General features: G+C 50.1%; 4 protein-coding genes and 2 long non-coding RNA genes across 13 annotated transcripts; 3 read left to right on the forward strand and 3 right to left on the reverse strand.

The window, feature by feature from the left end:
- Window positions 1-291: 291 nt before the first annotated feature.
- PLEKHG6 (pleckstrin homology and RhoGEF domain containing G6) lies at window positions 292-17,537 on the forward strand. Of its 4 annotated transcripts, none has more exons than XM_070494105.1 (16): window positions 292-429; window positions 2,401-2,630; window positions 3,905-4,060; window positions 4,629-4,793; window positions 5,119-5,214; window positions 5,468-5,518; window positions 5,798-5,947; window positions 6,870-6,980; window positions 7,133-7,282; window positions 7,501-7,638; window positions 7,922-8,041; window positions 8,438-8,570; window positions 8,684-8,799; window positions 15,569-15,714; window positions 16,414-17,112; window positions 17,317-17,537. In XM_070494105.1, the coding sequence occupies exons 2-16, from the start codon at window positions 2,493-2,495 to the stop codon at window positions 17,324-17,326; spliced, it is 2,379 nt and encodes a 792-aa protein (XP_070350206.1). In that variant the 5' UTR covers window positions 292-429; window positions 2,401-2,492; the 3' UTR covers window positions 17,327-17,537. The 4 variants fall into 4 exon arrangements, with proteins under 4 accessions (XP_070350206.1, XP_070350207.1, XP_014697214.1 ...); XM_070494106.1 differs by having other exon boundaries at window positions 306-429; window positions 2,425-2,630; XM_014841728.3 differs by lacking the exon at window positions 292-429 and adding an exon at window positions 815-954.
- Window positions 17,538-17,735: 198 nt separating this feature from the next.
- On the reverse strand, window positions 17,736-30,126 carry TNFRSF1A (TNF receptor superfamily member 1A). The gene is made up of 10 exons (XM_014841730.3): window positions 29,675-30,126; window positions 22,510-22,663; window positions 22,131-22,259; window positions 21,765-21,923; window positions 21,453-21,531; window positions 19,822-19,895; window positions 19,589-19,702; window positions 19,272-19,300; window positions 18,803-19,079; window positions 17,736-18,668 (listed from the first exon to the last, which is right to left on the reverse strand). Exons 1-10 carry the CDS (start codon window positions 29,711-29,713, stop codon window positions 18,361-18,363), a joined length of 1,362 nt encoding a protein of 453 aa, XP_014697216.1. The 5' UTR covers window positions 29,714-30,126; the 3' UTR covers window positions 17,736-18,360.
- A 3,708-nt stretch (window positions 30,127-33,834) lies between these two features.
- SCNN1A (sodium channel epithelial 1 subunit alpha) lies at window positions 33,835-56,681 on the reverse strand. Of its 3 annotated transcripts, none has more exons than XM_070494108.1 (13): window positions 55,858-56,681; window positions 53,262-53,632; window positions 44,094-44,358; window positions 43,072-43,265; window positions 40,311-40,414; window positions 39,792-39,955; window positions 39,255-39,353; window positions 38,933-39,050; window positions 36,244-36,322; window positions 36,056-36,113; window positions 35,845-35,900; window positions 35,615-35,690; window positions 33,835-35,258 (listed from the first exon to the last, which is right to left on the reverse strand). In XM_070494108.1, exons 2-13 carry the CDS (start codon window positions 53,615-53,617, stop codon window positions 34,878-34,880), a joined length of 1,950 nt encoding a protein of 649 aa, XP_070350209.1. In that variant the 5' UTR covers window positions 53,618-53,632; window positions 55,858-56,681; the 3' UTR covers window positions 33,835-34,877. The 3 variants fall into 3 exon arrangements, with proteins under 3 accessions (XP_070350209.1, XP_014697210.1, XP_014697208.1); XM_014841724.3 differs by lacking the exon at window positions 55,858-56,681 and adding an exon at window positions 53,797-55,079; XM_014841722.3 differs by lacking the exon at window positions 55,858-56,681 and adding an exon at window positions 54,301-54,923.
- Window positions 56,682-56,800: 119 nt separating this feature from the next.
- On the reverse strand, window positions 56,801-63,272 carry LOC139041523 (uncharacterized). 2 transcript variants are annotated; one of them, XR_011496817.1, is made up of 4 exons: window positions 63,134-63,272; window positions 62,827-63,001; window positions 59,907-60,011; window positions 56,801-59,063 (listed from the first exon to the last, which is right to left on the reverse strand). It is a non-coding gene; the product is annotated as an uncharacterized lncRNA (long non-coding RNA). The 2 variants fall into 2 exon arrangements; XR_011496816.1 differs by having other exon boundaries at window positions 62,827-63,005.
- Window positions 62,171-68,898, forward strand: LTBR (lymphotoxin beta receptor). Of its 2 annotated transcripts, none has more exons than XM_044755716.2 (10): window positions 62,171-62,681; window positions 62,798-62,894; window positions 63,141-63,266; window positions 63,345-63,497; window positions 63,877-63,973; window positions 64,113-64,204; window positions 66,412-66,519; window positions 66,835-66,860; window positions 67,454-67,682; window positions 68,004-68,898. In XM_044755716.2, exons 1-10 carry the CDS (start codon window positions 62,565-62,567, stop codon window positions 68,243-68,245), a joined length of 1,287 nt encoding a protein of 428 aa, XP_044611651.1. In that variant the 5' UTR covers window positions 62,171-62,564; the 3' UTR covers window positions 68,246-68,898. The 2 variants fall into 2 exon arrangements, with proteins under 2 accessions (XP_044611651.1, XP_014697212.1); XM_014841726.3 differs by having other exon boundaries at window positions 62,300-62,660.
- A 2,286-nt stretch (window positions 68,899-71,184) lies between these two features.
- On the forward strand, window positions 71,185-73,801 carry LOC139041524 (uncharacterized). The gene is made up of 3 exons (XR_011496818.1): window positions 71,185-71,321; window positions 73,170-73,285; window positions 73,668-73,801. It is a non-coding gene; the product is annotated as an uncharacterized lncRNA (long non-coding RNA).
- The last annotated feature ends 30,486 nt before the right edge of the window (window positions 73,802-104,287 follow it).

Consider the following 104,287-nt stretch of genomic DNA (forward strand, 5'->3'; position numbering starts at 1 on the left):
CCAGCAAGTGCCTTCCTTGAACAGTGTCTATTTTAGCAGCTCCCGTCGGTGCTGGGAATGCCCTTGTGAAGCCTGGAGTATGCCCGTTTGCCAGTGAAGGGTGAGGGTGCCCCCATCTGATACCCCTGTCCTCCCACTGCCCGTCCTAGGTAATGGGAGAGGTGTTGGATCAGGCCTCAGCCTGGCACCAGGCGCCATCCATGGAGTAAAGGCAAAGTCCAGTCTTCCACTGGATGGCCAGGGCAAGCAAGGGAGAGATAAGGGTCACACTTTGGACTCCGCGGCCAGAGAGTGGTGTGAGCGCCTCGAGGGGTCCCTGGGCCCCCACGCCCCTTCTGCTGGCAGTCCCGCTCCCCTGCCTGGTCGAAGGAGGAAGATAGGCAAGGGGAGGAGGGAATAGCCGGCCAGTCACTGCACACAGAAAGCGAGGTGAGCTTCTGCCCCGATCTCTCGGTCCTTACCGCCGCCGCTGCTTGCGGCGGCGCCCAGCCCCGCATTTGTGCCTTATTGCTCTGGTGCCTCGCGGGGGTCTGGCCAGGAGGGGAGGGCGCCAGGCGGTCCCAGCCCTTCCGCCCGGACCGGCTGGGTGGTGAGTTCGGGGGCGAAGGAAATACGGGGAGGGGGTCCCGAGAAGTGCGCTCTCCTTGCTCGGGGAGGATGGTGGCCGCGTCCCCGGCAGGGGCCCCTGGGTCCCCAGGGCCGCAAAAACGTCCGCGCGGAGCGGCCGGTCTGGTGCCGGCCGTGAGAGGGCGGTGCCAGCCCGCGTCCCCGCCCCTCTCCCGCCACCTTGCCTCCCCGCCCGGTCCTGCGCTGCCCGGGTCGTGCGGGCCGCTCGATCCCAGACCCAGGCCGGCAGCCGGGCTGGCATCGCTGCGGGAGCCGGCGGCCGCCGGGAGCCCCGCGGGCCGGGGCGGACAGCGCGGGCCGCGGGCGCCGGGACACCTGCGCGCCCAGGTGAGCGGCAGGAGGGCCGGGCGGACGGGACGGGGCGGGGCGGGTAGGGGGCGGGGGGCGCGGGGCGAGAGAGGAAGGGAGTCAAAGCTCAAAAAGGACCGTGGGTAGGAAGAGGGAAAGGAAGACAGAGACCTTGGAGAGAAGATTTTGGGGAGGGGGCCTGGGAGGCCGTGAACGTTTTCCTCTGCTGCTCATAAATCAGAGAAACCCTAAGAGGAGGGCTGGGCAGGGGCCTCGGGCCCACCGGGAGGGGCCCAGCGTCTGTTTAGGAGGCCTCTCCTCTCCAGGCCCTGCCCACTCAGAGGGTGGTTCCTCTATCCAGGGTTAGGGGAAGGATGGAGCCCCACACCTGGCTGCCCGCTCCGTGGAGGTTTTCCAGGGGCAGGGGAAGACGACACAGCCCGCTTCCCCTTGGTGTCTCTAAGGAAGCGGGCTGACAACTGGCCCTCCTTTGCCTCCTTGTCTGTGGCCATGAGGGTCCAGGGAAGGGGCTGGCAAACTTATCAGGAAAGGGGCCAATGGTAACTACTTTAGACTTTGAAGCCTGTGCTGTCTCCGTCACAACTAGCAGGAAAGCAGTCATAAACAATTGTAAATAAGTAAATGTGGCTGCATTCCAATAAAACTGTATTTATGGACACTGAAATGTGAATTTCATATAATTTTCGTGTGTTGTAAAATGTTATTCTTCCTTTGATCTTTTTCAACTAAACATGTAAAAAGCATTCTTAGCTTGCAGCCTGTACAAAAACAGGTGGCAGTCTCCAGCCACCCCACGCCCCCACCCCAGGCCTCCCTGTGGCTTGCCCCCCCCCCCGGCACCCCCATATAGGGAAGGGGAGGGTGTAACTAGGTGCAAGGGGAACCCTCCCACCTGGGAGCATCCAGGAAGCTGGAGACCTGTCCGTGACCCTTGCTCTCGGCAACTCTTTGGACTACAGCATCCTACGAGGCCAGCCTGGGAGCTCGCACCCCAAATAGGCGCACGTGTGAGGGGGGAGGTGTAGCTCCAAGGGCCTTTCTACTCAGCATGTGAGGGCATACCCCACCCCACCAAGTCATAGCTGACGCAGCCACGCTCTTCCAACAAGAGACCAAGCCCTTGGCCCTCTCTTCTCCCACTCCATCCTCTTTCCCTTCCCATCCCCACTGCTTTGGTCTCCAAGCCTAGTGCCACTCCCTGATCAAGACTGGCCCTTCCATCTCTTTATTTTCTCTTTTTTTTTTTTTTTTTTAAAGATTTTATTTTTTCCTTTTTCTCCCCAAAGCCCCCCGGTACATAGTTGTGTATTCTTCGTTGTGGGTTCTTCTAGTTGTGGCATGTGGGACGCTGCCTCAGCGTGGTCTGATGAGCAGTGCCATGTCGGCGCCCAGGATTCGAACTAACGAAGCACTGGGCCGCCTGCAGCGGAGCGCGCGAACTTAACCACTCGGCCACGGGGCCAGCCCCTCTTTATTTTCTCTTTGCAGCCTCAAGGGACCCCTCTCTTCTGGACATCAGAGTTATGACGCTTTGGAGGTGACCCAGGCGAAAAGGGATGCAGACCTTTCATCCTCCAGATGAAGGTCCCCTCCAAGGACTCGTGGCCTCCCGCATTGAGGCTTATGGGGGCCGGCATCGGGCCTCTGCCCAGAATGCTGCTGGCGGTCTCTATCCCCGAGGCGGCCTCGTGCTGGTGAGTCCAGGCTGCGCCCTAAAAGTGACCTGGGGGGGCAAGAACGATGACACTCAGCTTTCAAGTCTCTGTCCCCTTGCAGGTTCGTGGGCTGCTCTATTCCTGTCCCTCATCCCTGGCTTCTTTCCTGGGTTGTGAGGGAGAGGAGGCCAGGGCTAGGCCAGGCTCCCAAGAGTCTGCACCCATCCCAGACAGCTGGGGCAGGCGAGGCAGAGAGCCAGGAGAAGCCAGGTCCTCAGAGAGGTGCTGTGAGACAAGTCCGAGGCATGGAGCTCAGGGAGAGGTCACCAAGCCCTGGGTTAGCACCTCCCAGACTCCCGCCTCTACTTGGGAGGAGCCTGTGGGGTCTGAGAATTGCCTCCCTCTGAGTCAGGGCTGGAGGAAGAGCAAAGGTTCAGGGTGTCCCTACTCTACAAGTAGGGGAGGGGTGTGGGGCTGCACCCCAACTCCACCCTCCTGGCCCACCTCCAGTGCTGACCAAGGAAAGGGGTGTGGAGGCCCCGCGGTCTTTCCCTCAGCCCTCAGGCTTCCCTCCACCTTGAGAACAGTTCTGCTTCCGGCTGGGGGTATCCCCTGCCTTACTGGATGAGGATTTGGCACTGGGGAGACAGGGAGGACAGCTGGGGACTCTCCTAGGCTGAGGGCGGGAAGGGAGACTGGGAAGTATGTGGGTAAGTCAGGCCACAGGCAGGTCAAGGAATGTGACCAGGCCTGCCTGGGAAGAGACTTGTGGCCGTGGCCTCAACTTCTCACACAGAAGGGCAGCCACTCCCACTGGATAGGACACAGGCTGAATCCCCCTGGGGAGGAGGCTGCACATGTGTGTGTCATCATCCCCACATGCAAGGGAGACTGTTCACAGACACGGGAAGATGTGAGGGACCCAGAGGGCAGTGTGCACCGTGCGTTGCATGTGCAAGCCCGTGGTACAGGGAGCACACGTGCGAGCGGACAGACACTAGGGGTACATGCCACAGCCCAGGCATGTGTGTGCCTGTGCTGCTGCTCCGGAGGAGGGCCCTGCTTCTGCCCCCGGGCCCACTTGGGGAGCCAGGTTGGCCCATCTCTGCCCAACTCCCTAGGCCTCTCTGGCAGCAGCTGCTGTGACTCAGGGCAGGAGTGGCTCACACCAAACTGGTTTGAGGGGAGAGGTGAGCCAGCCCAACTTGCAGCGGTGGGGGACACCATCTAGAGCCAATCCAGGCCCCCACTACCTCTCTGGAACTTCTGGGGGAAAGAAGGCACCCCCCAGAACTTTCCCTACTCCTCCCCAGGATCTCAGTCGCCGGCGCCTCCAAGACTATGTCCCCTTTGCCAAGGGTTCCGGCCAAGCCCGAGGCTTGTCTCCCATGCGGTTGCGAGAACAGGAGTCCGAGAAGAGGCATGGAGTCCACTTTGGGGTTGGCCCACCTCACTCCCCCAAGCTCAAGGTAATGGTCCCTATCCTCTCCTCCCCACACTCACAGCCTGCGCTGTGACATCCTCCACAGAGGATCCGAGCCGAGATCATGGGCAGCCCCTCCAAGAAGCCACAGTCAGCTCTGTCTAGAGACCCCCTCAGGGATGCATCTCTAAGCTATGTGGCCTCATAAAGATGTCCGTTTTATGGGCAAATGTGAAAATGTTGCCTGAGACCACTGGTTCCCTGAGACTGTTCTGGTCTCCACCTGGAAGTCCCTCTGAAGGGTTCTATCTCGGGAAACCTCTGGAAGGCACCTTTCTGGTCAGGGAGCCCAGGTCAGGCCCCTCTGTCCACGGACCTTTCTGCAGACCAAGGTGCCTTTCCATCCGTTTTCCAGCAACGCCCTTTCCCCAGTAATCCCTGCTGAGGTCCATCCCTGTGCCCCAGGCCTCTATGTCCCCACTCACACTCAGTGCTGCTTGCCACCTCCCAGATAGACAGGCACACACACACACACACACATACACAGCCCTCTTGGGCCAGGTGGGCTGGGTGCCCAGGATGTGACAGGACTGATCCCCTTCTTGGCTCCCCAGGAAGTCACCAGGGCCCACGAGCTGGAGGTGAGGCTGCACACATTCAGCATGTTTGGGATGCCCCGCCTGCCCCCTGAGGACCGGCGGCACTGGGAGATAGGAGAGGGTGGCGACACAGGCCTGACCATCGAGAAGTCCTGGAAGGAGCTGGTGCCTGGGCACAAGGTGGGCCTGTAACTTGGTCTCTGTTCCGTCCTGGTGGTGTTACAGACACAGGGAAAGCCCTCAGGAAGTGAGGTCATGTGAGGAAAGCGTTTGGAGACATCTTGCTCTGAGTTCAAATCCTGGTAGTGAGATCTTGGTCAAGACAGCAAAGCTCTTGGAGCCCCGGTCGCTTCATCTGTAAAGTGGGAATAAGACCCCTACACACTGGAGGACCGGTTTGAGGACTAAAAGGTCGTCTATGAAGGAGAGCCAGTAGTATTTAAGGAATGCTAGCTGCTCTTCTTGTCTCCGTTCCCCAACTGAACCAGCCCTCTCCCGGCCCCAGGAGATGACCCGGGAGCTCTGCCACCAGCAGGAAGCACTGTGGGAGCTCCTGACCACCGAGCTGGTCTACGTGCGAAAGCTCAAGATCATGACGGATGTGAGCCCCTCAGCCCCAGCCCTGGCCCCACCCCAGCCGTTTGCCCATCTACCCCCCGCATATCCCCATTCTCCCAGAGCAGAAGGGCAGGGTTGTTGGGGGATGGAGGCACAGGATACCGAGAGATGCCCCTGATTTGAGCCCTGGGGATCTTGGGAGAGAGGTTAGCAGCACTGAAGCTGGGGGTGGGGATGCCTTGAAGGGCTGGGCTGGGGTCCCAAGAGCTGAGCCCATTATCTCCCCCTACATCCAGCTCCTGGCTGCCGGTTTGCTGAACTTGCAGCGAGTGGGACTGCTGAACGAAGTGAGTGGGCGCTCAGGAGGGGAGCCTGGTACATCCCAGCTCGGAGCCCGGGGAGTTGGGGTGGGGTCACAGAGAGCTCTCCAGGCCACCCAGTCCGCATTTCCACTGCCCCTTTTTCTAGGACACCCCTGCCTTCCCTACTCCCCTTCCTGCTCCAAGCAGACAGCAGGTCCTACCCCACCACCACTCTCCAAGCTTAGCTGTCTTGCTTGTCCATGACCAGTACTGCCTGATGGTGACCTGCCGAGGCATGTGGCCAAGTTCTGCTCCCTCCTCCAGGTGTCAGCTGAGACCCTGTTTGGAAACGTCCCCAGCCTGATTCGAGCCCACCACAGCTTTTGGGAAGAGGTGCTGGGGCCTACCCTGGGGGAGACTCGAGCCTCAGGCCGGCCTCTGGACCCTATCAGCCTGCAAAATGGCTTTCTGATGGTGAGCCATGGTGGAGGGCTGTGTCTGGATGGGGGCGAGACTGGGAGAGCCCGAAGGAGTTCCTGTGTGCAGGGCATGCCCATTCGCCTGGAATCCTTCCGTGACTCGAGGGGGTCCAAGGGCACAGCCCCTCCCCCACAAGATCACCGTACCTCCTGCCCTTCATTCCACAAGTATGGCCTCTGTCCCAAAGGCTTTTCAGGCTTCTGAGCACCTTGTGAAATGAAAGTGCAGCTATTTCAGGAAAGGGCTATACCTAAGCTCTTAGCCGCTGTAAAATCTTACTTCTTGAACAGAGATCCTTTGACAAACAGCAGAAAGCAAGAATGGGGCCTGAGCGAGGCATGCCTTAGCGGGCTGGGAGGAGGGTGTGCAGGCCACAGGGGCACCCAGAGCGTGGAGAAGTGTGATGAGAGAAAGCAAGAAGCCTAGCACCAGACTTTCTTCCAGTTTTACCCACCCAGGAAAACGTGGGCCTTGCTGAGTTGGAATGGGGTAGAAAGGTAGGGGGACAATCTCCTGGGAGCCTTAAGTGGCCCCTTCCACAGGAACAGAGCTTCTAGGCAAGCCTCAGGTCACCACCCCACCATGGGGGTGAAATGGGATCTGCAGTGTCCTGAAAACGTTCCAGCTGAATTATTGATGGTGGGAGTGAGTCCAGAGCAGCAGGGCACAGCAGGGGCTGTGGGTGGGAGCAGCAGTGGGTGGACCTCTCAGAACCTCCAGTCCTCCTTGGAATCCGGAGAGAGGGGGCTGGAAGTCATGGGGAAGAGCCGTCACGGGAGGTCGGGATTGGCAAGAGCTGGACTAAGGGTCTGAGAGGCTCTCGGCCTGCCCCGCTCTCCACATTCTGCAGCTGGAGCCTGTATCTCATGACATTCTCCCCCTGCCTGCTCCCCTCCCCCCATATCTGTTCCTCCAGTTCAGCCAGCGGTTTCAGCCCTACATCCAGTACTGCCTGCGAGTGAAGCAGACCATGGCTTACGCCCGGGAGCAGCAAGACAATAACCCGCTCTTCAATGCCTTCGTGCAGGTAGGAGCGAGCGGGGTGCCTAGGGAAGCGGGGGGTCCTTACACAACCAGGTCATCCCTGGTCTCCAGCTGGGTCCAAGGCTGAGTTCATCACTAGGGTGGGTCAGGAGGGATCCTGCAGACCCCTGACCCCCTGCCCACCTTCCCTGGCAGTGGTGTGAGAAGCACAAGCGCTCGGGGAGGCAGACCCTGGGTGACTTGCTCATCAAGCCCCACCAGCGCATCACCAAGTACCCGCTGCTGCTCCAGGCTGTGCTCAAGAGGAGCCCTGAGGCACGAGCCCAAGAGGCCCTGCACGCCATGGTAGGGGGCCTGGTGGGCCAGTACCCTTGGGAGTTGGGGGCTGGTGCGTGGGAACTGATATCCATGAACCCTTGAGGGTCTCGTTCTTCATATGCATGTGACCATGTGGCACTGACTGGCCAGTCTGTGTTGGAATGCTGTGGCTGCCAGTGATGGGGTGGGATGGACAGGGTGAGGAACTAAGCTGTTCCTCCTTCCACCCACCTGCCTTCACCTAGATTGCAGCTGTGGAGTCATTCCTGCGACACATCAATAAGCAGGTCCGCCAGGGCGAAGAGCAGGAGAGTTTGGTGGCTGCAGCCCAACGCATTGGGCCATACGAGGTGCTGGAGCCGTCCAGTGAGGAGGTGGAGAAGGTGAGAGAGGGCAGAGGGAAGGGGCCCCGGAAGCAAGGTCCCCAAGCAAACGGGTGAAGCAGAGGCCTGCGGGGGAGGGGGCAGAGGCACCACAGAGGGGTGTGAGCGTTCAAGGGGCGGAGTTCAAAAGGGTGAAGAGGAGGCACTGGGATGCTTCCTCTCCATCCCAGACAGGAAGGACCAGGAAGAGAAGGGGCTGGTGACAGAACCAAGAACCACCTTAGCTGAGAGGTAGAGACAAGCCCCACCCAGTCCCTGATCCTCTCCTCTCTGTATCGCTCAGAACCTGCGTCCATTCTCCACCCTGGACCTGACGTCACCCATGCTGGGGGTTGCTCCCGAGCACACCAGGCAGCTGTTGCTGGAAGGACCCGTGCGGGTGAAAGAGGGGCGAGAAGGGAAGGTGAGAGAGCTGTGGGGAGGAGCGGAGAAGATGGGAGATGAACTGCAGAGAAAGAACAGGGAGATGATGGAGACAGGATAAGAGTCAGAAAAGCGGGAAATGGGAGAAGAGGTGTGTGTGTGTCTGTGTGTCTGTGTGTCTACTGGGAAGAGGACATGGTTCCAGCTAAGCTCTGGTTGTCTGTATGTCCCTGAGTCAGCCACTTTCTCTGCCTTTAAAGCGAGAGATGGGGCCAAATTGACACCCCTTCCAGCTCTAGCATCCCACAGTTCTGTGCTTGTCCCTGTGCACCTGTGCACCCATGCAATTCACACCCGCGCATGAGCCCCCATCCCTGTCCAGCCCTTCCCCCTGCTCCAGCTGACCCTTGTCTCTCTCTCCTACGCATGACCCCAGCTGGACGTGTACCTGTTCCTCTTCTCCGACATGCTCCTGGTGACCAAGCCCCAACGCAAAGCAGACAAAGCCAAGGTCATCCGCCCCCCACTCATGCTGGAGAAGCTTGTGTGCCAACCCCTCCGAGACCCTAGTATGTCTCCTGCGGGGCCCCTTCCCTTCTCCTTTCCTCTTGACAAAGGGAGGGGGAAGTCGGGATGGTGATCAAATAAGGTCCGGCCCTTGAAGCAGACCTTCTCCACCCAGACAGCTTCCTGGTGATCCACCTCACTGAATTCCAGTGTGTCTCCACTGCCCTCACTGTGCATTGTCCCAGTCCTGCAGATCGTGCCCGGTGGCTGGAGAAGACGCAGCAGGCCCAGGTATGTGAAAACCAGGCATGGGGAGGAACGGTCGGGGCTCCCGGAGAAACGGGAGCACAAGAGGGGAAGAGGAGGAGAGGCTGAGGTGGATGCAGGTTCAGACCTCTAGCCCCTAGGTGTGCCCTCAAGAGAGAGACGCAGCCTTGACCATCTGAAGAAAGCCTGGCCAGCTACTGTGCTAGTCCCTGGGACAGCCCCAGACAGCATCCCCTAAACAATTATACCCTGAAACAATTAACTTCTACACTTGAAGTTCCATTCAACAGACATTAACAGAGCCCTTGCTGGGTGCAGGCACTGGCTAGGTGCTAGGGAATCAGAAAAGAATAGAACACCATTCCCGCCCTCAAGGAATGTGCGCTGCAGCCTAGCTGGACAAACGAGTATACAAATAATAGAAATAATAGAATAATAATAATAAGAGAAATCATAGAAACATGTACACAGAAAGGAACTAGGACCAAGAAGAGAGTAATTCACTCTGTCTGGTGGCTTGGTTGGAAGGGCACAGTGCAGAGGGAGGGTACGCGGTGAAGCCTTCACAGAAGAGCTATTGTCTGAGCACCTTCTGCGGGATATCTACGAGTACATCAACAAGAGTGGGCGGGAAAGGTATTCCAAATGGAGAAACAGACTGTGCAGAGGTCAGAAATATGAACCAGTTGCGTCCGTTGAGAGAACCCCCGGCCTAGTAGCTTGTATCTCTAGGGCATAAAGCAGAAGGGCACGCGTAGCAGCAGAGAGGCTGGGAGGTAGGCGCCACCAGATCGTGCCCATCTCAAGGAACTTGAACTTTGTCCTACAGATGACACAGAGCCAGTGAAGGTGTTTAACCAGGGAGTGACGTGGGCAGATGTACGTGATAAAAGCTAGAGGACTTCAGAAGAAGAGAGATGCGAGTGGAGCTGTAGTGGTTCCCACTAAGTGGGGCTTAAATCAACAGAAACTTATTCTCTCCCAGTCTGGAGGCCAGAAGCTGGAAATCAAGGTGTCGGCAGGGCCGCACTTCCTCTCCAAGGCTCTAAAGCCTTGGAGGAGAATCTGTCATTGCCTCTTGCAGCTTCTGGTAGCTCCAGGTGTCCCTTAGCGGTGGCAACATCACTCCACTCTGCCTCTGTCCCCACGTCGCCTTCCTCTCTGTGTGTCTCTGTGTCCAAATCGCTCTGTCCTGACTCTTATGAAGACCTCAGTCATTAGATTTAGAGCCTGCCCAAATCCAGCAGGAGCTCATCTTGAGATCCTTAACTTAGGATCCTTAACTTAGGGTCTCTGGAAAGACCCTTTATCCAAATAAGGTCACGCTCACAGGTTCTCAGGGTTAGGACCTGGACACGTCTTTCTGGGGCCACTGTTCAATCCACTACAGAAGCCGAATGGCCAGAGGAGAGCGGAGATTTGAGTTGGACTTTTAAGGATGGGGAAGACCATGAGCAGAAGACTCAAGGTGGCAACTGGGTTGGATTTATTTGGGGACAGTGACCATGTCTGTCTGAGTCTGGAGCAAAGGGTTTGTGTGAGCGAGTGATGAGAGGCCAGGTTCTACAGGACCCCAAGAGCTACCGAAGAGTGTGGACTGGACGAGACTGAACTGAACTGGGTTGACAAGAGAGAGCCACCAGAGATCCTTGAGCAAGGGTATGCCAGGGTGAAATCACTGTGTTCTGTCTTGAAGTGTCAGGTGGCAGAGTGACAGGTGGGCTGAGAAGGGAGAGGTTGGTGGCAGGAGATTTACTGTACGAGAGTGTGGCTGTGAAACACTGAGGTTCAGTGCCATGGCCTTAGGGCCACATTGCAGAAAAGAAAAAAAAGAAGGGAGAAGAAAGGGGCGAAAGAAGAAGGAAGGGGAAGAAGAGCCTTAGGGAGACTGTGGTTGACAGCCTAGACTGACAGAGTGCACGAAAATCTCGGGTCAGATATCACTTCTACCTCTTCCTACCCTGCTGAGCGACGGTGAGCCATGTGGCCTCCCTGAGCTTCCCATTTCTCCACCTGAAAATGGCTGCACATAATAGCAGTCCTTGCCTCGTACGGAAGGTTCAAAGGAATCATTCAGATTAAACAGGCAGCATGACGCCAGCTCTGGGTGAATCCTCGGTAACTCAGGTCTGCAGGGACAGACATGATGTGCCTCCCAGGGTTCTTGCTGGAGAGACGGCCTTGGCAAAGGCACCCCTGACAGCAACGAAATTATTGGAAAGAGAAACCGTTTGTTTAGTTGTTGCTTCCTGGGAGAGGGGAGGCTAGGGTGGTAATATTTAGTTTTCAACAGAAGCACTTGGGGATGAGGTGGTGGGAGACAGCCCAGTGCAGACACCCTAGGGGCTTTTGGAAATATGGAAACGCAGACCTGGAGCTCAGCTGAGAAATAGTTGCTAATAATATGAAAGTCGCTAAGGGAGTAGATCTTAAAAGTTCTCATCACAAGAGAAAAAAAATTGTAACAATGTATGGTGACAGATGTTAACTAGACTTATTGTGGTGGTCGTTTCATAATACATCCCAATATTAAATCATTACGTTGTACACCTGAAACTAATATAGTATTATATGTCAACTACACCTCAATTTAAAAAAAAAGAAAAGGCATTTGAACAAGGAAAGAAATGCTAGTGTAGACTATTTCTAAAGAATGCAACTTCATTATTTTTAAAGAGTTTAAATCAAATTAGTGGTTCTCATAGGGCTCACTTTAATGAATAGATAATAATGATTTGTCATTAGCATATTAGGGCCTCTGAAACTTTTGAGAAAGGGTGAAAATAGTCTTGTAGTTTAAATAATTTTAAGCATTCTTCCCACAGTCTTTTCTATGATACTGTGTCATAATGTGGAAAGCTTATGTGAGAAAAGGAAAACCAGAGCGTGGTCTCAGTTTAAGTACTGTATTAAAAATTCTGGGAGGCCGGCCTGGTGGCATATTGGTTTAGTTCGCACGCTCCACTTCAGTAGCCCAGGGTTCGAGGTTTCAGATCACAAAGCCATGCTGGCCAAGCCATGCTGGCCAAGCCGTGCTGTGGTGGCATCCTACATATAAAGTGGAGGAAGATGGGCACAGATGTTAGCTCAGGGGCAATCTTCCTCAAGCCAAAAGAGGAAGATTGGCAACAGATGTTAACTCAGGGCCAATCTTCCTCACCAAATTTTTTTTAAAAATTCTGAATTAGGAGAGTAAAAAATAAATGAAGTTTTTGCCATAAAAAAAGATATAAGGATGAAAGATGGAACCTCAAGATCTTGTATCCTCCAGCCCTGCAGGGCTGCCACTTGGGGGTGTGATGAGAGCGGTCTCCCATCTGCTGACCCATGCTTCAGGCCCGCTCAGAGTCCCCTCTCTCTGCGTGGCAGGGGCCTGCCCTCCACACCACTCTCCCCAGCCCAAACACAGTGTCCGCAAGGCCAGACTGGCTGGCAACTGACATCACTCTTAGTGATTAATCGAGTTGCACTGAAGGCTGGGAAAGTGAGGAGCAGAGGACAAAACCGGAAACGAGCCTCTGGGTTCCTGGAGCCCCACTCCCCAGGACAGCAGGTGGGGGCCCTTACTGGCAGGCAGCCTCCTTTCTTTACCACCCCCACCGTCAGAACCTTCTCTTCTTCCTTTGGTTCCCAGTTGCCTGATGACACCCCGGTCCCACCTTCTCCCTTTAGAACCCCCAGGAGACCACTAAAAATTGTTGGTATTTTATTACGCAAACTAATGTAGCCCCCGGTAGTCCTCCTCCTGGCTAGTAGAGGTAAGGAAGTCATTTCTGATATGCTGCCAAGCAGGGCACAAGCTCTGGCCCCCCTTCACAAGGCAAAGAACACTGAAACCTCGAAATTAGTGTGTCCTGCTATTGTCTCAGACCACATTCTTGGGGACTGCTTCTCTCAATTGCCAACAGTGTTTATAAACTGAAGAGGGCTGTAGAATGTCCAGTGGTCTCCTGAGAGAGCCGCCCCCAGGGGTCACACTGTTTTTCTCCCCCTTACAGAAGCGTAGATGTAGATTTATTCCTCGTGGATCTGACCACGAGGGCTTGAGCTTCTCAAGGGGTGAGAGACTGAATCTTGGGAAATGCCCATATTTAGGGGCGGCTAGAGGAAAAGGAACCAGTGACGGGAACAGAAAGCTGTCAGAGACAGAGGCCAAGAAACGAAAGGAGGGAAAGAGCCAGGCTCCCAGGGCGCCCCAGCCCATCTCTCAGTTGCTATCTGTGTTCTTGCCGGAGTTCCTGCACTTCTCCAAGCCCGTCCCCATCTGGGGAATTGCAGCGATGATGGGAACTACCATGCAGGACAGACGGGAGAATTATATTTGTCAGCTGCTTGGCACCAGGCCCAGCACTTAATGGGCGCTCCATAAATGTTTGTTATTGTCCTCATTAGCAGAAAGGCTGGAGGGTGGGGCCTGGTGGCCCATGCTGGCTGGGGGAATGCCTGCGCATCTGCTGCTTAGAGTCTGTGGGCACCTTCCAGAGATGGGCTTTCGTCCATAGTGGGGACGTCGGGAGGAAAGTGGGTAAATCTGGGAGCCACTCCAGAGGCAGCGGGAGGGGAGGCATTTCCTCCCAAGGCTTCAGTTCTCTACCAGGGCAGAGGAAGAAGAATCGTGTAGGGGAGCCCTCCCTTCCTTTTCCCGGCTTTGTGGGGGTGTCACATTCTGGCTCAGGCACCAATTTCCTCTTCCTTTCCCACCCTGCCCCCAACACGTCTCTCCTCTTACCCAAGCTGAGAAAACCCTCCCAGGGTTGTTGGGGAGGCTTTGGGGTAGCTGGGGGCACTTCAGACAGCCCCGGCCCCTGGTACCTGAGGTCTCCCACCTCTCTGCTGCTTCCCTGGGTGGGGCCAGAGGCAAGTTTAGCAGAGATGCTGGTATTGGATATTCTTTACAGACAACCCCCACTTCCTTCCAGTTCTTTTCTTCCACACACCGTCTGTATCCTGGATATCCCAAACACAAACTTGAACTTGGGTCATGTGGGGAAAAGGGCACTACATCTCAGCAGGACAGGCAGGCTGCCCCAGTCCCGCCCTGGCCTCTCCCGCCCTCCTGTCTCCTCTTCCTCCCCCACACTCCTCCTGCGCAGCTGGTAGATGAGGCCTGGGGACAGGACGAGGGGGCAGATCACAGGACCTGGCCCATGCTGGTTTCCTGCCCCTAGGCCCCATCTCCCCTTGCTCTGGCCCAGGGAACCCAGTCTGATGAGACTGCTAAGCATCTTTGCACTGCTTTGTCACTCACCAGGCTGACTGCAGAGCCAGGGGAAGGAGAATGGGAAATACAAGCTTGATGTCACTTTCCTATCCCTGTTCATCCATTTCTCCACGTCTCTTGTCCTGACCCAGCTACCCTCCTGTATTTCTGGACAGGCTTTGGGAAGGTCCAGGTGCCCAAGAGTTGCTGGTTCATTAGACCTCAAGCTGGGGAGATATTCAAAATATTTAATAACCAGTATGACATGGACATCAAATCAATTCGAGCGGAGCTTTGTGGGGAGCTGGGGGGAGGGTCCTAGGTCCCCTGCTGAGCCAGCTGCTCTCCCTCTAGCTGCTGGATCTTGGGGGCGGGGTCGTCCGGGGCAAAGGGAGGCGGAGGCTCCCACAGCAGCCCTCTGCTTACCAGCACGGAAGGACTTCAATATTTTAACAATGATACGGCCACTCCAGTGCGTTCTGTTATCAGCCTGCCCACAGCAGCTGCCACCTCCCTTTTGCCGAGCCCCACCTTGGACCTGAGTCTTCTCAGGTTCTGCTGCCTTCCCCACCCCCACGAACGCTGTCCTTTAGTAACGCTTTGCCCTTTGAAGCTGCCCTTGAAAAATAGTGCTGAACTAGGACTCACAGCAAAAAGCCCAGTCCCAGGTCTGCTTCTCTCACCCTGTGCCACCTTGAGCAAGTCCCTTCATCTCTTGTTTTCCATCTGTAAAATGGGCTAACAGCCATGCTTCCCACGGTGTGTATCAAATGACCCTGTGCGTGTGGGGATGCTTTGTAAACCACTTCTCAGATGTCACCATTTTATTCTGATGGCGCTAATATGAAAATGTTGAGGGAGAAAGATAGAAAATAGTCATGTGCCGCATAACGATGTTTCAGTCAACGATGGGCCGCACATATGACTGCAGTCCCGTAAGATTAGTACCATATAGCCCAGGTGTGTAGTAGGCGATACTATCTAGGTTTGTGGAAGCACACTCTATTATGTTCGCACAACTACGAAATCACCTAACGACACGTTTCTCAGAACGTGCCCCTGTTGTTAAGCGACACATGACTGTATAATGTATCCTCTTCATTCTTGAGATGATCCTGCTTTCATCTCTGAAGGACAGCAGAGTCCTCAGCCCAGAACAGGGCCTGCCTCTGCCCACCCTGGTGGTAGGAAAAAGAGTAACCTGAGGGCCCGGCACTTATACCACCATCACCACCAATCAGGGAGGGCTTCCTGAAAGAGGAGACAGACAGGATAGAGAGCTTACCAAAGGGGCATAAGAAGCAGGAAGAACTGTACGGGTAGGAAAAGGGGCCCTCTATTCACCCACCCACCCCCAGGACCGGCTCAGAGTGCAAATCCTGCCTCACCCCACTTTCTTACTGCATGACCTCAGCAGTTACCTAACCTCAGCCTCCATTTCTCAGTAGTAAAGGGGTAAAAAATAATATCTGCCTCACAGGGTGGTTGTGAAGATTAAACAAGATAATGTATGTAAAGCACCTAGCGTGGTGCCTGGCATACAGCAAGTGCTCAATAAATGAGAGCTCTTAATGAAACGTATCGCCACCCCAGGTCACCCTGCAAAAGCTGAAGGCAGAGGAGTACGTCCAACAGAAGAGGGAGCTCCTGGCCCTCTATCGGGACCAGGACCGGGAGTCCCTGGGCACCAGGCCCTCCACACCCTCGCTGGAGGGCTCTCAGAGCAGCGCAGAGGGGAGGTAAGACCCACAGCGACCACAGGGCTCCCAAGGTGGGGGGTGCAGTCAGGGAGGGAAAGAAGTGGAACCCACAAGGCTGAGAAATGGCAGTCCACCTTGTAAGGGGATTGGGAATAGACTGAGGGACCCAGCTACAGCTCGGAGTAGAACAGGTTGGCACCAGCCGTGCGAAGGGCCGCATGGGACAGCCTAGGGGGTCAGCCAGCCTAGGGATGGCACAGGGCGAGGCAAACAGGCACAAGTGGCATGAACTCCCTGAGAGGAGCAGGCTTCCCAGGCCAGGGATGGAGAGTGAAGGCCAGTATGGATTTGCACAACGTCGCAGCTGCAGGGTTCAGCTAGTCCAAATCTGCAGAGAGCGTGAGGGGGTCACCCAGAATAACTCAGCTGTTTGGCAGCATGGTGAAGGAGACGACAGATCCACTGAAGGTAACCTCAGGGGAGCTCAGGAGCCCCTCAGGAAACACCTGAGCGCCTCCTTGATACAAGGTCCTGGACCAGGGGCTATGGCTTAAATGCCTTAGCGGAGCTTCCAGTCTAGCCAGCGAGATGAGAAAAACAACCTCAGGGCAAGAGAAAGGTGAGACCAAAATAAATTTGGAGGAGGGGCCATTTCTGGATGGAGCGATCAAGGGAGACTTCCTGGACTTGAACTTGACCCCTCAGAATCTGACTCCTACCATTCACTATTGATTGTAGGACTCCTGGGATCTCGACCATCATCCCCCACCTGGTGGTGACAGAAGACACGGATGAAGACACTCCCTCGGGACCAGATGATACCTCAGACTCTGGCTATGGCACTCTGATCCCAGGCTCCCCTGAGGGGTCCCGCTCCCCACTGAGCCGACTACGCTCGCGGGCCTTCCGGCGGGACCCTCGCCTCACTTTCTCCACCATGGACCTCCGAGATGTTCCTCTGCGCCCCCGGCCTTCTAACCCCCAAGCTCCTCAACGCCGAAGTGCCCCTGAACTGCCGGAGGAAGGTATCCAAAGAAGAGGCAGTCTTCCCAGGGGAGACCCACCGACCTGGTCTGAGGAAGAAGATGGGACCTCAGTGGGAGGGAACGTGGTAGTGGAAACCTTGCATAGGGCCCGACTTCGGGGGCAGCTCCCCACCTCCCCGACCCACGCTGACTCTGCTGGGGAAAGCCCCTGGGAGTCCTCAGGAGATGAGGAAGAAGAGGGGTCCCTCTTCCTAGGACCTGGCCGCACCCCCTCCCACCGCCCTCTCCGGGCTGAAGACATGCTCAGAGAGATTCGGGAGGAACTGGCCAGCCAAAGGATTGAGGGTGTCCCTGAGCCTGGGGACAGCAGGCCTCGGAAGCTGACGCGGATCCAACTGCAGAGGATGCGTGGCTCCCACATCATACAGCTGGACACCCCGCTGTCCACATCGTAAGTGTGAAGGGGAGGTGGCATGGGAGGGAGCCGAGGGGAAGGCTAGCATGGAGGGGAGGGGTCCTAGAGTAGGAGGTCAGTGGGGAGGAGCTCATAGAGAAGGAGGGTGGTACCGGAGCAGGGCCTTGGCAGGGAAGGGCCCTGAGCCTCACCTGCACCCCACTTCTGACTTTATCTAACACCCACCTCCTTTCTTCTCAGAGAAGTGTGAGGACCACTCAGGACCTTTGGCATTTCTCCTGGAGGAAATCTCTCCCCAAGAGTGCTGGTCACCACCCCACCCCTGGACTCTACCTCAAGGACCACACTTCCCACGGAGAAGCCTGGCCCAGGCACCCTGCCCTTCCTGCTCAGAGGACTTGGGTATCAGGAGCAGTACATTTATGTACCATAAACACACATAAAGTTGTACATAAAAACGACTGCCCAGTCATCACTACATGAGAGTGGGAAGAAAGAGAATGGGGGTGGGGGGTCACAGAGTGAGCACAGGCTACTCCTCTGTCCACTGGCATCCTGGCGGTGGGGTACCTCGCCCAAGCTCCGGGCTTTTCCCATCCCACCCATCAGGACCGGGGTTTCTGCCCCAGCCTCCCACTCCCACCACTCAGGAAGGCCACTCCCTCGGCAGCACAGCTTTAATTCCAGAGTTTTAGTGTATTTACAAAAGTCCACAGCTCCAGCCTGAGGCCCCATTGTTCTGTGCTTGCCCCCGCCTTGTGACAGTTCTCTTACTCTGTGCTTGTCCAGGCAGGGGGCAAAGGCGTGCCAAGTTTCTATAGTGTAACATAATTGGTACAAAGATTGCTTATCTACTGTGAAAAATGCTCAGGGACCAACCACAGGCCCCTAAGCATCCTTGCTAGGTTTTCCAAACCCAAAACAGGCAGCGACGGATGGCACCTTTTATCCCCACAGTCACCGGCTTGGGCTCCTGGCACACTCAGCCTCTCTCACAAGAACGCACACCCCAAGCCTTTCTCACCACCACACACACACACACACACACACACACACACACACACACACACACAGCTGACCCTCAGGCGGCTGAGAAAAAGCTATGTACACCGAGGGAGTAGCACCAAGGAGGTGGCTGCTAGATCATGCCTGCCCCTCCAAGACCCTTCTTCTCCAGAAACAAGGAGGTCCAGGGGGCATCCTGCACCGTCCCTCCGGACTGTCCAGGGGGCAGAAAGCAGCTGTCCTCAAGGCAGCCCCCTCTCAGGGGGCGGGGGCGGGGCCTCATCGGGGAAGGCGGGGCGCGGGCGAGTGGGAGGCGGGGGCACACAGCTTCTCCTGGATGTCCTCCAGGCAACCGAGCAGGTCCATGTCGCGGAGCACGCTGCCCAGCAGCTCCAGCGTGGCTTCGCGCCGCGGCGTGCGCCGTCGCCAGGCCGCCAGCATACTGTAGTGCGCCTCGCGCAGGCAGCGCCCGTTCTGCAGCTCCAGCCGCTCGATCTCGTGCTCGCTCAGCCCCAGCCGCCGCACGAACTCCTTCCAGCGCGACGGGGGCACGCCGTCCACCACGGCGTACAGCGTGGCCGGGTCGGCTGCGGGCAAGCGGGCCACTGAGCCTCGAGCGAGCGCTCCCGCCGCGCCCGGATTCCCGCCCCGGCCACCCTCTCCCCGCGGCCCGCCCGGCCCCCTGTGCCCCAGCCCGGATTCCCGGCGGCGAGGAACTCACTATCTGGGCGCTGCGTGTGGGCGCTGTCCTCCCACTTCTGAACAGGGGTGGAGAGGGGGCTGGAGGGTGGAACTGCGGTGAGGATGGGGCCCGCCTCTTGGTAGGGTGGAGCCATCTCTCTGGGGGGCGATGCAGCACTGAAATTGCGCCAGTCACTAGGCGTGAAATTGGGAATGGGGGTGAAGGTGGAGCTGGAGACGGGACTGTAGCCCGGGATGACACTTAAGGCCGCGGTGGGACTGAAGCTTGGGGTTGGGGCCAGGGGCTCAGGCTCCCCCTGAAAGAGAGAAGGCACAGCATTAGTATGGGAGAGGAAAAACAGCCTGGGCCTCTGTATTCTGGATGGGGCTTGGGGCTGGAGGGAGTGAGGGGAGCCCGAGGGAGAAGGGGGATTCCAGATGACTTGGGTATTACAAGATTATAATGGACAGTCAGGGAAGATCGGGGTAGGTCCCTGGTTTCATCTTACCTCTTTTACAGGTGTCGATTTCCCACAAACTGAGAAAAAAGGAACAAAGCGTCACAAATTTCACTTCCTCTCTCAGCCCTGGTGCCCTTAGTGGGGCTGGCCATGGGGACTTGTGGTGACATGCTTCAGGGCCTAAATGGCCCCAGGGACGAGAGAACTACTGATGCAGTATGACCTCTCAGAAGCCATTAGGGCCACCGCCTGCCAACGGAGTCCCGGGCAGTGAACGAAGGGGACGCTCCTCATTTCCCTCCTTGCTTGTCCATCTTTCCTGCCCAACCTCCTCCCACATCCCCACCAGCACCCTTTCGACTCACCAATGGAGCGGAGCTTGGGCTTCCACCGTCGGTAGCGGCACAGGAAACCGATGGATAGGAGGGATAAAAGGCAAAGACCGAGGAAGATCACCAGGGGCAGCAGCACTGTGGCCCCTGTCGGCAAAGCAGACGGCGGTGAGAGGAGGGGGCATCGGGAGGTGGAAGCCGATGGCCGGGGGGAGGGGCCCGGCCTGGAGAGGGCAGGTGAGCAGGCACCGGTTATTTCTTCTCACCTGGGTCCTGTCGGCCCGTCACGCTTTGGGTTGGGGATGGGCACAACTTCGTGCACTCTGCGTCTTTCTTACACCTAAGAGAAGAGAGAGCACAGGTGAGTAGGGGCCCTACCTTGGGAAGAACAGCAGGGAAAGAAAGAAAAAAAAACATATTGTTGGAAATTCTTTGCTTTACTGCTATTTTCGCTATCTCTTGATATAATGGAAATTACACCTATCTTGGGAATTAATGCAGAGGAATGAAACATGTTAATCACAGAATCATTTAATTTTAGAACTGGAATCAGATCACTTTTAGAAGTGATCTGATTTAATTTTAGAACTGTATAGAAAAGGAGTCCCGGCAGTCAGCGTATAAATTCCAGCCCACTCGCCAGGCACAGTGTGGCTCACACAGGTCATTTGACCTGTACACCTCAGTTTCCCCATCAGGAAAGCAGGGATTCCCGCCCCCCCCCCCCCCCAGCTGTCAGGATGGAGGAGTAAGTGAGATAGTCGCCCTGGCCTACAGTAAGAGCTCGGGAACGGTCGCTGTCGTTGAATTGGCATTTTATCGTTGTTTTACTGAAGAGAATCCTGTGGCAAAGAGAGGTTAGTTAGGGAGCTCCTTCTTGACATGACACTGCTAGTGACAATCCCTGACTTTGAGAGAGGGATCAAACGTGTGTGAAAATTTGAGAATACATATGCTGGGGGCAGCCGGAGCGCACTCTCAACCAAGCCTGCCCGCCTCTGCTGGGAGCCATCGATGGGCAGCCCGGAGTGAAGAGAACGACATCGATATCGGGGCCTAGAAGGAGCTTGAGAAGGTGCGTTCTCAGCAGGAAGCTGAAAGCAGCAGGAAGCTCTTTTGCCCACCTCACCAGCTCATGGTGACAAACACAGGGAATGGGGGTAAAAGCTCTTTCAAGGAGAAGAGGAGAAACTGAGTGGAAAAAAGAAAATAGTTTCCTATCAGACACTTCGTCACTATTTTGTGGTTCTTACAGCTTCACCAAGTGGATGTCATTATCCGTACTTTAAGGTAAGAAAACTAAGGTTCAGAGATGTTAAGTAACTTGCCCAAGGTCACAAAGCCAGTACGTGGCTAGGCTGAGATTTAAACCCAGGTCAGTTCGACTTTAGATCCCTCAGAGCTGCTTCTTTGCAAGTGAGTGTGCAAGTATACCCTCTGTGGGGTGAGAAGGAGTGACGAGGCCTGGTCAAAGGGACTCAGGAGGGAAAACCACAGTGCATCAACCCTAAGATGCCATCAACAATAAGAGGCACCATTATACATGCTATACACACAAGGCTGCTGTTTAAACCACAAGACATCACCGGTTATTGTAAGATGCAGTCTGATTGCAGAGATGTGAAAGTGTGTGTCCTAGAATCAACAGCAGACCCTGTCCCCAAGAAGCTGAATGTCTAAGTTAGAACTGCACATCCTTGGGGACTGAGCTTCTGTCCTCAAAGACTTCTTAAGATTTGTCAAACAAGGTCGGGGGAGGGAGAAGGACTGTCTGGGCCAGTAGGAGCCAGAGCACCCTGGGGTGTCCGCCTTGCCCTGCTAGTGGCTCTCATCCACAGCCACTGCATCCCACCCCACGTCCCCAATCCGGTGACCAGCAGCTGGCAGAGGTACTCACTTCACACAGGACATGCACTCGTTCTCTTTCAGAAAGAAGCCCGTGTGGCAGGTACACACGGTGTTCTGTCTCTCCTGGCCTGTGGGGAGAGGTGCAGCAAAGCTAAAGGAGGACCACCCTGCCCCCTGAGGACCAGAGGGAGAGCGAGGAGGGGCGGGGGGGCCAGAGTGGAGGCGGTCCACAGACTGCGTGGAGGGAAGGAAAGGAGGAGCAGCCTCATGGGGCAGGGGTGCAGAAAGGTAGTGAGCTTCCTCCCGGGCCAGGGCCTGTCCCTGGGCTGGGCAGGGCTGGGGTGGGGAGAGCCGTGCTCACAGGGGAGATGCACTGTGCCGTTGATGCAGAGGCTGCAGTCCAAGCACTGGAAACGAGTCTCACTCGTCTCACTCCAGTATTTCCGATACTGGTTCTTCCTGCAGCCACATACAGTGTCCCGGTCCACTGTGCAAGAGGAGATCTCCACCTGGTTCATTTCTGGTGGAGAGAGGAGATGGGGTACAAGCCCCGCCATCACCACAGTGTGTGTCCCGCTCTCTGTAACATGCGCTCGCTCACATATGCACATGCGTTCCTCCAACCCCACCAGCACAGATCTGCACACCCTCCTGTGCAGACAGGCGCGCACCTCTCATCGCACCTGCCTGACACACGGTCCCTTGAGCGCCCTCTCCCGAGACTCACCCTTCCGGCATTTGGAGCAGCTGAGGCACTGTCTGAGGTGGTTCTCTGAAGCAGTGAAGGTACCATTTTCGCACTCCCTGCAGTCTGTGTCCAGCCCTGGGCCGAGACAGTCATTGTGCAGGTAGGTCCCTGTGATGGGCGTGTCAGGGTTAGGTGCAGCCGAGAGCTCCAGGAAGGAGCCCCGTGCTGGGAGAACAGCCATGACCACCTCCCTCCAGTCTCCAGGAGAGGAAAGGAGGGAGAAAACCCCAGCCCAAGAGAGGCAACAAGGTCAGGAGACTTGGGGCCGGGGACCCCAGGTTCTAGGAGGTCTGGAAAAAGCAAAGGAAGATGCAGGGCCCCATAACTGAGCAGACTCACCGTTACCACTTTCTCCTACCTTTGTGGCACTTGGTACAGCAAATGGAATTATTTTGAGGGTGGCTGTATTTTCCCTGGGGACACAGACTGTCTCTTTTCTCCCGGTCCCTGAGGGGAGGGACCAGGCCAGTAACCCCTGAGGGGTATATTTCCACCAACAGAGCCAGGAGCGCCTGGGGACGAATCAGATCACAGACCCTATCAGGAGAGGGGGTGGGAGTCTCCCTCCAAGGGAGCATATCTAAAACCTTCCCAGCTGGAGTCCACTTGTGGGACATTCTCCGGGGCCACTCCCGCTCACACTCATCCTCCTCTAGGCTCAGGCGCTTGACACTGTGTGAGCTGGTGCTTAGTTGTTCTCTAACTGTCCTGTGTGCTAACTTTTGTCCCTCCAACTCAAGGCTAGTGGACCCCAGGCCTGGGCTGTATTTTATCCTATTTCTCCATAGCAGCTAATAGTGCTGAGCACAGGGCAGATGTTCCAGGAGTGTGTTTTTGGTTGGGAAATGGCAGGTTAGGGGCCGGCCCTGTGGCCAAGTGGTTAAGTTCGTGCGCTCCGCTGCAGTGGCCCAGGGTTTCGCTGGTTCAAATCCTGGGCGTGGACGTGGCACGGCTCATCAAGCCATGCTGAGGCAGCGTCCCACATGCCACAACTAGAAGGACCTACAACTAAGAATATACAACTATGTACTGGGGGGCTTTGGGGAGGAAAAGGAAAAAAATAAAATCTTTTAAAAAAAAAAAGAAATGGCAGGTTACCTCAATTACAGCCCTTCCTTCCAAGAAGCAGCCCTAAAGACAGGGGGGAGTTCTCCATTGGGGGCTGCGTTCACCGTGCATTCACTGTGTGAACATTCATGGAGGTGAACGATTAGGATCTGTGCCCTTTCCTGTACTGTGTTATACCAGTAAAAAGGCTTTCTAGAAAACCAGATTGGAGCGGGGGGTGGGGGGGGGGGGATGTCCCTGTGGGCACCGTTCCTGGGGAGCGGGCAGAAGTGAAGGCAGTTTCTTTATACGTTTGTATCAGAACCCTTGCACTCCATGCTGCGTCCCCTTCCACCGCTAAATCTGCACCAATACCCAGGTTGGCCAGGGCAGATGGGGAGGGGAGTAAAAGGGAAAGTGCAGGGTCAAGGACGGGCTGGGTGGGTGACAAAGTTTAGGTGGAGGCAGGGGTGGGCAAAGGCAAGTATGGTACACACACCTAGAGTTGGGCAGAGGCTGATGATCTGGCTCAAATGACCATCAAGTCAGGAGCTGAGGGCGTGCCAGGGAGTCCAGAAGCCCTTTGCACGTCAGGCATTCTGGAAGGCGTGTTTTACAGCCTCCAGCCGAGCCCACAGCAGCTGACTCACTTGCCCAGTCCTGGCCTCAGAGGCAGGGACTGCAGAGCCAGGAGTTGTGCTGAGCTCCAACCCAGACTTTGCTCTTTGACCTCCTACCACCCTCTTTCTGGCTTTCCTTGGGCCTTGATTTTTTGTTTTTTCTCTGCTATAAAAGCCACTTTATGTAAAGATAAGAGGACGTCCTCAAAGTATGTTAAACACAGGGAGCAACAGACTACTGAGATCACAGAATCCCCAGCCCGGGGCAGGAGGGCCCTGGAGCCCACAGCCCCCCTGCAACTGCAGCCGCCACAGGCAGGTCGCACCCCGAGCCCCCCACTGGGAGACGCTGCAGCAGCCCGGAAGCCCCAGCCACAAATAGGGGAGGGCGCACACAGAAGCACAGCAGCAACCCGAGGGCCTCATCCCCAGCTCGCAGGGCAGCAGGCTTCCCTGGCCCGCTCCAGCTCCAGCACTGTGCCTTCCAGGGCAACAGGAAGAGTGTAGGGTGGTTATGGGCAGAACTTCCCAATCCTGAAAGTGTGGTTCCTTTCCCCGAAGAAGAACTCACAGCACCTAAGGTCACTGGCACTCGGAATCTGTCCAGGGGGCTTGGAGCAAAGCCAAGCGGCAGAGACAGAGTCAGGAAGAAGAGCTGGGGGGCTCCAGTCCTGGGACAGCCTTTGGGGGAGTTTTGCAGGGACTGCTGGCCGGGGAGGAAATAGCTTCCCAGGAGGGAGGAGAGAGGCTTTCTTGGGCCACGTGTCCCCCTCCCTCTCCAGCACTTTGGGGGTTAAGTCGGATCCGGGAAAGGGAAATCTTTTCCCAGCAGCTCCGCCCAGTGACTCAGGCCAGAGGGAGGGAGGGAATCCAGGGTAGGGGAGAGGGGACCGGCCGCTTCCCCAGCTCCTCAAGGGTCATGAGTCAGCAGAAAGACTGGAGGGACCAGCCAGCAAGTGGCCTCCATCTGATCCCTTCCTCCTGCAGGCCGTCTCCCTCCAATCCCTACTCAGAGTTCCCTTCCCCCCCTCCTTCTCCTAAGAGCTGGGCAATGGACCCCTATCCCACTTGGCCCGCAGATTTCGGGAAATGGCTCCCTCTCCCATTCTATCCCAAAGGGAAGTCTCTGCCGACCCTTGGCTTCCTCCCATCATGTCACTACCCACCCCTCCCTGAGGGCCACTCAGTTCCTTCCCACTCCTCAGCATCCTTCCTTTAGACTAAGCCTTGCCCTGGCTCCTCCTTCCAGTTCAACCAGTCCCCTACTGATGAACCCAGTCCCTGGGTTCTGGCAGGAGCCCCCTGACACTCTCCAGTTCCAGAAGGAAGCAAAGCAAGGCTGCCCTCCCACCCGAGGTTCACTGCATTCCCACAGCCTGGTTCGTTCTGGCCAGTTGGGTTGGGTTTGGGGACCTCCCTGGGGTCCCCAGACAATCCTGAGGAAATAAGGCCCGTTCTGAGCCTCCACAGCCCCTCCCCCAAGCCCACTGGCAGCACAGGAAAAACTCCAGAGCCCTGAACACCCTCTTCCAGGAATGAGGGAGCGAGCAAGAAGGGATCTAAGACCACCAGCACTACTTCCCAGGTCTCTCCTGGCCCCCAGCCAGCCCACTCTGACCCCTAGAAGCCAGGACCCTCAGGCTCCCTCCGGTAGGCACCATTTCTTGGCCCCGGCTGGCTGGCTCCTCCACTGAGCACGTTCCTTAGCAATCACATCTTGCAGCAAAAACAGGTGAGCTCTGACCACCCAGCCCCCAGCCCAGGTGCCTGTCTCCTGGAGCAGGGCAAGGGCAGGAAGCTGGGGGGTGCCTGTGGAGAGACAGTTGAGGGGGTGGCCCAGCACCCCTCCAACTCCTCCACAACTTCCGCCTGGGGACGCTTTAAAGTGTGACTTCCTGTGCTGGGGCTGCAGAGTGGGGCAGGGAAGCTGAGAGGACCCTGTGGTCTGACTCCGACCCAGCCACCTCCCGGGACCACTTAGTTGTTCCCTTCCCCCGCATTAATTTGTTCACTAAATTAAAATGTGTTTGTTCACTTAATGTCATAGTCTTTGAGGAGCTCCTGACAGCTTCTCCTCCAAGGGCCCAGTGAGATCGCAGCTGCCTTCCCTGAAGCCCCCCATTAATGACACTTCCCCTAAACAAGCTCATGGTCTAATGAGCCCCTGGAAGCTTTAATAACATAACTTAACTATATCCACTTTGGGCTCTTATCGTAATATAATTATCTTGGGTAAGGAGATACTATCTCCCCAAAGAGACCATAAACTCTGAGATGAGAGGTCAGAAAGAGCGTGTTGGTCAGAGATAGTGTCTTATCCTTCTGGGTATCTTCTCAGCACCCAGAACTGGAGAAGCGAAACAAACCTGGGTTGATGGGTTAATCTAATGACTGACCTGTCTTCCACTCCCACTGAAGCCAGTGAGTCTCAAAGAGGGAGGCAGGGGTCAGTGCCCCCCTGTAGGAAGACATTTATGTCCAGGGGAGAGTTCTCAAACCCTGCCCCCTCCTACACACATCACACACCTCACTGGAGATTCTGACAAGTGCTCCTCTCCTTTTGAGAAGAACTGATGAGTGAATGCACTACGTACGAATGATACAGAGGCAGAGAGGAATTTGAGAACCTCTACTCTAGCCTGATAGATACACACTCCACTTAGCTATGCCCTGGACCCTTAACGTGCCCCAAACTAAACTTATCAATCTCCTGCCCTAGGCAAATCTCACACCACCAACTTCTCAGCACCAATGCAAAGAACTTTGCCACCCTTCTCACCTCAGGGGCCCCATCCCTACCCCTGCTGCCATCTGTCTGTCAGCTCATCTGCCAGTCCTTCCTGTGTGATCCCTCAGGCCTCTCCATGTCCATGGGTTGCCTCACACCTGGATTATTGCAGCTGTCTTCCAGCCCATTGCCCTGCCTCCTTCCTGCTCCAATCCATCCTACGCTCTTTCTTATCTGCGTTCAGGCTTCAACTTGCACCCACTTATGTGGGAATCTTCCTCTCCGGGGCCTGACTTCAAACACTGTCTCCAAGGGTCACTCCTCCCTAACTTGCAGGGCAACCTCACTGCTATTCTGAACACATTCCTGGCGCAGCGGGTCCTCAGAGAATCACTTCTGAGTGAATGAATGACTTCCTCCACCTGGGACCACCTTCAAGAGTCTGTCTTCATCCCCCCACCCCCTGACTCCCTCCAATTTCCTCCTTCTCATTTCTTCTTGTTCCTCAACATGGTCCTTCCACTCCAGCCAAGGCCTTCAGCTTCCTGCCCCCACCACCACCCCCAACACAAAATCTCATCTTTCCATACTCTACTCTCCCTCAAACCAATCCCCCACCTTTCTAACCACCTGCTAATCAGTAACTTCAAATCTCAGCTCCAAATCCACTTTTCTATGAGGCTCTTCCTCCCTCATCCCATCTGACCAAATTCCTTCTTCCTTAATTTATTCAACCAATAGTTAAGGAGCACAGTCTCTGCGCCAGGTCCCATATGCAGAGATGAACGCACTGCTCGTGCTCTCAAGACCCAGTAAGGTCAGAGACAGTCAATAGAGGCTCTCCGATCCCTGCAGGGACTCCTCCCCTGGTGAAGGACATCGGCCTGGGCAAGCACATGGATCTCCTGGAGCTGAGCACCACAGCTGGTATCTGCTAAGCAAGACAAGGCAGCCGGCCTGTGCTTATCTCCCTCCCCAGTTCTCCCTCCCATCGGTGTTCCAGGGCCCCACATCACAATGCTTATGTGGATGTTTTCCTCCGGGTTGTTCTGAAATCATGTTTTGCTGTAAGGTGTCTTGGACCCTAGACTGTAAGCTCTTTGAGAGCAGCACAATCCTAGGTGCTTTGTCACACTCTCTGCTGTGTTCCTTCCTACCTCCCTCCCCCAACACACAAACACTGCGTGCTCTGTATTGCCCGTTGTATGGTGAGAAATTGAAAGGTCATGTACAGCCTTATCCAGACGCTGCCTACCTCCTGTTTCCCCTCCAGCTGCAGGCTGAGCTTCTGGCGCTTAGCAGCCATAACCCCACCTGGGCCGATGAGCCCCAGCTCCCAGGCTCTTTCCTTTATCTGTTCAGGCTACCTGCACCCTGTGTTTTCCAAACACAATAGCCACCGAGTAATTACTACTAACACTGCTAAAACTAATAATATAAAAGCCCACATTTGTCGCATGCTTTCTATTAGCTATACCCTGTTCCTCTAGTAGAATGAAAACTCCATGAAGGCAGAGATGTTGTTCACTGCTGTAATCCTAGCACAGGGCAGACAATTAATAAATTGAACACTTAATATATATCAGGCTATCTAATCTTTAAAACAACATTATGAGGAAATGACTATTATGTCCACTTTAGAGATAAAGAAACTAAGGCCTGGAGAGTCTCCATAACCTGCTCAAATTCAGGCAGCTAGTATGTGAAGGAGCCAGGATCTGAATCCAGGTGATCTACCCCCAAAGAGAGAACAAAAGTAAGATGACAGGGCAGCTGGATTGGGGTGAAGGAGGCTGGGAGACAGTCAGCCTTGAGAGGAGGGAGGAGAAGACGGGACTGCGGAGGCAGGCAGTGGGGGAGGGAGAAGAACAGCAAGACCCAGAGAGAAAGGTGCTGCGTGGGGAATTCAGGTCTAGAAACGTGGACTGGAGCAGAGAAGAGAGGTGGAGGGAGGGAACTAGAGAGAAAGAGCTTCAAAAGGAGACTAAGAAGTCTGAGAAGACTATCAGAGAGACTGACAGAAAAGGAAGGAATGATTAGGAGAGAAAGTGTAAGACTGCAAGGAGAGGAGAGGTGGGGGAGTGGCAGGGGGGCCAGGGAAGGGCAGGGACCCAGAAGAAACTGGTCAACACAGGCCAGGGAAGTCTGCCTAACTAGGTGGGGGAGAGGGGACTCCGGATATCTGCACGGGATGACTCCGGGACACTGGGGAGATCAAGGATACATTGAAACAAGGTTGTGGCAAGAGACAGGGACATTTTCCAGTGACGAAAACAACTTTCTACCAACTTCCCCAAACTGAGCTATGGAAGAAGAAACCAAGGGATTGTTGTTTAGGTCTGTGGGGAGGGGGCTGGAGGGCAGGCACAGGGACACTGACAAGGTGGAGGTGGTGCTAGCTACCCAGAGACAGTTAGGCCAACAAAAGCCACCTACCTAGAAGCTGAACCAGAGGCAGAGGATGAAGAATGCCCCAGGTGGGAGGCCTGGGCCTGGGGAGGGCACTGGGGACGCTCTCCACTGAGTTGCCCTGCCCCCATCCACTTTCCAGCCACTCCCCAATACTCCTGTCATATGGCACCTCAAACCTAGCCCACCAAGCCATCGCCTCTCCCAGACTCAGTTTCCCCACTTTACTAGCATCCAACTCCTTCCCTCTAACAGGGTTTGCTCAGCCAGGGCCCACTGGCAGCCTCACGTCTCCACAGCTCAACACGCTGCCCACACCCCCCCCCCCAACCCGGCCGGCTGACCAGACAGACAGAATTGGGAATCTTCTGGAGGACTAACCTTCCTTGTTCCCCTCCTTTCCTTTTCCTACAAACTGCCCCACCCTGGGCCGCTCACCTGCCCCTACACTCCCAGACGCCCCAGCCCTAGCCCACTTCCTCGGCTGTCAGGGCGCGGCTCCCTTCTCCTCCCTGCCTTTCAAACTTCTCTGTGCCCCTGACTCAGGGCAGGCAGGTGGATGGGCCAGTCTGAACTTCTGGCAGAGTCTGAGGTTAGGCCGTGCAGGCCCGAGGCCGGGCCGGGGCCAGGCGGAGGCCTCGGCCCTCTCCGGAGAGGGCCCCCTCCTGCCCGCGGCGCCCTTCACCCTCCAGGCCCTCCGCCCTCGTCCCTGGTCTCACCAGCGGCGGCAGCAGGCCAGGCACGGCGGGGAGGCCCATGTCCGGCCAGCTGTGGCCTCTCACTCCCCCATCAGGACCCGGCGGCGACTGAGTCCCAGGTTGCGCGGGGTCGGGAGGTCGCCAGCGGAGCCCTGGCCTTGGGTAGGGACCTCGAAGGTGGTGACGGGGGCGGAGATCACGGCCTGGTCCCTGGGAGCGCAAACCCCGAAGGCCAGAAGCGGAGCCTGAGTCCGGAGAACTCCGAGAACAGTAAAGCAAAGAGGCGGTGGGAGGGGAGGGGAGAGTGCAGAAGGGGTGTTGCGACAGCGGGACAGGAAGAGCTGTGGGAGGAGGCAGGAGGAGGCGGCAGGAGGGGGCGAAGGTTCTTAACCCTTTGTCACTCGCTCAGAGGCGCCGGGCCGCCGCGTGCCGGCCGCCACCTGACCGCGCCGAGCGCCTCCGCGGCCCCCCCCGCCCCCACCCCCACCCCCACCCCCACGCACACCCCCACCCCCACCCCCACCCCCACCCCGGACCACACGGCCCAGGAGAGCCGCGCTGTGGGCTCAGATTCCCTGGGCTCCCGTTCCGAGCCCTCCCCTGTTTAGCCAAGTCGTCTTGGACAGACAAGCGAAACTCTGAGCCCGGTTTCCAGTTTTCAAAATGGGGAGACCCTGTGTCCCTGGTTACCGCGAGGACTTACTGAGACAGGACGATGGGTGCTGAGGCGTGACGAGTCCTCAGAATGCCTCAGTGACTCTGCCGGGTCCCCAGAGCTCGCCACTGACACTCTAATCTCTCACTTTCTTGGGAATTTACCCCTCCAACCCAACCCTCAGAGGAAATCCTAGCCCTGGTTTTCTGCCCTGATGGGGGCCCTGAGGCCAGCCCCGGGTCTGGTCCTCTGCCAGCCTCCCGCAGGGGCTCAGCTGCTGATCCTGGCTCCACCACCAGACAATCGTGGGACTTCAGGCGTGACCTCCGCTGAGCCTTGATTCCTCTTTATTAAATGAGAGTAACAATGCCTAGCCCACCGACATGGGGAAAGGGATGTCATGAGGATCAATGAGATCCTGTCTGTGAAAACGCTTTGGAAATGACAGACACCTCCATCAGGTATTACTAGTCATCCCCAGCACCCTTTTCCCAAATACTCAGACACATCAATCGAATTAAGCTTAGAGACAAACTAGTCAGCCCCCTTGCTTTGCAGATGAGAAACTGAGGCCGGAGGACACCCTGGGCATGTTCCCTGCTGAGCCAGCTGAGACCTGGACTCCCGACTTCAGTCCTAGGGCCCATTTTGCTATGACAGACATATTGCCACTTTTCTATCTGTCCCCTTGAGTATTTTATGTCACCCGCATTTGTGTAGGACATCTCCCAATCTCACAACAAGAATACAGCATTCACCAGAACATCCTCTGGGCACAATGACTTTCCCTATACCCAACCCAGGCCAATGTCCTTCAGCTGCTGAGGTTGCTAGAAATGCAGGGAGACCAGAGAGGAGAGAGGTCCTAGCGCTTTGTGACTTGGAATCAGAGTTCTTGGCCCCTTCTCCCCTTGATCCACCAGCTGACCCCCACCCCAGAGTCCACCCTCCCTGACTCTTCCTGGCCTCTCCTCTCTGATCCCATGGGTAGAGCATCTGTAGACGAGAATGGAGCTTGGCTGCCCCCATCTCTGGTTGACTTCACTTCACGCCACCTTCCAGCTTCTGAAGAAGCTGGACTCACAGAGGAAGGAGTTGCAACACACGCCAAGTACAGTATGAGTGCACCCAAAGCAGAGCTCTTGAAGAAGCAGTATCCTTAGAATCAAGCGCAAGAGTCAGATTGCCCAGTTTCCAATGTGAAGAAGCAAGGAGAGCCACAGGCTCCTCAACTGAAAAATGGGCAACACACCCCACGCATCGTGTGCATTCAAGATTAAATGCCTGTAAAGTGTTTAGCAAGTATTTGCCACATATTAAGCATTCAATAAGTGGTCAATATTAATAGTTTGACTTAATAATTAATAACAATTTCAATGTCCTGTTTTTAATGTTATAAGAGATTTTTAATAGTCTCTGCCAACTGTTAAAGCCATTACACACAGCCTGGCACAAAAGGAGAATTTCTTTCATTGTTTAGCATAAATGCCTATTTGCTCAATAAGTTTGAAGTTTTGAGAAAGGTGGTATTAAAGTGTTCAATAAAATTCTGTTTAAAAAGAGAAAAGATGGTAAGAGGTGGGTAGATCTAGGAAAATGAAAAGCTAACTAGTCTCTTGGAGAAGATAAGAACAAGACCAGAATCCCTCCAGGGGAAGAAGCGATATGGTGAGGGAGAGAATGGAGAGATGGAGAACCAGGAGCGGGGCGAGTTAGGGGAAGACGGAATTGGCTGTTAGGGCTGTGGAGAAAAGGACGAAGAGAGCTTCAGACAGCAGAGACATCCCTCTCCCCATCACGTGTCACCACACCCCACAGCAGCACAGAGCGATCCAAAGGGCACTGGAGTCCAAGCCAGGGTGACGTGGGCTCTAGCCCCAGCCCTGCCGTTCCATCTCTGTGTGTCACAGGGAGACAAGGTGGGTCCTGTAGGGACACTTGAGTTCTCCTGCTAACCACTCATAAGGAAAAGGAGGCAACTTAAACGCTTTCTTATCTAATGAGAATAATATCTAACTCTGATAACCCCATAGAAACTGTGAGACACAGTACCTCTCCTGGATGTGCTTATTTTGCATAACTGCTCATATGATGCATATGTGCTGATTACTGCCTACTTCAATAAACACTGTAGACAAATGCATGCCCCCTATTCCTGGGACCTGCCCTAATCCCCTGCCGACCCCCATAATTGGCACCCATTTGCTTCTAAAACTCTTTATTTTGAATCACGTAAGACAAATATATTCTAATACAAGTTTTTATTTAATTTGTGATGCCTTGCATAATGGTCAGAAGGTTCATGTGTCTGTAAGGAGGAAATAAACTATTTTTAAAGCTTGAAAAAAAACCCTCTGATCCAGGAGTTAATGCACAGACAAGGGATGGAGAGAAGGTGGGAATGCAGCAGGCCAGGAGAAACTCCAGCCCAGGTTGGGGCAGGCGGAGGCGGGTGGAAGGGTAGTGTAGCTGATTGCTGTCATCCATGATCGATCCAGCTTTGCCCAGCAGGTCCTGCCCACCCCACTGGAGAAGAGGGAGCTGGGGATGAGGTGGCCAAGGCTGCGTCCAGGCTGTGGCAGAAAGCACACGAGACCGGGCTGGACCTGAGGGCTCTGACAGAGGAGCCTGTTGTGACACCACTGTTTTCCCCTCATCAGCTGGAGTCCAGGAAAGGGAAGTCAGATGTCATCACGTCAGTTCCTGGTCACAACCTTTTCTACCTCACCACTCCCTTCACTATCTCCTCCTCTTTCCCCAAGATTCACTTGGCTCCTCAGGACAGGGAGATTATAATTGAGAAGAGTAAGACCAAGGCAGCAGGGGACATGTCCCCAAAGATGATGAGAAAGGGTGACTTCTGGGTTCCAGGTCTGATGCTGGAGTCGGGGAAGGAACCAGGGGTCCAAAGACCAGGGTTCCACTCAGACATCCCTCAATTTCTCCTTTACTGAAAGCTGGGAGGAGTCTCGTTGCTGCTCTCTCTGTGATGAAGCAAGAATGAGAATATACAAGGCTTTGAGGTTCCAGGAGAACCTCGGACTGACTGGCCTGAGTCTCATCCTCCTCCCCCACTACTGGGCAATTGATGGGGAGGTGGGCAGATGAAGACAATATGTTGCAGCTGGGTGGCAAGTGGTACTCAGTGAATGGAGTGGAGGATTATTGACGATAGTAACTAAGGTAGGGAAGGAAAAGGAGGTTCAGACAGTGGAGGGGGGCGAGTCATCCCAAGCACTGCCCAGTAGGTCTCCTTGGGGGGAACGGGACCATGTCTTCACCCTCCCACACTAACATGGTGATGGGGCCAGAGGAGATGCTCAGCAACGCCCATGGAGGAGCCAGCAGGACAGTGCGTCTCTCCTAAGGCCCCTGAAGAACGGTCACTTCCATAGTGAAGCCAAGGGGTATGGGAGTCTGTCCTCTTCCCCAGCCCGGGACCCCCCCAAGAGCTTGGGCAGTCATCCAGGGATTTGCATCCACTCCCTCCCCCCTTCACTGTGCCCTCGTTCCAGCTCTCCAGACATTCTTTATGCAGCAAACATTTATTGATGACCTGCCTACTTGCTCCAAGCAGGACACTGGGCTAGACCCTGAGGATACATAAATGAACAAGACTCAGTCCCTGACCACAAGGAGCTCGCACTCTAGCTGGGGAGGCAGACACAAATGAACAAGAAAGTGTAATGCAACATCAGCACTCCAACAGATGTTATGGTGTGCTATGGGAGTCCAGAGGAGAGGGGAGTGATCAGTTCCAGGGAAGACAAGATGGGGCAGAAGCCTCCATAGTGGTGGTGTCTGAGCAGGGTTCTAAGGGATGCATAGGAGTTCTCCAGCAGATGGTGGGGGAAGCTTCCAGGCTGAGGAAATAACTTGAGCAAATATGCAGAGGAATCAAGAACACAGGGCACAGGTGCTGGGGTGTGGCTCTGGGGGGCACCGGGTAGATGAGGCTGGAAAAGTCCTGGGGCCAAGTAGGAATGGCCAAGCCTTCTTAATATATTGGTCTGCTCCAGCCCCTGCCCTGGGGAGTCAGGGAAGGGGAACTGCCCAAGAACTAACCAAGGGGGCTTTTGGGTGGGGTTCCCCACCCAAGTTCAAGAAGAGGAGCACACGTCTGTGTCCCTGGAAAGCAGTGTGGCCAGGCCAGCGTGGGGCTGGCTTCAGTCGCCTCTGGGTAGGAGACCCGTGCATGCCTTTGCGTGCCCTTGTTTGTTTTGTTCTGGTCGGCTGTTGTTTCCTAGGAAAGTTCCTTGTCAAAGCTCCAAGTTTGGCTTGACCGCTCCAAGGGAAAAGGAGACTTGTCTGCACTTGGGAACGGAAAGCAGAGGGTTCTAGAGGCAGGACCAGGGGCTACAGGGCAGGAGCCAGGGAGTTCTGGGCAGCTGCCTTGGCCCCTATTCTCCAGGCAACTTCTATCGCCCCTCATCCATCCTGCTTCCCTCCCCCACATTAAAGGCAGCTGGGCAGCTCCAAGAGGAATCCCAAAATTTTTTAATCCTGCCAAGGCTGGTCCCCCTCCCATCAGGGGAAGTGCCTGCCTTTTGGGGGACATTCTCCTTCTCTTCAGGGCTCCCCTGGAGTACAGGCAGAAGAGCTGGCCCCCGCCGAGCTGGCAAGAGATGGGCAGGGGCCCAGGGTGGCATAGGCAGGTGGAGGGGCTGTCAGGGCCGGGGAGGTAGCAGGGCCTGGTGGGGAGGAGGAGGGGGACGCGGGGTTGGGGCAGAAATGGGCAGGGAGGGAGGACGCTGGAGTGGAGGCCACCTCCCGGGCACCCCTGCGCCCTCGGCCAGGAGACCAGTATCGGCTTCGGATCCTCCGGAGCAGCATGAGGAATGTGATGACCAGGAGGTCAAAGATGAGCTCAGCCATCTCCACCACAGACAGCACCGAGGAGCCAAACCACAGGCTCCACTGGCTGCCCAGGTTGGACAGGAGGGTGACCATCTGTGAGGGAGAGAGGCACACTGACCACTGGGACTGAGGGCCCTGGGTGGGCTTCAGCAGAGGAGCCCCATTCCTCCTTACCTGAGGCCCTCACCCACCCCTCTCAGCCTCTCGGTGGCCCCCTGAACACTTTCCGACCAAGGCATACCCATCTGGCACACCTTTCCCTCCCACCACCCTCAGACACATCACCCCCTAGCTGAGCCCCCCTTCTTAACCCTCCAACCTCACCCTTGACCTCTCTCCTTGCCCTGGTCCCCTACCTTCGAGGCCCAGAGAGGCAACTCTTGTTTTCCCTGACAGCCACCCCGCTAAGACCCCCAAGAGGACCACAGCCTCAGTGTGGCAGGACGTACCGTGACAGAGGGAGACTCAGAATTGGTTTTGTAGTTCAGCTCCTCGAAGAAGATGTTGAGTTTGGCGACCCCATTTCTTTGGAGTAGGGGAGGGGGTGGGAAGAAATGGCGGAAGATTAACTTCTCGGACCCTGGCATGCACCTTCCTCCAACTGTAGTAATTCCACTTCCCAATTCCTTTTCCCTCCCAAGAATTCCTTTCCCTGGGCCAGGACCAGGATAGGACTGACCTTTTGTTATTGATGGTGTAATTGTTCTGTAGGGATAGCATCTGGAAGACCCAGTCCTGGGAAAGAACGGGGGTATCAATGGGGTCACCCCAATAGTCTTCAGGCTTACAGGGTTGGGAGTGGAGTCAAACACACCCATACACAGCAGAGAAGATCACGGCATTACACACACACACACACGCCCCCCCCCCAGCCCCCCACGCCACTTTACCTGGGATGTCACTGAGGGCCATCGTGAGTAACCGGCAGAGAGCTGGTAGCTGGTCACACTGGGAATGGAGAAAGATGCTCAGTGACAGGGTGGGGCTCTTCCACTCAAAGGCTTAGCTGAGTACCCCAGATTCTACAGGTCAAGCAGCCGGGTGTCCAACCTGCACCCCAGGGGAAGGGGACGCTCACCTGCATGGCTTCCGGCACTTGGTGAAACAGCCCAGGCGGTTGGAGGCGAAGGCATCCTGGAGCTTATAGTAACAGTAGCCTGTGGGTGCAGAGAGGCGCCCGTTCTCCTCGGGCACTGCCACCTTCTCCACCCCACACCCAAGAGCTCTCCCAAGATCCCTGGGCACCCACTTCACAAGAGCACTAAGCAGCATTACAGAGAAGCATCCTGAGTGGCAGCACCAAGAAATGTTTAAGAAATTAAGCTAAGTTGGGGGGGAAAAAAAACGAAACAGGATACACCTATGTAAGGATGTGTAGAATATGGACAAAAACTTAAAAATCAAAAAGAAAAATGGGAACAATTGTTGCATACGAATAATGAGATTAAACCACAATGAGACACCACTCCACACCCACCAGGATGGCTATAATAAAAAAAGACAATAACAAGTGTTGATGAGGATGTGGAGAAAGTGGAAGTCTCACACATTGTTGCTGGGAATGTAAAATGGTGCAGCCACTTTGGAAAACAGTCCAGAAGTTCCTCAAAAGGCTAAACATCAAGTTACCATATGACCCAGCAATTCCACTCCTAGGTGTATACCCAAGAGAATTGAAAATATATGTTCACATAAATGTTGCTAGCAGCACTATTCACAATAGCGAAAAAGTAGAAACAACCCAAATGTCCATCAACTATAAATGAATAAACAAAATGTGGTATATCCATACAATGGAATACTAGTCATTCATAAAAAGGAGTGAAGTACTAACACATGCTGTAAGGTGGATGGACCTAGACGTTATTATGCTAAGCAAAAGAAGCCAGTCACAAAGGACCACACACTGTATGATTCCATTCACATGAAACGTCCAGAATAGGCAAAGCTATAAAGACAGAAAGTAGGGGCGGGCCTGGTGGCCGAGTGGTTAAGTTCACACGCTTCAATGTGGCAGCCCGGGGTTCTCTGGTTCAGATCCTGGGTGTGACCTACACACTGCTCATCAGGCCACACTGAGGCAGCGCCCCACATAGAAGAAGTATTCGGCTTACAACTAGGATATACAACTATGTGCAATGGTTGCACAACTCTGTGACTATACTAAAAACTAAAACTGTACTGAAATTGAACTGCACACGTTAAAAAGGTGAATTATATGGAATATGAATTATCTCAACAAAGCAGTTACAAAAAAAGAAGACTGGGTCTCTGGATCCCCTCTCCCCTATTTCCCAAGTTCTCAGTAAGATTATTTTCTCATTCTTGCTACTTTTAGTCACCCAGTCCAAAGTGCTTCTTTGTTTCTGAGCCAAATTCCTCTGTCTACCAGGGCTCAGGGTCTTAATTAGGAAAATGGGAAGCAGCTGGACGCTTTTCTCTGGAGAGGAGGCAGTCCTCAAGGAAACGCCACAGACTGTTTTTCGCCTTAATTCCTCCCCCTCATCCTCACAGCTCCTCAGCAATCAGCATTGTTATTTTTCTCCCTCCAATCTTCAAACTCAGAACCACTTAGCAATCATTGTCTGGTAGCAGGGGAAGCAGCGGGCAGGGCGTCCTGGCTCAGCACGTCCTGGGACGTCACGTCCTCAGCTTGCTCATCTGAGAAAGGAGAAGGGGAGGCCACAGGGCCTGAGTTTCCCTCCAGCTCTGATGCACTCTGATCTTCTAAGGTCAGAGAGACAGGAACCAGGAGGGCCTGATGGCAAAGTACAGGCAGGAGAGAGCTGTGAAGAGCAGACTCGGGAAGAAAGGAGGCAGAAAGAGCACAGACGGAGCCCAGACGGGGCAGACCCCAAACTCCGGGGTCTGCAGTGCCGCTCCCATGTCACACCCTGAGAGGTGTGAAGGCTATCTCCCCCAGCAGTGGCCAGTGCCCACCTCCTCTGGGAGATTCTGCCGGGGAGGGGCCTGGGGGCCAGATCAGAGCATGCGCACCAGGAACGCCAGCCCATCATTCTCTACAGTTTCTTGTTTGGGACTTTCTCTCTCAGCCTCCTAGCACCCGGCTTCCCTGCTGAATGACTCAGCCGAGCGGTAAGAAAAAGGGATTTGTCACTCCCAGACCAGGATAAGGAGAGTCCAGTGCTCTCCAAACTTTTTTAATTGTGCTCTCCTGTAGGTAAAAAATTCTTAAACAACTCTAATGTATATATTTGGTTTATAAATTACATACCTGCTACTAACGAATTGATACCTTATGTAATTATAAAACATACATAAAATGGAAGCTGTTAGGAAATGAGACAGATACAGAGGACTTCATGTGTCTTCCTCCTGCACCCAGTGAGTTGTCCTGGGCCTCGGCGGCGGGCCGGCTGAGCCCCCAGGGAGGCTGAGGCAGAGCGTGCACTGAAACCTCAGCAGGCAGAGTGCGGAACGAGGGAGGTTTTCCCCATGTGCTCTTCCTTCCTTATGCCGAAGTTATTTTTAAATGAGGCCATTCCTTTCTAAATACACAGAAGCCAAAACAGAGAGAGACAGAAACTGTGAGGGAGGAACAGAGACAGAGGAGAGGGACAGAGAGTGAGAGGAAACTGAGAGAGGCGAGCCTAAAGGAGTGGAGAACAAGAGAGCTGGAGAATTAGTCAAGGCCAGCGGGAGCCGGAAGCCGCCCCACAGACGGCAGGCCTGGGCGCTGAGAGGGGAGGGCTCCGGGAAAGTCCTGGGGTCAGATGGGGCAGGCCAGGGGCTCCCTGGAGTCTCACCCCAGGAATTATGCTTCCTGTAGTCACAGAAGTCCACACCCGGGAGTGGCGGATAGAAGAGGTAGGCACAGCCACACTCCTTGATCATGTTCTCCTGGAAGCAGGAGTGAATGCACACCTGGAGGAGTGGAGGGTGAAGGGGAGAGGGGTTCAGGCCTGCCCTCCCCCAACACAGCCCAGAAGAGGCAGGGAAGGGAAGGACAAACAATTCTCTGCCTCCATCCCTCCTTCCACTGGTCGCCCCCGACACACACACACCCTCCAACTTGGACCAACAGTGTAAGCCTGGGAGATGTTTGCCACAGAAACAGGCTGGCCTCACCTGCTGTGTATATTTGGACCCGTAAAGGTTCTGGACGGGGATGTCGCTGCCATTCTTGGTGCAGTCACCATAGTTACCCCCAAGTCTGTCCAGGGTTTCCTGTGAACCCACACACACCAAGAAGTCAGAGGTCAGAGCAAGTGGCCCAGGACTCTTCCTGAATTCTCTGTCTTCCCTCAGTCCCAGCTTGTACCTCCTACCCTGCCAGCCTCTCCTGTCTGCCTCACCATCTCAAAACATGCCCCTTGTGGCCCCCAACACCCATCCCAGTGCTACTTTCAAGAACACTGGGCCCAGAGCGTCCCAGACTCCTAAGCATGTCTTGAACCCCTTCTCAGCACTCTCACCCAAGATCCACTCCTCAGGTCCCTACTTCCCGAGGCCCACTTTGCAGCCCCCTCACCCCTGACTTCTGCTCCTGAAGTCCTCCACGTGCTCAAGGCTCAGCCTGCATGATTTCCCTCCACAGTCTTCTGGCTGTCAAGTCCACCTCCCATGTCCTCTCGCTGCCCCTCTGCAATGTGGGGCCATCCTTGCCTTCCTCATGCTGATGGAGGTCTCCACACCAGGCCGCAAGTTAAAGCCGCCATCATCCATAAAGGCAGGCTCATCCTGCCCGTGCACCATTACCCTGGCCCCAGTCACTGTGGACAGCAGCGGGATGAAGTCATTCTGCTCTGTGCGCAGCGTCAGGGACAAACCTGGGGAAGCAGAGTGGGGGGAATGCCTTAGAGAAGCGTCAGGGGATAGAAACCTCCCTCCCACCCTGCCTAGTCTCTAATGCTCCAAGGAGAGCAAGACCCGGAAGACCTGCAGGTGAGCTGGATTCGGGGGCAGGTAGGAAGGACTGGGACAGGATTCCTCTCACACCTGGAATGGATTGTGTGGTGCCCATAGGGGAGAAAGAACAGAGAGGATTCCTTCCAGGATAGAGATAGGCATGTTGTGGTGAGGCCCAGAGTGCACAGCATCTCTAGGATGTGAGCTCCAGGTGGGTAAATGTGGGTGGCAAGGCTGTGAGAAGGTGGAGGACTAAAGGAACGGGGAGCTGCCCACCATTGTTGATCCCAGGCATGGAAGACATCCAGAGGTTGGAGTTGTTCTTGTCATTGAAAGTGTAGCAGTTCCCATACATCGGGTGGTGGAAGTGGGAGTAATTCCTATCCAGGAGAGAGAGAGCAGGGTCAGAGAGCAAAGTGTAGGGGTCAGGGAGAGTGGGACTTTCAGTGCCCTTTGTTTCCTGATCACCTACTATGTGCTGACACAGCACTGGGCGCTTTACCCACACTCCTTCAGTCACTCCAACCAACAGCCTGTGAGGGCATCATCCCCACATCACAGAAGAGGAAGCTGGGGCTCAGAAAAGTCAAGTAGCTGCCCAAGGTCACAAAGTGATAATGAACTTGGGACTCAAGCCCAGGTCATCTACCTTCTAGCCCAGGATCCTCCCACCAGGCCACCTGACCTCACTGGCCTTGTGACCTCTCTTGTGTCACTATGTTGCATTACAAAGACTCTTACAGTGTCCCTACCTTCTTACACGTCTAAATCTTAGTTCCCCCTTTGGATTGTGATCTCCTTGAGGACAAGAGCCACATCGCATCCATCTCTGTATCATCTCTGAGCTAACTGCACAGTTCTTGGCATACAGGAGATAGTTAACAAATATTCACTGAGTGAATGAAATGGAGAAACGGAAGGGAACAGAGGAGAGGAGAGAGTGAGACCAGTGTGAACATGGAGCTGAGGGGAAGAAGATCAGATCCCAGGGCAGGAATGAATGGGGTTCTGGTTGTACAGCCTTGAGCAAGTCATTTTTTCTGAGCTTATTCTCTTCAGCTGTAAAATGAGGACACTGGAACTAGATGATCTGGAATACTCCATTGGCCTTGAAAGCAAAGGCACAGGGTGTGAAATACTGGTGCACATTCTGGGAAATGCTAGGAGGGGAGGGACTTATGGAGTGACTGGTAATGGATCCAGGACTTCTTTTGGGGGTGAGGAACAAGTTCTAAAATTAGATAGGGGTAATAGTTGCACAATTCTGTGAATATACTAAAACAGGACCAACTGGAACAGTTAAGTGCAGGGCAATGAAGTAAGAACAGTGAAGTATAAAGCTTCCTGTGGCTGCAGAATGAGGGGAGAATTTAGAGACAAAAAGACAAATGGCGGTGGCAGGTTAGAGTAACCCAGGTGAGAAATGATGAGGCTCTGAGCTAAGAAAGTGACCCAAGCTGCAAGACTGAGCTGATGGACTTTCCATTGATGAGGAGGTAGGAGCAAGGGACAGGCCAAGTGAGAGGACCGGTGGGAAGCGACAGTGAGACTCAGTGGCAGATGTGGGCTGACCCAGGCTCAGGTGCAGGCACCATCTCGCTTGCCACCTGGTAGCAGCTGTCCTCAAAGAAACATGAAGACTGGAGACAGGAACCAAACTGTGTGCTAGGCAAAGCGTGAGTGCCAGGTGAGGGGTAGGGGGAAGCAGGTGACACCTGGCCCTAACACCATTCTGCAGTGACATGGGAGGGAGATGTTGCCTCAGCACCCTACCCCAGCCAGGCAGAGGCAGGCAGATGGCACCTGAAAACCGAGAAGCAGTAGGGAGAGGAAGGGGGGGGGAGCAGGGGCCAGAGGCTACAGAAGGGGACCTCCCTCACTCCTTGCCTCTCCCAGCCCTCAGAGAGCTGTAAGCTGCCGCGACCTCTTTGCAAGGACATTACAACAGGAGTCGTGACAGAAAGAATGCCTGGCAGGCAGTGAGGCAGAGTCGGAAGAATCCTTAGCTGGGCTGGCCTGGTGGCAGAGGGCAAGTCACTGTTTGAGGGCACGAGATCCATCATTCATTGTGGTTTACAAAGCACCCTCCCATTTGCTATCTCGTACTTGGAGATGGGTGTTATCATCTTCATCACTAGAGGAAAAGTGCCAAAAGGACAAGGATTACATATATTTTCCTCTTTGAGTTATCCTACATGCCTAGAACAGTGACTGGCACAAAGCCCAGACAGTCAAATATTTATTGAATAAGCATTGAATGAATCTCTCTCTCTCTTTTTTTTTTTTTTTTTTTTTTTTGGCTAAGGAAGATTGTCCCTGAGCTAACATCTGTGCCAGTCTTCCTCTATTTTGTATGTGGGATGCTGCCACAGCATGGCCTGATGAGTGGTGTGTAGGTCTGTGCCCAGTGCCCGGGATCTGAACCCTTGACTCCAGGCCACCAAAGTGGAACATGCGAACTTAACCACTATGCCACTGGGCCAGCCCATGAATCTCATTTTTTCTCCATTTTATAAACAGTCCCTAGAGTGATGTGAGATGCCCAGGGTCACCTGGCCAGGAAGTCATAGAGCCAGAGCAGGAACTCAGGTTTACTATCTCACTCCATCTGTCCTATTTCCACCATACCACCAGGGCCCGCCTCATCTGAGAAAGTGGAGTAGGGGACCAGATGGTCTTCCAGGCACTTTTGAGTTTGATGGTGGTGAGAAAGAGGCCTTTGAAAGACAGAAAATCATACTTCTAGCCCTCGGTTTCTCAAAGCCAGACCTCAGGCCCCAGCCTTCCCAGAGCATCATATGAAGCTGCCTCACTCCATGAAGCTGCCTCACTCCGACCCAGCCCCCAGGGAGCAGCAGCACTCCGGAAGCGGGATTCCTGGGGCGGAGGTTTGCACCTGAGGTCAATGCTGCCCCCTCCTCCCCATGGGCACTTATTTAGTCCACAAGGACTTCCTGGGTGTCACCCACGCTGGGCCTCAGGCCAGCCCAGGTCAGGAGACCCGTGGGGAGCACACAGACAGGCAGGATGGACTCACGCCTGGTTGCAGGAGACCTGATTGAAGCGGCAGGCGAAGATGAAGTTGTCCAGTTGGTCCTTCTCTAGGGACACAGAGGCGTCCACTGGCAGTCGCGACAGAATGTTGATATAGTGGAAGCGGTACCACTCCCGCACCGCATCCACCCCTGACGAGTATGTCTGGTAGAAGCAGTCCGATTTGTTCTGGTTGCACTGGACACAGAAACTAGAGTGTCAGAGGGCCAGCAGCAAGGGACAGGCAGCAGGGTGGGGTCAAGGTCAAGGAATGAGTGGTCTGGGGTCCTGAGGATGATGGACAGGCGTGGGGGGCCGGGATGGGTTAGAACTGAAGGCAGCGAGGAGAAGCCCCCAGCGGACCAGGAGAGCACGGGGTTAAGGGAGGGGAGGCCAGGAAGGAGGTGCACGCATTGCACTGCATTTCACAGCCTCCGCAGGAAGGTGGAGCAAGGATTCTTCTCCCCTTTTCACCGACGACGGGAAGACTGAGGGATCGAGGTTCTTCCCAGCAACAGTGCTAGGACCAGAACTCCCGTCTCCCGGTAGTGTGGCCCACTCTCGCTAAAGACGACTTCTCTTTCTTCTTCCCTCTGCTTATCTCCCTTTTATTTTTTATTAAAACAATTTTTTTAAGTCCCCCTTTTTACTGTCTCTTTATTCTCTGTCTTAGGCCGGCAGGGCCCCGGTTCCCCATCACATCGGGGGATCCCAACTGAGTCCCACCAGTGGGGACTGGAGTTTAGAAAGGTGCATTTCCACGACATTTCCATGACTTCCCGCCGCTTAAACGCTGCCACGGAGGCGCCCAGCCAGGGGACCCCACAAGCTGGCGCACAGAGAGATGTTATTTAATTTTAATTTTCAAAATTCATTTATTTATTTAGCCAGCCAGCTGACGAGGCCGCGCACCCAATCACTAGGCGGCCGAGGCGGGCCCGGAAAGGGAGCGGAGTCCCGGGAGTGGGTGGGCCCCGAGGACCGGGGCGGGCGGGGCTGCGCCCGCGGGCCGGGGCGGGGCCTTACCAGTTGGAAGCCGATCTTCCAGTCCTTCCTGTTCACTTGGGGGTTGTTGTCCCGCACGCTGGAAGCCATGCGGGCTCTGCGGGCCTCGTGGGGCGGGGCCGGGCCCGGCAGGCGCTGCAGGGGGTGCGGCAGGGTCTCCCCGAGGTCGCGACGGCCGCGGGGATGGGCCACGAGGGTGTTGGAAAAGTTGTATTTGTACAGATCGTAGAGCGTCTGCTCTGTGATGCGGTCCAGCTCCTCCAGCTCCTCTTTAATTTTCGCGTACCTGGGAGGGGCGATGGGAATAGGCTCGGACTGGGGGGGCCCCCGCTCGAATCCCTGGCCCCTCTGGGCCTCAGTGTCCCCCTCTGTAACCTGGGAGATCGGCTCATCCCGGAGAAGCCTGCGGGGAATAGCTCTGGTGTCTCCCGGGCTATCTGGTACCTGAGGGGGCGGGGGCGGGAGTGGGGGGGTACTAGGGGTGGACAGGTGTGCCCGCGGGGGAAGTGGAGGCGACAGTGAGCCCCGGCAGGGACAGCATTTATTGCCGCCTGTTTATGTAAGGGAGAGGCAGGAGGCGCCTGTCTGTGAGGCGCTCTCCTCCCACTCGCCCTGGCTCAGGAGGGAACCCGGAACTTGTCTGCCCTTTCCCAAGGTAGGAGAGGAGGGTGGCCTCGAACTGGGCAGGTCATCCCCTCAGAGGACTGAGCCAATCCCCTCAGGCAAGGGTGGCCTTTGGGCCCGTCTGCCACCCGGCACCTTCTAAATCAGGGGTTCTCGACTGCACTTCTAGAATCTCCCAAGGAACTTGAAAAATACTGATGCGGCACACTCCCTTCCCCCACCGGTCCTCCCACCAAAGATTCAGTTTTAATGAGTTTCGGGTGGGGCCCCGAACACCATAAGGTGAACACCATAAGGTATACACTCCCCGGTATAAATCGTCACATTCCTTCTTCTCAATACAGGGCCTGTTACTGTCTCCATCATGAAGCCTGAGAGTAGAGGGCCTTAGGGATAGAATCTACCAAAACAAAACAAACACCTAGAACTAATCAATAAATTAAGCAAGGTTGCAGGACACAAAAGCAATATACAAAAATTAATTGTATTTCTACAGACTCGCATACAAATTGGAAAATGAAATCAGGAAACACCATATTAAATCGCATAAACAACATCGAATACTAGGAATAAATCTAAGGAAAGATATGCAAGACAGCTACACTGAAAATCCTGCTGAAACAAATCAAAGACCAAAATAAAAGGAGAGTTACATAAGTTCATGGATCAGAAACTCAATATAGTTAAGATGTTTCCCAGTTTAATCTTTGGATTAAACACTTCCCTATCAAAATTTCAGCAAACACTTTTTAAGAAATTGACAGGTTGATTCTAAGATGATATGGAAATGCAAAGAATCTAGAATGGCCAAAACAATTTTGGAAAAGAAAAGCAAAGTTGGAATGCTTACTCTATGTGACTTTAAGACTTACTGTAAAGCCACAGTGATCAAAACAGTGTAGTGCTCCTGTCAGGATAGACGATAGGTCAATGGAACAGAAGAGAGCCCAGAACTCGACTCACACATACATGGTCAACTGATTTTTGACCAAAGCACCAATTCAATTCAATGCGGAAAATAATTTTTTTTAACAGATGGTGCTGGAAGCACTGGATACTGTACGGAAAAAAAAAAGAAATGAACCTCAACCTCTGCCTTAGTCCATACACAAAAATCAAGTCAAAATGGATGATAGATCTAAACATAAAATTCAGAACCATAAATACTTTAGAAGAAAACGTAAAAGATAGCTTCATGACTTTGGGGTAGGCAAAATTTCTTGGAATAAGAAATATCTCAGGAAGAAATCCTGAAATAGAAAAACCTCTTACAAATCAACAATAAAAAGAAAAATTGTTTTTAAAAGGAACCAAAAAAATATACAAATGGTCACCAAACACATGAAAAGGTGCTCAACATAATTAGTCCTCTGAAAAATGCAAAGCTAAACCATGATGAGGTACTATTTAACATCCATTAGGCTAAAACTAAAAGACCAACAACATCAAATGTTGGTGAGAAGGGGGAGCATCTGGAACTGCTGCTGGAGAGAGCCGAAAATGGCATAATGGATTGGAAGGATCATTTGGTAATTTCTTATAAAGTTAATGTACATCTACCTCGGGACCCAGCAACTTTACTTCTGGATCTTTTCCCAATTCCACTCCTAGCTATTTACCCAAGATCAATGAAAACATAAAGACTTGTACATGAATGTTCATAGCAGGTTTATTCATAATAGCCAAAAAAGCTGGAAACAACCCAAATGCCCATCAATACCACTCAGCAATAAAAAGGGACTCATAGTGTATGAGTCCATTTATGCGAAGTCTAAGCACAGATAAAACTAATTGATGGTGACAGAAGTCAGAAAGTGAGAGTAGGAGAGGGAGATGAGTTGACTACAGAGGGATACCAGGTCATGGAAATGTTTGGTATCTCAATTATCAAACCTCAATGAGTACCTGAGATTTGTGCATTTTAGTGGACGTAAATTACACCTCAATTAAAGAAAAAGTCAAATACCAGTGCAGGGCCCTCCTCAAGAGATTCAGGTTTAGCAGGTCTGGAGTGGGGCCCAAACAAGGTTGTTTTTGCAAGAGCCCCAGGGGGTCCTAATGTGCAGCTACATTAACCGCTGTCCAGGCCACACCCTCACAGCCCTTCTCCTCTCGGCTCCATTTCTGTCTCCCTCTGGAAAGTCCAGCTGGCTGGGCCGTAGGCATCAAATCAGCTCCAGCTGCCCCTCGTCCCCTCACAGGAGAAATGTAGCACAGGTCAGAGGTGTGTGTGACATTCTGCGAGACTTGTTTGTTATTGGTCATGAAAAGAATGACAATAATAGCTAGCGTTTACTGAGCACTCAATATGAGCCTGGCACCGTGATATTAGAATGTACGTTATTTAACTTAATCTTCAGTGTAATTGAGCTATTAGCCACTGTTAGCTAATACTTTTACAGGTGAAAAGCCTGAGGCATGGTGTCCTCCTCAAGGTCACATGGCCGGGAAATGGGTCAGAAAGCACTGTAACCATCACACCACCCTCCATTCTGTCCCTGCTGGCTCTGGCTATTGTAGGAGGTCAGTGAGGTGCCCCAGAAAGAGCACCGGGGCCTGAGCCAGCTGGATGTGGGTCCTGGTGTTCCAGACACACACTTTCTAGCTGTGTAATGTTAGCAAGTAACCCAACCTTTCTGAATCTCAGCCTCAGTTTCCTCATCTGTAAAATGGACATTTTGCTAGATCTGCCTACTGCATGAAGCTCTTAGGGTTAAATGAGAAAACATTCACTGACACAAAGTGAAGAGGTCACCGAACATCAGGAAGACACAGACAGGAGCCTGAAGCCCTGGGAAATGAGGTTTCTTTCTCCTGGTCACATAGGAAGAATCCAGGTGCCCCAACTTGTCTGGAGTACTTCCACAACATGAGCCACCACACTTGGCTGGGCCTCCCTTTCCACCACCACCCCCAAGCTGTCTCAAGTCCCTCTGTGCCCCTCCTCAGCCCCCTCCTCTCCCTCATTCCCATCACCAGCTCCAAGCTATCACTTCTCGAGCCACGTCACTCTTCCCCATTGGGCCCCCGGCTGTCCCTGGGCCAGGCTCTCCCCTCAGTGGCCTTCCTCATATTCGGCTCCCCCCGTCTCTTCCAGAGAGGCCTCTGATGACCACCCCCTCCACTCCCACCTGTGACTAGGCCTCCAGAAGAGGCCAGGCACTGTACAGAACGCCCTCACTCCCCACGGTCTGCTTCTCTCCCTTTTTTTGGCTTAAAGCAGAAAGAAGTATCCCCGTATTACCCCTTCGGAAAAGAAATCTCTCCCTCCCTTTCAGCTGACACCTGAAGCTAAGAGAAGTGACCTCTGAGTAACCCCACTAATGACTTCAGATCTTGTCCTGCAAGCAGGAGGGCCCTGGCAAGAGGAGACCAGGGCTGGAGAGGGGATAAAGAATGCCGACAGTGGCTTCAGCAAGACAGTCCAGGCTTCTAACCTTGACCTCCTACCCAGGTCACAGCCACGACCCTTAACTCTCATCTGCTCTGGCAGGCAGCCCTGCACTGGCGGGTGGGTGAACCCATGCACAATTCAATCAGGCCAGCATTACTATCCCCATTTGACAGTTGAGGAAACTGAGGCCCATCCACTAGACAACTCCTCTACGGTCACTCAGCTAGGATGTGCTGGAGCTGAGATCTAAACCCAGGCCTGTTCGACTCCACGGTCCCTGCTTTTTCCACTACTTCTGCCTCCGGGCTTGGAAGCACTAGAGATCGGGCAGCAAAATCTGCTTTCCCCAAAGCTGGCCGTCTCCCCTCCAGCCCCACTTCCCTGTCAGGACAGACTGTCAGGGGCAGAGACACGGGGAGGTTTAGGGGCTGATACGTCTGCTCTCTTCCTGTCTGTGTCTCCTTATCCTACCTCCCTCTTTCCCCTCCCTGGCTGCCTCTCACAGGAGAGCCCATGCTCACCCGCCAGCCGGGGATTTGCTCAGGCCTCCATCCCACCCATCCAGAGACCCCCAGTAGAGCATTCTCAACCAGCATTCTGGAAGTACTAGGCAGAGCTGGGTACTGGAAACTCATCAGCTTACTCCCCTGCCGGTGTGCATCTGGGAACCTACCCTGCTCCCTCCTTCTTCCAAGGACCACCTAGAAGCCTTCGCTTCCCTTTTTTGGCCCCTTCCCCAGCCCCATTCTCCTCCATATCCTAGCACTTCCAACCTGTCTCCCAGGGGGCATGAACACAAAGCCCCAGTGCAGTCCCTCCACACATGACCCCGTGAGCTCGGCCTGCAGCACAATGTCTTCACAGGCAGGTGCCCTCCAGCAGCCTCTCACCTGGAGCCCCCCCTGAGGACAGAGTCAGCCCCTCTAGAGTAAGTTCCGAGTTCTCAGCTCACACGTGAAATCCAGTCCTGGCTGGGACACGTTAAGAGCAAGAGAAGTTCACAAAGCAATGATTGTTCAGAGGACAGCCAGCCTGGGTGGTGAGCGTTCTAAACCACCTCATGCCAGGAAAAGTGACCGGAGCCGTTGTAATCAGTTCTCCAGGCTCACGGCCTGGCCTGGCCAACTTTGAGACGGTTAGCCTTGGAGAAGTTACTTATCTTCTCTGTGTCTCTGCTCCATCACCTGTAGCATGGGCGTATTAATAGTCTCCGCTGCACAGGGTTGTTAGGGGGATTAAATGAGTGAATATAGGAAAAGTTCCTGGCAGGGTAGGTGCTATACAAGTGTTGCTGTTGTTCTTATTCCCATTACTGCCGTTCTGACTGTTATCGGAGAAGAAAAAGTTAAGCAGGCACAGGAGCACTGCCTGCCGCTTATCCACCGTGTGACTTTGTGGTCTTAATAAAAGTGGAGCCTAAGACCAGATTCCAATTCTGACTCCTCCACGTAACAGCTGGGTGACCTCTGCAAAGCCCTTAGGTTCCTGGAGCCTCCATTTTCTCATCTGACTCCTTAGGTGACAAGCTCCTTATGTTAGGAGGATCAGAATGCAAGAGCGGACTTTGCAGGCTGCCGTGTAGTTAGTGCTCTCCTAGGCGCGCCTGGACTGAGGGCTGTGGGGAAAAGAGAGGTCTTTAGGGCTGTTTCAAAGAGACAGACCAGAACCAGAGGGCAGAGATTATGATGCGGTAAACAGCGGCTTTCCCTAAGGAAGACCTTTCTAACAACAGCTGTGCAGAGGTGGTGAGGTTCCTGCCCCGAGAAAGAGTCCATCACTGGGTAGGGGTAAGGGTCAGCTTGAAGAGTCTGAGCTTTCTGTCCCGGCCAGGCCTGGCTTCCAGATCCTGCAGGGAGCACAGGGGCTCCCCACCGCGCTTAGGGACTCCGGCCTGGCTCAGAACCCCCCTCCCTTCCTGCAGCTTCTCTCTCCTGGGAATTGCCCCTCTCCTCACCCCCTGCTGCTGCCGTGTGTCCCCTGCTCTGCCAGCTCCGGGAAGGAAGATTCTATGACCTCCTTTGTTATTTAAGAACCCCAAGTTGTTCCTCAGGTCCAGCCTAAATCCCTCCTGGGACTGGATGAAAAATATGCTCTTGGGTCTGTTTTCCGTGGATGTGGATGTGACTGGCCCTCTCCCTTGGGTGAAAAAGTCCTTTGTTGACCCGAAAGAAAGGGACTGCTGTGGCTGACCCTCCCCACTGGATTTGTAGCACTCCCTTGCTTAGTGTGGAAGGTCTTCGGCCCTTGTCCCCTCTCCTGGAAGTTACAAAGCAGCCCAGAACCCTGCACCCCCTTTTTCTTCCCCTCCCTCTGCTGGCCGTGCCCAGCTGCCAGCAGGCGGGCGTCAGCCCAGTTATCTGGCCAGCTCCTCTATCTATCTGTCTCCTGATTTCCCTCCCCCCAGCTCCCCCCGCAGGAGTCACTCACCTCCCTCCACCTCCTGCACCTGCTGCCAGCTGGTGGCCAGTGATTCACACTCAGGTCACCACCCGCAAGGCTGCACGAACCTGTCCACCCACCCTGCCCCTCTCCTGGAACAGGGGCCAACAACCCTGGATCCCTCCCTCCCGCACCCTGACAAGTACCCCTCCTCTTACTGCTGCTCTTCCCATGGCCTCCAACCAGCACCCCCACCCCTGGACACCTGGGCCTGGCCCCTCCTTTAAAGTGCAATGGGAGAACACACCTTGACATCAAACACGCTTGGTTTGCGACTCAGCTGCTAACCTGGGATACACTGGCTCCGAGGTAGGGGGCCCCGGGGGTGATTTTTGAATCCCAGATTCACCACCTGCTACCTGTGTGAACTTGGGCAAGTTTCTTAACCTCTCTGGACCTCACTTTCCTCCTCCATAAAATGGGAGTAACACTGATATCTACTTCAGAGGTCTGTTGTGAGGATTAAATAATTTAACATAAAAATCTAATTTAGGTTTGGCACATATCAAGTACTGCGTAACTGTTAGCTATTATTGTTGTTATTAGTTCTTTATTATTTGCTGTGTGACCTTACTCAAATTATTTCACCTCCATGTCCTCATCTGCAAAACAGAAATAATAACAATGCACCCCTCCTGGACTTGCCGGGATTCAGGGAGACCGTGTGCATAAAGACCCAGCGCAGGCCTTAACACACAGCAGGTGCTCAGTCTCCTTCCCCTGCTTGGGGAGGCTCCCCTGACCCCCCTGCCTTCCAGGGTGCTCCCCTCGCTGAGTCCCGCACAGCCCTCCACGCAGGAGGGATTTGTGCCGTGGGGATACCTGACTCCCCACCAGCAGGCCCCTGGAGGCAGGGGCCGTGGTTTTCATTCCCTGGGGCTTTTTCCTAGACCGTCCAGGGCCCTGCACCCAGCAGAACCTTAGAAAACATGCAGGCCCCAACAGGTTCACCCCTGCCCTCACACCTCCCGCTCACGTGTTTCAACCACAAATATTTATTGAGAGCCTACTACCCTGCCTGTTGTCCCTTCCTCCCTGCTGGCTGGGGTGCCCAGTGTCCCTCCCCTCCATCATGGCCCAAGGGGGTGAGGGATGGGGAGGGAGGGGAAAGACTAGGTCAGAGGAGCTACAGGGGTGGGAAGTCTGGAAGGAGAGGAGCAAAGCCCAAGGGCACCAGGGGAACGAGGACCCGGAAAAGAGATGTGAACATCTGATTGGAAACTCCACTGATTCCGAGCTGCACGTCTCGGGTGTTAAAAGGCAGGAGTTTGGGATCAGGAAAACAGGATGAGTCACGGCTCAGTCTCTATCTCTGTGACCTTGTGACCTGTCTTTCTCTGCCTCAGTTTCCTCAAGTGCCAAATAGGGATAATAATAGTAGCTGCCTCGGAGGACACATGGGAGAATGAATGAAGATGCTGCAGGGTACTTAGCAGCATCTGGTGCATGAAGCAGCTTCTGACTAAAGGGCCCCTTACTCTGGGCATCATATGGAGGCTAATCGAGATGGCCTGGCAGTTTTCTCTCTGAAGGACAGGACGTCCCAACCCTTATTAGTCCATGACAGACCTCTGGACACAACAGACGGAATGGGGGCCTCCACCCCCAATATGTGACCAACCCAGTCATCCATACTCGCACGCATACCCTGTGTTTGCTCATACACACTCATGCAATCACACACATGCACTCATAAATCTCACACTCCTTGAAGGCAGAGACAATAACTCACACGATTTTCGTGATACTTAGCACAGTGCTGCAGTTACTTGTTTACTTGCCTATCTCTTCCATCTCACTTTATCTTTCAATACCCAGCCAAGTACCTGGGCTTCAACAGAGACTGGATGAATTATTAATGAGCCCATTTGCCAGGTGCCTAGCACGGTGGCTGGCGGGCCGCAGGTGTTCCCACGGTGTTGGCTGACTGAGTGAACACACATAAAAGGTATATATAAACACCCAACCAGCCCTGACCTCCTTTCTTCTCCGTGGTTACCACTCCCCCTGGCTTCCGGACCAAAAATTGGCAAAGAGCAGTGATGAAACCCAAAACTTCAAGAAACACCCAGCACTTAAAAGTCAGGCACCTGGGCAGGTGAGCTGTGCAGCCCAGCAGGGGTCACCTGGGTCTTTGGGGAAACAGCTTGACGAGGGCTGCTTTCTATTCTGTCCTGTCTCCTCTGGCTCTGTAACTCTCCAGCCTCAGCCTCAAGGCTCATGGATTGCTTTGCCACCACCCCCTACTTTGCTTTCTCCAAAACAAACTCCCCTGCCAGGGCCCAGCTCCTGTCAGCTGCCACCACCCAGGGCCACAGCCCCTGCGGTGGCCTCAACTCTCCAGCAGGCTCTTCTCTTGAGGTGGAGGAGGCCAGTTCTTTGCTCTCCTCTTGCTCCAGGGAAGGGATGGGGAAGATCTCTACCCTGCCCTTTTGGAGTTATCAGCATCTTGACCTCCTCAGCACTCCCTCCCAGCTGTGGGGGGAAGGCGGGGAGGGAGGCGGAGGGGCCTCCTGGTTCAACAACCACAGCCCTGGGAAGGCTCCACTGGGCAGCGCTACCAGTCCATCCAGTGGGGCTCCCTATCGTGCCCGAAGGGAGGTCTGCCTGGGGACAGGAGTTTCGCCTCCTACCCCTGGGGCTGAGGTCTGCCTGCCCAGTGGGCACCTCTGTACCCTCCATACTTCCCTTGCAGGCACCACTGCCAGGAAGTGGCAGAGGGACCAACTGACCTGTAGGGGTTGAGGGTGCAGATGGTAACGGCGGGGAAGATGAGCTTGTCGGAGTTGAGGTTGATGTTGAGGCTGACGGGGTAGCTGAAGTACTCTCCGAACAGCAGGCCGAACTGCCAGTACATCATGCCAAAGGTGCAGAGCCAGAGCACAGCCCAGAAGGCCGTCTTCATGCGGTTGTGCTGGGAGCACACCAGGCGGATGGCGCCATGGATGGTGGTGTGGTTGCAGAAGAACTCGAAGAGCTCTCGGTAGGAACGGTGGAACTCGATCAGGGCCTCCTCCTCCTCCGTGGGCTGCTGGGGGGCCGTGGGTTCAGAGCCCAGCTCCTGCTCCTCATGCTTGTCTCCCTTCATGAGCCCCTGGGTAGGCTGTGGAGGTTGAGGGTCAGGGCTGAGTTCTGGGCTCCGGGTTGCCCTCCCCCATCATCTTGAACCCAGAGGGAGGCTGGTCCTGGCCATGCCCGAATCCCACCCTGAGCCCACTTTCTCCCACTCCTGCCTCCCTCTACCGACCGTCCCAGGAGCCAGCTGACCTGCCGGAGTTGGGCCAGAAGAGCTGGAGCTGGGCTTCCCTGCCGTGGTCTCTCTTCTGCTTCCCTGATAAGACCACCTTGTGGGCTCCCTCCTAGCACCTCCCTCTCTGTCGCCACAGTAGTCAGTCTCTTTCTTTGGGTCTTCTTCCTCCAGGATCTCCGTGTCTTAGTCTCTCTTTCTCTCTCTCTCTCTCTCTCCCTTCTGCTTCTCTTTGGGTCTCTTTCTCGGCTCTCTTCTTCCTTTCGTGCCTCCTCTCTCTGTACCAGGCTCTCTGATCCTGCCTCTCTTCCTCTTCCTCCCTGCCTTTCCCCCTCTCAGTCTGCGCTCTCTCCTCCTGTCTCTGGCCCTGGCCTCGGGCTGTGTCCTGACTCCCTCTCCGTCCCAGGGACTGCAGGGCTCCAGGAGGTCTGGGCTGCCTCCTGCTCCCCACTCCCAGGTGTGGCTGGACTGGGACTGGTTCCTTTCCAGTTGAATCTGGCAGCCAGTCCTCTCCTCCCCCTCACCTGACAGGTGCAGCAGCCGGGCCAGGGAGCCTGCCCGCCTGCCGGGGATGGAAGCGACTGAAGCCTCATTAGCATCTCAATTAAAGGTGAGCAGGGCAGGGGGAGGGGCAGAGGAGGAGTCAGAGCTGAGAGTTCTCCCAAGGGAGGGGGGCCCCCGAGGGCAGGTGACCAGGGAGTGCTGGCACTGCAGAAGGTGAGAGGGAGTCTGAAGGGAGACTGGAGAAGGGGCTTAGGGAGTGAAGCAGAGCTGACAGGCAAGGAGAGTGGGAGACAGAATGACAGGTGGGGCCGGAGAGCCTGAACAAGGAGAAGGATCCTGAACACAAAGCCAAGAGGGCAAAGCAAGGAAAAAGAACAAGCCAGGGGGAGTGAGGCCAAGGCGGGAGACCAGGAGGACAGGGAAGGCAGAAAAAGGGAGATGGATGGAGGAGGGCAGGTGAGCGACCGGGACCCGGGACGGAGGGATGCAGGAGGGCACATGGGGAGGAGAGGCAGAGAGAGGAGGGTGAAGAGAGGGAGCCAGCCCCAAAGGGCCTCTCTACTCCCAGGCAGCAGAGCAGGGGAGGGAGCCCCACGTGGGCTTCCAGCAGCTGGGTCCCCTCCCTGGGGAATCCCTCCAAGGGCACCCCTGGGTCAGCCTCACCCCCAGATCTTGGAGAGGAAGGAGAAGGGGTATCTGCAAGCTTCCTTCCTGCTCACCAAAGTGGGAACACCTCCTGGCCCCCCTGGCCCTGGGCCCTGCATGTGAAGCATCCCTCTGCCTCCCCTCTCAGTCTGTCCTCTTCTTACCTGACTCCTCACCACCACCCCTCACCTTGCCCAGGGCAGGGAGGGGCCCAGGGAAGCAAGGGACAGGGCGGGGCCTTGGGACATTCTGTTCTTTTTTACACCATTGGCTGCCAGGCCAGGAATGTGTCATGGCCCCTGTTGTGGTCACGGGGTTGCAGGAATGTGGGCACCAGACAGGCAGCACAGGGGCTAGGCAGGGCACTTGGGCACAGACCCGGAGCCCCCAGAGCGCCAGGGACAGTGGCACTGAGGGGGCAGGGAGGGGCGTGGGCAGTGCTAGACGACAGAGGAAGAGGGTGGGCGTGGCCCCGGTCAACACCACCCGCGGAGGAAGGAAAAGCTCATGGTAGGGGCTGTGTTTTTCCTCCAAAATTTCTGACCCAAACATAATCCAGCAAGAGGAGAAAGAGAGAAGCGCCAATTGGTGAGGAAGCACAGGGAAGGGTCCGAGAACCAGGCCCAAAAAGAGGGCCGATGAGGCACCAGACAGGAGACTCATCCGCACAGCCCGGCCCTGCATGTGTGGCAGGAGGTCTGCCACCTGTGGCCCCGCAGGAGGCAGCCCTGGTGTGTGCCCCGGCTTTTCCCGCCTCCTCAGAGGGGCAGGCACAGGCTTCCCTGCCATGTGCAGACACAGGCCCAGCCTGAGCACTGACTTAGACGAGGCAGGAGACAAGCCTGCAATATCATAAGAAAAGGACTCTATCGGCAGAAATAAGAACCAAGTGCTGAGGGAGCCTGGCTGGGGAGGGAGGGAGAGGCACTCACCCCAAGGAGACCCAGGAAGACTTCCTGGAGAAGGTGGCATCTCAGCTGAGTCTTGAGGAACAACAAAGTGTTTACCAGGCAAAGAGGGCAGCAGGGTACAAACCCGTCTCGTGGCTTCCTCTCCAGACTGTCTTTCGTGGCCTCTTCAAGTGAGAGCTGGCGTCAGCCAGGATTCCAAACCCAGTCCCATTGCTTCCCTTGACGCCTGCTGGGACCCTTCCCCTGGGAGGGGAAAGGCTGGCTTTTTCTTCATTTTCCAGAAGAAGAAATGCACCCTCCACAAGAGAAGCCGGTTTTCTGAGGACACATTGTGAAAACACAATAGCCGCAGAGCGAAAAACAGAATCAGAATTCTTCTCCTCGAGGGTTGTCTACTTAGGGCTTTTGCGGTTTGTTTCCAAGAGCAGATGCATGAGGACTGGGCCCGCTGCACCTGGGTGTGAAAGCCGGGAAGCTTCACACGCTCTCAAGCAGAGTCCGTGGACTCGTCAGCAGTCCCGACCCTGGGTTCTCTCCCTGGCTCTGTGAACAGCCCTCTACGCTGTCCCCACCTTCCCACAGGATCCAGATTCCCCTTGAAGCTCCCTCTCTCCGAGCCAGGTCCTTAAAGCAGGGATGAACCCACCTACACGTGGGGCACATGGCACCCACCCCTAGGATCTCAAAGGTTCCCAGAGGCTCCCCTCTGCCTTTTCTATTTGCTAGCTGGAGCCTGAAATCCGGCCGCTGGCTTAAGGCAGCAGGCAGACAGCTTTCGTCTCAAGGGCTCTGTGAGAAGAATTGCCAGGCCTGGTCTGGGCTCAGCCGCAGAGTGTGGTGTCCCTGTAACCACCTGCCAGGGTGGCAGCCCGTGCCTGAGACAGCAGCATTCCAGACCCAGAAGAGGCCAGACCAAGCTTGTTGTTGCAAGAAAAACAGGAATCTGAGACCTGCACTTTTTTTTCAAATAGCATTTATTTTGTTGTTCTCTCTTGGGTTTTTTTTTATGCTTTGGTGAGGAAGATTGGCCCTGAGCTAACATCTGTTGCCAATCTTTCTCTTTTTTTTTTCTCCCCAAAGCCCCAGCACGTAGGTGTATATCCTAACTGTAAGTCCTTCTAGTTCTTTTACGTGGGACGCCACCACAGCTTGGCCTGATGAGCCGTGTGTACGTCTGCGCCCAGGATCTGAACCGGCAAACCCTGAGCCGCTGAAGCGGAGAGCAGGAACTTAACCACTATGCCACCTGGCCGGCCCCCAAAGAACTGCACTTTTGTCAGAGCTCCATTTTAAAGATTATGTTTTAAGGTGCAGAAATAATACCCAAATACCTGTTTGTCACGATACAATTTTCCAACACTACAGAAGTGTACAGCACAATAAAAGCCTCGCTTTGTCCCATTCCTCTCCCACCCCTCGGCCCAGGGGAGCCACTGTAATCCTTGTATCCATCTGTATCTTTTTGTGTGTTTTTATAGACTTACATGTATTTTTAAAAAAACAAAATTTATTGCTTTTTTCATAAATGGTCCATGTAATAGATATTATTCTATGACTTTCATTTTTGCTTTTAATCGATGTGACTTTGAAAAAGGCATTTTACCGCTCTGGGCCCAGTGCTCTCATCTGAAAAATGAAAGGGCAGGAGGGGTGGGTAAGGCAGCCCAGAAGGTTGCAAAGGCCCTTTCCATCTGACTCTGCATCTCGCCCCATGTTTAACGCATGAGGGAACTGAGGCCACCGGAGAGGCAGTGACTTGCCCACAGTCACCCAGGGGTTAGGGGTGGGGCCAGACTGAGAGCTGAGGCTCCCCTTTCCAAGCTCAGTGCTGCTCCCCTGAGGTCCAGAGAAGTGGAGTCCGGTTCTGTGGGGGATCCAGGGCCTTGAGAGCTTGTCTTGGAACCCCTCTCACCCCTCGCATCTCCCAGAGCCCTAGCCCTTCTTTCCTACCTGGGGCTGCCTCCCCCCGCCCAACACCAGCCATCCTCTCACCCTGTGGTGTGGCCATAAACTGTGCAGAGGCTCCAGGGAGAGAAGGGAAGCCAGAGGGATGAGGGTTATGGGTTCAAAGGGTCTTCCTGCCTTTTGCTCTCTGGGGAACAGGGGACCACGGAAGGATTCACTTTCTCCTCCACGCTCCCGGCAAGAGCCTTGTGTACTTGACAGCAGCACTTACAGCTGTGTACTGTTATTATCCTGGGGGGTGTGTCTGTGCATCTGTGCGTGTTTACATATGCGCAGATCGTAACACAAGTTCTCTGAGGACCGGCACTAGGCTTATTCGTCTTGGTGGCCCCACTGTCTAGTGGTCTCCATATGTTGACCCACGCTGCAGAAGACAGCAGAATTGGCATCTTGGGTAAGACCCAAGGTTAATCTTTGACAGAGAGTGATGTGCTATGAGAAAATATCCCCAAAGCATCAAGCATCCTAATTTCCTCTAATAACCCATTAATTTGTGGTCTATTGATTTATCTAAATTTCCTTCACTTTTTCCATTTCAGTCTCTATCCTTTCTAGAGTAAAAATGAGTCACTCAAAGTCAGTCAGTTTATTCTTACCACTTAGAACTAATTAGCCTCTCCACACTGGGCTGCCCACTGTGGAAAACCGTGATCTTTTTCTCTGCACTTATATCGTATGAATTTCTCCTTAACCTAAAACGATGTACCAGAAAACCCCTCCCGGCCGCTCCAGCCCGGTCACTGCAGGATGCTTAGAAGCTCACCACTGGCAGTCTACTCCTTCAGGCTAAGGCAGGATTCCTGTGCCTATCCCTGGCCCCCACTGACTAGATGCCAATAGTACCCCCTGAATTGTGACAATCAGAAACTCCTCCAGATATTGCCAAATGTCTCCGGGGAGTAAAATCACGCCAGCTGAGACGCCTGGACTAAGAGGTTGTCCCCAGTGAAAGTGCAAACACTCTGGAGAAAGTCGACCCTCATCAGGTCCACATTTGTCAGTGTTCACCAGACCCTTTCCCAGGGCACCGGTTGGCTAAGAGCAGTGTGGGGAAGAGGAGAGACAAAAAGAATATTTAGAAGAATCCACTCCCAGCAACCCCCTTTTTGGATTCTTCCTGGGCCTCTGGGAAGAAGGATGTCTCAGCAATCCCCTCTGAAGAAGGCCTGGAGAAGAGCCGGCTCCCACACATTCTGCGAGTCTACGAGGCGCTCAGCCAGGTCTGGTGTTGCCCAGTGGATATCAGTGAGATTTCAAGGAAGCTGGTGAAGAACACGAAAGGAAAGAAGCAGAGATAATGGCCTGCCCACAAAGAATTTGTGGATTGCTCCCCGCTTTGACTCTCCCTTCATCCTCCTGGAGAAGGTTGAGCAGGCATTATAATAACCACTTATGGAAAAGATTTGCCAGTCACGGTCCAGCTGGGAAACAGGAAACACTCTAAGTCTTTCAAACGAAAGAAATTTAACACAGAGACTTTGTACATGGGTGATGGGAGAGCTGAGAAGCCAACAGGAGACAGTGAGGCAACCCCGAAAATAGCAGAGCAGGAAGCAGCTGCCATCTCCAGGGCAGGGAAGACAGCAGGGTGAGATAGCATTATAGACCCAGGAGTCCCCAGAGCTATTTGGCAGGAGCTAAATAGTGGGGGTGCCTGGTAGGAGACAGGATTATGGAAGGAGGGAAGGAAGACACACAACCAACTGTGGGAGATGGCAGAGAACAAAGAGAGAGGGGGAGAAATAGCCTGGTTTCTTCCCTCCTCCCACCCACCTGTCCTCCACCCACCTGTCATCCTAGTGTATGAACCAACCCAGAAGCCAGGGGGAAAAGGAGTCTGGGAAATGTAGTTCCCAGTAGTGATACAAAGCAGAGCCCGGAAAGGGTGGAGAACGGATCTGAAAGCACACCAGCAGTTGACCGGCACCAAAAAATAGGCCCAGAGAGGTGAAGTGATGGGGCCAGGATTAGAGTCCAGATCTTAGGGCTCTTTCCTTAGGACCCAGAGAGACCTTGAAGCCTGAAGTGACTGCAAGAGACTGGCAGCAGCAGGAAAGATATAGTTCAGCCAGCTGGAGTTAAAAAGGATCTGTGATAGTGCTTACCTGTGAAGCAAGGATCTTCGACCAGAAAGGGCATGCAGGAAACTCTTGGGGCGCAGGAAATGTGGGGAGATGCACGGGAATATACAAGGGTGAAAATTCATTGATCTGTATACATAAGATTAGAGTTACTTTATGACTTCATAGTTTATATGTTATATCGCAATTAAAAGAAAAAGAGTTCCTGTCTTTTTAGAGTAAAATTCTGAAATATTTTCAACTGAAATGATGTCTATCCGGGGTTTGCTTCAAAATAATTACGGGGAGATTAGACGAGCGGAGGAGGGTTATATGGAAGAAATAAGACTGGCCCTGAGTTGAAGCTGGGTAACAAGTAGACGGAAGTTTACAATATTATTTTTCTCTCCTTCTCCTTATATGTTATGTGTGAATTTCCATAATAAAGAGTAAAAAGAAAAAAGAGAAAAAGGGGTCTAAGGCCATTACTCACACATACCTTTACGCATGTAAACACTCAGTGGTGAGTCCACTCTCAGCCCCCAATTCCCTTGACCTGGAATGAGCCACAGCCCTGAGCAGTGCCTGCGGTTCTGACATTTCTTCCCTTCCCAGGTGGCCTTGGCCCATCTGTATAAACGTGTGCCAGCGGAGAGCAGGTCCTAGGCCTGCACCAGGGGAGGAGAGTGAAATGTCTAGGGCTTAGGCAGGCCCCTTCACCCTTCTGTGGGCCCTCCTGCCCGGGCACACCCCTGCACCAGGACTTCCCAGCTCGTCCATCAAGGGCCTGTCCAGCCAGTCTGACCAACCAGGGTAAGGATGAGTGCTGAACAAGGCCCTCCAGGGAGGGGACAGGGACAATGCCCAGGTGACCTATCTCAAGAGAGTAAGTCAGCCCCTCGTGCCAGTGGAGGCACCCCTGAGTCACAAGGACGTAAAGTGGTTACTGGAATGAGCTGGGACCCAGAAGTTAGGAGACCTGGACTCTAGGTTGGTTCTGCCAGGGACTGGCTCTGTGACATGGAGAAGGCATCATTCATTTATTCCGTAAACATGTACTGGGCATGTGACGTGTGCCAGACTCTGCGCTAAGCACTAGGAACGCAGATTTAAAGATTCAGTCCAGGGGCCGGCCCTGTGGCTGAGTGGTTAAGTTTGCACGCTCTGCTTTGGCGGCCCAGGGTTTCACTGGTTCGAATCCTGGGCACGGACATGGCACCACTCATCAGGCCATGCTGAGGTGGCGTCCCACATGCCACAACTAGAAGGACCCACAACTAAAAATACACAACTACGTACCGGCGGGGGCGGGGTGGGGGGGGGGTGCTTTGGGGAGAAAAGGAAAAATAAAATCTTAAAAAAAAAAAGAAGACTCAGTCCAGGCCACCGCAAAGCCCCTAGCCTGGTGGTGTGGCAGACAATAAACAGCAGGTCACGGAGAGCAGTCTACATGGGGGCTATGCAGCCTCGGGTGGGGGCACTTCCCAGAACCCCAGTGACACTCAGGGACAAGTGGGAGTTAGCCAGGAGCACAGAAACTTGGAGGCCAGAGAGGCTGGCACAAGGGAGAGGAGGGCAGGCAGCTGCAAGTCACCATGGGTGGGCGTGGGGGAAGTGTTAATGGGTTGCAGGGAACGACAGGGAGAAAGGGGGCAGGGACCAGACTAAGACCCCTGGAGTCCTGGTCTCCTCTCCTTGGCACCCTGAGCCTCGGTCCTCTCATCCTTAAGGTGAGGGGGCTGGACTGGTGGGCTGTCAGCTCCCTCCAGTTCAGAGGATTCAGAGGCTCCTGGCCGAGGAAGCTGGGACTGAGGGCTGTGGCTGCCCAACTCCACCCAGCTGGCCCCTGCTGTCTGAAACTCGTTTCTGCACATCCTTCCCATTCTCTAAGGACTGGGAGCAGGGGCCACTGCCCCCTCTGGAGTGTATTGTAGGTGACCTGTGCCCACTGATATGTGGCCTGGGTTGGGTCAGGGGAGAGGAGAGCTGGCTGCCGTATTCTTTTATAGCTTATTTAAAAAGTCACACAATAGGGCAGGAACCCACGAATCCAGATAGACTGCCAACCAGGCTCTCTGGTTCCCAGATGCTGCGTCTGGCCGGCGTCCCTGGCTCTCCGCACACCCCATGTTTGTCAGGCCCAGGCCCCTCCATTTGTCAGATCTGGTGCCCGGTTGGACCCTGCTCTGTCTCAAGCCCCGCTGTTCCCCGGGCAGCTCTGCGCCAGCTGGGCTCCCGGAGGCCCATCTGAGGACTGTCCACTGGCTCTGCGGCCCTGTCCCGCTGGCAGGCCCGGCCCTGCCGTCCTCCTCTCCCTGTCAGACTTCCGAAGAAGGGAGGAGGCCGGGTTCCGGCCCCGCTGCCCTCACGTGCTTTCCCGGCCGCCCCCTCCCGCCCTGCGTCGGGCAGCCAAGCCTGTTCCTCTTCCCGGTTGCGACAGACAGCCGGCCTCAGCTCCCAGCGCTCCCTGTCCCCGCCCCGTGGCCGGCTCACTCCACTCCCACTTCCTGAGCCCGGCGCTGGAGCCCCTGGCGCCCCGGAGGCCAGGCCAGGCCCGGCCGCTCCAGCCCCCGGGGGCACGTCGGCCAGTTGGGTCCCTGCCCCTGGGCTCGGGAGGTTGCTGCCACCCCTGCCCAGCACATCCAGGCCTCCCACCTTCCTCCGGGGCCTCCACCCATCTGGTCCACTGGCCCACCGGCCGCCATGCGCTTGCCGTCGGCCACCTCCCCCTGCGGCCTGGCCTTGGGGCCACTCATGCTGGGCCTCTGCGCTCTGCTGGCAGCATCTCAGCCCAGATCGGTGAGGGAGGGGCCCGTACAGGTAGGTGGGGTGGGCCTGGGTAGGGAAGAAGGGTCTGGGCAGCCCTCTCTCTAGTCCCTCTGCCCTCCCGAGCTGACCCCTGAATAATTCTCCCCCACCTCCACCTCCCCTTGAAGGTGCCCCCATACCACACAGAAAACCATACCTGCCAGGATGAGGAAAAGGAGTACTACGAGGCCAAGCATCAGGTCTGCTGCTCCCGCTGCCCCCCAGGTAAGAGGTGACGTCCCCAAGAAGGCTGAGACAGGGAGGGGGGCTGCAGGGGCCTCCAGTCCACCTCGCTGCCTCGGAGGGAAGATGGACACCATCTCCCAGGAGAGCTGGCTGGCAGAGACAGGCAATGAGAATCCCTCATATGTAGGCACCGAGAGGGACAGGCCCAGGGTCACACAGCAGGCGGCTGAGGAAAGGGTGGAACCCCAGTCCCCTGACACCCCCACTGCCCCACTCACATCCTAGGCACGCATGTCTCAGCTGAATGTACCCGTGGCCAGAACACAGTTTGTGCCACATGTCCCGAAAATTCGTACAACGAGCACTGGAACCATCTGTCCATCTGCCAGCTGTGCCGCCCCTGTGACCAGAGTGAGTGGGGTGTGCCTGGGGCGGGCTGGGATCTCCTGGAGCCCAGCCCCTAGGCTGAGCTCTCCCGTTCCCCACCAGTGCTGGGCTTCGAGGAGATTGCACCTTGCACTGGCAAACAGAAAACCCAGTGCCGCTGCCAGCCAGGAATGTTCTGTGTCCTTTGGGACCCTGAGTGTGTACACTGCGAGCCACTCTCTGACTGCCCACCTGGCACCGAAGCCGAGCCCAAAGGTCAGAGGTCCCTGAGGGCAGAGGGCAGGAAGGAGGCTGGGCTCGGGTGATTGTGAATGAGGGCAGGGAGCATGGCACTGTGTCCATGGTGAGCCCCCGGGTAGTTCTCTTTAGCGTAAAATGCCTCTTCTTACTCCCTGGGAAAGGCTCACAGAAGGGAGCTACAGAGAAATGGACCTGGAGCAAGCACAGGGGCTTGGGGGGGCTCCTCGCAGCACTGGGGGAGCTGGGACAAGGGAGAGATCCGGAAAGGTGCCAGCTACAGAATGGGGTGGGTGTGCAGGGAAGGGGCATCCAGTGGGAGTGAAGGAAGCTCACAACTGAGCAAGGGGCTCCCTTTGCCCACTCACATTGGCTGGCCTTGCCTTTCTCCTGCCAGATGAAGTCTGGGAAGCTAACAGCAACTGTGTTCCCTGTAAGACAGGGTACTTCCAGAACACCTCCTCCCCCAGCGCCCGCTGCCAGCCCCACACCAGGTGAGCGTGCCCCCTCCATGTTCCTCCCACCCTCCCAGAAGCCCCAGCTGCTGACAACTCCATCCCAGTGCTCAACTCCCTGGGACCTGCCTTGCTTCCAGCCATCAGCCCACTTGAGTTAGGCCTCTTTCCTCCACAGGTGTGAGGACCAGGGCCTGGTGGAGGCCGCTCCTGGCACCGCCCAGTCGGACACCAGCTGCAGAAATCCGTCCGAGTCCCCGGAGATGCCAGGTGAGGGGCCAGGGTTGAGGGGTACTGAGCAGGGGTCGGGGGGTGCGGTCTGGGAAAATGCCTTAATTCCAACCATCTACAAAAATGGGGAAAAGATGAACCCTTCCCTCTCAGAATCAGGGAAAGAAGAAAAGTTCCTTAAAGAGAAACTGGAGTATCCCTAAGCCAATTTACTTACACAAACACACACACACATACTTTTTAAGTTATAGATCACACGTATAACTTATAATTATATTAATATTATGCCAAGGAACACTGCCACACTGAGATGTAATTGTAACTGACATCATCGTCATCATTTTGGACATGCCACCATCATATAATCCGTTTACTAGACTGAATTCCTCTTTATTAGATTACACACTTTCATTGTTAGAGAGATGATCCTACATTTGGCTCTTTTTTGTTTTTTTCTCTGGGGTTATTGATTTCCTCGCCTAATAACGATTACAGGATGTTTTCAATGACGGCAACCGTTATTAACTGGGGGAGAGTTTTTTTTTTTTTTTAAAGATTTTATTTTTTTCCTTTTTCTCCCCAAAGCCCCCCAGTACATAGTTGTATATTCTTCGTTGTGGGTCCTTCTAGTTGTGGCATGTGGGACACTGCCTCAGCGTGGTTTGATGAGCAGTGCCATGTCCGCACCCAGGATTCGAACCAACAAAACACTGGGCCGCCAGCAGCGGAGCACGCAAACTTAACCACTCAGCCACGGGGCCAGCCCCGGGAGAGTTTATTTTATTAACGTTTTTAAATTACCAAATGTTTATAATCATAGTTTCCATTTATTGGGAGCTGTATGTCAGGCTCTCTGTGAACACTTGACATTCACTGACTCACTTAATCCTCTCAACGATCCCATGAAGCGGTCCTATTATTCTCACTGAGTGGATGAGGACACTGAGGCCCAGGGAGGTCACGTGACTTGCCCACATGGTAACTGGTGTTATGAAGACCCATACTGAGGTCTTTCTTACTCCAAAGCCATTGCCGTAGTGCATACTCACTGGAGAAAATCAGAAAATTCAGACACAAAACTAAAAATCGCCCACAGAGCCATTCACCTAGCGTAGCCATTCTTAACATTTTTGAATATATCCTCCTAGACGTTTTTCTATGTATGTCTATACATATCATTTTTTTTCTAAAAGTGGAGTCATTTGAATGTTTTGTAACCTGGTTTTTCATTCAACTCTGCCATAAGTATTTTTCCATATCCTCTTATTGATTTTTAACTATGTTTCAAATATGATTGGCATTTTAGAGAATGTGTAAGCTAATCTTCTTGTTTCATATATGAAAAAACTGATGCTCAAAGAGGCAAAATGACTGACGAAGTCACACAGCTGGGCAGGAACCCAGGTGTCCAAGACTCCAGGTCTCATTTTTTTCACCGTGCCTCCCATTCTGTCACCCCCAAAACACAGAGTTACATGGATCAGAAAGAGCCAACTCCCAGTATGTAAATATGCAAGCCTTCAGGCCCTTCCCGGATCGATCGAGCTGATGGCCCTGCAGACTCATGGCAGCACCAAGGCCCAGAGAAGGGCAGAAATTATCCACTACACATCAGGGCCTGAGAAACTCAACTCCCAGGCTCCCTTTCCCTTCCCCTTCTGGAACCTGCCCTGAGCGAGGGGGTGGCTCCCAGGCAGCCACAGGCAGAGTTCAGCTGCGAGGCTCCCCGACTCTCCCACCCCTGTAAACACCCCCACAGGTACAGGGGGCAACCTCGGTGCCTACCGTGGCCTCTCTGTAAGGCGGGCAAGTCCTGGGAAACGTGGCCCTACCCTGTGGCCTGAGTCTACTCACAGCCCCAAGCCCCACCCTCCCCATGCTGCCTCCCGCTCCCCCTTCCAGCTCTCGACCACCACCTGCCCAAGCGCCCGTCCTCACCCACAAGACTGCCACAGCCTGTCTCTAAGCCAGTGGGCGCCTGCACCAGCCCCAGACACCTCCATCCCTGACAGAGTTTCTCCTGGCTGTCAGGAGGGCCTCCCCGAGTCCAGCTTAGTTCCCCTTCTCTGTAACCCGAGGGAAGTTTCTCTAATTCTGCCTTTAGGGACCGCAGTAGGGCTGGAAGGGAAAAGCTGCTCCCCTTTCCTCTGTCTGGGTTGCCCAGAGACTGGAAAGCTGTCCCTTACTCCCTTCCCCTCCGCCCTTCTCTGAGTTGTCATGCCCCCTCCTGTCTGCTGTTCTGGCAGGAACCATGCTGGTGCTGGCCATCCTGCTGCCACTGGTCTCCTTTCTGTTCCTCACCACCGTCCTCGCCTGCACCTGGAAGAGCCACCCGTCTCTCTGCAGAAAGCTGGGTAGGAAGGAGCCGGCTGCAGGCCCGGGCACCTGTCCCCTCTGGGATGGGGGAGAGGGGCTGCAGGGAATACGTAACTTCCCCAGCACCAACCTTTCTGGTCCTCCACACCCTCAAGCCTCCCAGTGCCTGCCCCCAACATAGACATCATCTCCATCCAGCCCCCCATTCTGAGACTGGAGATAAGGGTATTGGGAGCCTGTTTCTTCTGGGACCCCAGGATGGGCAGCAACACAACGCAGTGGGGTGTGGCTGGTGAGAGCCCGGGGTCTGAGGTCTGCCTGAGGCCCCACACCTATTTCATTTTCTGTTGCAGGATCCCTGCTCAAGAGGCGTCCAGAGGTACTGGGGAAGGCTGAGAAGGCGGGGTGCGGGGGGGGGGGCAGAGGGGGATGGGTGAACCAGGTGAGGTTGGCAGGAAAAGGGTGTGCAGGCTTCCACATTCATTCATTCATTCAACTAATCATTTGTTGAGCACACCGTGTGCCAGCCACTGTTCTAGGCACTATGGATATGGCAGTGAGCAAAACAAAGGACCCACCTTCCTGCACTCACACGCCAGTGGAGCAAGAATGAAGTTAAACAAATATGTATCAGGTGGTGATACTGCTAAATGAAGCAGGGTAGAGGGACAGTGAATGACAGTGGCAAAGGATGAGGGTATGTTACCTTAGACAGAGTGGAGAGCTAGGGCCTCTCTGATAAGCTGATATTTGAGCAGAAAGCTGAAGAAACGAGGGAGCCAGCCATCAGGATATCCAAGGGAGTGTGCTCTAGGAAGAAGGAACATCAGGTACAAAGGCCCTGAGGCAGAGAGCATGTTGAGGAGCAGAGGAGGGTGATGAGCTACCTAAATGTGGGGTGGGGTGTGGGAATTAAAGAAAGATGGGTCTGAGGCCCACATCATTGGTTGGTTCTCTGCCTCTCTGCTGCAGGGAGAGGAATCAAATGCTCCTGATGGAAGCTGGGAGCCTCCGAGGGTCAGCCCACATTTCCCTGATCTGGTAGAGCCACTTCTGCCCATCTCTGCAGACTTGTCCCCGGCCCTGGCCGGGCTCCCAACGACGCCAGCTTTGGAGGAAGAGGTGCTACAACAGCAGAGTCCTCTTGGCCAGGCCAGGGAGCTGGAGGCTGAGCTCCCAGAACAAGGCCCCGTGGCCCACGGTGAGCCTGGGGCAGGTGGCAGGGAGAAGAGGGGTGCGGAGGGTGGGAGGGATGGTGGCAGGAAGAGAAAGTGTGGGCCAGACAGAAATAAGAGGAAAACAGGCAAGACAGAGACTCCAACAGCTCTCCAGTGTCCCAACGAGAGAGAGGAAGGAGACGGAAAACCCAGAAACAGAGAAATGAGCACAGAATTCAAGAAACCAATAGCAAATGGGAGCAGAGACAGAGAGGGAAGGGAAAGCGGGAGGAACGGGGGCACATAGGCCTTCCTTCCTCAACAGTGCCCCCTCGGCCCCTCTCACGCTGCCTCCCTTCCCACAGGTACCAACGGCATTCATGTCACTGGCGGGTCTGTGACTGTCACTGGCAACATCTACATCTACAATGGGCCAGTGCTGGGGGGAGCACGGGGCCCTGGCGACCCCCCAGCTCCCCCCGAGCCTCCATACCCCATCCCGGAAGAAGGTACCCCTGGCCCTCCCGGGCTCTCTACACCCTACCAGGAAGATGGCAAAGCTTGGCACCTGGCTGAGACAGAGACACTGGGGTGCCATGCCCTCTAACAGGACCAAGGACTCAACTTGTCACCCCTGCCTGATGGCGTCTGGGAAAAGCCCAGAGAAGGGAGGTGGAGGAGCACCTTCTCCCTGAGGCAGCCCGACCCACACAGGATGGACAGAGGGCCTGGGGAGGGCCCCTGGGGGAAGACCCTGAGGGGCCAGGCCTCGGAGAGCAAGGCCGGGCACTGGCTGGGTGCGGTGCCCACCACAGGATGCTCACCACCGCCTGGCAGGCCTGAGACTTCATTGCAGACCCCCTGCCCCCTGGGGCTGCACCAGCTCAGCTTCAGGCACGGACAGGGCATCCGATGCTAACTGCTGCCCGCCATGGCACTCCACACCCTAAGCACGGCACGGAGGGGAGCCAGCCACATGGTCACTTGCGAGGATGTCACCGGGACCTCTGACAGATTCGTGGTGCGCATCCCCAAGCTTCAGAGGCCATTTGAGGGCCCGCACTTCACATGGACTGAGGTAGACCCTTTATGAAGATGGAGTCCCATGAGGACTAGAGTTCCTAGAGAGGAAGGGGAGTCACTAAAAACTGGGGATTTGGGTCGGGTTACCAGGTATAGGGAGAGCTTTGGAGGGGGAAGAAAATGGTGAGTGTATTTATAAATTGTAACCACCTGCAAATAAAGAGGAGATTAAGACTAGATCATTGATTTTCTTGGGAACCCTATTCCAGGGGGACAACGTCAAAGACAAAGGTCAAAACCTGAACATATAACCCCACGGAGCGATTTCTATGGGGGATGGTACATGTAATTCAGGCGATAACGCTGTTAGCCAGCGATGGCGGACGGCGCGCCAGGCAGTGTCCTGCATGCTGTACACGTTGACTGATGTAATCCTCAGGACACCCGCAGGAGGGAGGTCCTCTTACTGTTCCCATTTAACAAATGAGGAAACTGAGGCACAGAGAGGGTAGGTCACATGTCCAGTTCAGCTGCAAATGGCAAAGCTGGGATCTGCACCCAGCCTGCCTGGCCCCAGAGGCCTTGTGTGTAAAAACTTCACATCCCACACCCTTAGAGAATGCCGTTGACCAGGTAAAATGTGCTGGTTTTCTCCAATCCGCCGCCCTCTGGACGTCCCACCAGCATTAAGTCTCAGCCAACCCTCCAACCTCCAGCCACAAGGCAAAGGGGAAAGTGCTCTGTGAGCTCAGCTCGGTTGATGGGAAGCATAGGCACTTTAGACACAAAGTGCGAGCGAGAGGCCAAGTTCACGTTCTGTTGGCACAGAGATCCGGGCCAGCCTCCTTCAACTCAGGAGCACTCCTGATTTTCGCCTTGTTTATTTCTTTTTGTCTTATTTTATTTTTTCCGGAAAAGAACTTGAAACCTTCTCAAGCTCTCTTGTGAGTAGATGTCTGGGCTCCCGTGCTGCCTGGGAGAGACGATCTTAGCTGGAAGGATTGCGAGGGGCGCGGCAGCCAGCAGAGCGCTCCTTCCATAAAAGGCTGCCGTCTGGGTCTCCTGCAAAGAAGTCTGTTGCTGGGGCTCATCAAGACAGTGCGGCGACAAAACACAGCCCCCAGGAGTCGTCTGATCCAGCTGAGCGGCTGGGTTATTTCAGGTTGACCATGAAAGGGTTAGATCCAACCTCCTTTTTTGAGAAGTGAATAACAGTGAACTGCATCTGTAGGCAGAGTTAACCCTCCTGCTCTGGGAGGACGCCAGAGCCAGACAACGAGAATCCTTAGTAAGTGTTCCAACGTGTTCAGATAAAAACCAAATGTTATACATTTTTCCACAAAATAAAAGGAGAAAAATTTTTCAAAGAAATGGTGCTAAAGCACAGACTTATGTGACACCATTCAAATTTAGGATTACATCTGCCTGCATTGACGTGCTCGGGTTGCAAGTACTGCAGGCTAGGGGGTTCACACAGCAGAAAATAATTGTCACAGTCCCGGAGGCTAGACGTCCAAGATCGGCAGGGTTGGTGTCTTCAGAGGCCTTTCTCCTTGGCTTACAGATGGCCGTCTTCTCCCTGTGTCTTCACGTGGCCCTCCCCCGTGTGTGTCTGTGTCCTTTTCTTATAAGGACACCAGTCATACTGGATTATGGCCCACCCTAATGACTTCACTTTAATCATTTCTTTAAAGACCCTGTCTCCAAATACAGCCACGCGCTGAGGTTCTGGGAGTTAGGACTCCAACCCAGGAATCTTGGAGGACGTATGAGCCCATCACACAGCACATGCTTATTTTGCTAGGACTGAGTTAACACAGGCCAAGACACATTAACAGAGCACATTATATATTGACAGGAGCTCCTGTCTAGAATGAAAGCTGATGGAGAATCAATGAAGACAGCTTCTTGATTGTTGTCTACAAAAGTTGGAAAATATGGATTGTTGTCTTCAAAAGATACAATAGTAGTAGATAATGGGATAATTAAGTCTGAATCCACCTAGTCTCTCATACATGTTTGAGAAGAGGAGGAGAAAGCCAATACTGGGTCAAACCAATGTCAACCTGGGCGCAGGGAGGCTGGTGGGCAGGCTGAGGCAGCCGTCCATAAGAGAGATGGGTATAGAGCAGTAGCAGTGGGAAATGTGGAGGTATGTAGTCCTGGGGTACTTAAGAATTTCTCTTTTCAAAAGATGGAGCGGTTCGCGTTGACAGCTGTGATGGACTCTTTCCGCTACCGACCCAACAGACCTGCAGCTCTCCCAGGAACAGAACCTCATTTCTGTACTAGGGCAGAGAACCCATGATAGCAGGAGGGGAGGCCCCTCCCCAGCCTTAGGGGCCAGCAAACCCATTCCCCTTCACCAGGAATTGTTTTACGATGGGCATAGGATCCACTTCTGGCCAATGATGTATACAGGGAAGTCTTCCTTCCCAGGACAAAAAGCATCATTAGAAGAAACTTTTTGGCTTTCTTTGTCCCTTCTTTCTTGTTGGGGATGTTTACGTGAGGACATGATGCCTGAGCTGTGACAGCCATCCGGCTATCACGAAGAAACAGCCATGAAGATAAAAAGCCAATTCTCGGAGGATGGAGGTCCCGGAAGAAGAGAGAGAACCTGGTTCCTGAGGCATCGTTGAGCAGCTGAACCAACACGGGTGAGCACCTGCTTTTGGACTTCTTTTTGAAGAAAAAAGCAAGCCCACATTTCTGTAAATCACAGAAGGTCAAGTTTTCTTTTTTAGCTTTAACTTTATTGATTTCCTCTTTTGGGGGTAGGTAATTTACTCACATGGCTCACAATCCAAAAAGTATCAAAGAGTAAACGGCAAAATGTCTCTCTTTTACTCCTGTCCCATAACTACCAAGGTCTCCTCTCTGGAAGCAACTGATGTTACTGTTTCAGGTGTATTTCCAGAGGTAATTTATGCATATTCAAGCAAATACACCACATAGATTCCTTCTTTTTTCCACAAACGGTAGCACATTCTCTGTGTATTCTTCCTCTTGCCTTCTTCATTTATCAAAATAGCTTGGCCATAATTCCATCTCAGTATCGGAAAACTTCCTCCTTTATTTTTATATCAGCACAGTATCCATTATACGGCTGCACCATTTAACTAGATCCCTTTGAGGATTTTTAATTCATTTCCAATGTTTACTATTAAAAACTATTCTAGGGGCCGGCCCCGTGGTGAAGCGGTTAAGTACACGTGTTCTGCTTCAGTGGCCCAGGGGTTCGCCGGTTGGGATCCCGGGTTCAGACATGGCACCGCGTGGCAAGCCACGCTGTGGTAGGCATCCCACGTATAAAGTAGAGGAAGATGGGCATGGATATTAGCTCAGGGCCAGGCTTCCTCAGCAAAAAGAGGAGGATTGGCAGCAGTTAGCTCAGGGCTAATCTTCCTCAAAAAAAAAAAAAAAAAACAGTATTCTAAAAACCTATGTCATTTTGCACATGTAGGAGCATTGCTACCAAAAGATTTGCTAGAAATTGGGGGTAAAAAGGCACATATATTTACTTTTGATAAATATTACCAAATTGCCCTCCACAGAAATTAAACATCAGCAGTTTTTAAGAGTGTCCATTTCTATACACAAACATCAACTTTGATGTGCTGTCAAACGTTTTGATCTTTGCTAATCTGAAAGGTGAAAAATGTTATCTCAGTGTTAATTTTTATTCACATTTCTTATTGTGAGTGAAGTTTTTCACTCCATTGTGAGTGAACATTTTCACATGTTAAAGAGTCATTTGTAATTTATTTTCCACTAACTCTTCATCTCTCTCACTATTTTTTTGTTGAACAATTTCCAAATGTTATCTTGTTATCCCAAAATCATCTATTGAACAATGATTTTCTTTCTTCACTGGTTTGAAACACTATCATTATCATAAACCAAACTTGTGTATGAATTTGAATTCACTTCTGGATTTTCACTTCTCTTCCTTTGACCTGTCTTTTTAATTTGCTAGCACCAGTCTTTCAGTTATTTTAGCTTTATATTTTAATTTCTATTAAGGCTCCTTTTAGTCTTTCAAAATTTTCCTGTTTTCTTATTTTTTTTCCACATGAACTTTAACATCAGCTTATTTAGCACCCAAAAAACTCCTTTTGGTACTTGTATCAAGATTGCGTCAAATATATAGATTAGTTAGGGAGAAGTGACATCTTTCTGGTGCTAGTCTTCCCTTCGAGAACATGGTTTACCTTTCTACTTGTTGATTCTTTTTGTGTCCTTCAGTGGTATTTTATTGTTTTTTAAATATAGATCTTGAATATTTCTTCTAAAGTTCATTCCTAGGTGTTTTATCTTTGTAAATGCTATAGAAATGGGATCTCTTCTTTTAATTATTTTTACCCAGTCACGTACTGAATTTTCTTATCATCTATAATAGTTTTTCAGTTGATTCTTTAGGTTATCACCTATAAATAATGTGAAATTAATCTCTACTGTCTAACTTTTATATTTTTCTAATATATTTTAATCTTATCTAAATGCAGGGCCGGCCCGGTGGCGCAGCAGTTAAGTTGGCACATTCCACTTCTCGGCAGCCCAGGGTTCACTGGTTCGGATCCCAGGTGCAGACATGGCACCACTTGGCAAAAGCCATGCTGTGGTAGGCATTCCACGTATAAAATAGAGGAAGATGGGCATGGATGTTAGCTCAGGGCCAGTCTTCCTCAGCAAAAAAGGAAGATTGGCAGTAGTTAGCTTAGGGCTAATCTTCCTCAAAAAAAAAAAACTAAATGCATTGCCTAGTAGCTCCAGAACAACATTAAATAGTAATGGCATTAATGGACATCGCTGTCTTGATCTTGATTTTAATGAAAATACTTTTAGTATTTCCCCATTAAGCAGCAGTTGAAATAGATGTATTTATTTTATTATGCTAAGGAAATATCCATCTCTTACTGTTTCATTGCGTTTTTAAATTAACAATGGATACTGAATTTTTCTTTTTTTAAGATTTTATTTTTTTTTCCTTTTTCTCCCCAAAGCCCTCTGGTACATAGTTGTATATTCTTCGTTGTGGGTCCTTCTAGTTGTGGCATGTGGGATGCTGCCTCAGCGTGGTCTGACGAGCAGTGCCATGTCCGCGCCCAGGATTCGAAACAACGAAACACCAGGCCGCCTGCAGCGGAGCGCGCGAACTTAACCACTCAGCCACGGGGCCAGCCCCAATACTGAATTTTTATGAGAGAAAAACAAATGTCTTTTAGGCATCTGCAGAGATGATTACAGCACTTTTCTCCTTGAATCTATCAATCTGATGAATTATATAAATCAGTTTCCTAATATTAAACTATCTTTACCTTCCTGGAATAAACACACTTGATCTTGGTGTTTTCTTCTTTTAATGCACCTCTGAGATTCTGTGTTAATATTTTATTTGAGACGTTCCTAAGTGAACTTGGTCGACAATATCGGGCTGTTTTATGTTCCTCATAGCTGAAGGCATTTGTGATGTAACAGTCCATCCTAAGGGAATTAGACCTTAGAGTTAATTTAGTTGAATATCCAGAAGTCCTCACCTCTCCCCTCCCCGGCCCGTTGTGAACATCCCCAGGCAGACTTCCGCTCCGCACAGTCATATAGTTCCGTGTTAACAGATCTTCTTCGAGGCATCTGTTCGTTTTGACGTGCTTTTAGGAAGAGTTACTTGGTCCAAGCAGTATACCTCTGAGATCCTCAAAGTCTGGAGTGACCCTCAAACACCTGTTTGATAAAGTGGCTTGTTCAGTCAAATAGGATGATTTATGCAGAAGCCATTCCAGAACAACAAGACCCCAAAGGCGATTATTGTCATGCTCGAGGCCTAAATGGGGATTAGTCCCATTTATAAAACCTCTGTCAGCATTGTCCAACAGAACGTTCTGTAATGATAAAAATTATCATGTGTGCTGTCCAATATGGTAGCCACCAGCCACATGTGGCTAATGAACACTTGAAATGTGATCAGTGCAATGGAGGCATTTTAAATTAAATTTAATTTCGCATTTAAATAGCCACATGTGGCTAGTGGCCACTGTACTGGACAAGAAAACTCTAAGTGGTCTGTGGAGAAACCTGACCCAATGGCCTGTGGTTGCCAACAGCTGGGAAGTCAACTGTGATGGCAGAAATAGCTCAGGCATTGAAGGATTCATTCATTCATTAAATCTCAAATATTTACCTACTGAGCACCTCCTGAGTGCTAAGCACTGTCTAGGTGTCAAACATAACAGAGCTAAAGAGAGAAAGTTCTTGCTCTCATGAGATGAAGCACATAATGAAAATAAATAAGGAACAATCAATATTATGCTGAAAACTGAAATAGGGAAAGTGATAGTAACTATATAGCTACTTTAGATTGAGTGGTCATGGAAGTCCTTCCTGAGGAGGTGACATCTGAGCTGAACAACCAGAAGGAACCAGTCCTGGGAAGACCAAGAGGAAGAATGTTCCAGACAGAGGCAACAGCTAGTGCAAAAGCGCTAGGAGCTTGGGACATCAGAGGAATTAGGAGTCTACAAGTCTAGGCTAGAATCTGGTGGGTGAGGGGGAAAGTGGTTCCAGGTGGAGTCAGAAAGTCAGACCACACAGGGCTTCATAAGCCGAGGTAAAGAGTTTGGTTATATTCTAAGTGCAGTGAAGACAGTGGAAGGTTTTAAGCGAGGGAAAGGCACAATCTCTCTTCATGTTAAAAAAGATCAATCTGGCTGCTATACAGAGAATGGATAACGGTGCATTATCACTTATAATAATCCAATGGATAACGAATAAAGAACGGAAGAGGGGAAAGGGAGAAGGGGATAAACCCTGGAAATAGAGTCAACAGGATTTGTTGATGGGCTTGGGTCCCACCTCATATTCTGTGGCCTTGGACTACTCATTTGTTAAATTAATCTAAGCTTTACTTTCAAAATTAGCTTCAGTAAATATTAAATATTGAATATTTACTGCATACTGGGCATCTGAAGACACAACGACAAACAAGACAGACCTGCTACCTAAACTTCTGAAGCTTGAAAAATAATTGCAGTAAGATAAGCGCTATAAAGGAGAAACACAACATGTAGTTGGAGATCTAATCTAAGCTTGAAGATCAGGAAATGATTCCATGGAGGAAATTTAAGATGCTACCTGAAGAATAATTAAGGTTAGCTAAGTGAAGGGGGGAGGGGAAGAAGAGCTCTCCTGATGGAGGGAACAGCAAGTGCAAAGGCCCTGTGACAGGAAGAATAGTTTGGCTGGAGCTTGAGAATAGAGAGATGAAGCTGGATAAGTAGGTAGGAAGCAGATAATTTAGACTTAGAAACTACGATAAGGATTTTGGACTTTACCCTCAGAGCAACAGGAAACCACTTAAATTTTTTTTCCTATTGTAGTTTTTATTCTTTTTTAATTCGCATTTTATTAAGTCATAACATACACATAGTAAAGTGAGTTTCTTGTTAGTGTCATCAAGTTGATTCCAACTCCTAGCAACCCTGTGTACAGCAGAGCGGAACACTGCTTGGTCTTTGTGCATCACTCTCTCACCTTCCTGCGCTCTATCAGACAATACCCTGCTGCTATTCATAGGGTTTTCATGGCCAATTTTTTCAGAAGTGGGTGGCCAGATCCTTCTTCCTAGTCTGGAAGCTCCACTGAAATCTGTCCACCATGGGTGACTTTGCTGGTATTTGCAATACCGGTGGCAGAGCTTTCAGCATCACTGCAACACGCAGCCGCCACGCACAGACTGACGGTGTGGTTCCCTGCCCGGGAAACAAACCTGGGCCACAGCGGTGAGAGCGCCAAGTCTTAACCATTAGACCACTAGTCAAGTGTGCAAAGTGTACTGATCTTACGTGTACAGCCTGAAGAATTATTACATATGTATAGAGCCATGTTGCCGTCCCAGAAGATACAGAACATTTTCAGTACCCTGGAAGATGACTTCATGCCCCTCCCAACTCAGTAACCCTTACTGCTGCGCCTCAGTTTATATTCTGGGAGATATACAGGATATCTGAGATATATGATATCTCCCAGAGATATCCACTATTCGACTTAGGACTTCTCCTCATCAATTAGTTTTGCCTGTACTTGAACTACATATAAATGGAATCATACTGTATTAACCCTTTTGTGTCTAGCTTCTTTTGACAAATGTCACATTTTTGAGATGTATCCTTGTTGCTAGTATCAGTAGTTTGGTTTCTTTTGTAAAATTTTGCTGTGTAATGTCCCACTGTATGAATATACCTAAATTTATTTATCATTCTGCTGCCCCTTTCCAATTTAAGGGTTGTTTCACGTTTTCAGCAATTATGAATAAAGTTACTACAAACATTGTTGTACGTCTTTTTATAGACAGAGGCACTCATTTCTCTTGAGTATAGACCTAGAAGTAGAATTGCTAAATCATAAGACAAAAATATGTATAGTCTTAGTAAATACTGCTAACACATTTCTAAAATGATGGAAGTAATTTACAATCCCACCTAAAAGGCATTAGAGTTCTATTGCTTCAAATATTCACCAAAACCTGGTACTATCAGTCATCTTAATATTAGCCACTTTAGTGGGTGAATTTCTCACTGTGGTGTTTCTTTTCCTAATAAATTGTTTACTTTGGAATAATTTTAGAATTACAGAAAAGTTGCAAAGGTAATACAGAGAGCTTTGGTATATCCTTCACCTAGCTTCCTTTATATTTTTTTTAATTTTTTTTGAGGAAGATTAGCCCTGAGCTAACATCCACTACCAATCCTCCTCTCTCTCTCTCTTTTTTTTTTTTTTTTTTTGCTGAGGAAGATTGGCCCTGAGCTAACATCTGTTCCCATCTTCCTCTATTTTATATGTCAGATGCCTGTCACAGCATGGTTTGATAGGTGGTGCAGAGGTCTGCACCCGGGATCCAAACCACTGAACCCTGGGCTGCTGAAGTGGAGCATGAGAACTTAACCACTACGCCACCAGGCTGGCCTCCCAGCTTCCCTTATTTTAATATCTTCCATAACCATGACACATTAGTCAAAACTAAAAAACTAACATTGTTAAAATACTAAGTAACTAAACTACAGACTGTATTTGGATTTCACCAGTTTTTTCCCTAATGTCTTTTTCCTATTCCAGGACACAATCCAGGATACCACACTGTATTCAGTGGTCACAACCCTGCAGTCTTCTCTGATCTGTGACAGTTTCTGTCTTCCCTTATTTTTTATGACCTTAGCAGTTTTGAAGAGTACTAATCAGTTATTTTACAGAATGTCCTTCAATTTGGGTTTGCCAGATGTTTTCTCATGCTTAGAAACTGCCAAACTGCCTTCCAAGGTGACTGCACCATTTTTGCATTTCCCTCAGTAGTGAGAGTCCCTGTTGTCCCACAGCGTTTCACGTGGCTTGTTGTTGACTTTAGCAATCTTAGTAGGTGAGCAGTGGTACCTTATTGCGATTTTAATGTGCATTTCTCTAGTCACAAATGATGTTGACCATCTTTTCATATGCTTTTTTGCCATCCATATAGCTTATTTGTAAGTGTCTTTTGCCAATTTTTACATTGGGTCATTAGTTTCCTTATTCAGTTTTAAGGATTCTTAAGTATTCTGGATACAAGTCCTTATCAGATATGAGATTTACAATTATTTTCTCCAGCCTGTGATTTCTCTATTCATTCTCTCAACGTTTCTGTCACAGAGCAAAAGTTTCTCATTTTGATAAGGTCCAATTCATCCATTTTTTCTTTTAGGGATTGTGGTTTTGATGTAGTATCTGCAAACTTATCACAAAACCCAAGGATGCAGATTTTCTCCTGTGTTTTCTTCTAGATGTTTTACAGCTTTACTTTCTAAAGTTAAGCTTATGAGCCAGCATTTTTTGTGTAAGTATGAGCTATGTGTTGAAGTTTTTTGTTTTGCTTTTCGTTTTTGCATATAAATGTCCAATGTTCCAGCACCATTTGTTGAAAGACTGTTCTTTCTCCATTGAATTGCCTTTGTATCTTTGTCAAAATCCCGTTGACAATATCTGTGTGGGCCTATTTCTGGGCTCTCTATTGGCTCCATCGGCCTACGTGTCTATCCTCTTGCTAACACCACACTGTCCTGATTACTGTAGCTTCCTAACAAGTCTTGAAATTGGGTAGTGTAATTTCCCCAACTACTGTTCTTTTTTTAGTGCCTTTCAGTTCCCTTTCTTTTCCCACATAAATTTTAGAATCTGCTTGCTGATTCTCACCTCCCACCACCAAAAAGAAAAAAAGCCTGCTGTGATTTTGATTGAGAATGCATTGAATAGATAAATCAAATTGGGAAGAGTTAACATCTTTGCAATATTACATTTTCCAATTCATGAACACAGTATATTATTCAACATCTTTGTTGATTTCTTTCATCAGTGTTTTGTAGTTTTCAGCACACAGATCCTGCACATAGTTTTTTATATTTATATCAAAGTATTTCTATGCGAGGGGGAGACTAGTATAAATTATATTTTTAAAATTTCAAATTTCAATTGTCTATGGCTGATACATGGAAATACGATTGACTTTTGTTTATTGGCCTTGCATCCTACAACCTTGCTAAACTCTCTTATTAGTTCTAGGAATCTTTTTGTAGATTCTTTGGGATTTTTACATAGACAATCATGTCATTTTCAAACAAAGATAGTTTTATTTCTTTCTTGCCAATCTGTAGGCCTTTTATTTATTTTCTTGCCTTATTACATTGGCTAGGAGTTCCAGTATGATATTGAATAGGAATTCTGGCCACAGCCTCCTTACAGCAAAATGATCAGACCTGTCAGAGCATTTACATTTGATGTAACATTTATAGAACAGAAATAGCAATAGTACCAACACAAATATGCCTAACATTTGGAGAAGACAGTGTGGAGTACAGAGGGGTGAAAAGAAACAACTAATATGTTACATACACAATTACATACATTTTTATATTCTTGCACTAATTTGATTGCTCTTTCTCCCCCTTGATCTACTGCTATTTGTATCTTATGATAAGCTTGTGCAGAGAACTACTTAGTGCAGAAATTAGCTAATGGGTAGCTAGATCCAGTTCTTCCTCAGGCCAGTAATTTTCCACTGGTATTATATCCTGAGGAGGCTCTATTTCAATCTCCCAAAGCATTTGATCATCAGTATCAGTATTATCATAAGACTTATTTACGTGAGGTAGTTGAATCACCAACAACACCGGTATCGCACCATGTTGCAGAATGACCATGGTACAATTCAGTTTCATTACAGAATAAATCAGTAAGGACCACAGAGGTATTTGCTTTGCCTTCCCGACAGAATCTACCTTTGCCTGTATACCAGATATTATTAAGAACAGGTGTCATTATAATTGGCCGTGATTGGGTTATTTGTGGGTTCCAAGTTAATTGGGGTCAAAGCCAATCACCGAGCCCCACCTCACAGGCTTGTCTGAGACTGGTTTCCATTCCATGAGTGGTATTTAGGGTAGTCTCTATCCCTACTAACTATACTTACAGAATATGTCATATTTTGACCTATTCTGGGGTGAGACAAGTACCCCAGAGAATTTCCATAAGTTTGCAAGGCCATAACATTCCCAAGGGTGTGCCCCCTGAGTCTCAGCAGCTAGGATCAAGGGCCACTGCCCCATGGCCACTGTATTAAAACAGTCGAGAGACTCTGTTGGGTCAGGGCACAGCCCTTTCCCAACACCGGGTTCTAGCATTATCCTGTATTATTTGTCGAGTTGCCGTGACCCACTTTGCTAAAGCCTCATTATCTTTCCAGGTTGACTCTCATCGTTTGCCTTCCTCCTAAAGAGAATTCCCTCTAATTGCCTAGTCTGGTCAATGGATCTTCTTCCTCTGAATGCCACTCCTCATTAAAAGCAAATTCAGCCAGTCCCAGGATACCTAGACCAGCACCTATGCCCCCGGAGGCTGTCTTCTGTCTTGTGGGCCAGTGTTGTTCAACCCACCATGCATGTTGCTGCCATTGTATACTAAGGGCCCAAGTACACTTAGGATACATGTTTTGCACTCAAAAATGTTGTGTTCCCCCATGCTGGGGTTAGATGAGTCATAGTCCCACCTGGATGTAGTTAATTTGACTATGCCACAAAGCCTCCCACAGCCTTCCTTGTCTCAGTGTGGGGCCATTCCCAGAACTCACATCCACCATGTGATGCCCACTGCTTTAATCCCATCAGAGACTCATTGTTTTTCCCTATTTTGCTTAATAGTTTTCCATCCACAAAAACAAGGGTGATAAGTATTTGTGGATAGCACACTGTGGCATGTTGGGCATGCTGCCATTATAGTTTGTCCATCACAACCAGGGACCTTTCTAAGGATTTAATCAAGATTTAAAGTTACAGAGCCATCAGTGTGTTGGGAGCTGTACAGCACACGGTTTGAAGTCCCAGTAGGAAGCAGTTCTCAGAAATTCCTTCCCAAATGATATCCTTTGTAACAGACATAGCCTGAAAAATAGGGGTTAAAAGATATTGGCACATTCCTAGAGTTCCATCTTAGTCTAGTTCACCATCCTATCATATCAGCAGAATTTTTCCCAGAGCAATGACACTCAGGTTTGCAGGCTGCCATCTGACCTTGTCAGGTTACAAAGCAGGGATTGTCTCAGCAAACATAGCTTCGCCCTTTCCAGGCATCTGGTATAACTGTGCTAAGAGATAAAATTCTCTTGCCCTGAGCCTCTTGAGTTATTAAGACTAGGCTGGGTTTCCCTCATTTCATTAGCCACTTATTCATTCCTTTACCCTCAACTATTATTTCTCCTGCTCTCCATTTATTTTTATCCAAACATTTCCACCTTTGGAAAAGACATTAGTTCAGCCACTGTGCTGGCCCCGATTGCAGGCAGTAATACTAGTCTAGCAAGGGCCTCGCCCTCAGTCCACTCCCGTTCATATAGGGAAGGGTGACACACGTGCAGAACTAGTGGGCTATTTCAACCACTAGGGAACACAAAGCAGTCAGTCAGCCCCAATTCTGCCAGACTGGGTGAAGGCACAACCCACCCTATCAGGCCCTTAGGAATTCTGAGTTAGTTTCTTGCTTAGGAATCATCCCTGCTCCCGGCACCCACAGTAGCATCCCTGGTCCTGGGACCACTGCATCAGGAAGGAGAAAGGGAAGTTGCAGTGATGTGGGGGAAAATTGTATAGGTGTACCAGCATCCTCCCCCACCGCCTCTTTCCTAGATCCCCCAGAAAATCGGGGGAATCTATCCAGTGTGGACTCTCCCTTAGCCCCCTCTCTGGAAGGCGTGTAAGCAAGCCCCTCATGCCTTTATCTCCCCTCATTTTAGACAGCAAATGTTTCAACTACCTGTTCCAATTCTCTATTAGACCGGTACTCTGAGGATGACATACAACATGAGTTGTCCATTTGATGTTTATTTCCTTGTCCACTGTTGGACACTATGGGCCATAAAGTACGTCCCTTGGTATGAAGAAATGTAATCAGTGGCCCAAATTGGTATCTTCCTTATATAAAGGTACCAATCCTTTAATAGTATTTTGAGCATTTGCATCCACCATTGAGTATGCAAAGCCCAGTCCAGAGTAGGTGTCTATTCCTGTTAGGACCAATTATAGCCCCCGGGGCTACCAACACTGGTCCAGGGTAATCCACTTGTCAGCTATGTGCAGGGTCTGCCTCCCGGGGAATCTTCCCCAGAGCCATCTGCAGTCTCTGTCTCCCTTGTTGACTGACACAACAGTTCTTGTTGGCATTTTGTGCCTCAGAGAGGGCAAGAGAAACGTGTCTACATTCAGCCCCTCTCTGCATTGTGGCAGCCCCCCCAGGTGGCCACCTCAAGGAAATGCACCAAGAGGTCCACTTGTCCGTTCCAATCACTTTCTGAATCTGGAAAGCATTGGCATGTCCTACTTTAATCCACCCCTTAAATTCCCAGAGTGATTTCCACAGGGCCGTGTCCCATACAGTCCAGTTTTCCATTGCCTATCTACTTTGACCATATGGCCAGGCCATTGGCTGCTGCCCCATGTGTCCATAAAAACCCAACATAGGGGCTTTTACCATTGTTCAATGCTTTCATCACTGCCAGAGAACAGCATGTAACTCAGCCCTTTAAGAGATGACCTTTCGGGGCCAGCCCCATGGCTGAGTGGTTGAGTTTGTGCGCTCTGCTTCGGTGGCCCAGGGTTTCGCCAGTTCAGATCCTGGGCGTGGACATGGCACCGCTCATCAGGCCATGCCAAGGCGGTGTCCCACATGCCACAGCTAGAAGGACCCATAACTAAAAATATACAACTGTGTACCGGGGAGCTTTGGGGAGAAAAAGTAAAAATAAAATCTTAAAAAAAAAAGAGAGAGATGACCTTCTTCAATCAGTCTTTCCATCCAACGGTCTCAATTGTTGGCTTTCCAAACAGAATACTGTCCATGCATTTGGAACTCCGATCCGTCAACCAAGCGACTCCTTGTTGGTCAGTTGAGAGCTGCTCACAGGGCACTGTCCATGCGGCAGTAGGTTCTAGCAGCTCTTCAGGTGGTTTGAAAGTCGGTCCCAGAGGGAAAGAGGTTACCTGTTCATGGATATGGTGGATGCCTCCTTGCATTCCCCCAGTAGCATGCTCCTGTATAAACCACGTGCATTTTACTGTGGAACTCTTTTGGGTACTTACTAGAGTGTTTCTCTGACATCACCCCAGACATTATGAGTATCTCAGGTTTCACGACTATTTTATGTCCTCCAATCATTGACGCAGTCTCAATTAACGCCTGATTGCAAGCTAGTAACTGTCTCTCAAATGGTGTTCACCAGGCAGCCTCATCTGAAATTTTCTAGTCCAAAATCTCAATGGTCACCTCTGGCAGGTACTCAAGGCTTTTGCCATAAACTCTAGTCTGCATGAGTGTGAGTGCCAGACACTTCTAAAATCACATCTGAGTGGGGCTCACAAGGGCCCAAAGGCATGGAGAGAGTTACCACTTTTTCTAATTCAGACATAGCCTGCTTTTCTTCAGGTCCCCACTCACATAAGCCCCATCCAGAGTAGGTGTCTATTCCTGTTAGGACCATTTATAGCCCCGGGGGCCACCAGCATTGGCCCAGGGTAATCCATTTGTCCACCATGTGCAGGGTCTGCTTCCCGGGGAATCTTCCTCAGCAGCTCAAGGCGTGGTTTCAACAGTACTACAAAAAATACAACAGGCTAAGGGAGACTGGTATTCAGTGATTGATCTTACAAATGCTTTCTTCCCTGTCTCAGTATGAAGAGTCAACCGCAGCTTGCCTTCGCATGGTAAGGAGCCCAATTTACGTTTACTGTGCTGCCACCGAGTTATCTGCGGTCACCAGGTTACCGTCATAATGTGGTCAGAAAGGATTTGGACCTGATACAGGTCCTGAGCATAATAATACACCATATTAATGACATTATGGTAATATCAGAAACTGAAGAGTGGCCTAGGACTGATTTGAATGCAATGGTGACTCGCATAACCAACCGAGGCTGGTTAAGGGCCAGCATAGATCCAAGGGCCTGCTCAAATAATACAATTCTCAGGAATATCCTCGGTAGGAGCTACCCGGGATATTCCACAAGCAACTAAAAATAAACCACTGTCATTACCGCCCCAGCTTTTGGTGGGTTGATTTGGATTTTGGAGAATGCGTATTCCACACCGGGCTGTGTTGCCAGCTTCTATTGATACGAAAGAAAGGCAACGACACAGATGGATCTTAGGGCATTGTGCTAAGTGAAATCAGTCAGACAGAGAAAAGCAAACACTGTATTACTTCATTTATACGTGGAATCTAAAAAGAAAAACTCACAGAAAAAGAGATTTGTGGTTTCCAGAGGCAAGGGGTGGGGGAGGGGAATTGGCTGAAGGTTGTCAAAAGGCGCAAACTTCCAGCTATAAGGTAAATCAGTACTGGGGATGTAACGTACAGCGTGGTGACCCTGGCTAACAGTGAAAATTGCTGAGAGAGAAGATCCTAAGAGTTCTCATCACAAAGGAAAAAAAACACTTTTTCCTCTTCTCTTTTTTTTGTATCTGTATGAGATGATTGATGTTAACTAAACTAAACTTATTGTGGTAACCGTTTCACGATATATGTGAGTCAAGTCACTGTGCAGTACACTTTCAACTTACACAGTGCTGGATGTCAATTGTATCTCAATAAAACTAAGGAAAAAACTTCATAACATCATAAAAAAAGTGGTAATCTGCTTCTGCCCATCAGATGTTGCACGTTGTTTGCATGAACCACCGGGTGGGCCCAGGCAGGTCTAGTCATTCCCATAAGCACAATCAAGACTGGCCTGAGGGTGGACTTGTTACACAACTAGCTAGGGGAAGCAGTCCTCAGCAGGATGTGATATTCACCCCGGCAATACAGTCAGCTAAAGGAGGTGTTTGTTCAGAAATCCCAATTTTCATCCAAACTTTCACCTTAATTCCATCAGCCGTTGCATCTGCCCATCCTCCCAATCTAACCTTAGCCCTGTAAGACTTCACCAACAGGCTGTGGAATCACAGCGCACTGGGCTCCTGTGTCGAGGAGTCCCAGGAAAGTCTCCCCCACCCCCCGGCCCCCAGCCACTTCACCCACACATGTGCATACAGCCTTGGATCCCCAGCCAGGGCTGGGCCCAAGAAGACCCTGGCCTCCTGGTCAACCTTTACGTTGATTAAACTGTCTAACCATCACCCCACATAGGTCTCATTGTAATCTTTGCCTTCCAGCTTTTTAAATTCCTACAAACTGGGGTAAATGGAATAAACTTATTTGGGTCCTTTTAATGTTGGGCAACCAGCAGGGGGTCCCATTGGTGCACCCAACCTTCAATAGGGCTGTATCAACACCTTTGTTTCAACACCATGGAAGTCTACCATCATTCATCGCGTTCCTCAGTAACCATCGAAAGACTTCTACCCTTCTGGGACAGTCTCTCGATGCTCCCTTCTCTCTCTCCCCAGTTTTTTTCTTTTTCAGATTGACCCTGAGCTAACATCTATTGCCAATCTTTGTTTTCTTCTTCTTCTTCTCCCCAAAGCCCCCCAGTACACAGTTGTATATATTTTAGTTGTAGATCCTTCTGGTTGTGCTATGTGGGATGCCACCTCAGCATGGCTTGACAAACAGTGCTAGGTCTGTGCCCAGGATCTGACCCAATGAACCTTAACCACTTGGCCACAGGGCCAGCCCCTCTCCCCATTTTCTTGTTACTTTAATGGTCTGGGTTTCAGTAAGAACCGTAAAAGGAAGCTGAGACAGCAAATCTGACAGGGCTTCTGCAATTGTTGTTCAATTTTGCAGCTGGAAGGTTATAGGGGGTGCCAAGACAAAAGGGCTCCCTTAATCACAGCATTTACCGAAACCTGGGTAATGGGCATATTCAGGGCGCACATCCCAGTCATCATAAAGCCAGTCCCACATGGCTTGTATATGAAGCATATCAGCTGCTTCATCTGGGGTGTTCCTCTTGACGTTTATAAGGAGAGTTGGGTAGCCCTTCTTCTCAGGGTAAACACACTTTATAGCGGCTTTTATCCGGCTCACCAGGCCAGCTGTTCCCTCTAGAATAACCTCCTGTGTATTCCTGGATCATGTACAGCCATCTGTGATTGTTCAATAGTGAACCGTGGGTCCTGCATCAACTCAAACATGCTCTTCCACTCTGCAGCATTCAGAACCAAAGACACAGCCCCAAAGTTCGTTAATTACAATCCACTTCAGTAAAGGTCCTTCAGGAAGCTGATGATACCAATCGTCAAAATGAGACAACTCCTTCACACTATCCCCCCAGTTTCAGTAGTTTCTTGGTTTTATTCTTGCCCCACTTTGACTACCTTCTTGGTGACCAGAGGCCTTAGAGGTACTTTCTGTTGTCCTGGCATAATTTTTCCCTTTGCAAGAGCCTTTGAGGCTTGTGGACAAAGCTCAGACCGACCTAAATCTGAGCTTGGTCTGGCACCAAGGCCCAACCCAGCACTGTCTTTTACTTTCACTTTAGCTGTTACTGATAACAGTAACCAAGGTACTATATCTTTAGCACACTTATTATTTTGCATTTCTGTGTGTATCCAACGAGCCAGCTCCTCGGGAAGCAGGTCTGCTACCATTCTAAATTCCACTGGTAACTGATGGCAACACAGCTGCAGTTTCGAGCGACTAGGTAGCCATTCAGGGATCAAAGGTTCCTCATCTCCCACCCTGTCATGCTTTCTCTTCCTAAACCACATGTTTCTGTGACCCAGGGCTGTTCCAGCAAATCCCACTTCTGTGGCATCAATTAATAGGATCTGTCTCTACTCACAACACTTCTGACACCAAACGTACAGGTTTTCCACACCAAGGAATTCTCCAATTCTCTGCAGACACCAACTGGGTGTCCTTGAATTTATCTCAATTTTGACTAACCGGAATTAGCAGGTTAGCCACACTTCTGTTCAACTTGGCTACAAATCAGGGGTTCCCATAATCCCATCCTCAGGTTCAATAATTTGCTCTAACAGCTCACAGAACCCAGGGAAACACTCTACTTACTACTGCAGGTTTATTAGAAAGGATACAAATGAGCAGCCAGATAAAGAGGGACATAGGGCGAGGCCTGGAAGAGTCCTGAGCACAGGAGCTCTGTCCCCAGAGAGCTTGAGCTGCACCACCCTCCCAACTCATGGATGCGTTCACCAACCTCGAAGTTCTCTGAACCTCACAGTTTAGGGAGTTTTATGGAGGCTTCATCACATTGGCAAGATCAATTATTAACTCAATCTCCAGCCCCTTCCCCTTCCTGGAGGATGGGTTGGGAGGGCTGAAAGTTCTAAGCTTCTAATCATGGCTTAATCTTTCTGGTGACCAGTTCCCATCCTGAAGCTATCCAGGAGCCCACCAAAAATTACCTCATTAGAACAAAAGACACGTCTATCACCCAGGAAATTCCAAGGGTTTTAGGAGCCCTGTGTCAGGAACCAGGGGCAAAGACCAAAGATGAGAACAAAAGATGCTCCTAGCAGCCCCATCACTCAGGAAAATCCAATGGTTTTAGGAAATCTGTGTCAGAAACTGGAGGCAGAGACCAAACATATATTTCTTGTTATGTCACAGGAGTGCTGAGAGAGGACATCTTTGTCTTGTTTCCAATTTTCATTCGGTCTGTCACCACTAGGTTTGATGTTTTCTGTAGGTTGTTCACAGATATTCTTTATTAGATTAAGGAAGTTTCCATCTATTCTTGGTTTGCTAAAAGTTTTTCATGAATGAATGTTGAATTTTGTCAAATGCTTTTTTAGCATCCATTGAGATGATCATATCATGATTTTTCCTTTTTGGTCTGTTAATATGATATATTACATTGATTGATTTTTGAGTGTTTAACCAATCTTGCATTCCTGAGATAAGTTTCACTTGGTCATGATGTATTATCCTTTTTATATATTACTGGATTTGATTTGCTGATATTTTGTTGAGGGATTCTGCCTCTGTGTTCATAAAGATCCTTGGCTTCTGTAGTTTTCTTTTCTTGTAATATCTTTGCCTGGTTTTGGTATTACAACAATGCTGGCTTCATAAAATTAGTTAGGAAGTGTTCCCTCTTCTATTTTCTGGAAGAGATTCTATGCAGTTGGTACTACTCCCTTCTTAAGTGTTTGGTATAATTTATCAGTGAAATAATCTCAGCCTGGAGTTCTATTTATCGGAAGATTTTTAACTACAAATTCACTTTCTTTCAGGTTATCTATTTCCAGTTGGGTAGTTTTGGTAGTTTGTGTCTGTCAAGGGATCAGTCCATTTCATCTACGGTATCAAATGTCCAGCCATAAAGCTGTTCCTGGTATTCCTTTACTACGTCTGTGGGATCAGTAGTGATGCTTCAGTGTTCATTGCTATTATTTGTAATTTGTATCTTGTCTCTCTCTCCCCTCTCTTTCTTTTTTTTCCCTTGGTCAGCCTCTATAAAGGTTTATCAAGTTTATTGACCTTTTCAAAGAGGCAGCTTTTGTTTTAATTGATTTTTCTTTCTTGTTTTTTATTACATTGATTGATCTACCCTAATTTTTTTTTTTCTTTCCTTCTGTTTGTTTTAGATTTAATTCACTCTTCTTTCTCGTAAGGTGGGAGCTTTGGTTATTGATTTTAGATCTTTTTTCTTTTCTAATATATGTGTTTAATGCTATAAATTTCCCTCAAAGCACTGCTTTAGCTGCATTCCACACATTTCAATATGTTGTACTTTCATTTTTCACTTTTTCAAAGATTTCCCTTTGACCCATACATGATTTAGAAGTGTGTGGTTTAGTTTCCAAATATCTGGGGACTTTCCAGATACTTTTCTGTGATTCTGTTATGATCTGAGAAGAGGTTTTGTATGACTTGTATTATTTTAAATGTGTTAACATTTGTTTTATGGCTCAGAATACGTTCTATCTTGGTTAAGGTTCCATATGCATCTAAGAAAAATGTATATTCTGCTAATGTGGGGCGGAGTGTTCTATAAATGTCAGTTAGGTCAAGTTGGTTGATGGTGTTATTCAAGTATGTATATCCTCACTGATTTGCTGATTACCTGTCCTATCAATTCCTGAGAGAGGGGCGTTGAAGTTTCCATTATAATTATGAATTTTTCTCTTTCTTCTTTAGATCTATTAGTTTTGCCTCATGTATTTTGAAGCTATTGTTGGGCACATACACATTTAAGATTATTATGTCTTCTTGGAGAAATGACCCCTTTATTAATATGTTATGTCCCCCTTTGTCCCTGATCTGTTCTTGTTCTGAAGTCTACTTTATCTGAATTAATATAGCCAACTTCCTTATAGTTAGTGTTTTCAAGTAAATCTTTCATCATTCTTTTATTTTTAACCTTTTGAACACTTTATATTTAAAGTGAATTTCTTGTAGACAGCACATAATTGGGTCTTGCTTTCTAATTTATCTCTGTTTTTTAACTGGTATGTTTAGACAAGTCACATTTAAACTGACTATTGATAGAGTCAAATTAAAATATGCCATCTTGCTTGCTGTTTTCTATTTGTTCCACTTATCCTTTTTTTTTCTTTTTTCCTCTTTTTCTGCCTTCTCTGTTTAATTGAGCATGTTTTCTTATTCTATTTTATCTCCTCCATTGACTTACCATCTATACCTTTTTTGTAACCATTTTAGTGGTTGTCTTAGGGTTTAAGATAGACACTTTTAAATACTTGAGTCCATCTTCAAACAGTATTATACTACTTCATGTGTAGTATGAGGACCTTACCACAGCATATTCTCAATTCCTACCTCCCATCCCCCCTGCCACTGTCGTCATATATTTCACTTTCACATATGCTGTAATCACACAATATATTGTTACTATCATTGCTTTAAACACTGTCATCTTTTACAGCAATTAAAAATAAGAAAAAGTGTGATATTTATCTTCATTTATTCCATTTCTGATGCTCATTCCTTTGCACAGATCCAAGTTTCTCACTTTTATTGTATTTCTTCTTCCTAAAGAATTTCCTTTAACATTTATTGTAGAGTACGTCTGCTGGCAATGAATTTCCTGTTTTTGTTTATCTGATAAACTCTTAATTTCTCCTTCACTACTGAAGGATATTTTTGCTCAGTATAGAATCAGGAGTTGACAATATTTTTTCCCAGCACTTTATAGATTTTACCCCATTTTCTTCTTGCCTACATGGCTTTTGACTAGAACTCTCCCATAATTTTTATCTTGGTTTCCCTGTAAATAATGTGTTTTTCCACCCCTAGCTGCCTTCAGGATTTTCTTTCTGTTTGGTTTCAGCACTTTGAACATTATATGCCTCAATGTGGGGTTTGGGGTCAAGGGATGTTGTTTTGCTTTTTTTGCTATTTATCCTGATTGGTGTTCTCTGAGCTTTTTGGATCTGTAGTTTGGTGTCTGGCACTAATTCTGTATAATTCTAAGCCATTATTTCTTCAAATATTTCTCCTGTCCTGTTCTTTCTTTCTGCTCCTTCTGGAATTCTAGTTATGCGCAGGCTAAACCACTTGGTATTCTTGGATGCTCTCTTCCTTACTCTTTCTTCCACTCTTCTCTCTTTTTGCATTTCAGGTTAGGTAATTTCTATAGACTTATGTTCAAGTTCACTGATTCTTTCCTCAGCTATGTTGAGTCTACCAATGAGCCTGTCAAAAGCGTTCTTTATTTCTATGAACACGTTTTTGTTTCAAGCATTTCCATTTGATTCTTATCGTTTCCTCTGCTGAAATCATCCGTCAGGTCTTGGCAGTTGTCTACCTTTTCCATTAAAGCCTTTAACATAGGGGCTGGCCCCGTGGCAGAGTGGTTAAGTTCGCGCACTCCACTGCAGGCGGCCCAGTGTTTCGTTGGTTCGAATCCTGCGCGCGGACATGGCACTGCTCATCAGGCCATGCTGAGGTGGCGTCCCACGTGCCACAACTAGAAGGCCCCACAACGAAGAATACACAACTATGTACCTGGGGGCTTTGGGGAGAAAAAGGAAAAAAATAAAATCTTTAAAGCCTTTAACATACTAATCATAATTGCTTTAATTTCCATGTCTGATGTCACATCTGAGTCAGATTCCAATGATTCTTTGTCTCTCAGACTGTGTCTTATCTTTCCTTTTTATATGCCTTGCAATTTTTTGTTGAAAGCTGGATGTGCTGTATTGCACAGTAAATATTGATGTGATTATTCTTTATGCTTGAAGATGAGCATTCCTTTCCCTCTGCCAGGCCTTTAGTGTGGTGTGTCTGTTCACCTGGTCAGGAGATAGGCTGGGTTTGAAGTCTGCTGTTGCTATGGTTACCCAGTGCACCAGGGGCTTCAAGTTCTCTAGCCATACCTTGTTTTTGTCTCCCCACTTGGCTTTGAATCTTCTTTTTGTGCTGTTCCCCAGAGACAGCCTGTCTCTTGTGAGCTCTCTCAAGTGTATCCCCTTGTTAGTTTGACTGGATGACTGTTAAGGTGATGGTGGGAAGTGGAGGAGGATATGCGTTCTCTGGTGTTATGATTAAGCCTCAGTCTTAGGTAGGCCCTATGAATCTTGGGGTTGCGGCCTTCACCACAAGTGTTCCTGCCTCTCCTTCAAATGGACTGCTGGGCTCACAAGTATTCCTGTCCTCCCTCAAGGGAACAGCCTCTTTTTCCCCCTGCCCCCCTCCTCCAGTTTCAGTGGGTTTCCATCAGTGCCCTCAGCCTATGGGTTTTGATGACCTTCCCCTTACAGATTAAGGCTTGTCCTGGAGGAATGGCATTTTGACAGTGGCTGCTATCTGTTCCCTGCACCCAGCCAGCACCACAGAGGGTGGAGGTGGGGGGCTTTCTCAGGATTCTCCCCCATGTCCCCTATCTTCCTGTAGGTGATCAGTGGGATTCCCGGAGGAAAAGCCTGAAAGAGAGTGCAAACCTCTTCATGTCTGCAGCTTTATTAATTGGCAGGCCTTTATTAATTTGTTAAAAATTCTAGTTTAGTCCTCTTTCTCAAGTAAGCAAACGCTCAGATCCTATTTCTCCCTGTAGGTGCCTGTCTCTCTCTGGATTCCAGGTTAATTGTTTGTCCTATGACCTCAATTCTCTGATGAGATCAGGAAAAGTCATTCATGTGCAGTTTTTCCAGCTATTTTCTTGTACAGATGGAAGCAACACTCTTGACAGCATTTCAGTTTGGATCAGAAGCCCACTAAAGGTTTTTAAGCAGAGGAATGAAATGATCAGAAATGTAACTTTAAAATGCTATTCTGACTACAGCGGGGAGAATGGACTAGGTGTTAGCAAGACAGGAAGGGTGTGGACATATGAGGAGAGGAGCCCATTGCTATCATTCGTGAAGGAGTGATAGTTACTTGGGCAAGGCTGGTAGTAGTGGGGATGAAAAGAACAAGACGTATTCTGAGATATTTGAGAAGTAGAATAAATAGAACTCGCTAACTGGATGTGGGAAGTAAGAGAGAGGGAGGGGACAAGGATGACTCCCAGAGTTCTGGCATGAGCAACTGAATGGGTGGTAATGTCATTTACTGAACTAGAAAACAATGAAAGATTAACAAATTTGATTACATTAAAATGTAAAACTTCTGTCCATTGAAAGGCATTATAAACAAAGGACAGACTTGGGGAAGATATTTACAATTCATATAACTGACAAAGAATTACTATCCAGGATGTTTAAAAAAGAATACATTAGTAAGAAAAAGACAAACAATCTGACAGAAAAACAAGCAAAGAATATGAACCAGTTCACTCATATGTTGAAGATAAACAAACATGTGGGCAAAGAGAACAGATTAGTGGTTACCAGAGGGAAAAGGAGGAGGGGGCCAAGGGGGTAAAGGGGCACATATGTATGGTGACAGATAAAAAGTAGACTATTCCTGGTGAGCACAATGCAGTCTATACAGAAACTGACACATAACAATGTGCACCTGAAATTACACAATGTTAGAAACCAATATGACCCAATAATTTTTTTAAAAAAACAATATGAACCAGCAACTCACTAATGAAGAAAAACAATGCCAAAAAAATATTTTGAAAAGATACTCAACCTTGGCAGTAGCCATGAAAATACATATTAAAAGAACAATATACTATTTCATGCACATCAGATTTAGAAAAAATTAAGAAATCTGATGAAACTAAGAATTGGCAAGGATTTGGAGTAACCAGAGTTCTCATGCATTGCTAACGGGAATGTAAATGAATGAAATCACCTTGGAGAACAATTTGGCCATATCTTGCAAAACAGAAGATACATATCCTTACATACAATGCCCATTTCATTTCTAGATAATAACCTAAAGAAACTCTTGCTCACATGGACAAAGAAGCATATACAAGAATGTTAATTTGGGCGTTGTTTTGCAATAGTTTAAAAAGTGAAAACCAGAGCCAGCCTTGATGGCCTCGTGGTTAAAGTTTGGCATGCTCCACTTCAGCGGCCCGGGTATGGTTCCCAGGCACAGAACCACACCACCCATCTGTCAATAGCCATGCTGTGGTGGCAGCTCACATGGAAGAACCAGAAGGACTTACAACTAAAATATACAACTACGTATACGGCGCTTTGGGGGAAAAAAAAGAGAGAGCGAGAAAGAGGAAGATGGGCAACAGATGTTAGCTCAGGGCAAATCTTTCCCAGCAGGAAAAAAAAAAAATTTTAAGTGAAAACCATATAAACATCCATCAACAGAATGACCATATACATTGGGGGTATATTTATACAGGGGAATATAAATACAATACAATAGTAAAAATGAAATAACTAAAACCACATGTATCAACATGGGTAATGATACATGTAGCTTTATTTCTTTCATTTTTACTATTATATTGTATTTATATTACATGTACATATATATATATATAACATATATACATATATATTTGAAATTTACCCATGTTCAGTTATGGCATGTGATAGAGAGAGAGGTGCTGAAAAAAAAACCACTTGGTAAAAAGGTACACGTCGTTTAATACCATTTCTATGAAATTAAGAAACAAGCAAAATATCATATATAGATTATAGAGATATTCATAGAAAAATTATCAAAATGTGCATGGCAATACTGAACCAAATTCAGAATATTAGCTACTTCTGGGGAGAAAGAGAGGGGAAAGGGATATACAAAGAGCCTCAATTTTATATGCAATGTTTCATTTTTTAAGCTGAGTCATGGTTACTTACATGTGTGATTAGTTATATTATAATCCACACTTTTTTATATGCCAGAAATATTTCATTAAAAATAGTTTGTTAAAGAAAACAACAGAGAACTTCCAGTTTCCAGTAATAACAGACTAGGTTTTTCAGTCCAAACCTCTGGCTGAAAATGAATATTTTTTTTAAATCATAGAAAAAGCACCAGAGAGATGACAAGACAGTAAGGAATTACCCAGAAAAAATTCAAGAGACAATGAGAATTCAGGCACACAGGTGACAAAAGCTAAACTCGCACTTCACCAAAAAGGTAATCAAATGGCTAAGAGACACATAAAAGGTGCTCAGCCTCATTAGACATCAGACAAACACAAATAAAACCATATACGCCAGATTGGCAAAAATTCAAAACTCTGACAGCACATAGTACTAATGTTGATCAGCGTGCGGAGCAGCCAGGACCACTGCGAACTGTCCAGGAAGTGTGAATGGGTTCTGCTGCTTTGAAAATCAGTTTGGCCTCATCTACTAAGGCTAGCAATACTCTATGGCCCAGCAAGTCTACTCCTAGGCATACACTCTGAGAGATGCACGCATAAAATTACCAGGATGCGTACACAATAGGGTCAATCGAAGCAGCGGTCATAATTCCAGTTCCAAAAACTGGAAATAAATCGGATGTTCGTCATCATAAGTAATGGCATAGACACACGACGGACCACTATATCGTAGGCAAAATGGATGAAGTCCCGTGAAACACGGCAACAAGTACCAATCCCATAAACATGTTGTTGAGAAAAAGAAGCAACACAGAAAAGAAAACCTACAGTGTGATTTCATTCATAAAGTTTCAAAAAGTAAACTACATTGTTTAAGGAGGCATACGTAAGTGGTGAAACTGATACAATAAAATCAAAGGAATTCTTATCACTGAAGACCCTGTAGTCACTGCTCTAGGAAGAAGGAAGTTGATCACGCTGGGAGAGGGACGCGGGCACGACGTCTGAGCTTCCAGTAATGCTCCATCTCTTGATGTAGGCAATAGTTACATAGTCACTTCACGTTATAATGATTCATTAAACTATCCATACCCACTTTCATTGTTCTGCTAGGATGTATATTTCATCCATAAAGTAAAATAAAAGGGAACAGTTTTGGGTTAAGGATGGCAAAGGACCTGAAGGATTCAGTTGTGACCCTTTGAGTATGAGGTGCCCGTGAGACAATTAAACGTTGGTGCTGAATAGACTGGAGACATATATTTGAGAGTCCTGCATATATGGATGATAACTGAAGCAAAAGGGTATATAAGATCGCCTGTAGAGCGTGTGAGGGCCTAAGACAAGACCCCATGGAACTCCCACATTTAATGGTCAGATAGACGAGGAAGAGCTGGCGAGGAGACTGAAAAGGAATAGTCAAAGAAATAGGAAAAACCCAAGGAAATATGATGTGTGGGAAAAAAAAATGTTTTAAGAAGGGAGTGGTCAACTATGTCAAATGCTGCTGAGATGTCAAATACAATGAAGACAGAAAAGAGCCCATTGGATTTATTAACATATAGTGACTGACCTTAGCAAGAATGGATCCAATGAAGAGAGGAGGTGGAGCGAGACGAAGACTGGGCAGGAGGTGAGCAGGGCTACCACACCTCACAACTACAGATGGCACCCCTCAAATTATGCTCCAGGAGGCACCATTTACACAGACTACAGCACATCGGGGCCCAGAGCGCTTTGCCATGTCGAGACCCTCAAGAGCAAATGGAGGCCTTGAGTCGAGTGATTTAAGAGCACTGCCCCTAAGTCCAGCAGCCTGTGCTCAAACACTGCTTCCACCTCTTACTAACAGTGTGAAGTTGGTCAAGTTACTCAAACTTCTTCCACCTCAGGGTCCAAATCTATAAAAATAATACCAATGCAATAGGACTGTCGTGAGGAGAAAATACAACAATCTACACAAAGTGTCCGGCACATATGGTAAGCACTCAATAAACGTACATTATTATTTTCTGTGTTACTTAGACTCTTTCCAGAAGCTTGGCTATTACGGGAGGAGAGAAATGACAGTAGCTGGAGGGGGACATGGAATTGAGGAAATATGGTTTTTGTTTTGTTTTAATTAATAGACTTCATTTCTTGGAGCTTAGGTTTACAGAAAAATTGCACAGAAAGTACAGAGTTTCCATGTACTCTTCCTCCCCCTCCACACACACAGTTTCTCCTACTATTAACAGCTTGCATGAGTGTGGTACATTTGTTACAACTAATGACCCAATCTTGATACACTATTACTAACTGAAGTCCATAGTTTACATGAGAGTTCGCTCCTTGCCTGGTACAGTTCTGTGGGTTTTGACAAATGTATAGTGTCATGTATCTATCAGGATAGTATCACACAGAGTAGTTTCATGGCCCTAAAAGCTGCCTGTGATTACCTGTTCATCCCTCCCTCACCAGGCCCCTGGCAACCCCTGATGTTTTCACTGTCTCTATAGTTTTACTTTTTCCAGAATGTCATATAGTTGGAACCATACAGTATGTAGCCCTTTCAAACTGGCTTCTTTCACTTAGCAATATGCACTTAGCGTTCCTCCATAGTTTTTTGTGGCTCAATAGCTCATTTCTTTTTTTTGCAGAATAATACCTCATTGTCTAGATGTACCATAGTTTATTTATCCATTCACCTACAAGAGGATCTCTCAGTTACTTCTAAGTTTTGGCAATTATAAACAAAGCTTCTAAAACGTAAGTGTGCAGGGTTTTATGTAGACATAAGTTTTCAACCCATTTGGGTCAATACCAAGCTATGCAATTGCTGGATCATATGGTAAGACGATGTTTCGCTTTATAAGGAATTGCCACACTGTCTTCCAAAGTGGCTACGCCATTTTGTATTCCCACCAGCAGTGAATGCGAGTTCCTGTTGCTCCATATACTCACTAGGGATTGATGTTGCCATTGTTTTGGACTTTAGCCATTCTAATAGTATCTTGTTGTTTTAATTTGCAGTTCCCTAATGACATACGATGTTGAGCATCTTTTCATATGCTTATTTGTCATCTCTATATTTTCTTTGGCAAGGTATCTGTTCAGATCTTTTTGACCATTTTTGCGGCCCATTTTTAAATTGGGTTGTTTTCTTATTGTTGAGTTTTAAGAGTTATTTGTATATATATATTTTTTAATTATTTTTATTTTTTGCTGGGGAAGATTTGCCCTGAGCTAACATCTGTTGCGAATCTCCTTCTTTTTTTTTTCTTTTTTTCTTTTTTTCTTTTTTCTTTTTTTCTTTGAGGAAGATTAGCCCTGAGCTAACTGCAGCCAATCCTCCTCTTTTTGCTGAGGAAGACTGGCCCTGAGCTAACATCCATGCCCATCTTCCTCTACTTTTTATATGTGGGGCGCCTACCACAGCATGGCATGCCAAGCAGTGCCATGTCTGCACCCGGGATCCAAACCGGTGAACCCCAGGTTGCCAGAGCAGCACATGGGCACTTAACCACTGCACCACCAGGCCAGTACCCTCCTTCTTTTTTTTTTTTATGTGAGCTGCCACCACAGCATGGCCACTGACAGACGGGTGGTGTGGTTGCATGCTGGGAACCAAACCCAGGCTGCCAAAGTGGGGTGCACTGAACTTTAACCATTAGGCCATTGGGACTGGCCCTTGTGTACATTTTTAATACACGTCCTTTATCAGATTTGTGTTTTGCCAATATTTTCTCACAGTCTGTGACTTGTCTTTTCTCCCTCTTAAGTCTTTCACAGACTAGAAGTTTTTCATTTTAACAGAGGCTCATTTATCAACTTTTTCTTTCATGGATAGTACTTTAGTGTTAATTTAAAAAGTCATTGCCTAGGGCTGGCCCAGTGGCGTAGTGGTTAAGTTCATGCACTCCACTTCAGTAGCCTGGGGTTGGTGGGTTCAGACCCTGGGCACAGGCCTACACACTACTCATCAAGCCATGTTGTGGCAGCATCCCACATACAATATAGAGGAAGATTGGCACAGATGTTAGTTCAAGGCCACTCTTCCTCACCAAAAAAAAAAAAGTCATTGCCATACCAAAGTCACCTAATTTTCTCCTATATTATCTTCTAGCAGTTTTATAGTTTTGCATTTTACACTTAGGCCTATGATCCATTTTGGGTTACTTTTTGTGAAAAGTATAAGGTCTGTTCCAGACTCATTTTTTTGCATGTGGTGACCAGTTCTTCCAGCACCATTTGTTGAAAAGACCATCCTTTCTTCATTGAATTGCTTTTATTTCTTTGCCAAAAATCAGTTGACTATACCTGTGTGGGTCTATTTCCAGGCTCTCCGTTCTGTTCCATTTATCTATCTGCATATTCTTTTGCCCATCCCAAACTATCTTCATTATTGTAGCTTTATAGTAAGACTTGAAGTCAGGTAGTGTCACCCCTCTGAATTTATTCTTCTCTTTCAATATTGAATTGGCTATTCTTGGTCTTCTTGCCTCTCACATAAACCTTAGAATCAATTTGTCAATAGACATAAAATAACTCTATAGGATTTTGATCAAGATCGTGTTGAATCTACAGATCCAGTTAGGAAGAACTGACATCCTAACAATATTCAGTGGGAGGTATTTTTTTAAGGTGTTGAAAATATCGAGCATATTTAAAATTTAGGGGGAAGGAGCCAGTAAAGAAGAAGAGGTTGAAGCCTCAGAAGGGAGGGAATAAGCAAGAGCACGAGACTCCTGAGCAGGCCGCAGGAAATGAGGCTCCAAGTGCACGCGGAGGAACTGGTCTTAGAGCGGAGCAGGGACCTTTGTCCATTGTAAAGGAGGGAAGGGAGAGAGGACAGACGCAAATGCAGGTGCATCTGTAAATCTGGTGGCATCTAGTTTCTTGCTGAAGATGGACGCCAAGTCATCATGAAGTAGGACTTGGAAGTTTGAATAGAGGAAGTGTGAATAGTTATTGCATGGAGGGAAAGAGCAGGTCGGCCAGAAGGAGGTAGCAGGATCACCAGGCAGTGCTGAGGGCTCAGGTGGTGACCATTAATGTGAAGCACCAATCTATGCCGACCTGTGAGCCTGCCCGCTGGGACTCAGAGACCCAGTTGCACACAAAGAGAAGGAAATAATTCAGTTCATCAAGGATTGGGGCGTTTCCACAAAGGTATGATTAAAGGTCAGAGAGGCAAGGGACCTTATAATATCGACAAGAGCGGCAGAAATAGTAGTAGACTGTCCGATCTAAGATGGATAGAAAGGGAAGTGAAAGTGGAAGGAACTGATGGCTGAAAACCAAGTGGCGGCAGCAGTGGAATGGTCGTCCTGAGTGAAGACCAGGCACAGCGGGAGCAGTGGGGCAAGAAGCAGAGGCTGTGGTCAAAGCGCGTCCACATCTGTACGGGGGGGAAATAACAGAGTTGCAGTGAGGATTCAGTGTGACAGGACATGCGCTTCATTAACACCACACCGACGTTTGCTTGTTTGTTCACTAGGCCGTAAGCTTCCTGAAGGCAAGAATCACGTCTCAGACAGTCCTGCTCCCAGCATAAAGCCTAATGCCTCACAGGTGCTGAGTGAATCTGTGAGTGTTAGAAGGACAAATGAATGAACTGATTTCCCTTTAAGAGCTAGGCTCTGCCAGAATTTTCTGGACTAGAAAGTCCAGGAAACAGCTGGTCCTTCAATATTCTCATACACAGACTAGCTGAAGTCTAACAACAAGGCTGAAAGATCAGACTGTGTTCTGATAATGGCAGAGTAACTTGTACTGGAAAATACAGATAGATATAGAAATATATATATATACTGAACAAAATATAAAAAATAGTTATTTGAAGACATTGGAGAGTGATCAAAAGAGCACAAACTGAAAGAGATTTAGTGCTTAAAAGAGGGAAGACACACTGGGTGAGATCTGTATTTACCTGGCTTTTACAGGTTTTATGAGGTACATGGGGGTGGATAGAGCTCAAGAAGAAATCAGCGGTCTTATTAAGAAGTCAGAGTTTGGTGCTGTCAGATCAGCTGGAAATTGACAGGCACCCTCAGAAAAGAAGGAACAAGAACAGAGCCCCAGATCAGCACGTGAACTCCTCCCGACCCTTAGCTGACTCCTGAACTAGGAGAAGGCTCCAAGGAGCCAGTCATAGAAGGAGCAGCCACCCCTCATCAGGCCTGGTTTAAGACTGAACCACGACCGACAAGGACACCAAAATAATTCCGGTGGGAAAAAACAGTCTTTTCAACGAATGGTGCTGGGACAACTGGATATCAACATGCAAAAGAAAGAAGTTTAATCTCATCTTACTCTGTATACAAAAATTAACTCAAAGTAGATAAAATACCTAAATGCAAGAGATCAAACTATAAAACTCTTAGAAGGAATGTAACAGTAATCTACATCACTCCTTAGATAGGCAATGGTTTCTTAGATACGACAACAAATGCGCAAGCAGCAAAAGAGAAAATAACATAAATCAGACATCAGCAAAATTAAAAACTTTCGTGCTTCAAAGGACACCATCAAGAAAGTGCAAAGACAACCCACAGCATGGGAGAAAGTATTTGAAAATCACATATCTGATAAGGGACTTGTATTTAGAATATATAAAGAACTCTTACAGCATGGTAATAAAAGGACAAACAACCCAATTTAAAAATAGGTAAAGGACTTGAATAGACATTTCTCCAAAGAAGATATACAAAGGCCAACAAGCACAAGAAAAGATGTTCAATATCATTAGACATCAGAGAAATAAGTAAAGACCACAATGAGATACCACTGATTAGGACAGCTATGATAAAAAAAAAAAAAAGACGGATAATAACAAATGTTGGTGAGGATGTAGAGAAACTGGAAACCTCCAACACTCCTGGCGAGAATGTAATATGTTTGCAGCCACTTTGGAAAACAGTCTAACAGTCCCTAAAAAGATTAAACATGAAGTTACCATATGACCCAACAATCCTGCTCCTCGGTATACACCTAAGAGAAATAAAAACATATGTCCACACAAAACATTGTACATGAATGTTAATAGCAGGATTATTCATAATAGAGAAAAAGTGGAAACAATCCAAATGTCCATCAACTGATAAATAGGTAAATAAAATGTGTTGTACCCCTGCAATGGAATATTATTTAGTAATACAAAGGAATGAAGTACAACTCATTCCTTGGATGAAGTTTGGATGAACCTTGAAAACATTATGCTAAATCAAAGAAGCCAGTCACAAAGGACTAAATATTGTAAGATTCCATCTATACGAAATGCTGAGAATAAGCAAATCCATAGAGACGAAAAGTAGACTGGCTGTTGCTTAGGGCTAGGAGAGTTTGAGGGAAAATGAGGGGTGATGGCTAAGGGGCACGGGGCTTCTTTCTTGGGTAATAATGAAAATGTTCTAAAATTGACTGCGGTGGTGATTGCACAACTCCGTGAACATACTAATACCCACTGAATTGTACATGCTAAATGAGTGAATTGTATGGTATGTGAATTATATCTGTAGAAACTGTTTTCTAAAAAAATTTTATATGGCATAGTCATACAATGGGATATGATTTGACAATAAAAAGGAATGAAGTGCTGATATATGGTACAGTGTGGATGAACCATGAAAGCATTACGCTAAGTGAAAGAAGCCAGTCACTAGGGACAACAAATCATATGATTCCATTCATATGAAATGTCCACAATAGACAAATCCATAGAGACAGAAAGTAGCTTAATGGCTGCCTAGAGCTGGGAAGATGGGGGAAATATGGAGTGACTGCTGATGGCCACAGGGTTTCTTTTGGGGATGACCAGAACGTTCTAAAATTGTGGTGATCATTCCATGACTCTATGAATATACTAATTGAACTGTGTACTTCAAAAAGGTGAATTGTATGATTCGTGAATTATATCTCAAAGCTGTTACCAAAAAAAAAGACTGACCCAGAATCAGTCACACGATGTCACCACACCAATGGGAGGCAAGAGAGGACCCAGAGTTCAGAGCCTAAAAAGAGGGTAGGCTGACTGCCCTTGGAGTATGGGGGGTGACACAGGGTGCAGGACGCCTGCCCACACCTCTGCCCCCGTGAGCACTCCAGAGTGGAGGCGGCACCACAGTCGTATTACCAACGGAGAAGAGCCAACCTGCAGGCCCTCACATTTGACTCAAGCCCAGAGGCTGGCAACAAGCTATCTCAACATCCCAGAGCCCTGAACTCGCCCTGTGTCCAACTTGAGAATCACCCAAAACCAGTGGACCAGCGCCATTCTGGTGTCAGGGAACCACACAGGATCAGGTCTGGTCTGGAGACACCCTGCCCAGAAGGCACTGCCAGGCTGGCTGGTCCAAGGCACTGGAGGGACTTAGAAATTTTTGAGGAAGGCACTTCAAAGCACAGAGCCCCCTGCAGTTGGGGCCCTGGACAGCCTTGCTTGTCTGAGGGCAGTACTGCAGAGAATACATGTAGAAAACAAATAAAAAGATGGTGGACTTAAACCCAACCATACTGATAACTGTATTAAATGTAAATGGACTAAACACTCCGTGTAAAGATTGTCAGACTGGATTTTTAAAAAGCAAGGCCAAATTATGTGATAGTTACAAGAGACACACTCAAAATGTAAAGATACAGACTGGTTAACAGCAAAACAATAGAAAAATATATACCACATACACACTAAGCATAAGAAAGTCAGTTTCAAAATAAGTACATAGAGATGTTTTTAAAGGCCATGTCATAACAATAAAAAAAGTTAATTCATTAAAAAGAATTGTGCTAATAATTAATAATACTAAACGTTTACACACTTTAAAACAGAGCTTCAAAATAAATTAAACAAAAATACTCTGCTTCTTGTAGAGGAAGAAATAGACAATCACAGTTGGAGATTTTAAAATTCCTTTGTCAGTAATTGACAGACTAACAAAAAATCAGGAGAGACACAGGAGATTTGAACAACACTATCCATCAGTTTGACCTAATGTACATTCACAGAACACTTCACTCAACAACAGCAGACTACACATTCTTTTCAAGTGTACGTGGAACATTCAACAAAATATATCATATGCTGGTCTTTAAGCAACTCTCAATCATTTGAAAGGATTATGTTGAATTTAAAAGACTATGTTCTATGACCTTAACAGAATTAAATTGGAAATAAGTAATAATAAGACATCAAAAAATCCCCAACTATTTGGAAATTAAGCAAAACACTTCTAAATAACGCCAGGGTCTCTCAATGAGACACCACCATACACCCGCCAGAGTAGCTAAAATTCAAAAGGTTGACGACGCCAAATATTAGCAAGTACGGAGAGCAACTGGAACTCTAACAAACTGCTGGTGCAAGTTTAAAACGTTACAGCTACTTTGGAAAACGCTTTGGGAGTTTCTTAGAAGGTTAAATATACACCTGACTATGACCAAGCTATTCCACTCCTAAGTATTTATCCAAGAGATACTTGTATAAGAATGTTCACAGAAGCTTTATTAATATTAACCAAAAATTGGAAACAATCCACATTTTCAAAAACAAGTGACTGGATAAACAAATTTTCGTATATTCACACAATAGAATACACTCAATGATAAAAAGAAATTAACTACCGATATAGGCAACAACGTGAATGAATCTCTAAAACATTATGTTGGGCGAAAGAAGTTAGACAAAAATAATGATTCCATTTACATGAAATTCTAGAACAGGCAAAACTAATTTACGATAATAAAAATTAGAACAATAGTTATATTTGGGGGGGATAGATTGGAAATCATCCCAGGGTGATGAAAATATTCCATAACTTGATTGGAATGGTGGTAATATGGGTGTATATAATTGTCAAAATTCACTAAACTGAACGCTTAAAATCTATGTATTTTATTGTACATAAATTATACTTCAAAACAAATGTCAGCTTCTTAAAAAAAAAATCAAGCTCTTCTCAGGTGCTTCTGCATCCTGCGACATTGCAAATCTTCCCAGAAAAGGTTGTCAGAGACAAAGAATGCAT

The sequence above is a fragment of the Equus asinus genome, chromosome 22, assembly GCF_041296235.1.
Source record: "Equus asinus isolate D_3611 breed Donkey chromosome 22, EquAss-T2T_v2, whole genome shotgun sequence".
Lineage (NCBI taxonomy): Eukaryota > Metazoa > Chordata > Mammalia > Perissodactyla > Equidae > Equus > Equus asinus.

Excerpts from the sequence above, each read along its gene's own strand:
- PLEKHG6 (XM_070494105.1), top strand. The coding sequence starts at position 2,493 with ATGCAGACCTTTCATCCTCCAGATGAAGGTCCCCTCCAAGGACTCGTG. Across the intron at positions 4,794-5,118 it reads AGCTGGTGCCTGGGCACAAG|GAGATGACCCGGGAGCTCTG; the intron begins GTGGGCCTGTAA and ends TCCCGGCCCCAG. Across the intron at positions 7,283-7,500 it reads AAGAGGCCCTGCACGCCATG|ATTGCAGCTGTGGAGTCATT; the intron begins GTAGGGGGCCTG and ends GCCTTCACCTAG.
- TNFRSF1A (XM_014841730.3), bottom strand. The coding sequence starts at position 29,713 with ATGGGCCTCCCCGCCGTGCCTGGCCTGCTGCCGCCGCTG. Across the intron at positions 22,664-29,674 it reads CTGGCCTGCTGCCGCCGCTG|GCGCTCCTGGCTCTGTTGGT; the intron begins GTGAGACCAGGG and ends ATTCGTCCCCAG. Across the intron at positions 19,896-21,452 it reads GAGTGCATGTCCTGTGTGAA|GTGTAAGAAAGACGCAGAGT; the intron begins GTGAGTACCTCT and ends CTCTTCTCTTAG.
- SCNN1A (XM_014841722.3), bottom strand. The coding sequence starts at position 54,780 with ATGTGCCCTCCTGCATCCCTCCGTCCCGGGTCCCGGTCGCTCACCTGC. Across the intron at positions 40,415-43,071 it reads CAGGTCTCCTGCAACCAGGC|GAATTACTCCCACTTCCACC; the intron begins GTGAGTCCATCC and ends TCTCCTGGATAG. Across the intron at positions 39,051-39,254 it reads GGTCCAAATATACACAGCAG|GTGTGCATTCACTCCTGCTT; the intron begins GTGAGGCCAGCC and ends CCACTCCTCCAG.
- LTBR (XM_044755716.2), top strand. The coding sequence starts at position 62,565 with ATGCGCTTGCCGTCGGCCACCTCCCCCTGCGGCCTGGCCTTGGGGCCA. Across the intron at positions 62,682-62,797 it reads TGAGGGAGGGGCCCGTACAG|GTGCCCCCATACCACACAGA; the intron begins GTAGGTGGGGTG and ends CTCCCCTTGAAG. Across the intron at positions 64,205-66,411 it reads CGAGTCCCCGGAGATGCCAG|GAACCATGCTGGTGCTGGCC; the intron begins GTGAGGGGCCAG and ends CTGTTCTGGCAG.